A 144,179-nucleotide genomic window follows, 5' to 3' on the forward strand; every position below is an offset into this window, starting at 1 on the left:
TCCCATGGACCATCCAGATCCCACTCTCAACAATATGCTCAACAAGGGTGGGTGCTGCACATCCATCTACTATGCGCAAAGATGTCCCTTTGCTAATAAGTGTAGAACTTCCTGAGTGTTTAAAACGGAATAATTTCAAAGACTTATGATTGTTATTTCACTTGAGGCATTTCATTTGGACTCAAGGGCTCCACCCTGACTCACTGCTCTATTCATGCTGAGCTGATGATCAGCCACATTTCATTTTTGATAAAAAAGAAAGGGAATGAGCATAGGAGTGTTAAAAGCCTCCAATCAGTCCCACTAAAACCTTACCATGGCCACAGTGCTCTCGCCCACCAGCCCATGTGCCCATGTGACCGTCCCCTCCCTCCCCCCCCCCCCCCCCCGCTACCCCGAATCAGTCTCCAGATGACAGGCAAGTGCCTCTAGTAAGCTCTTTGGTGGATATTACAGGCACAGACCCTCCCAGCCATCGCCAGCTCCTCTTCCTACAGCAATTCACCTCCCGCAGGCTTGTATATGGTGCTGTAGCCAGCAGACAGCTGACACCCAGCAAGAAAGTGTTTGGAGGGCGTGGAGCAGCAGAAACAGAAGGCAGAGTTCATGCAAAAAATCTTGATGTTCACGGCAGAAGGTCTAAGTGTACCATACTTTAGAATAACTCCCAACAGCTCTGAGGGTCCATGTTCCCAGCCACCACAAGACTTGGAAATCTTGCCCTCTCGGGCCTCAGGGAGTCATGGCAGACATGCCAGGACTTCCTGGTGAGACCCACCATGGACTGAAAAGGGAATCACAGGGTCCCCATGGAAGAGAGATGCCAGTTCCTCCACAGATTCTTCTTTTCTTACCAAAAGGTCCCCACCCTGTGAAGGTGGCCCTGACTCTACATTTACTGAGGAGGACAGACCCCCAGAGAGGCCACATATGACTCGGCCCCTAAGGCCACCAAAGAAGGGGCCTTGGCTGCATGCCCAGAGGAACAAACCCATCCTTTAAAATCTCACCGGGATGATCACGTGTTTTCACTGTGCTGGCTCCAAGCTGGCAGCCAGAGCTCTGTGTCCAACAGCTGCCCAGAGCCACTGGCACTGGCCAAGCTGCCGAGGGGGTGAGGAGGGACGGCTTTCACTCACCAGACAGCGGGTCTTTGCCAATCATCAAAACATCCGGCAAGCTCATTACAATCAGCTGCTGGAGAACTTCCTACAGAAACAAAGATGAAAGATACCACTGAGAACAGGAAAGGAAAATAAAGAATGACCAACAACATGACAGCTTATCAAGTCACTAGGTGAGCGCAGCCACTGCACGGTAAGTGGGGACATGCTGTGTAAGAGGAAGGAATAGTTAGGATATAAATAAATGTGAAAAGCCAGAGCTACCTGTACTTCTGCCCTCATCATAAGCAAGTAAACATTACGTCTGCATATGAGCAGAGACCTTGGGAAGAAGAGCATACGTTACATGCCAGGACAGCAGCATCAGGTGTGCGTGTCTTTTTAAATTTTTTAAAATATGTTTTTATTGATTTCCCAGGGGGAGAGGGAGGGAGTGGAGAGAAATATCAATGATGAGAGAACCATCCATAGGCTGCCTTCTTCACACCCCCTTCTGGGGGATTGAGCCCCCAAACCCTGCATGTGCCCTGACTGGGAAGCCAACTGTGACCTCCTGGTTCATAGGTTGATGCTCAACCACTGAGACACAGCGGCTGGGCTGTGTCTTTTAAAAAGATGTCTTTATTTTTGTGGGATGATTTGCTGGTGCAGCTAAAGTAAAGAATGAAAATGAAGGAGATGCTGCGGGGTCTCTCTAGGATGATTCAGGATGCTGTGTCAACAGGTCTCTGGTGCAAGCTGTAAAGGTGGAGACTTCTCTCCTTTACAGCAGCACCCTCCCTGGGAGAGGGATAGATCACAGCTACACTGCACCCCTCAGAGAGGTGGCATGGGAATGGAGCTGCCTTCACAGGGAGGGTCTTTGAAAGCAGGCCCAGGCACCAGCCCCGGGTCTGGGGGTCTCGACCAGCCCACGTCAGAGTGTGCGGCTAACCCTGACCCACCACTGTGTTCCCCAGAGTGCCTCCAAAGCTCCAGGGCAGGTGGTCTTCCCTGTCCAGAAGGGCCTTGCTGTTTACGACTCAGAAGATAGAAATCCAATTTTTCAGAAGACAAGTAAGGGGGTAGGTTTCACAGGTATTCTTGGCCTTAGACAGTGGTCGCTAGAGAAATTCCTCACCAACAAAGCTCTACTTATCCCTTTTCAAACATGTTTCCAACGTTTTTCAGGAGTCGCTCTATTGCATAACTTGCTGAATGTCTGCATTCAGTGTCCTGCCAGCTCACGCAGGCCGGGAGTTACCAGTGCCGTCAAACATTTATGCACTGACTTTATCCTCCCTTCTTGTCATCTTTCTGTGGCTCCTGTCCACACCAGAACTTGGGGGGGAAGGGATGCTACCCCATGAGGTGTACCCACTCCCAACAAACCAGGCCCCTCTCTACTCAGTGTTGGAGAGTGTTTCTTCCTATCTGGGTTCCCATGTCACCGCATCAGAGGTGACTAACATTTTCTTAAATATGCCTATGTTCCTCCAACAATGTCAGATGTACATTTCCTTCTATTCTGACCTTGGAACTGAACTTTCCATTTTTCAAACTGAGCATGCACATTTCTAAAGATAATTCCAAAATTTAGTCATCGGCCCCATGCTCATGCAATACAACAGCCACACAGAGCTGACAGGTCTCAGAAAGAAGGCGGAGTAGGGAAAAGTGTGCAAGCAGTATATGGAAGTTTTATCTAAAGACATCCTACAAAGTAATGCTAGTGTGTGTGCATGTGTATATATACAGTGACACACACAGCCACACATACACACACATGCACACATACACACACACACGGCAAGAGTATAAAAATTTGAATTGGATACCCATCAAATTGGTGATAACAGTTATCTCCAGGGAGAAAGGGGAGGATAAATGGACTCAGTAGAGGCATCATGGAGACTTCTACCCGAAAAAAAATTCTTTCCTTTTATAAAAAAACTAGAGGCCCGGTGCACAAAATTCATGCACGGGGTGGGGGGGGGGGAGTGTGTCCCTCAGCCCAGCCTGCACCCTCTCCAATCTGGGACCCCCCGAGGGATGTCCGACTGCCTGATTAGACCTGATCCAGGTAGGACTGGGCCTAAACGGGCAGTCGGATATCCCTCTCACAATCCAGGACTGCTGGTTCCCAACTGCTCGCCTGCCTGACTTCCTGATTGCAACTAACCACTTCTGCCTGCCAGCCTGATCAGCCCCTGAACACTCCCCTGCCAGCCTGTTTGCCCCTAAATACCCTCCCCTGCAGGCCTGGTCCCCCGCAACGGCTCTCCCCTGGAGGCCTGGGTCCCCCCCAGTTGCCTTTCCCTGCAGGCCTGGTCACCCCTAACTGCCCCCCCCCCCCCGTTTGCAGGCTTGATCGCCCCCAACTGCCCTCCCTTACAGGCCTCGTCCGTCCCAACTGCCCCCCCTGCAGGCGTGATCGCCCACAACTGCCCTCCCTTGCAGACCTGGTCCCTCCCAACTGCCCTCCCCTGCTGGCCATCTTGTGGTGGCCATCTTTTGTCTACATGGGGTCAGTCATCTTTGACCACATGGGGGCAAACATCTTGTGTGTTGGAGTGACGGTCAATTTGCATGTTATTCTTTTATTAGATAGGAGGATTAGATAGGATAGAGGCCTGGTGCACGGTTGGGGGCTGGCTGGTTTGCCCTGAAGGATGACCTGGAACAGGGTGGGGATTACCTTGGGGTGTGGGGCAGCTTGGTGAGGGGCCTGTGGTGGTTTGCAGGCTGGCCACACACCCCGGCGACCCAAGTGGAAGCCCTGGTATCTGGGATTTATTTATCTTCTATAATTGAAACTTTGTAGCTTTGAGCGGAGCCAAGTCTCCTGCTTGCTCCGTGGCCGCTGCCATTTTCATTGGGATTTATTTATCTTCTGTAATTGAAACTTCGTAGCCTTAAGCGGAGACCAAGGCAGGCCAGGGCAGGCGGAAAGCTTGGCTTCCTCCATTGCCGGCGACACCCAAGCCTCCTGCTCTCTCCCTGGCCTCAGCCATCTTGGTTGGGTCAATTTGCATACTCGCTCCTGATTGGCTGGTGGGCGTGGCTTGTGGTGTAGCAGAGCTTCGGTCAATTTGCAGAGTACTCTTTTATTAGATAGGATATATTTTAATTGATTTCAGAGAGGAAGGCAGAGGAAGAGAGAGATAGAAACATCAACAATGAGAGAGAATCACTGAATGGCTGCCTCCTGCATGCACCCTACAAGGGCTTAAGCCCGCAACCCAGGCATGTGCCTTGCCTGGGAATCGAACAGTGACCTTCTGGTTCACAGGCTGACTCTCAACCATTGACCCACACCTGACAGGTAAAAAAATTATTTCTTTAAAAAAATCTGAAAGAAATATAAAAATATCACATCTATAATCTATAATAATAAAAGGGTAATATGCTAATTAGACCATACATCCTTCCGGACGAAGCTGGGGCTGGAGGGAAGCCGCCCGGGTCCCGGGTGCCAGAGGGAAGCCAGATGCTGGCAGCAGGCAGAAGGAAGGCCTACGCTTCCACGAATTGTTGTGCATCAGGCTTCTACTATGTTCATATTCATTCGAAAAAAGGATACTCAGGTGTTCATTATAAACACTGGTACTGTTTGATTTTTAATTTTTCAAAGCAATGGAGGTAAGAAGGGATTACAGAAGATCACGCAATCCCAGACTATTTCTTCTGCTGTTTCCTCGGAGACATAAAACAATATTGGGGTCTGCTGAGCCTTCTAACCAAGGTGAGAATTCAGAAGGAAGAAGTCAAGTTCAAGGAATCATAAACCACACTTCCTCGAGGTGCTCTTAACTGGAAATCTTGGTGGTCGCTGGCCATCATGGGATGTGGAATATCAGGCCCAGGCCCATCCTCTGCTTGACAGATGAGAACTCAGAGGCCCAGAGAAGGAACACACCTGAGGGGAGGAGCTCAGAGAACCTCAGCAAACCTCCCATTTCAGAGTCGGTCTTGCAGGTGGGTCCCTATATCTCTCTAAGGGTCCAGATGTCAGGATCGATGTCCCTACGTGGACTCAAAACAAACCATGTACATGTCCATCAACAGACACGGGATGTTTCCAGCCGCTGACCGAGGGCCTCCCACCTCCACACAGCCAGAGAAGCCTCAGCAGCTTCACATGACAACGAGGCCCTGACTGCCCAGACGAAGGGCCAGATCGCAGGCATCCAGGGCAGGGAACGGTGGTGGACACAATGCACAGCCCAAAGAATAAACACGCGTCCGCTATTGGTTGCACGGGGGATTCCCCCTGCACTGGCCTTATTTTCCTACTGACTCCATTATGGAGTGAACTTGTGTTTCGTGTAAGGACTCCAGGCTCTGATATAAAAAATGAACCACTGTGCCCCAAAATTTAGTTTAAAAAGACTCAGGAGAAAAAGAGCTTGTCTGTTGAGCAAGTACAGCAAGGGTAGTGTGGCACTGACGCAAAGCTGACCCGCAGGCAGCTGGAGGCAGCATGCGGCTCTGCTCCAGACTCAGCTTTTCTCCAGGCCTCTCTCCTCTTGGGGTGTCTGTCCTGCAGCTGGTGCCCCCCGACCCCCACCAGGCTTTCTTCTTCAAAAACAGAGACTTCATGAAGCCTTCTCCCAAGGCCCTTCCCAACTGTGGCTTCCTCGGCCCCTTCCTGTCAACTCCCTCACTGAGCCCTCTGGTCACCTGGGCATCACTGGGCCCCTCCTCACAGGGCTGCCAAGACCTCCTTCCTGCCCCAGGGCAGGTGAGACGTGTGTCCGCTATCTGTGATGCAGAGGAGTCACCGGGGAGAACGGAGCTCTCGGCCCCAGGAGAACTAGGGGAAGGTGCCCCTTCCATACATCACTCGGTGTACTCTGTAGCCCGGTGTTCCCGTGGAAGGGTGCGTCAGCATCCCCCACAGGCTTATTAAACAGGAGGCAGGTCCTCCACAGCAGGTCTTGGGGGCGCTGCTTAGAGACGCAGACCCAGATGGTTGCTGACAAGTTGCCAGGTACTGCGGCTGCTGCTAGGCTGGGCACCCCCTTTGAGAACCACCACTCCAGCCAACTGATTCCCAGTGAGACAGGAAGGACTTAAGACTCAACATCCGGGAACTTCTGAAAATATAGAATCCTGGCCCCAACCCCAGAGGCGACCAAGCAGCGGGCCAGGAGGAGGCCGGAGACCCTGGCTGAACACCGGCCCTCAGACTGAGCCTGGCTATGCTGCTCCTCACCCCGTCCTGTCCTCTGAAAAAGGTCAAGGAGAAAGTCTTCCCAGGTTTTCAGAGGCAAAACTTGAGCTTCTTAAATAGCTGGTGCTATTCAAGAGGGACCTCTGGTATTCTTAAGTGGCCTGCCCTGATGCCTCAGAAGAGGACAGCCAGGGTGACAGAAGCGTTGCCTGGCAAACAAGACCAGGGCTAGGTTCTGTGACTTTGCATGTCTCGCTGAAAAGCAATGGGCAGAGGGGTCCCACTCTACCTGGGGGTGACCTCTCACCCTCCCTGGTCAGAGTAAGGAATGGCTGTCTCGCTTCGTCCAAGCCCTCACAACAAGGCGACGCTGGGCGGTACTTCTTTTGGAAAACTTTCTTGACTGTCGCTTCACAACAATGACCAGTTATGCGTACGCTGTCATGTCACGAGGGAGGGGAAAAGAGAGAATATGAAAGGCAGGGCGTGAGACACAATCCCCATGCAAACACTGGGAGGAAACACTAAACCGCTCTGAGTGACTGTCTTTCAGTGGTGGGATCCAGGGTGGTTCTTATTCTTACTACTTGTGTGTTTTCCTAGCTGTTTGTAAAAAGCACATATTACTTATATGACCAGAACATAACTTTATTTTCCAATAAATCAGAAGGAAATACACAGCACAACCCTGCCTGCACCTCCCTGTGTCAGCCCAGAGGCAAGTGCCTGCGGTTTTTTCCGCGTGAGCAGGACTGAGGCAGGGTGCCATGGGGCCCTTAGCAAGTGCAGCAGCAAACATTTACTCTGCGCCAGGAGGCTGAGGCTGCCATGCACCCCTGCCCTGCCCTCAAAGAGCTGCAGTGCAGAACCGGGCCAGGAGGCAGGTGCTTCTTTCTCCCTGGGATTCTCTCTGGGCCCTGAGGGTGGACTGGCCATCTTTTCTTTCCTGGGACGGTTCTGTGTTCTGGAGCACTACCCAGTGCCCAAGAGCAGCAAACTGCCTGCAATTCCACATGGTCGGGCCCCCTTGACCAGCCCAGAACTGAGCGGCAGGGCAGCTGACCACCATCTGCATGCACCCTCCTCGACCAGCGAGACCAGGGGATGGCATGCGCATGGCCACACAGCTTGCCCCGGAGCCCGCCTGCTCCGTGCTGCTCACGGAGGGCCTCAGAACCCTCCTCCCCTGAGGCCTTCATCGCTGCCACAGGGAGAGGTGATGCCCTCCCAGCTACACCTGAGGCGGGAGGCCTGCCTGTCAAGAGTCCCGCGTTGGCATCTCCCTGGTTTTGCTTCCTGTGAAACCAGGACAACATGCCTTCATCCCAGCAGCTGGGGCAAGTGCTGACTGTGACAGACGTGGACAGGACTGCCTTCACCTCAACGCCCTTTCCCCTGTCTCCTGCCCATAACCCTCTAAACAGGAAACTCAGTTGCGCACCATCACTCCACTCAGGTGTCATTTACGCCAAGAAGCCTTCCCAGCTGCCCCCACGCAGCCTGAGTTAGGAGTCTTGTCTGTTGAACTGCTGGCACCATCCGCCTCCCTGGCACTTAGCACACAGCATCAAAAGCACCTGCTTACCACGAATGGTGCCTGCAGCCAGGAATCAAGGTCCCTCCATGCCCAGACCGAGTTCAATGGCAGCACCACCCCCTCCCCCTGTCCGTGGCTGTCACAAGGGCAGCACTAGCTGAAACCCACCTGCCTACAGCATGCCCGGCCCTGAGGGTGGCTCCCCTCAGGCAAAGAAACTAGGCCACTTCAGCCCCATCATCTGAGCTCTCCCAGGCCCCGCCCAGAGGCTGCTCAGAGTCAAGGTGCTGTGCTGCCAACAGGCCATGGAATGAGCATAGCTGCATGCTGGGAATAGGGCCAGAGGTGGAGTCTGGCCAAGATCTCAATGAAACCACAGAATAATCCTGGGACTTGTTGGACAGTGAGTGTTTCTTCAATATATATATATATATATATATATATATATATATATATATATATATATTCACATTTTATTTATTTCAGAGAGGAAGAGATAGAAACATCAAAGAAGAGAGAAAATCATTGATCGGCTGCCTTCCGCATGCCCCAACTGGAGACTGAGCCTACAACCTGGAGCCTCGCAGGCAATGCCAGGGAGTGGTTCTTAAACCATGTTCCCTGAGGACCCAGGAACTCACAGAGATGCCCTGGGGGGAAAGGTGGGGGCTGAGCAGAGGGCACTAGGGTCCCCCAACCGCCAATCAATCAGAGTCATGGGGCTTAACCTGAGATCTTAAGAAAACTCATATGGGGACACAAGTTTCAGTGCTCAGAAGAAGTGTGAAAACCAGGGCCCAGGTGACAGGTTCAGTCCATATGGCATCCATGCTGGTCATATAAAGATCAAAGATTTATTTTAACAGCCCTTCGCCATCAGGTCCTCCTGCCATGGACTATCTGCGAATGAGATACCGTGAGCACTGACAAGTGGACACTCTACACGCTGAACTCCAGTGCTGTCATCGGCACCCTGGGGGCTCGTCCATTACAGTCCTGACCGAACATACCCTCTGTGGCCCCATATCTCCTTCAACATCTCGAACTGCTGCTGTACAAAGACTCGCTGAGCTGTGCACAATAACCAGGTCAGTGTGCCCCTCCCAGAGCCCATTCCAGCCACTCCCCATGCGACTGGTGCTTGGGGCCAGAGTGGCGACTCATCTCTGGGGCCCTCACAGCACCAGAGCCAATGCCATGCACACGGCTCAAAGGACATTCGCTGGACAAAGTAAAGCAATCCAACATCTGCCCCTTCTCACAATGCGGGGGAGGTGGGGATAAAAGGTGCAAGTGAGAAATCCTCAAGTGTCAGCAAGCAGCTGCCTCACCGTGAACACCATCTCCTCTGGGCTTCCTGCGGGGAAATCTTTAGAGTGACGACATTGCCAGGAGCACAGAAGTCCTGGGAACAGAGGCTTCCCTTACCTGGTAGAAGGTCTTAATGTGTCTGACCAAGATGGTCAAGTTCTCAATGCGGAGGTTCACATCGTTGTTCACGTGCTGGTGGAAGCGCTGATTAGGCCTGGGGTCTCTAGGGGAGGAAACACGAGACTGGAAACAGCATCTCCCAGCATTTGCCACACCTCCCTTCCCAGTGCTGGGCAGCCCTCTCCAAGCCTAGGTCAGTGTGAGGCTGAAACCAGTGTGGCTCCAGTCAAACCCGAATTCTGCCCCTGCCGAGCCGTGGACCTTAGACAATACACATCCCTCCCAACCCCACGACAAGCCCTCCTCAGGCCCTTAGTCAATGTCATTTCCATTCCCACTCCTAGCAGCTCCCACAAACCACCACCAAATGCAGTGCAGACCCAAAAGGTTACACTGTGTGCAAATAGATAATCCACCCCACAATATATTTAAAGATTAAGAGACTTAGGAACTGAACACACCAAAATATATGAACCATCACGAAAGAAAAAGGGGAAACATGGTACATTTTCTGGCTTAAATCAATAAAAATCATTCATGTTCTACTTCACATGGGTTCCCCTCCTCTGTCACCAGCCTGGGTCTCGGGCTGGTCCTGTGATTTCACATTCTAGATACACAATTCCACCTGGACAAACCGACATCATCCGTCTGTGGCACTATATGGTGTACAAAGCCGCCCAGGAGCCATGCTAACAGTAGAGACACAAGCAATTCATGTGGGAACCCCCAAAACATCATTTACTTTCCACTCTCCAGGAAAAGTCAGGTCTGGTCATGATGAAACCAGAATTCTCGAATCAAGTGACTTATAACTTCACTCATCAATATGTGTTCAGGATATTTCTCAAAATGCTCAGGCTCAAAACAGGTTTCCTATCTGAAGAGAACAGACTCAACAGGAGGCCTTAGCTGCAGCCTCTCCTTGCTTTTCATAACAAAGCCCTCCCGCTCAGTTACTGTCCCAGGACACAGGGAGGGTGATAATTCAAATGAGGGCTGTCTTCATGGGTTCATGAGGGCACTGAGCCTCCTGGGAGCTGGTCTGATGGAAGAGAGGCAGGCCTCTTCTTCTTTCTGCAGTAACCTGCCCCCCTCAGTAACGAAGGGGAGATAGGAGAGAGATGGAAATCGATCTCAATGCCATTCGGCTCATTTGAAGCCAATAATTAATACAAAATTGACAAATAGGAAAAAAATCTACAAGTAAACATTTCAAATGTCACTGGAAGTACAATTTAAAAGCCACCACCACCACCACCACAAGCTGTTTGAAATTCAACCAGAACACAAGCAGCTGACTTCATTTTCATCAATGTTCTCAGAGAAGTGCTGCCAAAGCTAACAGATTTGCCGTTTATAATCTAAGCAAACACAGGGTTGGTAAGATTGGTAAGATTGGTAGGGCTTTTGAAAAAAAAAAAAAAAACCGTTAGAAATGAAACTTGTACCTCTCCCACAGCATGATAGCACATGACGTATTAAAATAAAAGGAGCTATGTTCTTGGGAAATTTCTTAAAACAGATCTTTTTAGGTAAGTCTACTTAAACCATTTTCTTTTTGTTTTAAAAAATATATCTTATTGATTTTTTTTACAGAGAGGAAGGGAGAGGGATAGAGAGTTGGAAACATTGATGGGAGAGAAACATCAATCAGCTGCCCCCTGCATACCCGCTACTGGGGTTGTGCCAGCAACCAAGGTACATGCCCTTGACTGGAATGGAACCTGGGACCCTTCAGTATGCAGGCCAACGCTCAATCCACTGAACCAAACTGGTTAGGGCTAAACCACTTTCTGAATATGCCAAAGCTAACTGCTCCTCCTGTGTGGGCCACAAATGAAGCTGATTCTCATTAGCCAAAGGGTCTATGCTCAAATCGGACAGCTTGGTTGCAGGTGAGTAGGTGAGCATAAGGGATTGGTCCACGGAGAACGTTCGGATGTTCCCTTTTCCTTCAAGTGCCCAAGAACCACACCAACACTAAGTTCCAACACCTCCCCTGCCGTTTCTGAGTTAAAACAGAGTCAGAGGTAGGGGACACCACCTTCTTGGGGCAGGCTGTCAGTCAGACAGGCTCTGCAGAATTCAGCAGCAGGAGAGGATGTGGTCCCGCATGCATGCTAACAAGTGCCACCTCCCCCAAGACCCTGTTTGAGACGCTCCAAATCGGTCCCTCAGCATTCTGACGCCCTGTGCCTGTCCTAACACGGTGGCTTTCAGTCCAGAACCTGAGAAGCCACTTAACTGACTGCACTATCTATGGGGCAATGAACGTGGAAGATGGAGTGAAAGATCTCAGAAACAGGCGTCCTAACCAGGAGTGAAGCCTCAGTCACTCTCAGTGCTCCCAGCCCACCCGACACTTCCTGTGGCCAGACACTGTCCGTTACAGTTCCATGACCCCCCACAAGTTTTCTTTTTAAAATGTGATCACTTAAACCACATTAATACCTGAGTTTGAAGTTAACTGAACCATCTGCACCAAGTGCTTGACAGTCCTTCAGTTGCAAATACCCTTCATCAAACAAACTGCCACCCACTGTCCTGCAGTTCTTCATCCCCAACGAATGGAAGCAAAAGGGCCCGTACTCTGAGGTACCACTGGCCCACGAGAAACCCTCCCACAGCAACTCGGGTTCCTTCATTACTACACTCTTAAGTCACACCTTAAGAGCATCAGTTTTGTCCTTTGCCTGTGAGGACAACTTACATTTCCAGCATGACTTGGTTCAGCAAGGTGCCATCCACCAAGTGCATGTATAGGTTGTCATCGTTGCCGCTTGCGACTGGGCTCAAACTTTTCACCTGTGAGGAGTGGGGTGCGGGCGGAAAGGCAGGAAACGTCACCCCACGTCAACATTCTGAAGCTCTCCGGGGCAACGGTGGGCAGGGCCCCAGTGGGCTCGCCCTTGTGGGCTGAAGGGTCACTCAGCGCCCACCCTCGCTTCAGTTGGCGCCAAGCCCCCTTCTCCCCAGGGCCTGTCTCCTTGCCCAGATCCTGGCTACAGATGCGAGACAGCAGGAGGCAAATTTTCTCGCCACTTTTCTCCAGCGTCACAGGACAGGGAAAAATGAAAAATAAAAGGGACTTTTCAACACATTTCTCACGTCTCTGATCTATCGGAGTCACTGTGCCCGTCCCAGCCGGTACACGATCCCACTCAGAGACACCCCAATCCTCACCCATCACCGCCATCCACTGACTGGTCTCAGGTTCAAACACTACACCAGGATATTTGGGGGCAGTGAGTGCTTTTCCCCAGTGGTCCAGCCACATAGATCGGGTGACCCCTCAGACCCTGTCCGCTCCAGGACCGGCAGCCTAGCGCCCTGGCAGGAGCAGGTGAGCCCATCTCAGTCCAGAGCTGGGAGCGCCACGGGATCCTGCACCTGGTGCAAGGGCTCCAGAGTAGGAAACCCCTTAGGCCCCCTGGCCAGGAACCCCGCTCCCAGCTTGGAGACCTGCGAAGACCCCCGAGTCCCCGGACTGCCAGAGCCCAGGTGGATGGGGTCTGTGGAGACACAAGGGGGGCGGGAGAGGAGCCAGGGCATCAGCAATGGGACAGGGAGGCAGGTGCACTCACCCAAGTCACCAGCGGGCTCTGCACAAAGAGCTCCATGAGCTCGCGGACAGTAACGTCCATCCTGAGGCTGTGTCCACCGTCCATCGCTGCGCACACCGGCTCTGGGCCCACCGTCTCTGTGCCCACCAGCTCTGCGCCACGCATTGCCAACGGCTATTCGCCCCACATTCCAAACGGCTCCTCACCCCACATTCTAAACAGCTCTTTGCCCCACATTCTAAACGGCTATTTGCTCCACATTCAAAAACGGCTCCTCACCCCACATTCTAAACAGCTCTTGAGCCTGTATTCCTAATGGCTCTAGGCCCCATATTCCAAAGGGCTCTGGCAGGGAACACAACTGGGTTGGGGGCTGTGGCAGCTCTTGGCCAATGCTAAGTGCTTCAGAATACACAAAAATTATGACACACTCCCTATGAAATTTAAAATCTCTCTGGGCACATAAAATATAAGGAAATATAAAGGGTCTATATCTACATCCTATGTAATTATAAATGTAAGTTAAACACTTAAACACAATTTTGCCAATCTCCATTTTAATTTATTTTTTCTACCAGCCAAATTGCAGAAATTTGATCAGTTCCTTTGAAGTAACCATTCATTCATTTCCTTTTGTTCGGTCTGACCTAGCAGCTCAGCTTGGGAGTTCTCCCCATCGACAGTGAAAGGAGATGCTCCACTTAGTAGTTCATACATTACAACACCTAAACCCACCAGTCAACTGCGTACAAAACGATTTGATAGAATATTAACTAGTAAGTGATTTAGAGGAAGGAAAAATGAACAAAATGAAGCTGCATATTTGGGAAATATTTGAACAAAAAGATCCTGAACATAGATTTCTGTGCAAGGAGTATTAAACTAGCACATGCAAGAAAGACATTTAGAGAACAGATACGCAGGTATGTCAGAACAAAATTTAAATATTTAGGCTGTCAATCAATGAACTAAAAGTGTTTTAATTATTTTCTAAACTAATAATGGTTCTATTTTGGTTAAAGAATTTATTTTGTTTAAAATAAATTTAAAAATTTTAAGTAAATGAAATCTTTGGATTTATGATAGAGGGGGACAAAGTACCGATTAGCATTTTTAGTAACTATCAAGCTCCAATAAATATTACAAATTACTTAAAGCCCAAGAACAAAAATGAAAAAAAAAAAAATCCCACCTACAGGTGTTATTTTTTCATAAACACCTAAATCAATTCCTCTTATAGAATCTACCACAAATCTAATAGCCTTCTTTTGTAGGAAGCATGATGAGATTTAAAATAATGCAAAACAAAATGTGATCTAAACGGGAAACAAATTTATAAATGTAGTGACCTGAACTGAGAACACAGCAAATGACATATAATTTAGAGATTCTTGATATATTGAAAATTACTTCTTTTATAATTATGCAAATCAGGATTTGAATAATGGTTGACTATATGAGCTTATGCCAATGAAATACTAACTGGATGCTAAAATTTTAAACTCTCTGCTTCCAAATTTCAGGGCCAAGGTTTCAGAGAAATGCAGCAAAGTTTATGGGACTAGAAGTGTTTTAAAGAAAACACGTAACAGTGACATAGAAAACAGGGAAGGCACACTGAAACCACAAAAGAGTGCGTGCAAGCCAGGCACAGTGAGGAGCACGTTGCATACATTAAAGCTCAATCAACTCAAAGGCCTCAAGGTGTTCCATCAACTCCCACTGACTTAGCTGAACTTTGGACCTCGGGTATGCAGAAATTCTAGGAGTAATATAAGGTTTTTGTTGGAGAGTGGGAATTTTTGCCCATTCCAGAGAGACCATGGTCTATGCCCCAGATAGAGTTGTCAGTGCTGACACCAGGCCAGGCCTTGAGATACGGTCTCATGGCCCCTTCCCAACACGTAGGCCTTCTTTCATAGATCACTGTCAGCTTTCTGAAGAACAGGATGACCCTGTAAATGACCCTGTCGTCAATGGCATGATCCTGACGTTGCTTAGGAAAAACTGTTTTGTCTTGGGTTACTTGTTCTGCAAAAACAGGATGTGGTTAATGTGCTTAAAAGTGGTCCCGCACAAAGGGTTGGGGCTGATCTCTGACTTCCCTGCGTGGAGAGAGAGCAGTCGCCAGCAGGCTATTAAAGGTTCCCTAAAATTTAATTTAGTCTGGACTTCAGTGGTCATTCACTTGCCTTCGCCCCACAACAGTTTTCTTTCCTGAAAACCGGATCCAGGGTTCCAGGCCCTGGCTGCTGTGGCTCAGTTGGCTAGAGCATCATTCCATACATCAAAATGTGTTTGATTCCTAGTCAGGCCACATACCTAGGTTGTGGGTTCAATCCCCAGTCAGGGTGCATACGGGAGGAAACCAATCAATGTTTCTCTCTTACACAGATGATTCTCTCTCTCTCTCTCTGTCTCTCTGTCTCTCTCTCTCTCTCTCTCCCCTCTCTCTCTCTCTCAAATCAATAAGCATATCCTCAGGTTAGGATTAAAAGAAAATTGGTTCTATTATATCTTAGAAAACTTAGAAAGTAGTTTTCAATTTTTTTTAATACCTAGTTTTTAATATTTTATTGTTTAAAGTATTACAGGTAGTAGTACATATATCTCCTTCCCCCCCCCCATTGACCTTCCCCCAGCCTCCCCTACCCCGTCGCATGCCCTCACCACCCTCCCCCCCCATCCCCCGGTGTCTTGTGTCCATTTGTTGTGCTTATATGCATGCATACAAGTCCTTTGGTTGATCTCTTTCCCCCCTCCCCAACACTCCCCTGCCTTCCCGTTGTAATTTGACAGTCTGTTCAGTGCTTTACTGCCTGTGTATCTATCTTTTGGTTCATCAGGTTATAATGTTCTTTATTTTCCATAAATGAGTGAGATAGTGTGGTATTTTTCTTTCATTGCCTGGCTTATTTCACTTAACATAATGCTCTCCAGGTCCATCCATGCTGCTGCAAATGGTAAGAATTCCTTCTTTTTTATAGCAGTGTGGCATTCCATTGTATAGAAGTACCAAAGTTTTCTAATCCACTCATCTGCTGATGGGCATTTGGGCTGTTTCCAAATCTTAGCTATGGTGAATTGTGCTGCTATGAACATACGGGTGCATATATCCTTTCTGATTGGTGTTTCCAGTTTCTTGGGATACATTCCTCGAAGTGGGATCACTGGGTCAAATGGGAATTCCATTTTTAGTTTTTTGAGGAAACTCCATACTGTTCTCCACAGTGGCTGCACCAGTCTGCATTCCCACCAGCACTGCAGGAGGGTTCCTTTTCCTCCCCATCCTCGCCAGCACTTGTTGTTTGTTGATTTGTTGATGATTGCCATTCTGACAGGTGTGAGATGGTACTGCATTGTCGTTTTGATTTGCATCTCTCGGATAATTAGTGACTTTGAGCATGTTTTCATATGTCTCTTGGCCTTCCTTCTGTCTTCTTTCGAAAAGATTCTATTTAGGTCCGGTGTCCATTTTTTTATTGGGTCATTTATCTTCCTTATATTAAGTTCCCTGTAGATGTTGGAGATGAAACCTTTATCAGCGATAACATTTTCGAATACGTTCTCCCGTACAGTGGGGTTTCTTGTTGTTTTGTTGATGGTTTCTTTTGCTGTGCAAAAGCTTTTTATTTTGATGTAGTCCCATTTGTTTATTTCCTCTTTAGTTTCCATTGCCCTAGGAGCGGTATCGGTGAACAAATTGCTTTGGCATATGTCTGAGATTTCTCTGCCGGTGGATTCCTCTAGTATTTTTATGGTTTCCCGTCTTATCCATTTTGAGTATATTTTTGTGTATGGTGTAAGTTGGTGGTCTAGTTTCATTTTTTTTGCATGTATCTGTCCAATTTTCCCAACACCATTTATTGAAGAGAATGTCTTGACTCCATTGTATGTTCATGCCTCCTTTGTCAAATATTAATTGAGCATCGTGGTTTGGGTCGATGTCTGGGGTCTGTATTCTATTCCATTGATCTATATGTCTGTTCTTGTGCCAGTACCAGACTGTTTTAGAACAGTGGCTTTGTAATACAACTTGAAATCTGGTATTGAGATCCCACCTACTTTGTTCTTCTTTCTCAGGATTGCTGTGGCTATTCGGGGTCTTTTTTTTTATTCCAGATGAATTTTTGGAGAGTTCTTTTTAGGTCTGTGAAATATGCCGTTGGTATTTTAATGGGGAGTGCATAGAATCTATAGATTGCTTTGGGTAGCATCGACATTTTAATGATGTTGATTCTACCAATCCATGAACACGGTATGTTCTTCCATCTGTTTATGTCTTCCTCTATCTCTTTTTTCAGTGTTCTGTAGTTTTCCACATATAGGTTTTTTACCTCCTTAGTTAAGTTTATTCCTACGTATCTTAATTTTTTTGGTGCGATGGTACATGGGATTGCTTTTTTAAGTCTCTCTTTCTGTAAGTTCACTGTTGCTGTATAGAAATGCCATAGATTTCTTGGCGTTAATTTTGTATCCTGCTACATTGCCGAATTCACTTATTAAGTCTAATAGTTTTCTGATGGAGTCTTTAGGGTTTTTTTATGTACAATATCATGTCATCTGCGAATAGGGACAGCTTTACTTCTTCTTTTCCAATTTGGATGCTTTTTATTTCTTCTTCTTGTCTAACCGCAATGGCTAATACTTCCAGTACTATGTCGAACAGGAGTGGTGAGAGTGGGCATCCCTGTCTTGTTCCTGTTCTTAGGGGAAATGGTTTAATTTTTTTCCCATTGAGTATGATGTTGGCTGTGGGTTTGTCATATATGGCTTCTATTATGTTGAGGTATGATCCTTCTATTCCCATGTTGCTGAGAGTTTTTTTGTTTTTTTTAATCAAAAATGGGTGTTGGATTTTGTCGAATGCCTTTTCTGCATCAATTGATATGACTATGTGGTTTTTATCTCTCAATTTGTTTATGTGATGTGTCACATTTATTGATTTGCAGATATTGTGCCATCCTTGCATTCCTGGGTAAATCCTTCTTGGTCATGGTGTATGATCTTTCTGATGTACTGCTGGATCCAATTTGCTAGAATTTTATTGAGGATTTTGGCATCTATGTTCATGAGGGATTTGGCCTGTAGTTTTCTTTCATTGTGTTATCTTTATCTGGTTTTGGTATTAGTTGTGGGAACCCCTTTCACGTCCCGCGTGGTTCAGGGTTCCGGTTCAGGTTTCGGGTTCTGGAGAAGGTCGCACACAAATGAAAGAAGACTAGAAAAATATTAATTTGGGAAATGGGGGCCAGGCGGAAGCCCACCTCTAGTGGGAGGACTACCCTTTGCTTTGGCCTTGCCATCCCTTTTATTCAGGTTTGGGATACACTCATTGCTCTTAGGCAGGCAATTCCAGTAACAGGCAGATTATCTTATCAGTAAGGATTTACATGATTATTTGGTGGGGAAGTTGCTTCAGCTACCCTTGTCTCAATTAGATAGGGAGTGGTTGGCTCTGACCTTTCAGAGCTTCAAGGTTGACCAGCCTTCCAAGGTTCCTTGTCCACACCTTTCTAATTAGTGAGACAATAATCGGGTTTCCGGCAATTAGGGTGATGCTGGCTTCATAGAAAGAGCTTGGAACTGTTCCTTCCTCTTGAATTTTTTGGAATAGTCTGAGGAGGATAAGTTTTAGTTCTTCCTTGAATGTTTGGTAAAACTCCCCTGTGAAGCCGTCTGGCCCTGGGCTTTGGTTTGCTGGAAGCTTTTTGATAACTGCTTCCATTTCTTCCATAGTTCTTGGCCTACTGAGATGTTTAGATTCTTCCTGATTGAGTTTTGGAAGGTTGTATTTTTCTAGGAATATGTTCATTTCCTCCAGGTTGTCCAGTTTGTTGGAAGAGAGTTGTTCATAGTATTTTTAACAATCCTTTGTATTTCGGTGGGGTCTGTTGTTATTTCTCCTCTTTCATTTCTGATTTTGTTTATTTGGCTCTTCTCTCTTTGCTTCTTGGTGAGCCTGGCTAGAGGTTCATCAATCTTGTTTATCCTTTCAAAGAACCAGATCTTGGTTTTGTTGATCTTTTGTGTTGTTTTCTTGGTCTCTATGTCTTTTATCTCTGCTCTGATCTTTATTATTTCCTTCCTTCAGCTTACACTGGGCTTTTCTTGTTGCTCTCTTTCTAACTCTTTGAGTTGTAGGGTTAGGTAATTTATTACCATTGTTTCTTTTTTGCAGTAGGCTTGTAGAGCTATGAACTTCCCTCTCAAGACTGCTTTCGCTGTGTCCCAAAGATTTTGGATTGTTGTGTTTTCATTGTCGTTTCTTGCCATGATGCATTTTATTTCTTCTTTGATCTCTCTGGTACCCCAGTCATTGTTTAATAGCATGCTGTTTAGTCTCCACGTGTTTGATTTTTTGGATTGTTTTTATTGTAGTTGATTTCCAGTTTTATGCCACTGTGATCTAAGAAGATGCTTGATATGATTTCTATCTTCTTGAATTTGAAGAGACTTTGCCTCTGACCCAATATATGGTCTATCTTCAAAAAAGATCCATGTGCACTTGAGAAGAATGTATATTCTGTGGCTTTGGGGTGAAATGTCCTGAAGATGTCAATTAATTCCATCTGGTCTAGTGAGTCATTTAGGGTTGATGTTTCTTTGCTGATTTTTTGTTTAGAGGATTTGTCCAATGGTGATAGTGGGGTATTAAAGTCTCCTACTGCCGGAAACCAATCATTCTACCACTAATAGAAAGATGTGGCCAGGAAACTGGGAAGGCTGGTCAACAACCTTAAATGTTTTAATCACTCACTGATTAGTTGAAACATTGTTAGCTAAAGCAGCCTCCAACTCTGTTTCTCCTATGTAAATTTCTGTTATTGGAATTTCCTGCCTAAAGGTTATGGGCGTATCCCATAGTCTCAATGAAAGGGATTGCAAGGCCAGAGCAAAGGGTAGTCCTTCCACTAGAGTTGGGCTCCCGCCTGGCCCCCAATATTCCAAAATTAATACTTTTCCAAGTCTCTTTTCATTTGTGTGCGGCCTTCTCCAGAACCCGAACCCTGAACAGGAACCCTGAACCACGCGGGACGTGAAAGGGTTCCCACATCCTACTATGATAGTATTGCTGTCAGTCTCTCCCTTGATATCCTCTAGGAGTTTTTTATGTATTTGGGTGCACCTGTATTGGGTGCGTATATATTTACCAGAGTTATTTCTTCTTGTTGGATTGCTCCCGTTAGTATTATGAAGTGGCCTTCCTTATCTCTTTTTATGTCCTTCACTTTGAGATCTAATTTGTCAGATATAAGTATTGCTACCCCAGCTTTTTTTTTTTTTTTTTTTTTTCATTTCCATTCGCCTGAACAGTCTGCCTTCCTGTCGGCAGCCATCTTCTGTTCGTAATTTTCGAATTTTAATAGTTACAAATTCCTACCAAAATTCCAAATAGTTTCAGAGAATACCTTGACTCGAACTCAACCAACAATTCAATTATTTTATTTATACAAGCAGTTTTAATGCCATCTGAGTCAGACCCTCAGAATGTTCTGTTGTTGGATTGGAAATCAATTGATATAGCCTTAAAATCAGATTCCTAGTTGTGAAAAGTTGAACAATTGTCTTTAAACATATGATGAGTCATTAGCAAACATCTCTACACTTAAGATATGTGAACTGTATATGTGGGATTTTGCAAGGGGATGAGGAAAAGGGGAAGGTGAGAAACAAAAAATAGTCAGAATCCCTTACTTGGAGACAGTTATTAATAAAGCAAAAGTGTCAAGAAAGAACTGGACAGCCCTAACTGGTTTGGCTCAGTGGATAAAGAGTCGGCCTGTGGACTGAAGGATCTCGGGTTCGAACCCGGTCAAGGGCATGTACCTTGATTGTGTGCTCCATCCCCAGTAGGGGACATGCAGGAGGCAGCTGGTCGATGTTTCTCTCTCATCGATGTTTCTAACTCTCTCTCCCTTTCCCTTCCTCTTTGTGAAATCCATAAAATATATTTTTTAAAAAGAGAAAGAACTGGACAGGTCTGTACCCTTTCATATGTTACATAAAATATGTGACCTAGATTTTATAACATAATTACTTAGAAAGCCTCCTCCCAGCCTTCATTTTGCACATACAAAGAAAGTGGGGAGGAAAAAATTGAGCACTTTAGAGCACCATTGCCAACCTTTCCGACCTCACGGACCACCAGTGGTCTGTGGACCACCAGTTGGCGACTGCTGCTTTAGAGGGCTTAGGAAAACAGAGAGTATCTTGGATTACTTTCTTTCTCCAAGGAGTGTTACAATGATTATTTCTGTGGGATAGATCATCAAGAGTATCTCCAGTATGTCTACAAAGTTAAAAGCACAATTGGAAATAAGAAAATAGGAGCGATTCCCTTTTCAATGCCCTCTTAGAAAGCAAATATCAACCTAAGGTGACACGGCCAACTATATGTCCCGGGTATTTTTCTACCAAAAATCAGTAATGCCAATATGCGCTGTCCAAAATCACCAAGCGCAACTCACACAGGAACAGTGGCAGTTTGTGCATTCAGTGACACCTCTGTACTGTGCTGTGGCTCAGCTGAGTCCTAAAAGAGCAGGTCCCATGCAACAGAAAATGAATGATTTTCGTTTTATATAGAGCTACCACTGGTGCTTTGCTCAAGATACAGATTCTTTTAATGGAAAAAACGTAAAAATTATTACTAGCATATGAAGAATTAGTTGCTTTTGAAGAATTAGAGGTTTCCTTTAACAAAGCGTGTTACTCTATAAAACAAAAGATTATCCTCCCCAATAAAACTTGAAAAAAGAGGAATCCTCTCTATTATCTTTTTCCTCCACAACCCTACATATCATAATGTGTTCATGTATACAAAGCAAAGGAGAGAAAAAGTAAAGATAAGGCAACACCAGAAAGAGGACTCTGTTGGATACTCTACCTACGTTATTAGCTAGGATTCTTATTATACAGTTTATGGAGATATATAAAGATGTGTCAAAAATAGAACATACCTTGTCATGTCCTGAATCTCCCCCTCTGACAGTATCTGGTGTCACGTGTTCAATAGTGCCACAGAACGAATGTGGTCTTCCAGCCTTAAACAGACAATCAAACAAAAATTGCCGGGACTGACCAGCAGACCCTGAGGGATGGATGAACGGATTACTCTGACACATGTTTCTGTGAAAGGGAGGCTAAGGGACTGCTTGGCTATTGGAGCCGAAACAGCCCTGTTCGTCAGAAGCCTTCTTAGGCTTTTATTGTAACAACAGCTGGAACTAAAATTAACTATTAGAAACTATCAGCAGGGTAAGCATCCTTGAGATAACACATGTATTTGGAGTGTCTTTCAAGCAAGTAAACAACCGGGTGTTCAAACTTGTTTGGAAAAGTCAAGGCAGGGGCAGGTGCCTTCGGCCAACTCCTCTCCAATGCCTCCCTACAAAAAAGGGATTTGATCTCAAGCTGGTATGGCAAGTGAGAAAAGGTAAAGTTCACACTACATGTCAGTGGTTGAGTGTAATTACTAAGAGGTATGGTAAAGCAACATAGCGGCAGAATCTACTTGGCAGACCCTCTTCTCACAGGATAGACCATCGCTGACACAGTAGGAGTCCCGGAGAAATAAAGACTTCCCATGCCTGAAGCCTACCACCATTCATTCACCCGTGCATCCACCATCCATCCAGGAAGCCATTCATTCACTCTCCTTCTTCTTTCCTGTATGTGTGTAGGTTTCAATGATTGGTTTCCTTGACCATTCTTTTCTGTACAAATGCAAATAGTCCACGGAGGATACCATGAACCGTCTAATACTTTGCTTTATGATGACTTTATTTCCAGAAAGGCAAGACCAGGAGAACACTAAAAACTTGGAGGGGGAAGGAGAGCCAAATGCTAAGAGGAGTAGGGAACCCAAAGAGAAAAAATATTTTCCTACCTTACCATCTTGTCTAGGTTTAGCACTGCGAATAGAATGTTTACTGATGATGAGCAAACTGTTTTTTTAAAAAAGATTTTATCTTAAAGACAGCTGTTTCTCCTTTATAGAATTTTTAAATGGGCTAATTTGATATATCAGCCTAAAAATACTTTGAAAAACTGAAGCAATTTTTAAGATAACCAACTGTGTCATATGACTCATCCCAACGTCACAAACACCTGAACCGTAATGCAGATATATTAAATAGGGACAAAGAATTCCTGTTCAGTAACACACATTCCTATGGCTATGTCTGAAACTTTTAAAGGTACTTGGGAGCCATTAAAAGAGTTCTACAAAATTATTTTAGAGGAAGATCTTCCATTTACACTGTACTCTTCTTCCACTAACAAGGGTTAAGAAAAATAAGCATTCCTCGTATTTACCATATTTTTTCATTACCATTTTTTTAATGTAAAAAAACTATTCTAAAATGTTATTGAAGTAGTAGAATACCCCTACTCTGTTGGCTGAAATTAATCCCAGAGAAAATGAATGTAATACATTTATTTAAACACTGTGGTATTAAAACTACTTAATTATAACATATACTGTACATATATACATAAAAATTAAATATGGTCTACACTTCATTTATTTCTTTTCAGGTGCTATGTAAACTGAAAGATTACTATCCACCTAGAAACTAAAAATAATAATAATTCAATGATTAATAGAGGTTCAAACAAAATTTGTTAACTGGCAGTGTTACTGGATAGCTAATATAAATTACATACAAATGACATCTCTCTGCTTTGTCATTTCCATATCGAATGCTATTTTTGTATCAAACTACTGGAAAGATAACAGCTAAATAAAATGTATTCCATATAAATTTGTGTATAAAAGTAATTATTTTAACATTTTGATAGACATGCTTAGACACAAAAATGTGTGTATTAGACAGCATTGATCTGTTCACTGAATTATTAAGAGAAATACTATACCATTACTTTTTAAAGAAACCCAAATTTCATAAAACTAAAGAATGTTTTTAGTTAATATACTTTTTATTATGCAATGACACTTTTTGGATATTAGGCAAACATCACTATACAATATAGATGACATAGAGAAAAACATAAAAATTACTAAGTTATAGTATTTATCATTTGATCTCACCTTTAAAACATCATATGCTAAAACAAGTTTAGGTATAGTGAAAAAAATAATTCTCCAAACTTCTTTATGGGTAAATAGATAATGGGTTTCGCCCAGGCCTGGTAGCTCAGTGGGTTAGAGCCTGGTCCAGATATGCCAAGGTTGCCAGTTTGATCCCCAGTCAGGGTACAAGAATCAACCAAGGAATGCATTAATAAATGGAACAACAAATCGATATTTCTCTCTCTCTGCCTTCCTCTGCCTTCCTCTCTTTCTCTCTTAAAAATTAAAAGAAATATGTAATGGGTTTCAATTTATTGATTTTCTAGACTTTTATTTACAAAACTAGTCCTTTTAGCAAATACACATTTTCATTTTCTCCATTCACCAACCATTTTGAAATTATGTGTATTTCCTTCTAAGTCTGAGACAATGTTACATTTTATAAACTGAAAGTCGTGAAAATCTGCATTTGCTTCTTCAAAACACTAGATATCCCTACGTTTAGTGTAAAAGGGTATGAAACATGCAGGTTTTACTGATTACTGCCAGAAAGGCTTCCCGTGTCTCACTCTCTGACAAGGAGACCTGTGCAGCTAGTTCTTAATGTCCCGATGTAGAGGGGCCAGAGACCCTCACTAAGTGCTGGGAGATATTTCCTCCTCCTTCCAGCTCTCTTTCCATTCCCTGTAACTTTTCTGTGTGGTTTTGTTTTGTTTTGTCCTCTCCTGGGGGGGGGGGGGGGGGGAGAAGTTACGTAGTGTCTACATTAATAAATAATTAATATGTAATTATTTATTTGATAGAAATTCTAGAAGACAGAAACGTTAAAGTGTTGGGACGTTCCTGTCACTGAGGAATAATAGTAAATAAAGACAAACATTTCTTAAATTCCTCATTTTTTCAAGAAGAATGCTGCCATTTTAGCCACTTGCAATTCTGTATCTGCTTCCTCTGCCTCTGCCTCAATGGAAGTGTTACTTCTGGGTTCTGACTTTTCAAACAATTCCAGGAATTCTACCAGCAGAACAAACTGAAGAGGTATGACAGGCGACAGTATCTGGTGGGAGGCAGGAAATTTTGTAGGTCATATTTTATGAACTATGATATGAAAAGGCTAGGATAACATAGCTAAATTCTATCGTGATTACTGTTTAGTGTAGCACCTAAAATAAATAAATGAAACATAGACCATATTTTATTTTTATTTATATATGTATATATCATAATTAAATAGTTTTAATATATTTATTAGCATCAACCTATGACACCAGGAGGTCACAGTTTGATTCCAGTCAGGGCACATATAAATATCCTTTTTTTTTTTCCTTCCTTACTAAATCCTTTGTTTTTTTTAAGGAAAATCTTTATTGATGAGAGCTTTACAGATGCTCCCCTTGGCCCTGCAGGGTCCCCATTCACTCAGATCCCACCCCAGTCCAGGCCTTTACCACCCAGTTGTCTGTGTCCTTAGTTCATGCATATATGAATATAAGATTTTTCCTTAATATCTTCCCACACCCCCGTCACTCCTTTCAACTCTGAGATTTGTCAGTCTGTTCTGTTTCCATGCCTCTGATTCTATTTTGTCTGTTTATTTAATTCATTACAAATCTAATTTAACTGATTTTTAAATTCAGTTGCTGATAGATATGTATTTATTGCCATTTTGTTGTTCATATTTTTTATCTTTTTTCTTCTTCCACTTCTTCTTATTCTTAAAGAATACCCTTCAACATCTCATGTAATACTGGCTTGGTGGTGATGAACTCCTTTAGCTTTTTCTTGTCTGTGAAGCTCTTTGTCTGACCTTCAATTCTAAATGATCGCTTTGCTGGGTAGAGTACTCTTGGTTGTAGTCTTGCTATTCATCCCTTTGAATATTTCATGCCAACTCCCTTCTGGCCTGCAAAGTTTCTGTTGAGAAAACAGCTGACTGTCACATGAACGCTCCCTTGCTGCTTTTAAAATCCTCTGTTTTTCTTTAACCCTTGACATTTTAATTATGATGTTGGCCTCTTTGGATTCATCTTGTTTGGGACTTACTGTGCTTCCCGAACTTGCAAGACTATTTCTTTCACCATGTGGTGGAAGTTTTCTGTCATTATTTCTTCAAGTAGGTTTTCAAGATCTTGCTCTCTCTCTTCTCCTTTAGCACCCCCATAATGGGGATGTTGGTACACTGAAAGTTATTCCAGAGGCTCCTTACATTACCTCTATAACTTTTTATGCTTTTCCCTTTTGTTCTATTAGGTGTTTTTTGCTGCCTCATATTCCAAATCATTTATTTGATTCTCAGAATCCTCTACTCTACTGTTGAATTCCTGTAAATATTCTTTATTTCAGTTAGTATATGCTTAATTTCTGACTGGTCCTTTTTTTTTATGTCTTTGGCATTCTCACCAAGATCCTTGAAAGTCTAAGTCCCTTGAATCTCTCATTAATTCCCTTGAAGCATTCATTAAGTCCCCTGAAACTCTCGTTAAGATCCTTGAGTGATGATTTCCGAGAAACAGAGATGGCGGCAAAGGTAAACACTTAAACTGCTGTCTCGCACAACAATTTCAAAACTACAACTAAAAGACAAAACGTCTATCACCCAGAACCATGGGAAAGCTGGCGGAGTGGAAGTTCTACAACTAGAAGGAAAGAGAAAAGAACATTGAGACGTGCACAAGCGCTGAAAAGCTGAGGTACGGAGGCACGCGAATTGGGCTGGCGGCGGGCCACTGGGCTCGTTGCTTCCTTCAACCCGAAGGAAGACAAGCTCCTGATTACTCTGAAATCCAGTTTCTGGGGAGACGCTGGGGACCCAAACTCCTACGGGGAGAAGCTGGACTGTCTGCCATAGAGTCGGAAAGTGAGGGTGACTTTCTTGAAGAGGTGGGACGAGCAATCAATGTTTATTGCGCTGGGGCGCGGGACACGGGGACGGGGAAAGTCGGAGACGCAGAGATGGCTGAATGGCAGCCATCGCTGTTTGCCACGCCCTAGCCTAGTGACTCCCTGAGACCCTGCCCCACACAATCTACAAACCCACCCAAGCTCCACACAGCGGCTTTTGCATATAAATGGCCTGCCCTATCGCAGCTTAACCTAACAAACTGTAGCTCTGGTCAGACAGCTCCAAAACCTCCAAACCCCAAGCAAAGAGGGGAAATCTGAAGTTCTCGCTGTAGCTCGTGCTGGGTGCCATCAGACACTAGCTGACCTGCACCCTATATATGACACCTAGCACACAAAGCCACCCTACCAACTCAGGGAAGCAGGGAAAATGTGGAGACAAAGAAACAGATCACAAATGAAAGAAATGGAGAAAAACAAATGACTGGATATAGAGTTCAAAACCACGGTTACAAGGTTTTTCAAGAATTTCCTTGAAAAGGCCGATAAATTTAACGAGACCCTCGAGGATATGAAAAAGGACCAACTAGAAATTAAACATACACTGACTGAAATAAAAAAAATATTATACAGAGACCCAACAGCAGACTAGAGAAACACAAGAATCAAGTCAAAGATTTGAAATACAAAGAAGGAAAAAACACTCTACAGAAAATCAAAAAGAAAAAAGAATCGTAAAATTTGAAAATAGTGTAAGAAGCCTCTGGGACAACTTCAAGCGTACCAACATCAGAATAATGGGGGTGCCAGAAGAAGAGAGAGAGCAAGATAATGAAAACCTATTTGCAGACATAATGACTGAAAACTTCCCCCCACATGGTGAAAGGAATAGACCTACAAGTCCAGGGAGCGCACAGAACCCCAAACAAAAGAAATCCAAAGAGGACCACACCAAGCCACATCATGATTAAAATGCCAAGGGCAAAAGACAAAGAGAGAATATTAAAAGCAGCAAGAGAAAAACAGTTAATTACCTACAAGGGAGCACCCATACGATTGTCAGCTGATTTCTCAACAGAAACTATGCAGGCCAGACGGGAGTAGCACGAAATATTCAAAGTGATGCATGGCAAGAACCTACAACCAAGATTACTCTGCCCAGCAAAGTTATCATTCAGAATTGAAGGTCAGATAGAGAGCTTCACAGATAAGAAAAAGCTAAAGGAGTTCATCACCACCAAACCAGTATTATATGAAATGATAAAAGGTATTCTTTAAGAAGAGGAAGAGGAAGAAAAAAGTAAAGATAAAAATTATGAACAACGAATACATATCTATCAACAAGTGAATCTAAAAATCAAGTGAATTAAAATCTGAGGAACAGAATAAACTGGTGAATATAATAGAATCAGGGGCAAAGAATGGGAGTGGATTGGTCATTCTCAAGGGGGGAGGGGTGTGGGGGTATGGGAAGAGACTGGACAAAAATCGTCCACCTATGGATGAGGACAGTGCGAGGGAGGTAAGGGCAGAGGGTGGGGTGGGAAACAGGTGGAGGGGAGCTATGGGGGGAAAAAGGAGAAACAATTGTAATAATCTGAACAATAAAGATTTACTGAATTAAAAAAAAGAAAAAGTTCCTTGAGGAATCTTAGAACCACTGTTTTGAACTCTGTCTCCAGTAGTTTGCTTACTTCCATTTCCTTCATTTGTGACATGTTTCTTTGTCTCCGCATTTTGGAAGCTTCCCTGTGTTTATTTCTACATATTAGGTAGAGCTACTATGTCTCCTGGAATTGGTAGAGAGAACTTGTGTATTAGGTGTCCTGTAGGGCCTAGTGCAGGGGTGGGCAAACTTTTTGACTCGAGGGCCACAATGGGTTCTTAAACTGGACCGGAGGGCCAGAACAAAAGCATGGATGGAGTGTTTGTGTGAACTAATATAAATTCAAAGTAAAGGAGCGGAGGGGAGAGCAAGAGAACCCTCTGCTCTTTTGGCTCCGCGGGCCGTATAGAACAGCCGAACGAGCCGGATCCGGCCCGCGGGCCGTAGTTTGCCCACGGCTGGCCTAGTGGCTCCGCCTCCCCAGTCACCTAACAGGGCACTCTAGGCATGCTCCTGTGTGGGCTGTGTGCACAGTCTTGTTGTAGTTGAGCCTTGACTGCTGTTGGCATCACTGGGAGGAATTGATTTCCAGGCTGATGGGTTGTGTGGACCAGCTGCATCCAAAATGGAAGCGCTTCTGTGCAGGAGACACCCCTATGGAACAGGACTTGTTTCAATGGGGCTTTGGTGCTCACTGAGTCAGCTCCTTGAGTGTGCTGCTTGTGGATGTGCAGAGTTGTAATCTGTTATGATCTGAAACTGTCCACCAGATTCATTGGCTTTGGGGCCTCCAGGAGGTGCAAAGTCAGCCACTGCCTGGGACCACCTGGCAGGAGCTAGAGAGATCTGCAGATGGCTGCTACTTGTTTTGAGCTGGGAAATGCCCAGGCAAGACCCAGCTGTGAAGTAAAATGGGCTGGTGCTAGTGCAGAGTCTTGGGCCTTTTTTTGACAGGTTTGATGCCAGCTGCTGCTTGTTTGAGAATAAAGTCTGAAGCCTGAGCCAGGATAGGCCACTCATATGGAAAATTGGCTACAAACTGCTTGGGTAGGGATGCAAATTGGATGGGGTGGGGTCTCAGGGAATCACCAGGGTGGAGAAAACAGTGAGGGCCACACTGATGGAAACTCAGATATGGCTGCCAGTCAGCTTTGTGACTGGGGAGATGCCAGCACAGGAACAATGAACCTTGTGAGCAAACACTTGACAATCGTGCCAGCAAGTTACTCTCAGGGATCCTTCATTTCAACAAAATTAGATGTTTATGTTGAAAGAGTCAGTACTTTAAAAATTAATGCATAAGTCCGGCCAGTGTTGCTCAGTGGTTGAACAATGAACTATGAACCAGGAGGGCACAGTTCAATTCCAGTCAGGGCACATGCCCAGGGTTTCTGGCTCGATTCCCAATAGGGGGCATGAAGGAGGCAACCCATCAGTTATTCTTCCTCATCACTGATGTTTCTATCTCTCTCCCTCTCCCTTTCTCTCTGAAGTCAACAAAAATATATTAAAACTAGTGGTCGAGTGCACGAAATCTGTGCACATTAAAAGGAGATTAATTAGAGGAAATATTTTAATATTGCTATTTGCCCTTTCTCTATAATAGAAGTGTCAGAGATGAAAGAAAATTAGTAAAATGTGTATGAAAATCTTCCTCCTGTCAGAGTCTGGGGCGCACCACGGGACCCAGAGTCAAGTTCCCGCCCACCCACGTGTGCCTCAAAATCACGCGAGGCCCAGCCAGTCCCCCACGCACTGGGCTGGATCCAGACCCATCCGGTCCCACCCTTGTCAATCCCCCCTGGGGTGGGCGCAGCCTCAGGTCCCCTAGCCCGACGCTGGGGTGGGGGGCATGGCCTGAGGTCCCCCAGCCCGGGCCAGGGTGAAGGTTACGCCTTGAGGTCCCCTGTCAAACCCCACCAGGTTGGGGATAAGGCCTGAAATCCCATGTCAAGCCCTGCCAGGCAGGGGTCATGGCCTGAGTTCCCCTATAAAGCCCTGCCGGGTGGGGGGGTGGAGCCTCAGGTCCTCTGGCTTGGCACCAGGGCAGGGGGAGCAGCCTGAGTTCTCCCAGCCCAGCACCAGGGCATGGGGCACACCTTGAGGTTCCCCATCAAGCCCTGCCAGGAATGGGGCACAACCTGCGGTGCCCTGGCCTTGCGCCAAGGCAGGGGGCATGTCCTGAGGTCCCCCAACCTGGTGCCAGGGTGGGGGGGGGCGCGTACTGAGGTCCCCTGTGAAGCCCCATGGGGGCGGGGGATGGGCAGCGAGGCCTCAGGTCCCTGCTGATTGCTCATTAAGGCTCATTATGGGAACTTCGCCTCAGCTGTGGGTACAGCCATCTTGTGTTATGGAAACCCCGCCTCCGCTCTGGGCTCTCCTATCTTTGTGGCGGAGTGATGGCCAATTTGCATATTACCTCTTTATTATAAAGGATTAACTCATAGATATACATATGATAAGGTGTACACTACCTCAAGGCATAATCTTTGAAAACCAGTCTGAGTGTACAGCATTGACAGACAACAGCACGGACTGGTGAATGAAGCACAGAGCAATCTGCCATAGCACTCAAACCTCCCCTATAAGTACACCCCCTCATCTTCTACAAGGTGCTGTGCTTTGGCCAGCAGCCATCTGCTTCCCTGGAAAAACAGCACTGTTAGAAGTGTTCAAACGCATCTCTGTCTGTAACGCTGCACAACGATGCATATCTAACAGCACTCACTCTGAAATGCAGGCTGAGACTGGAGGAGGGGGAGGCAGAAGTACGATGGCTTGGATGGATGCTAACGGTCCAGTCAGGAAGTGAGACCGAGACCTGGAGGAACACAGCTGTGCCAGACAACTGGCAGGTGTGACCAACCACTCAGACACTGGATGAGAAAGATTTAAACATTGGGGAACAAAAGCCGGAAGAAAGAAACTGGGGGGAGAGCAGGTTAGTGGGGGCTAGTTAAATTGTGGGTGCAGGTGAGCTCAACAGGTTAGACTGTAATATACACGTGTCACTGCCACAGTGCAAAAACTAAATGCTAGAAGACTCCCGAGAAAGGCCCGATGGGTAGGATGGTACGATGACTTCACAGAGGCCAGCTCCTATAGACTTGGAATATCCTTTAGTTAATAAATAAATTTAACCTGTAAACTCCCCATTTGAGCCCCCTCACTAAAGATAAACCTGAAGAGCCACTATATTATGTTCAAATATAACTTAAAAAAGAGAAATTAGAATTCTTTAGATATCAAGAAAAACTCATGCTTAAAAGCCACTCAGGTTGGATGTTTTGAACACACGAATGAAATTTTTTAATTACATCAAATTTGAAATTTATTTGATGTCTTCAAAATAAAATATAACTTAACATAGCATTTAAAAACAGCAATACCGTTCATGTCACTGAAGTTACTTAAGCACATATATTCATTTGATGGGATTTTAACACAAATCTGCAGAGACCTGATTTTAGTCTTAAGTGACTGAAGAGCAATTCAGTGACTGACCCCAAGGGCTTTGTGACCCACTCTCAATTCCGTGAGGACCTTCCTACCCCCACAGAACTGGAGTTTAATGGGCGCAGCATCGGGAGAGCTCATGGCTGGGGCACAGGATTCAGGGGATGCCATTAGCTGAAGCACCACAATGGCTTCCCTGGAACCAGTCATATGTGGTGTCCTTCATGCCAGGAGTGAAGGTTAAGTGAGAAGTGGACCATTAACTTCTTGTGTTCACGTCCAGTGAATGCCTGGCCTGCTGTAGGGGGTCAGGTCTATGGCTTTAATTACATCTCCCTGAAATTCTGTCCCAGCCGGAAACATCTGGTTGTGGAGGATCCCGGTCTCACACAGGAGGGGGAGGTGGTGGGAGACACTAGGAAAGTCTGGACCCTCACGGGGCAGGAGAGAGGCGCCCCGGCTCCGTCACACTGTGCAGGGAGGAGCGGGACTGGCCGTGGTGAGGATGAAATAACACCCTGACTTCAGAAGGCCGGCTCCCTAAGCAGCAGGTGCCCGCAGAGCCCGGCCTGCCCTCTGCCCTGCCCTGCCCTGGCCACCTTCTGGGGAAGTTAAGGGACTACCTGCAATGAGCTCTCCTCCGCAGAGGTCCCAGTGGACTCCTCACCGTGGGCTTAGCAGCTTCAGGGCCCTGCCCCCCGCCTGCAGCCCTCCGCCCACGGGCCATGCCTGTCTCGTGCTTCCTGAGGTCATGAGCACTGGAAAGCCACCATCTTCCAAATGCACCCACTCTAACTTCCGGCAGGGGCGGGACTTCCTGGTGGAGAGCAGGGAGCAGAGAGGGGCGGGGTGGCGTCCCCTGCTGGCCAAAGGGCTGCAGCCCTGGAAACGCACAGCCGAAGTGTGTCTCCTCTCAGAAAGCCTGGTGCACTGACGTGGCGGTGAGTGCAGAGACATGTTCTCACTTCAAGTCAGGCGGGTCTAGCTTTTCACACGTTAATTGGCACCTAGGGAATATCTACTTTATATCTTAATAATAAAGTATGACTTCCAAAATACGGTCTTGGAAATTCTGTTCTGGTAGTCAAAAACTGAATTCCAAATGTGTTTCTTCTTTTCTGCTGTAAGAGTCCCAATCACACACATTCCTCTTGCCCAGGTGAAAGAAAAGCAGCCCCTTCCTTGCCATGCAGATGGCTGCCTGTGGGTGGTGAGAGACGGTCATATACACAGAGATGAGAAGACAAAGGCACCTGAGCATCAACAATACCACTGCCATTCCGGTAATGTCTTCAAGGAAAAAGGTTATATTTCACTTTCTCCCTGTACTTTCTCAGGGTGTCTAGCACATAGTAGGTGGACATGTGAGGTGATCAACTTGTCCCACCGTCTGGCTCATAACATTAACTTCCATCCTGGCAGTCCTCTGGGAGTTACATCCTTGTGCGCGTACTTCACAACCAGAGCCACACTCCTCCCTGGCACATATAGCTCCGCGGTATCCAGGCCTCTCTCTGACCTCATCTCGCTCCACCTTCCCTTGCTCAGGGGGCTCCAGACACCCTGACCTTCTCCTGATTTCTTGTGCACATCAAACAGAGGCTTCTTACAGCCAGCCTCCCCCTGTGGAGTGGGTCGATGCTCCTCTCAGCTCTTGGCCAACTCTTGGTTACATCTCACCCTTTGGGTCTCAGTTTAGGCGTGTTCTTCTTAGAGTGACTTTGCTGGTCGCATGGTGCACGCAGCTTCATCGGCACCCTAGGATTTCCTCACAGGACCCCACGCTTTTATTTTGTGGCCTTGTCACACTCTGTTCACATGCTCTGCTCGTTTAATACCTGTTCTACCTTGTAGTCCTTGAAGGTGGTGTCTGGCTCTGTTTTGTTCCCTGCTGTGCCCTACAATGTAGCATATGTCAGGCATCACTGAATATGGATCAACTGGATGCAGAGCCCATGGGCTGAATTAGTGAATGAATAAACTGATGATTTAAGAATTGTGGTGTCCACAAGAAAAAAATTATAACTGTGTGGTCATGGATATTAACTAGATTTACTGTGGTGATCATTTTGCAATATATGCAATATCAAATCATTAAGTTGAATACCAAAACACTAATATAATGTTACATGTTAATTACATTTCAATTTTTTAAAAAGGGAAAAATATGGTGTTGATAATATTATTTAACTTATTGATAGTAGGGGGTCAGAATATTTTATGTTCAATTAAAGTATTTTATTATATTTTTACATCATAAAAATGATGTAGAATCAGTGCAAAAAGTCAAACCAAACAAGAAGATACACAGTTAATTTCCATGTCCTCTCTATAATCCCTCTCTTTCATACTCACCAATGTTAATAGTTTTTGTGTGTGGGTATTATTACAGATTTTTATATAAATATGTCTGTGTTTCTTCTTTCATACATGTGTGTGCATGTGTACATTTATATATTTATATAGCAGTTTTCCTTCTGTAATGAAAAATGGGAACATATTTTACTCATACTCGGTAACTTGCTTTTTCCACTTACTACTTTTTTCTACTTAATAACATATCATGGCCATTCCTCCAGTTACACACACACACACACACACACACACACACACACACACCTCTTTATTTTTAAGACGTATATAATATTTCATAGCATACATACCAGAGTTCTTCATCTAATTTCCTATTGATGAATATGGAACTGGTTTCCAGGGGGTTGCCATTGCAAATAACTATACAATGAATCTCCTTATGTAATTTGTGCTTATTCACTAGATTCTCTCAAAACATGTGGGGAAAGCATGTGTACTTTTAAATAGATTCTGCCAGACTTTTATAGGAGGGAATTCACACCCCCGTCAGCAATGTGCGACCAAGTCCATTTTCCTCCGTCTCAACTAAGAATGGATGTCGTAGTTTCTAAAACTGTTTTCCAATCTCCGCTTCCTTGTGGATGAGGCTTACAGGGAAGTCAGCCTCCTTCTGGAGTCCCAAGGCCTGAGCAAGGAGAGAGGATCCCTTCCCTTCTCATGGGTTGCACAGGGACCTTGGCTAGAACACGTGGGGAGCAGGTGATGGAGAGGAGTTGGGGGAGGAAGTAAATGGGGCTGAGGAAGTGAACATGGACGTAGAGGCTGTGTTAAGGAGTCTGCCTTTGAATGGCCGTGAGGATACACAACTAGCCAGACGGAGGTCTGGGTCAAGGGCGAGTTTGTGTATGCTGACCTACTTTAAGAAAAAGAGTCTTAATGACCAAATACCTCAGTGTGTCTCTAAAAAGTGAGGGCAGTTCCTCAACTAACCATAACACCATTGTCACACCTGCCAATTTTCAATTAGTCCTTCATGTCATCTAATAGTCCGTCCAAATAGATCCAGAGACACAGAAACATGGAACAGACTGTCGAATGTCAGAGGTGGCGAGAGTGGATGGGTGGGTGGGAAGAGATCAGCCAAAGAACTTGTATGCATCTATGCATAACCCATGGACACAGACAATAGGGTGGTGGAGGCCTGGGGTGTGGGGCAGGGGCAGGCTATAATGGGTCAATGGGAGAAAAAGGGGGATGCATGTAATACTTTCAACAATAAAGATTTAACAATAATAGCCAGCCCACCGTTATATTTTGAGACCTTTATCTTGAGAGAGTAGGTTTTAAGGAGCACACCCAAGCTGGGAAAGCATTGGAAATACAGGGGAGAGGGACTGAGGAAGGGTAGAGTAGGCTGAGGAGAAAGGAGGTTGTGTTTATCACACACAGAGGTAGGCGGTGAGCTGTGACACAGCAGGCAAATGCATGCTCTTAGGGGGGCGGGTTGGAGGGGAAGGAGAGATGGGAATACAGTGCTGATGGTGCTTCTCTGTGTTGGTCCTCACATATAAAATAAAAGCCCCTGTCTTTAAAGACCTTGTTGGTAAGTTGAATACATTGCAGATCCCTGTTACAGGTTTCTGGTCTTCTGCACCACTCCAGGAAGAAATTTTGGGGCATTAGTGGCATGGTTTTAAAATGAGTGAGGAAGTAGAACCTAGTAGGAGAGACGGGAGGAGAGAGAGAGGGACACACACACACACACACACACACACACACAGATGTTATGAAATGCCTGAGCCCCTTGACGGGTTAAAATTCAAGTCTGCATTACTTTAGCAGTAGGTGACTAGCGTAATATGGAAGGAAAAGAAAAAGTCCATTGCTGTTAATTCAATGTATTTTGATTCTCCTTCTCCCACCCCCCCCAAAAAGCTGTGGAGCTGACTCAGACTCAAAGTGAAAGTAATCTCAGAGATCATGAAACTCAAATCCTAGAAGTGTTTGGGGGTCTCTAAGGTCATTGCTTGGCCCATGGAGTTTTTAGGTTTGTTGCAGAATAATTTGTATGACTTTTAATAGATTTCTGAACCAATGCTGACAGCTATTTCTTTAATGTATCTGGCAGAGAGAAAAATTCAAGGTCCTCAACAGTGTCCATTACATCTGACCAATGTGGGACAAGTTCTCCTGCTCTTTAGTAGAGTCCCAGCTGCAGTCAAGGTAAGTGCATATTCCATACCGTGTTTCCCCGAAAATAAGTCATCCTCCGAAAATAAGACCTTCTTACAGGTTTCCTTCTGGGTGAAATATAAGGCATCCCCCGAAAATAAGGCCCCCAGGCTCTGTCTCAGAATGAAAATTAATTTACCGTAAACTGGTCGCTAGGGCCGCCCCGACTGGCATCTAGCAACCAGTGACGTTACGCGGAGTCCTGATGTCACTGCTGTATGGAGGTGGAGCGGAGGTCGGAGTGAGCGGTGAGCGTGGGGGCGGGAGAGAGGAGGAGACTTTCGCAGATGCATGTAGAAGAATAGGAGGATTAGAGCGCGGACGGGACGCGGCGAAGGTGGTGAGTCCTGGTCTGTCTCTGGTGACACTACCTGATGCTCGCGGCACCCTTCATGATGACTGAAGGTTCTCAGTCAGTGGCAGACCCTGCTCCAGCCCAGATCCAGGCCCCAGCAAGCCCAGTGACAGTCTCCAGGCAGGCCCCAGGGGGGTAAGTGTCTGATAAAGGGGTAGGGGGGATGTCTGGTGAAGGTGTTCAGTGGCACAGGGGTGGGGGGAGGGGGATCACTTAAAATGACACAGGAGGATCAGAGGGGGCAATCAAAATGACACAGGAGGATCAGAGGGGACAATCACAATGACACAGGAGGATCAGAGGGGACAATCGAAATGACACAGGAAGATCAAAAGGGGTTACTAAAATGGTAATCCCCCCTCTGATTCTCCTATGCCATTTTGATTCCCCCCTCTGGTCCCCCCTGTGTCATTTTGAGTGATCCCCCTCCCCCACCTTGATACCCCAATTCCTTTTTTTTTACCCCTAGAAATGAGCGCAAAAAGCAAAAGCTACTCCGTGGAGTACAAGAAAAGAATCGTGGAAGACTCTTGGGGCCAAAATCTTACTGCTTTCTGCAAAGAGAAGATGTTGAGTATCCGATTGGTCCCAAAATGGCAAGCAGAGTATGGTAACCTCATTGAACAAGTGGACAAGGGAAATGCTAAAAAGCGCAAGTGTGGATCAGGTCGGCAACCATTATTTTCCGAACTGGAAGACCTGATCTGCGAATGGGTTGTTGACAGGAGAGCAAAGGCTTTGGTTGTGAATGGGGCTCAGATCCAAGAATTTGCCCTTGCAATGGCACCACAGTTTGACATAGCCCCCGAAGACTTCAAAGCATCACAACACTGGCTGGATAATTTCCTTCAGCGAAGTGAACTGTCTTTAAGAAGATCTTCAACATTGTTTAGGTTGGAAGATACTCAAGTTATTAAGCGAGCACTTGCATTCAAGTCCTTTATTGATGATGCTGACTTCTCTAAATACAATCTTTCCAACATGATTGCTATGGATGAAACTGCAGTGTTTATGGGCCAATCATCTCAAACAACAATTGAACAGCGGGGTGCCTCCTTGGCGTACATTCCCTCCACTGCTTACGAAAGTGCACGTGTTTCCTGTATTTTGGCAATTCGTCTGGATGGCACTAAAATCCCACCTTTAATCATTTCTAAGGGCAAGAAGGAAAAGATTTAACGTGTTTTGGGCGTTTTTATTCTTGAAACTGAAAAAGCCTGGGCCACACAAGCAGTTATAAGGAAGTGGGTCGATTTAATGCTGCCGCTTGTTATGCGAGGGAGCCAAAGAGGTCTGCTAGTCTGGAATGCAGCCAGCACTCACCACACTAAAGACATGAAGACATTTCTTCACGAAAGAAAAATAGATCAGATAATGATTCCCGCAGGAATGACGGCCTATCTCCAGACTCTTGATATTGCAATAAACAAGCCATTCAAAGACAATTTGCGCATGGAAATTAATGACTACACTGAAAATAGAATGGAGAGAAATCAGCGTGGAAACTTTGTGAAACCTAAACTGCAAGAAGTTGTGACTTGGGTGAAGAATTCATGGGAGAAAATCACTGACAGTTGCATTGCAAATGCACTGCGAGCAGGCTACCTTGACAAGAAGTACTCATTTAAAGACAGTGCTATTGCTAAACATGAGAGATTTGGTCCACTGATTCTGAAAGAAATGGAGTCACAAGAAATTCACCAGGAAATTCAGGAATTGGATTGTTATGATGATGTTCCAGAAGATGATGACATGATTGTCATTGAATAAATGAATAAATTCTTGATACTGTAGGATTCACAGTTTGTCTGGTTTGTGTTGACAACTACCGTACTACCGTACCATATACAGGTAATAAATTTCCTTTATTTTCATTTAACAATAAATGTGTACCGTATTCTTCTTCATGGAAAAATAAGACATCCCCTGAAAATAAGACCTAGCGTGTCTTTGGGAGCAAAAATTAATATAAGACACTGTCTTATTTTCGGGGAAACACGGTAGATTCTGTGTAGATAAGGTACTGCAGGAGACCCCTCTTGCTGGTGGGGTCTGGCCAATTGGGACTGGGCGAGATGGCCAGACACACCTTGGAGCAAAACCCACAGTCCCTCTCCAGCCAGCCAATCTCCCATGGTCCCTCCCCAGACTCTAAAATATTTCTTCTAATTAATTTCCTTTCAGTGTGCATGAATATGTGTACTGGGCCTCATATATATATATATATATATATATATATATATGACCATTCCACTAGTTGCTATGATGCGCACTGACTACCAGGGGGCAGATGCTTCAACCAAGAACTATCCAGTTCTTGGCAGGAGCAAACACCATCAGGCATTGGCCTTGTGAACAGCACCCAGTTCATTTAGTTCATTTAATTAAAATGAAGTACAACTGCCTTCTAGAACCTTCCAGGACCTAGAAAATGGTTAATTTTGGCCTGTGCTCATGGAACGCTGATCTGAGACGCTGCACCGATCGCTGTCTTTCTTGGCCACAAAAACCACCACAGTAGGCTGGGCTCCAGAGACAGGGCCCGAATGTCTCCATCCAGCATGAGTGGCCTTGATAGCATTCCTTATTTCCAGTCTCCGGGGTTTGCGGCCTTTGCATTTGCATTTTCCCAGTGTCAAGCCCAGGGAGGCGCAGGGCAAGTGCTCAAAAATGGAAGCAGGTGGATGGATGGAAGAGTTTGTTGGCACAGGCCAGACTGTGCTGGGACTTTTTATAGGCCCGTTGACATCCACTCTCTCTCTTTTTGTTGTTGTTGTTAACCTTCCACTGAGGAGATATATTTTCCATTAATTTTTAGAGAAAGTAGAAGGGGTTAAGGGAAGGAGGGAGGGGGAGAGAAACATCAATGTGAGAGTGACACAATGATTGGGTGCCCCATGCACATGCCCCGACCAAGACTGGTGGATCGAGCCTGCAACTGAATATGTGCCCTAGACTGGAATCCAACTTGAGGCCCTTCAGTCTACGGGCTGATGCTCTAACCACTGTGCCAAGCCGGCTAGGACTTGCCACTCGCTCTGGTATGGCCTGTGAGTTAAGCAGTGTTTTTACATTTTTAAATGATTAAAAGAAATGTTTTAAACGATCTTTTGTGAAAACTCTATGGAATTCAAAGGTCAATGTCCGTAAGTAAAGTGTCATTGGAGCACAGCCTTGCCTGTTTATTGACAGATGGACTAGGACCGCCTCCTTCCCAGTGGCAGCGTCAAGAGAGACTGCATGGCTTACCCCTCATGTTAGCATTTCTGCCACTCTCTGCACAGATGGAGAGAACAGCCTCTCAGGTCTGGGCGGGCCGCCAGCACAGTCACTTTCTGGCTAGTGGTTATGTTCCCATCCAGCCAGCTCTGCAGCCAGGTTGCGCCAGCCCCATCCCATCCCTCCCTGTGACTTTGCTGTCCAGGTCTCCCCTCTGGTCCAGGTCCATCTGAGGGGAGAGTGAGGAAAGAGCACTCCCGGGCCACACGCAGCATAGGGGGAGCCCAGTCACGCTCCTCCAGGAACTCCTCCAGGGTGACCATCCCTGGGGCTGGGCCACACCCCTCTTCTGGATGCCTCCTGGTGGAGAGGCCCATTCCGGGTGGCGGGTACTCCAGGCGGCTGAGGGTAGTGTGTCCTGGGGTCCTGGCATTGCGGGGCGGGGTAGAGTGCTGTGTCCCTGCTGGGCATCAGGTCCTCACTGCGGAAGCTCTCGGGCCTGCGGTGAAGAGGGCCGGGTCAGAGGAACCTGGTGTCCGGGCGAGGGGACACAGAGGGACACACGTCAGTCTCTCACTCTCACTCACCTGCCTCCAGTGGGCTCTGCGCTGCCTCTGGCTCACGGAACACAGGGAGCCCTGCTGGAGAACCTGGAGCACACTTCTCCCAGGCTGGCACTGGGGATGTCAAGGACATGCTGGAATTCTCTAGAAGTTCACAGTGGGATTTAAAAACAAAATATGTGGGAGGGAGGTGCAGAGCTTCTGCTAAAGCTGAAATTAGCAACAGCTGTGAGGCGTACACAGCCATCATCTGCACCATTAACAAGCTTAAACATCGTAAAGGAATCACACTCACCCCGTGTCTTCTGACCACGATGGACCGGAACTCACGGACCTGTCCCCTTCCGGAAGCTGCAGGAACTCAGACTCGGAGGATGGGTGGCTTGCCCAGGTGCCCAGAGCTGGTCAGTGAGGAGAAGGGATCTGAACCCCAATCCGTGAAAACTCCCAGGCCTGAGCCTGAAACGGCATGGTGTGCCCTATGGAGGCAAACCCATCAAGCTTTGAAGAACTTGCTAATCGTCTTCTTTAAATCACACAGATAGCACCAAGCCCGGAGCGGAGATCCAAGGGCACTGGAAAGTGCCCAGAAGGAGGGACGACTTACCCTTCAGGCCGCGAGGTGAGCGGTCACTGGACTCATCCCTGCGGCTCTCTTAAGCTGCCTGGCCGGGACCCTGAGAGGAAAGGACCACCCTGAACCGAAAGGGCCGCTGACCCAGTCTAGCCCAGACTACGCCATCCAGTCTGCAAAGGAGGACAGAACAGAGTGATTCTGCCACAGCTCAGGGAGCGGCCTCAGAAGGACATACGCAGGTTCTGGAGACGCCCCAGGAGGGGACCCGCCTCCCCTGAGAGTCAGGCCCCGTGCACAGTGGGCATGGGCTGTGCGGGATGACAGCCTGTGCGTCTGTGTATGTGCGGTCTGGGGCTGGGGCTCAAACAATGTTGTTGACAAAGGAAATTTCACGCAGAACTCCGGTATAGACCAAACGGGGTGGCTCTGGGAAAGCAAAGCGTTGGAGGGGTGAGGAGCCCACCATTAGGACACATGGAGCTTTCTAGAACACGTGGAAACACGCTGCCTAGACCAGAACAGTGGCACCTGGTGAGGGCGGGAGCCAGGACAGGGCAGAGTGAGCGCCCACGTGTGCACAATGAAGCCTGTGCCCGCTCCAGGGGCCGCAGCACCTCTGGGGTCCGAGGGGCATGTGCTGGGTCTCAGGAGGAAAGAACATGCTGGCTTTCCGTGGCTGTTTGCTGTCCTTCAGCTTCTCCTCTTTTTGTCTCAAATTGACAGCTGCCCCAAAGGGAAAAGAAATGGACCTCACGATGACAAGTGTGGGGCAGCCGCCCTCCTGGCTGCGGTGTGTGCCTGCCTGAGCGTGTCTAGGGCAGCCCTCCCTGCCTCCCTGGATCAGAGGGGGAGCACCTGCTGCAGGGAGGGCAGCACCACCTGGCCAGGGCAGGCGGTCCCTTTCAGGCCTACAGACCGCCCCTCCTGGTCCATGCCCCCAGCACACGCAGTCCCACGGCCCCGCCCCGTGTACCATCAGGGCTTGTCCCACCGCACAGTCACAGCTGGGGACAGGGACTGTGTGCCCGTCCTCCCTGCACACAGCTGGTGTTGAGCTGAACTGCACTGAGAACCGGGGACACGCTAGGAGCAGCTCTGCTTCCGCCCCACCTAGCAGTCTGCTCTGGACTCACAGGGGCACAGGGCACCCAGTTCCCCAGCCCTGGCCCGCTCCCCAAATAGCAGGATTCGGAAAAAGCCTGTTAGCAGCGGGGCTGGGGGTGAGCCGAAAAGTACTTGGTTCCGTGGAGAGCACAGAAGCAGAACCAGCCCCCTCTTTGAGAAAGAAAAACCTTGAACAGAAACATCCACCTTCCTCTTGGAAAAGGACGTGTCACTGAAAGGCAACTGTGACACAGATCAGCGGGCTCCAAACCCTCCGTCCATTGGAGCCCAGCACTGCCCACCCCTTCGCCTCTGTCTCTTGATATGAGAAGCTCGAGGAATCAGAACACTAAGGAATAAGATCCTTTTCCTCAGCTGATTCGGCATAAATCTGTCCCCTCAGTGACACTTCTAAGAGCGGTGGCCGACTCCTCCTGTCCTGTTCCCCTCCACCCAGTGAGAAGATGTGAGGGCTCCGGGGTTTCACACTGTTTCCCCACAGAGCCTGTCTCTGCCCATAAGTTGTAAGAGTCCATGCCAGCACCATGGAGCTTTCTAGGCAATGGGAGGGAGGAGATAATGCTCACTCCTACACTTACTGTTGATTACTTCAGAAGCTGAATCCAATGGAAACTCTCTCAGTTTTCACTTTATTCAAAACGTTAGCTTCCCACCCTCCTAGGATTTTGTTCTCAGGAATTATAAAAACCCAAAGCAACTGTTAATGTTTGAAAAGGCTGGTATCATTCACTGATTCCCTTCTGCCTACTTGAGATGGCAAGTGTTTCCACCAATTTCTAAGATGAAATTTTCAACTGGGAGCTGCTCTGGGCAACTAAAGTCCAGGTGAGGAAGGTGAGACCTTCCTGCAATCAGTGCTCTGTGCCTGGGCCACTAGCGCTTCCTGCCAGCAAGAGGAGTCAGAGCCTCCAGAAGTAGTGACACCCATCACTGGAGGGAGGTAAGCAGGAGCTGCATGCTTAGGCCCCTAGGGGAGGCAGGAAAAGGGTGTTGAGGAACTGTGGGTCCCCATTCCCACTTCAGCACAACACCTCCTCGTTCACCTCCTCTGTGTGTGGGATTTGCACACAGGCCTTAGCTTGAAGGAAAAGCACTGTTGATGGAAACAGGTGTGATAACCCAGGCGGAAGGGCACCACACACCGTCCACGCCCCGTGCTGCCTGCGGTTGGGAACTTGAGCTCCAGGGACCGCTCACAGGGGCTGTCATCTGAATTCTAGCCTGCGGAGAACATAGGGCTGGAGATTCAGCGGACCTGAACATAAACGGGGAAACCTGGGCCTTTTGCGAGACAGCCACCTCTGACTCTGGCCCAGCCCCTGAGGTGTAGTCGTGTCCAGCTCCTGGAGGAGGGAGGGACGGGTGGACCGTGTCCTTAGGGAACAGGTGCCTATATGTCCTATCTCTTCCCTTTTTCTCCTGCTGGGACAGCCTCACACTCGGGACTCTATCTGATTTAACTTTAAGTCACACTTCCGCCTGCGCAATGACTGGGACTCCAAAGGACAGCAGTGTCCTGGCCTAAGGGCCATGCAGCAAAGGCAGCTGATACTTAGTGTCCTGGGAGCCCCTCCCCGCTCCAGGGCCAGATGCAGCAAAAGCAGGGCCCTGAGAGCAATTCTCTCCCAGGGGCCTGGGCTCTCCAGGGGCTGGAGGAAGGAAAAGGAAAGTACCACCACCTGAGGGAGGATGCGGGTTCCCTAGAGACTGAGCCTGCACCAGCAGCTCCTCCCAGCAACGTCAAGTATCCATGGGCCACCGGTCACTGCTCTTCCCTGAGAAGGACTAAGATGCCATGTGCCTTAGGCCTGCCAGCTGTTCTCTGACAGCAGCCCTGGATCCCCCACAAACTGACACCAGGGTCTCCATTTTGCAGACAGTTCTAGGTCCACCTGAGCGTGAGCTCTGGGCTGCCAGGGAATCGCCGTGGTCAGTGCTGGGTGTGCAGTGAGAGGGGCCCTTGGGCAGGGTCAACAGGCGTCTAAACAGGCCTGGGCTCTGGGTGGGATCCAGGCTGAGACAGCCCGAGGGTTAGCCTGGAGGGCTGGGCCTGGAGCCACACAGGCCGCTGGCAGGCCCAGGGGACATGGTGCTCCTGGCTCCTTCTGGAGCCCAGGCAGGGCTTCTGCTCTGCAGAGCCTGGGAGACCGGGCCAACTGCTGAGTGCCCACAAGGGACACGGAGCAAGCCCGCCCCAGCCACACAAGGCACCATGCCCCTGACACCCAACAGTGAGTGGCTGCCTTTTCAGCGTCTGCCCAGGAGCACAGAGGGACTGCCTCCTGCCCTGTGCTCACTCACCTCATCTTCTCCCAGGGGTGCTTCTGATTTGTAAACAAGGGGCCAGGTCCTGAAGCTGCCCCAGGCAGCCTCGAGGGCAGGGACCCTGTCTGTCTTTGCTGGGCTTGTCAAACCACGGTTATGCATGCCATGGCTTCCAGGGTCCTGTGGGAGGTAAGATTATGAAAAATCATAAGCCCTTCTCTTCAGTTTCTAACACCCCCGGGACAGTCATTTTCAGCTCTTTCTGCTGTCCTCGGATTCTTCATCTCTAGGTTAGAAGCAGAGTGTCTTTTTAAGTTTTGAGCTTTATTTCTCCCCTGCTGTTGCATATTTTAAATTTCCCAGTGCTCTTCCCCAGATGCTTCTTTTCATAGCATCCTGGTCTGGTTTCACCGTGCAAAGTGGCTCACTCTGAGGTCACGACGGGCATTTTAAAGCTTTTGTCTCTGTGCCTAATGCCCGCTGACTCTGTTGCTCTCAAATCAGTTTGTCTCAGGTGTTGCAGGAGCTCCTCAGGTGTCCGGGGACCCTGACTTCTCATGGGCTCCCTCTGGCAAGATGTGACCAGACTGCTCTGCTGGGAATGCCTCCCGCTAATCAGATGCCTTGAAGAGGATGTAACATCCCATCTAAGGTGCGAGCACGCTTGGCTACTGGCATCTGGGGGACATCCAACCTGTCAACCCCTCCTGAACCTCCTTGTTTTTCCGTCTAGGACACCTGCCCTCCACTCCATGGACCGGCCTCCAGTGCAAGGACCCTGTCAAGTCTCCTCCCTGGAGAATAAACCTCCAACATTGCCTGATTGTAGCCCAAAGGACGGTTCACCTCCGTTATGAAGCCGCTTGGTGCCACCAATTCCTGAGCAGTGGTGTGGGTTCCAGGGCTCAGGCCCAGGCCCCCAGATGGCGGAGTTACCTTCCCAAACTCGCACAGTTATAGGTAGAGCTGGGCTCTGAACCTGTGTCTGTGGGACACCAAACATGTCCACAGCTTCACCCACCTGCTGACCACCTCTCAGTCTGAGAGGCGCCTCCTGCCCCTGTGAACCGGGGTCTTTGGGAAGGACCTCGGGCCGAGATGCTCATCACTCTTGGTTTGGAGGGACCGTGACTCACCGTGGGTGCGGTCTAGGCGCCGGGACGTGGGGGTGGAGGTGGAGCTGAAGGAGCTGTAGTGATGGCTGCGGATGAACAGGCCCCGGAGCCCAGCTCTGATGGCCGGGGCTTGGTGGCTGGGTCAGTGGAGGCATCAGTGCCATCAAGGCTGCTTCTGGGTGGAGCCACTCCCTTTGGTATTAGGTTCCCAGGGCCTGGGGCAGAGAAGGACAGTGAGAAATGGGGCTGCAATTCCCATGCCAAGGTGGGCGATCACACTGCGGCCTAGAAGCAGAGACAGCAGGCACAGGGAGCCCAGGGACAAGAGCTGGGCTGTGTGCCTCACGGGCTGTGGTCTAAGGGGAGGCCCTGGTGGCAGCCTGAGCTGGAGGCCCTGGGAGGCTGGCCCTGGCTCTAACCATGGCTCACAGTGCGAGCCCCCAGCAGCTGGGAGAAAATAAAGGATGAGCTCAGGAGGCTCAACAAAATGTTGGTAAAAGTGCAACACATTAACTACTGGGCCCACCTGCTGTGTCACTCAATCCCTGACTTAAGAAGACCTGGCCTGTGGCTGCTCAAGACCACTCCCAACCTGTGGTCCAGGCCCTCAAGGTCCAGGATGTGCACCCTGCCAACAGGCTTCCCTTATGATTGCAGAAAGAAGTTCATTGTCACCCTAACAGTCATTTAAGGAGTCTTCATCTCTACATGGTGACTTTGACTCAAGAATGATTTTTACCTTCCATTTTTGCAATCCCTGAATTTTCTGCTGTGAACATGTACTATTGGCAAAGTTAAATAAAATACTAGTAAAAACAACACCAACATTGGGGAGAAATACACACCTAAAAGACCTTCAACTACCTCGTTAGGAGAGGGGATGGGCTCTTCAAATACAAGTGAAAAATGAATGCGGTTGGAGTTTCTCGGAGCATCAGGACAAGGCTGTTTTGCACAGCGTCCTGCTCCAGGCAGCTGGAGGGCTAAGGACCTGGAGCCACGCCCACTGTGGGGATTTGGGCCCCTCCACACCTTCCTAGGACCTGACCCCTCTGGCTCTCAGCTACCCAGTGTCTGGACTCTCGGGGAAGTTGTAAGCACCCAAGCCTTGCAAACTGAAATCAAGGGAAAATTTGGATTCTGAAGGATAACCTTGATGAGAAGCAAGATTCAAGTCTCTTGGGGTGAATCTGACAGTTGTCCACTGAGTGAAGTCAGCGTGAGGAGGGGCGCAGAGGCGGAAGTGCCAGACAGCAGCCAGGCCAGAGAGACTGTGTTTCCAACAGCATGCTGGGCAGGCAGGCGGGGGACCAGCAGGTGGCAGCCCAGGAATCAGAGCTGAGCATGCCAGGAAGTCAGTGCCACATCAACTGACAGGAACAGTGCGAGAGTCACCCGTTTTCTTTTACGGTGACTTTGTGTTTAGAGTGACAGTGGTTTTCCAAGTCGTTTCAAGGGAAAGTATGTAAATAATCACTCAGGTGATACAGACTTTGCAAAATCATGGAGATGGTACGAGGATGGCTGAAGACAGAAAACAATGCAGTAGCTAAAGGCCTCTGTGGACCAGCGCTCCCGGCTGATGCTGACTGTGAGCTGATGTCCTGTCTGTCCACTGCTGCCCTCACAGCAGCATCCAAGACTTCAGAGGACCTCAGCACGGTCCTACAGCGTCACTCTGGGCTGAACCCTGGCTCGGCAACATCGATCCAATTATTTGAGATGCTGAGTGGGGCAGTAAATTCTTCAAAACACGGAACACATCTAAAAAGGGACTGCTCCGCAAAAGCCAAGCTTCTGTGCTCTGGCACAGGAAGTGGAGAAAAGGGCAGCAGATTTAAAGTTAGCTGTCCAAAAACGAGTCTTAAAAAAATCTCACTTGACAGGGTCCACAGAGTTTTGGAAGCCTAGCAGCCGCTGATCAGTTCTGCCCTGCACAGGGGCATGGTCTCCAAGCCTGCAGGTGCGAGGGCAGGGGTGCCACTGGGCCCAGGGACTCACTTAGCATGGACACCCTGGCCCAGGGACCTGGGCGTGGATGCCCCGAGGCTCCCCTAACACTGTGCTGCGCTGGAGTACGGTCCAGAGGCTGTGACAACTGGTCTCCTTTGAAGTCAGAATCCACGTTGGCTACTTAAAGCTTGGCTTGGAATTTGTGTCCGGAGGAGGAGTCCGCTATGGGTCATCTGGCCTTTAACTACTGTTTTTCTGTTTGTTTGTTTGTTTGTTTGTTTGTTTGAATTTCAGCCATGAAGGAGGATACATCTTGAGACACTGCTGAAGGGAAAGGATTAGAAATCCCAGTGTCTGAGAAAGGGAGGGGCTAGTTAGAAGCGGGTGCGATGTCAGAGAAAGGCCAGACACTCAGTCATGTAGAGAAAGGCAGGCGGGGCGGCCCGAAGGAGACTTGGCCTTGTCCTCGCTTCCGCTTTTCCAAAGGCGACTCCTTTTGCGCTGAGTTGCTAAATTGTTATCCCCCGGATTACACAAGAGAGGAAGGAAAAACAAAACAAAACAGCAAATAAATGAAATGAGTAATGACAAATGACTACGTTAGCTAAATGTTCTTGTGAGATCAGAGTCCTGTCCTCCCAGGAGAGTTGGAAACTATACCCACGGCACAACCAGAATCAGGACTCGGTAAACCATTATGCCCTGACTCCACTTAATTCGTTTAATGGCATCCTGGTGCCAACGCTTTACTGAGCACGTGAGGAGAATTCTATATTGCTCTAGGAGCTGATGCCTTAGACTATTTTTCAATTTCAATGTGTTAAATTATTAAATAAGGATGTTTATTAGTTTAGGACCTGGTTTTCCTTACTCCTCCGCCCTAATGACAAGCTCCCTGACAACTTGGCTCGCACACAACTAACTCCTGCTCCTGTTCAAAGACCTTGGGACACTTCCTGGGATACTTCTGGCTGCTGCAACAGGATAGTCTACCTGAGCTGCTCACTGATAATCCTAGTACATCTAGAACAGCCTCTTATGGAAGGATCACTTTGAAATACCTCTTTTTCATACCAAAACACTGTCAACATCAAGAATTATTCCCATTTAGATCCCTACGCATTCTCTCCTGCAAACCTACACTTCATGACCTTTGAATTCTGGAGTCTTATCAGAGCAGAAAATTGGCCCAACTTCCTGAACATGTCACATACATGGGCATAACTGGTTTATCTGATTTCTGATTTCGGATTCAAGTCCATGGCAGGACCTCTGTTATTTCTCTCTCCACAGCACCACCTGGTGGCCACAGCTCACACCACAGGGACCCACTATGCAATGCTGGTGCCCCAGGCTTGGTCAGCACCTTCAGGGACCAAAGCAGCTTTAACTGCAGGCAGTGCTCACAGTGGTGAAGAGTTCAGGCTCCATAATCTGTCAGACCTGGGTTCGGATCCCAGCTCCGCCCCTTATTCTCTGGGCAAGTGCTTAACCTTGTCAAGCCTCACTTTCCCAGCCCTGCAAAGGGGATAGGAATCGTGCCTGCCTCACATGGCAGTTGGAACTAAAGGAGAGACATAAAATGTGAAACTACCGAAAAGGTGCTGGGCCCAGAAACAGCAGCCATGCAATGTTACTAATATCCACCACTGACCTGCTCATTCACGGATCCAAACAGCTGTTTTTTTTTGTTTTGTTTTGTTAGTCCTCACCCAAGGATATATATATATTTTTTTTTCTTTCAGAGAGAGTGGAAGGGAAGGACAGAGTCAGAGAGAGAAACATCTATGTGAGAGAGACACATCGATTAGCTGCCACCCTCACACCTCGACAGGGCCCGGCATTGAGCCTGCAACCCAGGTACTTGCCCTTGACCAGAATCAAACCCTGGACTCTTTAGTCCAAGGGCCGACCCTCTAACCACTGAGACAAACTGGCCAGGGCAGTCAAGCATCTTTTTTCTGAATGTTTTGCTAGCTCAGTTAGGATGATTATCGTTCATTAAGTCAACTTAGACAATAACACAAGTGGAGGTGGTGAATGTAAAAAAAATTATGTAGCCTGAATGAAAACCCGAGGCAACAGACGCCTCTACATCAATGTTCATAAGTTTCAAACTCATTTACCTGCATATGAGCGTTTTACCTAATCAACTCCTGCAAAGACTGGGAATGCAAGCGTGAGTCCCAAACACTGGTATGATGCGTGTGCACACTTGGTTTTTTGCGTTTCGAGGGACACACCAGGACCTCAAGTGGTGAATGTCACCCAGAAAGGTGTGTGCACAGGTCACACTCAGAAGGCGGCTGGTCACGGGCTCTCGGTGCTGTCACGGCCGCCCCTGAGAGGGCCCGAGTGGCCCAGGCATGGGCTGGTCTCAGGAAGTCCTGGTGTCCTTCATAAATTTAAATTCTCAGGGAGCACGTTTGGCAGGCTTATAGGTAAGTCATGCAGGACATGATTTTTAAAAGTAAATTGAAAACTAAACCATGTTTAAGGCAAGTAAGGTGCGCTTTGGCCCTCTCCCAAACCTTAACATCTCTGAAATCAGGATGCAGCTTCGAGCCTGTCGGCCAGGTGGCAATTCTGACAAATCGTCACTGCCACAACCCATTGATCTTCTTTTTATGTGAGCACCCTTGTCCTGACAGCCTCTTAGATTCCATGAAATACATACAGCACATGCAACTAGAAATCCACTTCAGACCTAAGGCAACTCCACACGTCAGCCCTGAAGGACGAGTACAGTGCACCCCGTGGTGGCAGGACTCAAGGCCAGATCAGGTTTGAGGAGAAAACCAGACCCGCTTTTCAAAGTGACAGAACGATCAGAGCCACAGGAGGCCTTGCTGGAGACCTTGCCGCTGTCCATTACGCGCTCAATGCACCGTGGAGCTCCCTACAGAAATGGCCTATTGTAGGCCTGGAGGAAACCGGGAACCCCAAACACAACCGCGGTGGAGCTTGTCTCTGCGGCAACTGTGTGGACTTCAGCTCTGGATAGTCGAGTCCCTACCACAGTGTCCATGATGCGAGAGGCTCCTCATGCTAAAGGACCTGAATTGTTCTGGGACGGAAGTGCAGCAACACTGATGGGGGTTTACATTTTCTACTTGGGTGTTCACATACCTCAGGAGGCAGTTGTGCATGTATGGAGCACTCCCCCTTCAGGCTCCTACACACACACACACACACACACACACACACACACACACACGTTTGAACACCAAGCATGCAGTGTCCTTGGTTCTCCCCTGTCCCTGAGGGTGACCTGAGATGCTCCCCTTCACATCCTGCCTGCAGCCAGGTCCGCCCCTCCTACCTTTTCCCTTGCGCCCCCAGCGGGCTTCTTGCTCTTCTGAACACTTTGAGTTGCATGGGGTGGCCTCCAGGGGCTCCAGCTGAGACTGAAGAGGCTGAGAAGTACTGGGCGAGGCCTGGTCTGGTTGTTCTCTGGAATGCCCTTTCTTTCTTTTGATAAATGTCACAAAGGCTTTCGCTGCAAACCAGCGCTTTTTCCTGTAAGAGGTAGGTTTTTAGGACACAGCCAACCCTCACTGCCCCTCCATCAGGTCCCTGGGTGCCAGCTGGGATTTCCATCACCAGCTTGGGAAGGCGGCGGTTAATCTGGTTCAGAATGAGGGTGCTCTTCGCCATCACCACGCTCATCCCACCTGGGGCTCAGGAGGTGGCACACACTGTGCAGTTAATTCGCACAGACCCAGGGATGGTGAAGCCTTCCTCGTGGCAGGAACCCACACTAGCCCCTTGGAAAACAGAACCTCCAACCCAGCTCTCAGCTCTCCATTACTGTGCCAAGTGCAGGAAGCGGTGCTGTGCTGACCTAATCATGCTGGTTGGCAAAATTCCTCCAAAATGCCATTTTCAGAACGGGTCAGGGACCTCCTCATTTTCTGCTAGAGTTAATAATATGTGGAATAGGCTGGCATACTCTGCCCGTTCCCGGCATTGAGGAGTCTGGGTGAGGGGAAGAGGGCAGGAGAGTGGGCCGCTTCAAGTAGAAACAGTGAGCCCTGGCTGGGAGCCCACTGGTTGGAGCGTCCACCTGAGCACTGAAGGGTGGTGGGTTCGATCCCCCGTCAAAGGCACATACCTAGGTTGCAGGTTCGATACCCGGCCCCGGTGGAGGCGTGTGCAGATGGAAACCAATTGATGTGTCTCTCTCACATCGATGTCTCTCTCTCTCTTTCTCTCTGTCTGCCTGTCTCTCTCTCCCAACCCCCTCACCTCCCTCCCTCCTTTCTACTCTCTCTAAAAATCAATGGGAAAAATATCCTTGGGTTAGGATTAAAAAAATAAGTAAATAAATGAAAACAGTGAATGTAAAGTTAATACGCTGCAGCTAACAGGAAATGAGGCATTCTAATGTAACAAGGACCACAGCTGTGTTCTGACCCTGCTCTGCCACGAAACAGCACTGTGCGACACAAGCCAGTCCATTTCCTCATCGGTGCCTCAATTTCCCTGTCAACGGCAGGGTCAGGCAGAGGTTCTGAAATTCTGTGGTTCTGTGATTTCCACAGAGAGGCCCTGCCGGATTCATGGGGATTTGACCCCAAGGCTGGGCTGGGACAGGGCAATGGGAAAGTCCAGCTCCTGGGCTCGGGCCCGGGCCCAGAGGAAGCCCTGCTGGACGGAGTCCGGCAGTCTCGGGGACCGAGCCGTCCCACCACCGGGGCTGCTGCTCTCAGGAGAAGGGAAAGTGTTTGTGAACCTGCCCTGGGGGGTCCAGTGAACCCAGAGGAATGGAGGTCAGAACAAAAGATTCCTGTGCTTGAAGATGGGGGAGCTGGTCCAGACGTCTGACCCAAGCTTCCTTCCCAAAACAGAAACATGGTTTTCTAGGTCCCATAATCTTGAGACCAAACCTGATATGCCTGCTTTAGTGGCTCTAAAAGCACAGACTCTCTGCCCCTTAGACAGGCTCCGGGCCAGCTGGCCTTCACCGTCCCTCATAGGATGACCCTGAACACGGAGGGCGGGACCGAAAGAAACTCTAAATTCTTTCCTTGCTGGGAGAGACCTGCATATAGGGCAGCTGCCATACAGCAGAAGGTACAGGCCCAACAAACTGGTCGTTGCTCTAGATGCTACAGCTTTCCCTACTCGTGAAAGAGGAAGCTTCTGTTCCGTGTGTAAGTTACTGACGCTTAGATCAACTCACTTCTTTGGCGCTGGATCATGGACCTTGTGCTGAGCCATGCTTTGTTCTTCTAGGTTTTCATTAGTTTTATGTGAGGCATTTACTTTGTCTCTAACAGAGGAGAGAGGAAAAACAGTCTGGTTTTTAAAATAAAACACGTGAATTGACTCATCAGCCCCGCCTGGGATCTGGCCCAGGAGGAACTGGTGTGTTTCTGGGACTCAGACATCACGGTGCTCATGGCCATCATGACCACCAAGTTGGGAATATGGGGGTGGAAGCAGGTGACGTTGGTCCAGGACCCCTAGCACATCGAGGGGACTGGCTGAACACCTAGGATCAGGCTGTATGTCACCTCAGGAGAGCAGACCCCGAACCATCTGAAATTCAAGCTGGGAAACCCCGAGGATTCCGGGCAGGTCAGCTCAGGATCTTGGGCACTCGGGTCGGACACGGGGCTAGGCGGGCTCCTGCGGGTGCAGAGCAACGATGCCTTTAGTGGTGGGGAGGGGTCTGCCCTCCATGAGATAGACGGGCATCAGGTGAAAAAGGTCAGTTTAGCAAAGTCAGACCTCCGACCTGGACCCACTCCAATGTTGGGCTTCTGCTCACACTTCCAGGGAAGCAAACTCAAAGCCTTTCGGGGGCCAGAGAAGATAAGGAGCAGGGCGGCCTGGGAGGACTGGAGGAGGGGTGGGGCCTGCGGCGAGGCTGAGCGCATGGTGCCACGTGGGACCTAACGCAGGGCCTGCAATCGGAGCGCCACTCTCCATGTGGGGGAGCTTCTGATTGCTTTTCCCGAAGGATCCAGAAGCCCCGGCTCTGAAGCATAAACTCTTAATTTCTAAATGTGGGAAGTCAGTTCACATTTTCAAAAAAGCAGAAAGGACCAGAGAGACACCTCTTAAACCTTGGGCTGCCAGAGGGCACCCCCGCTCTTGGGAGAGGGAGCCTGGCCTTCCTGAAGCAGACGGCATGGCATGCTTTCGTTCTGTGTGTCTAGGAGCCGTGCACGCAGTGCTCGCTGTACAGCGTCCCCCACTGGGCCGCCGGCTTTGGTCCTCTTCCTGCCTCTCCTCACCCATGTGGCCTTGATAGCTCAGACCCCTGCTTTCCTTTCTTGAAAGTGAGTCCTAGCCATCAAGGCAGCTGCTCAGGCTCCTTCGATCATAAGGTGCTCAGGCCCCACCTAATCCCAGGGCTTTCCCGCGAGTTCACCGCGAACTGGGCACCCGTGAAAAGTGATCTCTTGCAAACCACTGGGCCCTTGGCCCCTGACCTGCTCTGCTGCCAGCGCCCTTGGCTCGGCCTCTGTTCTTCTACTCTGTTATTCTGTTCCCACGGCCGTCCGCCAGCCCCGCAAACTCATGGCCCAGCTATCCTAGGGCTGGGGAAGACTCTGCTCAGAGCAGGCTCAGGAATCCTGCCCACTCCCTGGCCTCCTGCAGACACTTTCTAATGCAAAAGCATCATCAGATCATCCCCCAGGGTACCAGGTCCGCACTCTTCTAGGTCACACCCGCCCAACCTCTGCTGGTCATTTTTAGCAGCTGTGTAACTTCAGGCTACAAACTCTCACTTCTACCCCAAAACTGCAGTGCGGTTTTCCATGTCAACCATGTCAACCATCTTTGGTACGTGGCGAGCCCCTTGTAGATGAGCAGACGACTCTGAGAGAACAGTGAGCAGCATCGTGTCCCTCTGTCCCACACTGGCCAGCCATTCCCGATCACAAGGAAGGACAGTCCCAGCAGCACAGCACCGAGGGGTGAAGACCACCCTGGACCCACAAGACGCATTTCAGATTACTTGACTTCCAAACCACGAGGTTTCCAGCACCAAGGCTCTTCCTCCTGCCCTCATTTCTGGCAGCTTCCTAGGCCCTGTACACCAGCATCCCTTAAACACTCACTTCCCAGTGAATCCGACTCATTAGCGGGCATGGAAGCCTTCCACGGCTGAGCGCTGCCCCTTCCAGCCTTCCCTCCTGCCACTCCTTGCACCTTCCCTGCACCCAGACCACGCCATGCTCCACCCTCACGTCCCCCACCTTCTCCCCTCCACACACACACACACCCACACTGGCTAGCCTTTTCCCCATCCCTGTCAGCAGAACCCCAACTCCCACCACCACGCTTCCTTCTACCTCCATGGAGCCCCTCAAGATCTGTCTGGTGTGCACACAGCTCTGCTCACATCCCATCATCCCTACTGGTTCCTGGGGACAAGGTAACTGGTTCTGTGCACCTCGCAGCGCCCACGCCAAAGCCAGGACTGTCGGCAAAGTCAATGTCGGCAGAGCGAGGACAGCTACTGTGCACCAACAACCCACTTGCCAGCCCATTAAGGGAAACACCGACACAGAAAGGGCTCAGCCTGCGAGCTGAAGTCCTTCCCTAGGACCTCTCTGTATCACTGTGGTGTTTTTCAAAGTGAACTTAATCCCCAAAGCAGATTAAGAAGAGTCTGGCAGGGGGCAGTGTCTCTGAAAAGCCAACAAAGCCAACCACCCCTACTTGCAGAAATCTAGAACCATTCCAGGGAAAGCGAGAGAAGGATGAGCTGGTAAGATGGTCTGTCCCCTTGCCCTGGGGACACCAATGCGCCCAGGATTCTCTGCTGCCCAGAGGGGCACTGTCCAATCCTGGAGCTGGAAGCCACGCACCCTCTGTTGATGGGCGGCCATCAGCCCACACCCCTCCCACTTACTGCTGCTGCTCCTCCTGGTGCTGGTCCTCATTCTCCAAGTCCTCCTGGAGAAGCTTCTGGTTCTGCTCATTCAACCTTTGGACTTGGCTCTGCAGGTGACGGTTTTCTCCCTCCAAGTTCCCCTTGAGACGGGAGAGCAGCTAAAACACAGATGGACAATGTCTCAAAACACCACACGCTCCCGTGATTCCACTGCTGGGAATCTACTTCCAAAAGAAGAAACAGGCCACGTGCACAAAGATGGCCACTTTGGTATTATCTGAACCAGCTGGAATGACCAATGCGGCCAATGCCATGGAGACAGCCAAGCCTTCTGCCACTGCACCGCCCACTCAGGCAGCCAGTGGCCACGTGTAGCCGCTGAGCCCTGAAAACGCAGCCAGTCTGAGCTGAGATGAGCCATAAGTGCAAAATACATAATAGATTCTGTGGACTTAATAACAATTAAAAATAATGTAAAATATCTCTTTAATAAGCTTCCCGACGCTGTGGCTCAGTTGGTTGAGTGTCTCCACATGCACCAAGAAATCAGCAGTTTATTTCCTGCTCCATTCCCCAGTAGAGGGCATGCAGGGACAGCTGATGGATGTTTCTCTCAAAAATCCAAAAAAAACCCATATTATTAAAATAGTTCTTTAATAAGCTTTTGGGGTTACATGTGACATTTTAAATATAATGGTTAAATAAAATAGGCCATTACATTAATCCCACTGTCTCCTTTTACTTTTTGAATATGGCTACTAGAAAGTTGAGTATCACATGTGGTGGCCTGCATTATATTCCTGTTGGACATCTCTGCTCTAGGCAGGGTTGGCAGGCTTTTCCTGTCAAGAGCGAGGCACTAAATATGTGAGGCTTTCCAGGCCGACAGTGGTCTCTGCTGCAACTGTTCAACTCTGTTATTACAGCAGGAAAGGAGCCAGAGATACAAGGTACACACATGGGTGTGGCTTTGTTTAAAAAAAAAAACAAAAAAAAAAACACCAAAAATCTTTATTCATGGACACGGACTTTTAAATTTCATATCACTTTCTCTTGCCCCCAAACATTTTCCTACTTTTGATTTTCCCCAACCATTAGACACCGTGAAAGCTATTCTTGGTTCACAGCCTTACACAAGCAGGCGTGGGGCTGGACCTGAATTTGGGGCTGAGGCTGGCCAGCTCCTGCTCTAGGATATCATCGCGGTTGGTGAGCAGGAAAGTCCCAAGTTTTGGCTTCAGACAAACGGGGTTCCATCCCGATACTTCAGAGGGACAGGGATGGGCACCCCAGCTCAGAGATCATTGTGGGAATTAAATGAGATGACACAGAGAGCAGAGTGCTCAGCCGAGAGGTCGGAAATAAAACGGTACTCGGCTGTTTCCATGCACCGCCCCGACCCTGCAGAAAGCAAAGATCGGGTGAAAGGTGTTGTGTAGCACACCCCTGCCAGTCATGGTGTTCATCCCAGCCACATGCTTCTGGCTTCCCCTCCGCCTCTGTGTGACATTCACACACACTCTTTGAGCAGAGATGCCAATGAGGACCCATTCCCACCTGGCTGAGCCCAAGGCGTCAGCCCAGGGAACAGGCCCACCCAGGGTGCTGAGGCCCTGCAGCCCCAGGCCTCACCTGGCAGTGGTTGTCCAGCTCCGTCAGCGAGATGTCCATGCTCTGGAGCTCCTCCCTCAGCCTGTTGCACTGCGCTTGCCAGCAGTTCACCTCCAGCTGCATGTCGTTCAGGGAGGTTTGCAGCTTCTTGGTGTGGGTCTGCAGCTCCTCCTGCTCCCCCTTCAGCCCCTCATACTGGGCCTGCCAGCGGTTCACCTCCAGCTGCGTGCCCTTCAGGGAGCTTTGCAGCTCCTTGGTGTGGGTCTGCAGCTCCTCCTGCTCCCCTTCCAGCCCCTCATACAGGGCCTGCCAGTGAATCACCTCCAGATGTGTGTTCTTCAGGGAGGTTTGCACCTCCTTGGCGTGGGCATACAGCTCCTCGATGAGGGCTTGCTGCTCCTTGGTGAGGGCTTGCAGCTTCTCCTGCTCCCCCTTCAGCCCCTTGTACAGGGCCTGCCAGCGGTTCACCTCCAGCTGCCTGTCATTCAGGGAGGTTTGCAGCTCCTTGGTGTGGGTCTCCAGCTCCTCCTGCTCCCCCCTCAGCCAGTTGCACTGGGCCTGCCAGCAGTTCATCTCCAGCTGCATGTCGTTCAGGGAGCTTTGCAGCTTCTTGGTGTGGGTCTGCAGCTCCTCCTGCTCGCCCTTCAGCTGCTGGTGCAGGAAATTGGCCCTGGGGGTGGAGAGACACAGGGCCAAGGGCTGAGGAGCACTCCCAGGCTCTGTCCCAGTTGTGCAACCTTAATCAAAACCGCAACCTCTCTGGGCCTCAGCTTTTTTCATGCGTTAATGAAGGGTTGAACAAAACCAGCGGTTTTCAAATTGTGTTCATTGGGGTTCTATGAGGGAGGCTTCCCCAGGTGCCCCACTGTGGGCTGGGGGAGACAGGACAGGCAAGCTCGGACACCACGTCCACAGAGCATTCCTGTAGAAGTCCTTTCTATGTGAGGCTTTGGCACAGCTGCCTACTTGGAAAAAGGGTTCTTTGATTCAAACACTTAAACACTGAATCAGAACATTTTTGCTCTAAGACTCTATGTCTATGCCCAGCTCTTCTTCCCAATTGCGATCCCCTTTATAATTTCAACACCTGAGATAAATAAAATAGGAGATTCTGCAGTGTTACGTAAATTCACTGAAATGATCACCATCATCATCATCATCATCATCATCATTAACCAACTGGGATTCCTGGGGGAAGATTTATACCAAAAAGCTCCTATGACCAGAGGCTCATGGACTCAATTTGAACACAGGTGTGTGAAGTTTGGCCCACACAGCTTTTTAAAAACATTTTAACACTTACTTATTTTATTTCATTTTAAAGAATGTACGGTTTTATTAATTGATGTCTCTCCAATAAAGTCTCAACAACAACAAAAATAAAATAACATAAAGAAAGGAAACAGAAAAAGATGAAAAGATTCCTCCGTTGTGGTCCTGTGAATACTCCCGCATTTAGGTTTAAGAGTCCCCAGCCTCAAAAATGTTTCCAGGTCCTCCTGGTCCTCTGTGCCGACCGAAAAAGCAGCTTTTGTTTTGTTTTGTTTTGTTTTGTTTTTTAAAAAACAAACAAACAAACAAAGTAGTTTATCAGCATTCAAAAATCTTAACTTTCACATCACCATTCAGATATCTTTTCTCAGGGAAAAAAAAAAAGCATAAAGAAAGATGACCTGGCAGCCTGGCCTGCCTCCCAGCTGACAGCCTTTAGCCAGGTGTGTTGTCCCCCAGGGCCTGGTCTATTGCTGACTCTCCTTCCCACCTGTTGGACCTGCCCGGCCACTGCAGGAAGCTGAGTTTACAGCCCCACAACACATGTTAAATCAGGGCTGTGCCAAGGAAGGCTTCATATGGTCACGCCTCTGGGTTGAGGCAAGACCTGGATTTGAATCCTGCCTGTGCCACTAACTAGGAGCACTGACCTTGAACACGTTGTGTCATCTCGCTGAGCCTGTTTCCTCCTCTGTTGCTGTGGTTTTTTAAAGGATAATAATAGCTCAGCTAATTCTCATGATTCACAGTCTACTGTTCTACCCAGCCACCCTAACACTGAATTAGTGTATACTGAAACTGTTCCCACCGGTTCCTGGGAGTCTCTGGTCACATTTTGTCTACTGATCAAGACATAAAGACACCTCCTGTAATACACTCACAGCCAACAGCTCCATACCTGGGCCCGAATGACCCTTGTGTGCCACTCGTACGTATATTCCCCGTGAGGCCCAGCGCAGCCTTGCACCTGGGAACACTAGACAGAGCTTCAGCACTCCATTTAGGGGCCATTTCATGCGGGGAAATCGCCCCCACAGAGCACAAATAGAACACCATGGCACTCAATGGACCACAAAGAGGACGCTTGTTTGAGAGAGCTGGAACAAGCCCGGAGTCAAAGGTTCAACCTCAGCTGCAAATGTGCACATCAGGCGAGTCCAGGATCTCCCACACTGGGCACGTCCATGAAAGGCCACGGGAACTGATTTGGGGGTCACCGGTACATTTCAGCGAGGAGGTGAATTCACAAATGGGAATGCGAAAATGCTGAGGACCGAGCCTCTCTCCCTCAGGGAGCGCTGGTGTTAGAGGATGCAGGTGCCGGTGCCCCACAGTCATCAGCATCATAAATGTAGGAGGGGAGGTAATCCAAACCTAGACAACGCACCATCCCAGCTGCCCGAGTCCTTCCTTCCAGCCACCAGCTGCACTTCCCTCTACCTTGTTGCCACCAGCTGTTACCATGGCAGGGTTGGTAAAGATGCACCATCACCGGGGGTCTCCCTTGAGCTCAGCTCAGTGGGTGCTGAGTGAGTGGGTGTGAATGACATCCCGGCAGAGGCGCTGCAGGGGGCCTGGCGGTTACCTGTCCAGCTCTCGCTGCAGCCTCTGGTTCTCCTCGGCGGCCATGGTGCTCGTCCTCTGCTCCTGCTGCAGAGCCTCCCGCTGGGTGTTCAAGAGCCTCCCCAGCTGCTCCAGCGCCGCCTCATGTTGGAGCTGCTCCTTGTAGCTGTTGAAGGGAAACACACCCGCTAGGAATGGACACCCTGGGAGACTGCAAAGCCTGGGTGAGCGGCTTCTCTCTGCAGAGCTGAGGGAGAGGGCGATAGGTAAGGGGCGGGGCTGGACAGAGAGAAGGGACAGACACTGGGCCAGCTCTGGGGGTCTCCTCCAGCCCAGGAGCCGATTCCCCTCCTCCACCCGAAGTGTCTCCATGGTCCCTTACAGTCCCTGTCAAAGCAGCCTCCCTCCTTTATCCCACTGCAAACAAAACCACTGTTTCTGAACTCCACGCCCTTCTCAAAGAAACCACCACACATACAGCGGAATTCCACCGCTCATAACAGCTGATCCCGCTCACCGGGCCCTGGGTGAGCCGTACACCCCAGCTCAGGAACACGACTCTCCCTGCTCTGAGCCAGGCAGCGTGGGAGCCAGAGGATTGCCTGGTGGGGCCCAAGCAGCCACCAGGGGCAGTTGCACATACACTCGCATACACCCTGCTCCTCAAGGCACCCCTAGTCCAGCCCTTGCCCTCTCTCTCCCACAGCCTCCCCTCAGCTCGGGCTTTTATTTCCTTACTGTCTCAGTCTGTAGAGGGTCCCGCACAGCCCTCTCTGGAGGGCAGCAGAGCACAAGAGGGAGCCCCCGACCAGCTCCAGGCCATTCCTCCTTCTGCAGGAACCTTCCCTGTTCACGGGGACTCGGGAGCCTCCCCACGTCCAAGGTGGAGACTGAGTCATCCTTTCAATCTTCCCCGTGCAGGCAAATCCCTTTCCAGACCCCCTTCCTGAGTTGTCCACACCCAGAGACAGGCTGACAGAGACCGCCCAGGTTCCAGGGTTTCAGCCTCTGTCTGCAGCCCTGCATCCCTGACTGCCCGCCCCATATCAGCTATACTTGTACCATCTTCCTGGAGCCAAGACTTGTGGGGACTCAGACTCAGACACCTGCTCGGGTGGCTGTTGGAAGACAAACGTTCCTTCGTGTGGCCTTTAGCCACGGGACGTGGGAAGTGGAAGGTGGGCGTCGGGGCTCTTCATGGCTTTCAGGGAGGCGATCTATCTCATCCAAGTTTGACAAGCAGGGCCACGGACCATTAGGGTCCTCACCTCCTGCTTCCCCGTTGTGTCTTGGCAAAGCACACGGAGCAAGCATATGGCAACCGTTAGTAAGCACTCTACTGCAGGGCAGAAACTGCGAGTCCTACTCCCCATGAATCCCAGGTATGAGGCTTGCCACCCAGTACATGTGTGCCAGGGGAACGAAGGAGCGAGTGTCCCAGTCAAGTGTCAGGTGAAATGAATACAGAGCCCCTGGCCTGTGTTCCAGGCACCTCCACCTCCAACCTGCCGCCCTGCTGCAGACAGACCTAGGGCCTCCAACTATCTGTCCAACCAGCAAAATCTACTGAGTCACACAGTAGGTCCATCAAGCAAGGAGCTACAGGCAGAACAACAATGAACTCCTCCTTCAGACCAGTCAAATGCCACCTGCACAAACCTTCCCATATGAACAGACAAAAGAATATATCCACACGGTTACCATAGGGCATTGAGGGTAAGGCCCGCAGTGCCTGGGGAGGGGTGGGCACCACAGGAGGCTCCCATCATTAGTCAGCTGTGTGCATTCCCACCACGTCAGACGGCACCATGCGCCCAGTGGGTGCTAAGCGTCTCCTGAACACAGGATGGGTGCGGAGGAGGCAGAGATGGAGATGCCAAGAGGCAGATGATGCGCATTCTGGCTGGAAGGAATGAGGGCCTGATAGGAGCAGACGTCTAGGCACTTCTGAAGGTTGAGCATCTGGGTGGAGAAAGGGGTGGAGGCTCCCGAGAGAGTCCACAGGAAGCACTGGGTGAGGGAGTAAATGAACGTCATCGCTCCCACACTCAGGGCAGCAGCAGGCCCCTCAGGAGGCTCCGCAGGTTCAACGCCTTCCCTGGTCTCTGTGATGCCAACTCCCTGCACCTCAGCTGCTCCCACGGAAGCCCCAGCGTTTGCCTAGTGTCTTCCTGAAGCAGAGGCAAGGGAAGTACTCAGCAGGGCCGCCTCTCAAGCACAGGAGGTGGACAGCTCCCTCCTGTGCTGCTCCAAGTGTGGGAGGACCTATCTTTAGCGCATCTCTCCCTCTCTCTCCCCAGCCTTGGAGTCCTGTGCACATCACACCTCCCCCAGGTCCTAGGTCCCGCTGTACCTGCCGGGGCCATTGCAATCAGGGATCTGCCCGGGCAGGAGCTCGGCCCACCTTGGCTGACTACATGCACATAAAGCCCTGATTTGGCAAGAGCACCAAGTTAAGATTTATGCATTTCAAGGTACATCGATTGTACCTTAAAAAAGGAGTATGAAGAGTCAGAGGTAAGGATGACATGAGAATGGCAGAGTATGGATAAGTACTGATGCAGGAGACAGGAACACGGGGCTTTCACTATACTATTCCGTTCACTTCCATATATTCAGCAGTTTCCAAAGTTAAAAGTAAAAAAAGAAAATGAGAAGCCCAGACTTTGAGACTTTGGCAGGGAAAGGCCTGGGGAGCTAGGTACGGCACACCCCTGAAAATCAGCAGCTGAGGTGAACTTCCCCTCCTATTGCTTGGTTTGGTGACAAAGGAAGAGGTAGGAATCCCCAGGGGAGCTGGGACCCCAATGCTGACGCCTCAAATCCCTGAGCTGGGATTAGCTGGGCTCACCCTTCTCCCCTGGGGGACCCTCCTCCCCCTCAGCCTCCAGCCGCACCAACTCCACATCGCTGAGGGTGAGGGTGGAATTCCTTCTCTTCACTGTGAAGCAGAGGAACCAGAGGACACACGAGGGGCCAGAGTGAAGGGGGGACAGGAGCTGGGGGAGCCCGCCAGTCACCCACCAGCCGCAGGCACGCACCTGTCACTGAGCGCCTTGCTCTGCAGTTCCAGGGATGGACGCAGCAGCGTCTTCTGGCGGCTGTACTGGTCCCTGAGGGCCTCGTGCTCCCCAGGCAGGTGCTCGTGGAGCACGCCCAGGCACGCGTGGTCCCGCTGCAGGGCCTCGTGGGCTGTCGCCTGCTGCTCGTGCTGCTCCTGCAGGGTCTCAAGCTCCCCCTCGGTGGCCGCCTGCTGGTGCTGGAGCTGCGTGCTCTGCTCCCTGAGCGTAGTGAGCGAGGCACTATGGGAGCTCAGACTGGAAAGTTCCACCTGCCGGGAGGGAGAAGGGGATGATGCCTCACCAGGTGTAGGCCCAGGGGAACCACAAGCTCTGGATCCCCACATCCCCACATGCAGTGAGGGGCCAAGAGCGGGTCAAGTGCAGACACCAAAATAGCAGGACCCTCAGGACAGGCAAAACCCAGCCGTGCTGGGGACAGTTCTACCAGCACTTAAGGAACTGCTCTGGGAAGGGCCCACGGCATAAACAGACTGTCACATGGGCCTAAGCTTAGTCCTGGCCCCCTCTCTGCACATGTGACCCCTCTTGGGCAATTGGTGCCCTTTCTCTGGATAAGCTCCTCGGGTTCCCTCTTTGACTGCTTTGAAAAGTACATAGGAAATCAGTAAGGATATAGAGTACCTGAACAGCACTACCTACCCATGTAACCGATATTACAGAACACCCATCCCACAGCATTCAAACTATCAGAAAGCTGACCGGGGAGGAATCCGTCCTCACTCATTCTGAGGCCAGAATTACCCTGGTGTCCAGCTGCTGGTCCCGCTCCAGACCCTCGGGCTGCGGGGTGTCCAGAAACATCTGCATCCTCTGGTTCTCCAGCAACACACCATGGCTCTCCCGCTCCAGGGCACGGACCCTCTCCGGGGCTGTCGTCAGGGTTCTGACCTCCGCGGCCAGCTTCTCGTTCTCCTCCTGCAACCGGTGCAGCTCCTGCTCCAGCTCCTGTGCCCGCGCCGCCTGCTCCTTCACCTGCTCCAGATCCTGTGTCTGTGCCGCCTGCTCCTTCACCTGCTCCAGATCCTGTGTCTGTGCCGCCTGCTCCTTCACCTGCTCCAGATCCTGAGTCTGCACCGCCTGCTCCTTCACCTGCTCCAGCTCCTGTGTCTGCACCGCCTGCTCCTTCACCTGCTCCTTCACCCGCACTATCTCCTGTGTCTGAACCTCCTGCTCCTTCACCAGTTCCAGCTCCTGTGTCTGCACCGCCTGATCCTTCACCTGCTCCAGCTCCTGTGTCTGCACCCCCTGCTCCTTCACCTGCTCCTTCACCCGCTCCATCTCCTGTGTCTGAACCGCCTGCTCCTTCACCTGCTCCTTCACCCGCTCCATCTCCTGTGTCTGAACCGCCTGCTCCTTTACCTGCTTCTTCACCTGCTCTAGCTCCTGTGTATGCACCACCTGCTCCTTCATCAGCTCCTTCACCTGCTCCAGCTTCTGTGTCTGCACCGCCTGCTCCTTCACCTGCTCCAGATCCTGTGTCTGCACCGCCTGCTCCTTCACCTGCTCCAGATCCTGTGTCTGCACCGCCTGCTCCTTCACCTGCTCCAGCTCCTGTGTCTGCACCGCCTGCTCCTTCACCTGCTCCAGATTCTGTGTCTGCACCGCCTGCTCCTTCACCTGCTCCAGATTCTGTGTCTGCACCACCTGCTCCTTCACCTGCTCCAGATTCTGTGTCTGCACCGCCTGCTCCTTCACCTGCTCCTTCACCTGCACTATCTCCTGTGTCTGAACCGCCTGCTCCTTCACCTGCTCCTTCACCAGTTCTAGCTCCTGTGTCTGCACCGCCTGATCCTTCACCTGCTCCAGCTCCTGTGTCTGCACCCCCTGCTCCTTCACGTGCTCCTTCACCCGCTCCATCTCCTGTGTCTGAACCGCCTGCTCCTTCACCTGCTCCAGCTCCTGTGTCTGCACCTCCTGATCTTTCACCTGCTCCTTCACCTGCTCCAGCTCCTGTGTCTGCACCGCCTGCTCCTTCACCTGCTCCAGCTCCTGTGTCTGCACTGCCTGCTCCTTCACCTGCTCCAGCTCCTGTGTCTGCACCGCCTGCTCCTTCACCTGCTCCTTCACCCACTCCATCTCCTGTGTCTGAACCGCCTGCTCCTTCACCTGCTCCTTCACCTGCTCCAGCTCCTTTGTCTGCACCTTTTGCTGTTTCACCTGCTCCTTTACCTGCTCCAGCTGTGTCTGCACTGCTTGATCTTTCACCTGCTCCATCTCCTGTGTCTGCACCGCCTGCTCCTTCACCTGCTCCAGCTCCTGTGTCTGCACTGCCTGCTCCTTAACCTGCTCCAGCGCCTGTGTCTGCACCGCCTGATCCTTCACCTGCTCCAGGTCCCGGCACACCTGCCGCCACTCCCACTCTATCATGCTCAGTTTGCTTTTGGTCTCCATGACCTTCTGGTGGGCGACTTTGTTTTCATTCTCAATGCCCTGCACGCGGGCCTTGCTGCTGGCCTGGGAACTCTCCCTCTGCGAATGCACCACTCGTTCAAAGTCCTTGATCTGCAGGAAAACAACGGAAATCACACAGGTGCGATTTCAGTCCAAACTGGGGCCTAACGTGTAGGCCTGGAATGACCATCTCCTCATGGACCCAAAGGACGTCCTAACGTTTCCCAGAGGCCTGATATGGACACAAGGTGAAGGGCACGGAGATCCCCACCCAGACAGTTCAAGTCTAAACACATGCACAGCAGCTGATGATTTAGAAACAGAAACCACAGCTCCTCTTACTTAAGATAATGACAGTGACTTCCTTGGTGCTTTTTACCCTGGTCCACAGGGTCCCGATGAGCTAGCCGCCCACCCTTGTGGCCGCTCCTCATGCCACTCTCCCCTGCAGACATTGCATGTGATCTTCCCTCTGCTGTGCATGCTCACCTGTCCCCACCCCTGGCCTCCAGCATCACTGGCTCCTTTTCACCCTCCTGGGCTCATTGTGATTGACAGGTCCTCAGGGAAGCCCTGCACCAGGATTCTAAACGTCCTGCGCCTAACAAGACTCCCTGGACCCACGTATATTCCCTCCATAGCACACGTCTGAAATCACCTGGCTTGTCACCTGTCATTCAGCCTGCTACACTGGAAGCTGTATCAGGGAAGGGTGGATGCATGTCTCTTAAGTCTACACAGCACCATCCCAAGCCCCCTTTTTTGCTCCACTAGAGGCTGAAGAACTCAAGTGCCTGATACCCAGCCTCCCTTGCAGCTAGGGGTATCATGTGTCAGGTGAGGCCAATGAGATGTCCACAGAGGGTGCTGGGAGGCTTTCCCTCTTTCTCTTCACCCTCCACATTCTTCCAGCCCACTTCTTGGGGAGGTACAACAGCCACTGCCAATACTGGCAGAGCAGGAAGAGAGAAGCCTGGCTCCTGGGTGGCGTCCCTGAACCACTGCCCCAGCACTGGGTTGCCTACCCTGGGACTTCTTGTAGAGTGAGGCGGACCAGCCCTGGAGGTTTTACAGGGCACAGAGCGTGAAGCTGGACATTTGAAGGGGAATCTTTGTCCTGCAGGCTGTCCCATGTGCTGCAGGACATTTAGCAGCATCCTGGCCTCTCCCACCACAGCCAGGAGCACCTCCCCTCTCCTCCCCCAAGTCATGACAATCATAAATAAGATAGCCAGTGTTGCCCAGCCAGTGTGTGTTAATGCTTGAGCATCAACCTATGAACCAGGAGGTCACAGTTTGATTACCGTTCAGGGCACATGCTCAGGTGCGGTTCGATCCCAGTAGGCGGTGTGCAGGAGGCAGCCGATCAATGATTCTCTCTCATCATTGATGTTTCTCTCTCTCTCTCTTTCTCTCTCTCTCCCCCTCTCCCTTCCTCTCTGAAACAAATAAAGAATAGATTCAAAAGAAAACAAGATTGCCAGTGTCCCTGGGAGTCCATATCTGTCCCCACCTCCTGCTGTGGCTGGAATTGCTGGTCTGAACTGCAGCTGAGGGAGGAAACTGGTAACCCAGGAATCCCTGCTGGATTCCCAGGACATGGCTGTGATCCTGGACTCGCCCTCTTGCAGGCAGGGGCGCCAGGGGAGGCATGGCGCTCAAGGGCCTACCTGCTGGGCTTCCTCAGCCTTCAGGGTCTCTATGTCACGGAGCAGCTGTTCTCTCTCCTTCACCAGCTCCTCACTGGGGGTCTCCATATCCTGGCTGGTCTGCTTTCCTCTTTCCATGTGGACTTGCAAGACTTCAATCAGCACAGCCAAACACCCAGCCCATGCAAAAGTCAGTCTCAGGAAGTGAACTATGTTTTAAAGCAAACCCAAAACCTGTCGGCTCCACGGAACATTTTATCAGGACTTTTCTCAAGGGAAAACCTTCCTGCCCTTCTTGGGGAGGTACAACAGCCACTGCCAAGACTGCAGAGCAGGAAGGGAGAAGCCTGGCTCTGGGTGGCGTCCCTAAGCCGCTGCCCCGGTCACGCCTAGTTGTGCAGTGAGCTCCCCACACCCGTGACCATCACCTCTCAGCCCACGGTGTGCACATCTAGCTCATGGTAGAAAAAAAGCCAAGAACACCCATCGGTCAGCTTCCCTCCCAGCTTTCCTCTGCTCACTCTCACTGCTTCCGTCTTAGGCTTTGTCCACTACTATCCTGAGGGTCAGGCCACATGCCCTGAGGCCAGCAGCCACCACTGGATGTCCTACAGGGACATCTCCAGGTTGGTGATATTCCTATTCATCCAGCTGCTCAGAGGCGTCTTCTGCCATCTCTCTTGCTCCTCTCCCCTCCAAGTAAATGGGCCACCAAGGCCTGTCCTCGTTCCCCATGCGGCTCCCCTCCACACCCCACTGCCGCCAGGCCCGACCACCTCCGTCCTGCCTGCACGACTGCCCAATCAGCGGCCCGACACAGAGCTCTTCTGCGGGACCCACCAATGCCCACTCCCTGAACATGAACTACCTGGACCCGCAGGTCTCCCACTCTGTGCCTGACACCTGAACACCGTGATGGACGCAGCTTCCGACTCAGGGTGGGACCTGAGGTGCGACTCCCAAGCGAGGCCCGTGCTGCTGTCCCTTCCCATTGACACCAAACTCATGACCACCGGGAGGGGGAAAGGGTTGCTCCCTGCTAACAATGTGACCACGAGCGGGTTTCTGTAACTGACAGGGCCAGCAAGCAGCAGGCAAGGGCATCCGCTTCTGTCAGGGGGAAGTGCTCAGCACACACCTGGCAGGTGGCAGGTCCAACAAGAACTGACCCCTCGTAAGAGCGCCGGCCCCTCCCACCCTCAGAGCTCCTGACACGGTCCGTCTGGGCTGGGGCCCAAGAACCTGCATTTGGACTTGTGACCCTGATGCTGCTGGTTTGGGATGACGGCTCTAAAACTAAAACAGAGGATCCCCATGATCAAAGATCAGGTGGTTCTCAGAGCTTTTCAACACCCCAGACCTCAGGCCACAGACTAGAACCTCTGGGGGCAGGACCTTCAGACGCCCAGCGACCCAGTGAGCAGCAGGACCGGGAGCCTGCTCCTTCACCTGGCTGGCGGCGGCCTGGCACAGTTAGGTTCACAAACTCCCGGAAGGATCGCTGCCCTGATGCCAGCTCTGCCTACTTCTCCTGGGCCGAGGGCCGCCCTGCCTTATCTCACAGGTCTGGGCGCAGTCTCCAGACTCCTCCAGAAGCAGCAGGCAGCCAACTTCTTCCCCATGATGGGGGTCGGTCAGGCACAGTGGGGCTCATTTCCGTGCCCTCAGGGCACCCTGTCGGCACATCGAGCCCCCTGCCCCAACATGGCGACCCGAGGACGGGGCAGCTCCACCCAGACAGGGCCAACAGCAAAAGGCGCTGTAACGTGCCACGTGTCTGAGTCTTTCTCACAAGTGAGAACATCTTTCTTCTCCTTCCTGATCGCTGCCCCACTTCCTAGCACCAGGTCTGGGCTCAGCAGGGAGGCAGGCATCTGCCCTGCTGGCAGCTCCTGCTCCGGAGCCAGCCCTGAGGAGGAAGGCCCTGCGCAGCGGTCACTCACCCTCATTCAGACAAGGGCACCGGCCCAGGGAGTCCAGTCATCTGCCCAGAGCCTCACAGTGACTATGCAGCAGAGTCAAACGCACAGCAGGGGCCAACCCCAGGCTAGCTCTGTCAGTCAGGCCTTGGGGTGTGTGGCCCCCCAACCTCCTGCCTATTCACACCTCCCTGTCTTGCTGTTAATCTTTCTCCCCCGCTGCCCCTTCTCTCCCAGTGAAAGGAATGTTATGTCCAACCTTTGCCTATCTGGCGTGGCTGCTTCTGGTCTGAAGATGTGACAGCCCCATGTCCCACCCTCCCCTGCTGGACACCCCCATCTTTCTCTCTCTGCTTCTTTGTGCCCTGGAACTGGAGCCCTCATCCCTGTCCTTCCCTGGACGCCCTCCATTCCCCTAGGGCAGGTGTCCTCAAACTACGGCCCATGGGCCACATGTGGCCTGCTGAGGACATTTATCCGGCCCGCCGGGTGCCGCTGCCTGTCCAGCTTAGCAGCCGACTTGTCCCGGGCCCGCAGTGCGCATAGGAATTTGTTCATAGGTTTCTTTTTAAACTATAGTCAGCCCCTCCAACTGTCTGAGGGACAGTGAACTGGCCCCCTGTTTAAAAAGTTTGAGGACCCCTGCCCTAGGGAGTGCTCACTGGGCTGAGATGGCTTTCCCGTCCTCCCCAAAGCACCAGGCTTGGGCCGTGGGCTCCTGTGGGGAGGCTCCAGGTCCCCAGAACACGCGGGTGCCAGGGGCCTGCCTATCAGCCCCTGTGCTACGCTTGTGTTCCCATGATAGGCCCCAAAGGGCTGCCCCTCTTCCTCTCAAAACCACGACCTCTGGCTGAAGGAATGAACTCTTAGGATGTCACTGCCAAGTGAGGGTGGGGGACGCACCTTCTCTCAGGTCCTCCCTTAGAGAAGGGTCGTGAGTTATAGGGAAGGACGTGAACTTTGGCAACTACGGTTACACAGACCAAAGCGAGCCTACAGCCTGAAGGACACTGGGCGGTGAGAGAGCTGAGCTGGCACCAGGAAACCTGGGACTCCGGGCCGCCTGTCCTGGCTGATGCTTGCCCCTCCTTCTCAGACACCTCCCAGAGAACCATGTGTCCTGGAAGTGTCCGAGGCTGGGCCTGCCCTGGCTCCAGGGAGGTCAATGTCGGACCATGTCCCCTGTGATGCTCAGCTGATGGCCAAGACACACCATCGATCCAACATGAGGGAGGACCCATGATGCAGCCAGGCTCGGGGGAGAAAGCCGACCAGCCCCGCTGGGCCAGGACAGATGCAGGAAGGCCCCGAGCGGGCTGAGCAGGACAGGGAGGAGCAGCAGCAGAACCGCCTTCGCAGGGCTTCTGGCAGCAGACAAGGGAAGGTGCTGGTCTGGGAACTGCGGCCCCTCCCTCCCACCAGGGACTCAGAGCCAAGACTGGCCTCCCTAGGGCTGTGGCAGGATGGCCACAGTGTCCTTAAGGGAACTGATCCGGAGAGGAAGCAGGGGATGGGACCCGAGAGACAGGGCTAAGGAGGCATGCGGGGAAGCGGCACCCCCTGCCAGTCCTGTGTGTGCGGAGGAGAGACCCGAGTGGACCCCGAGGGCAGGAGAAGCATCAGTGGGCACCTGTCAGGCCTGCCGGGGGCTGGGCCAGAGGCTACAGTGCAGGCCTCTGCGGCTCAGCCATGAGGACCCGCCCCGTTGGAGGTTCTCATCTTTCTAAAGGTCAAGCCTTTCTATCTCGGCCGAGGTCGGGCTACCATCTAGAGACATTCCCCGTGCCCGGCCCACGTGAACGTAACGCCCAGACTGTCTGGGGGCTTCCCTGAGCTATGATGCGCGGAGAGACACGGTGTGAGGAGGGCTTCCCCCTGGCCCACAGACAGGACACATGGGGCCTCAAACAACGAGAGCGTGAGTCACCGAACCTCGGACGTCCCATGAGAGGCCTGGAGAAACCACTTCACAGGAGGAGGGGGGTCCCAAGCCTCACCCAGAGATTAAGTTCCAGCAGAGCTGTGACCAGCGGGACTCAGGTCTCCGGTCTGCAGCCCATGTCCCTGCCATTGATGGGGCAGCCTCAGCGAATGACGCTCGCAGGACCCCTGGGCAGGTCGGGACAGACACCCAGACACCTGAAAGCATCAGTCCTGCCAGGCAGTCAGACAGCAAGAGGGCCCTTGCACCTCCCTCATCCAGAATCCAGCCACCAGTCAAGGTGGGCTCAGAGCCCAAGATGCAGCTGTGTCACCCGCGGTGGCTACGTGTACTGAGGCCTCTGACCCAGAATGACCTGCACAGGGAGGCTGTTGCTAGCCCCTCAGGGCCCTTCTGGCCACGTGAATGGGGTCCTGGTAACTGCAGGATGAACCTGGCTGATGAGCCTGTCTGTCCTCCCAGATGTCTGTCCTACTGCACTACTGGGAAGGCCTGGGTTGTCCAGAAAGGCAGTGCAGTCCAGCCTTCTCTTCTTCCTCATCCCCTCGACCGAAAGGAGAGTGAGCACTGCGCTCGTGTCACCAGCAGCCATGCCCTGAAACGGCGCACCCGTGTCCTCCACACAGGAGCATGTCTTCCATCGCCACTTCCCTCCCGGGCCGGCCCGGTGCTTCCTAACAGGGTGCTGCTCCTCTTTCCTTAGGCACTTACCACGAGCTGGACCCTTTACCTGCACTGACTCACACCATCCTCACCACACCTACTAGGGGTGGTACATCGTTAACCCATTTCACAGGTGAAGGCAGCGAGGCACACAGAGGTCCATCGGGTGCGGTCTCACTGCGGCAGGGCACCTCATGCTGCCTCGTGACGCCTCTCCAGGAGGACTCCTGTCCCCCTCCCATAACGGTGGCTGCACCGGACACTGCCTTTCCCCCAGTTGCGCATGCTCACCGACCCCTGGGTGCTCCCCCTGGCCACTTCCATGCCCCTAGGTTCCGGACAGCACCCACGGGTACCTGCTTGCCGAGCTGCTGGTTCCCCTTCTGAAGCTTCGCGAGATGGAGGTTGCTCTTCCGCACGGCCAGCAAGGCGTCCCGCATGGTGCCCTGGAGGCTCTGCTCCTCTTGGTCCAGCTTCAGGAAGCAGCTGGAGGCTGGAGAGCAAAGTGGAGTCAGAGCCCAGAGTCCAGGGGCCTCAGCTTCTGCTCTCTGCCCCCGGCCCCAAGACGGCCATCACCCTGAACCCTAGGTTTGGGGGGCCTGGATGGTCAGCTGGATGCCCTCCCTTTTTCCCAGGGTGCTGTTGCTGTGTGCATCTGAGGGCTCCTTGGGCGGTTAAAGGCCCTCTGCTGGCTCAGCTGGGTTTGCTAGGGAAGCAGCCAGAGCTTAAGAAGAAAGCAAGTGACGGTGGAGAAGCCAATGCAAAAGTTCAAGATGGTGGAACAGCTGGCACCACTTTTTATAAAGTTATAACCTGACGGTCAAGTCAAGGATTTCAGAGAGGAACAGAGATGGCAAAGAGAGTGCGCTCTCTGTGCCAGCCTCAGAGTGGGGGGAGTCCGGGTGGTACAGCCCAGTGTGTAGGGGGGACACGATCATTGACCCGCATGTCTGCGGGTGGAAGAGGCTATGGGGCGCATAAGCCCAGTACTCGCCATCTCTGGGTAAGGTCCTTCAGACAGAGATTTCATTTTGTACTTTCACAATTGCATTGAAAAAGAATCGGACAGTGTATCCAAATTGCTTTAAAAATTCTAAGCGAGATGAAAACATAGGGTAAAGCCAGAAAAAGGCAATGTCCTCCGTGGCTTTGAAACAGCTTGAATGCGGAACAGAAAAGGGAGCAGACACCTGAGAAGAATTGGAGTTCTCGGCCCCTCCCTGCCACCAGCAGGTGCGTGACTTTGAGTAAGTTCCGGGGCTTGTTCAGGAGGAAACATGAATGCATGAGGGGTCAGGGTTGTTCCCTCAGCTGTCCCTCCAGGACCACACAGTCAGCCCTGTGAGCCTTATCGCACTGTACCGCGAATAGGGCTGCTCATGAGCACCCCAAGAAGCAGAGCAGTGGGTCTCTTTGGATAAAACAAGGGCGATAAGAACAGCCATCCTTTGTTGGTGCCCCGTAGGCCAGGCATAGCCTAACGCTTCACTGTCTCCTCACAAGATACCCATAGCAATCCTGAGAGGCAGCTTCATTACCCCCATCTTGCAGATAAGAAAACTGAGGTTTAGGAGAGGTCGCTTGGCTAACAAGTGGAGGAGCCAGGACTTTAAACCAGGCCTTTCCTACTCAAGAAGCCACCATACCAACCACACCAAAGCGCATTCACGCTTTGTTCGTGAGCTGCCAGCTAAGCAGTAGGAGTTGGGAACACCAAGAAGGAGTCAGTCACTGACCTGAAAGGGCTCACAGGCTACACTGAGCATCTGGTTTTCAACAGCCTTTCCATGACGCTGAGTAGTGTTGCTCAGAATTGAAAAGCAGCCCCTCCCCAAACCAGCCACAGGCCCTCCTGGCTCTGCAGAGCTCTAAGCTAGCCTTCACCTGCACTCTCAGGTGCACGTGTGCGATTGTTGGACACGGGAACTGGCTTGTTGTTTGCTGGGTGCTGAGACTCCTGCTGCACTGCCAGCTGACCCACACACCTTCCCTGGCCAATCCCACACCTCCTCTGGGGGCTGGGAGGGGGCCAATGCCAGAGGGAGAGGAAGAGGCCTGGGTCTCCTGAACAGCAGCCCCTGAGCAGCCCCTGTCCAGGAAGAAGGAGAGCAGACTACACCCATCTGCCCGATTATGAAAGCAACTAAGGAAACCATGCCCCGGGGACAACTATAATGGGGGTTAGTGACCACTGGCGACGTCTCCTGCATCCAGAGCTTCCAGTGCTCCAGGGAGAGATCTGAAACACCCTCCCGGTGTCAGCGTGCTGTCATCTGGAAGCTCCTGGGCCTGGCCGAATGGGAACTGATAAATCTGGCAACACTTCCTTTGCATTTCATGTCCTGACTTCAAGGCTGCCAGGCCCTTCATGTTCTTGGGAGAATTGCAATGAAACAGTTCCAAATGGCCCTTGAATAAAACCCTATTTACTTGGGCTGAGGATGGGCTGACACATACGATTCAGAGCCAAGGGCTCAGCTCCCTGGGTGAGGGAGAAGCCTCGGCCAGGCTGGCTCCCAGGCACCAGGGGCTGCTGCCTACCCTTTGACAGCTGCTCCAGCTCCCAGCGCAGGCGGGCAGACTCCTCCAAACTCTGCCCCTGTGCCACCTCAAGGGCCATGTTCTCTTCCCGCAGCTCCTCAAGGCGTTTCTTCTCTGTGTCCCAGGCCTAGTGCAGAAAGGGGGAGGGGGGTGAGGATGCGGCCTGGGACACGCTCTGGACAGCCCCCAGCCCCCGTGCATCTGCCCTCATTCCCCCAGGATGAAGGGCCTCCATGCCCTGCTCACTTCAAAAACACAGCCACACAGAAATGACCCCAACACACAGCCCAGCTGTGAGACTTACAACCACTAGAAGGTATGTTGACCCAGTGACCTAGGGGATGAAGACACCCTAGGTCTCTGAGCGGTGTCTGAACAAAGTGACGTACAGCACAGGGCTTTAAATCAAGTGCTATGATGGTGGCAGCTCTGTGGCCCCTTAGCAGGCCTAATGCCTTGGAAAGGCCATAGGGACTCACACAGCACAGTTCAACCCACACCATAAACGCCAGCAGAGACCCTTTTTGCAACAGATGCCCACATTCATCCATCCTCACGGGAAAGCAACACAGTATCAGGCCCTCTCTGTGTTGGGAGCCTTAAGTGGTGCCCACTCAAGCCACTGAGCTTAGCAAGCGACGCTCCGCTGTCAGCGGGTCACTGTGTAGGCAGCAGCCCCAACCCAATAGCTGAACATCAGAGAAGGGCACAACATGAACCTGAAACTGCCCCTCTCTGTGTTACACGTGGCGACAACAGCCTGTCCTACCAACTGTAGGTGGCGCAGCTTTGATTTCAGCTGAACGTTCTCCTCCTCAAGCTCGTACAGCTTATGGAACCGGGACCGAGCAACATTCAGCTGCTCCTGGACAAGGCCCTTGGTGTCCATTGAAGTGTAATTGTCTTCATTCAGCTCCTGGTCAGCAAGAACACACACGAGAGCCATCAGGTTAAGGCCCTGGTCATGACGACAGCTCTTCCAGGCACCTGGACCCAAACCAACAACCTAGGGATGACTCTGCTGCCGCGGGAAGTTCTGTCTCCGCTTTTGAGCCCCTGCCCTTGTCCACGAGGCCAGGCCAGATGGAAAATCCCCGAAGCAAGACACCATTTAAATTCAGGAGGGAACTCTGTGAGAGCGTCTGACACGTACAGCCTCGGGTGGTTGGACGAGTGCACCTGCTGACAGGTGTGGGACTTGGCTGAGCCCCACTCCTTAACAAGGAAGGGGTGGGGCTGAGAGTCAGTCCTGGGGTTCAGGGCTGAGTCTAGGCCTCTCAATGCAACAGTTCACTCCACTGATCTGGGACTAAAACAAAATTCAGATGAGCTTTTGTTCAATATGCAGTTTCTATTTGATCATTTCACACACCTACTCTCAGCAGTTTCCTGGAAATGAGGGGTCTGTAAGACACAACAAACAAGTACTATGGGCCTCTGTGTGTCAGGCACATGCTGAGTGTGGAACGCAATGGCTGGGCCCTCATAGGTCCACTGCACTTACTCCTGACCCAGTGCCCAGCACACACAGGGGAGCCGTTCAGCTCATTCCCCTCATCCCTGCTCCCGCCCCCCGGAGCCCTCCCATCACAACTCAGTGTCTTAGGGGGCTGAGTCTCCCCTGAATGCCCTCAGAGTTTGCGAGCACCCATACATGGGGACGTGTCTGTTTTTCTCAGGGAGCAGTTTTCCAAGGCTTGCCCCACTCATGGGTTCTAACATCTGGGCATGGGCCAGTAGCTCCTGCTTATCCCTCACGTGTTCATTTCCGCGCACAGGCCAGGACCCCGGGTTCTCGGTAGAGGGGAAACGGTGCACCTACCGCCAGTGGACACGGTTCTGGTCAAAGCCTGGCAGCGGGAAGGGTGTGGTCACTGACTCTGGCTTCTCCTGGCTGCCCCCTCTCTGCCTGACCCCGGCCCTGCACTCGGTGCTCTCTGCACATTCACTCTTCACAGCAGCCCCCAGAGGGAGGCAGGGACAGTCCCTTCCTACACATGAAAAGGCTGACTTGGGTCAATTAAGGAATGAGCCCCAAGTCACAAAGCCAGCCAGGGGTGAAGCTGGGCTTGAACTCTGGCTGGAGAGCTCCAGACCTGTCTCTCCACTGCCCTCAGCAGCCTGCACCCCATCCTTAAGGAGCCCGTGCGGGTAAGGAGCGCCGACCACTATCAGCGATGTGAGCCAGAGCACATGGAGTGGCTTCAAGCAGGAAGAAGGCCCAACTCTCGCTCTCTGGCCACTGCCCCCAGCATTCTCATCTAGTGTTCCAGCCGGTCTACCCACCAGTCCTCGCCAGTATCACCATCCTCTCAGGCCCTGAGCTCCCTTAGCACAGCCTGCGCCTTCATCCTTACAACCAATTCCTACACAGCCTTCAAAACCCAGCCAGAAGAGCCCCCTCTGAGAAGGACTTCAACTCCACTCTGTCCCACCCACTGAGTCAGATGCTGGGGCACCCAGAGTGCCTACTATGAGGCAACCCAGAGCTGGCCTGTCCCCCACCCCAAGGCTAGTTCTGCAGGGCAGGACTATGCACTTCTGTTCCCATGGGGCTCCCAGAAGTGTTCAAAGACACTTGTCAGCGGAATCACGCCATGAGGGGGAATCAGAGGTGCCATGTGAGTTGAGCCCTGAAGGACCTGGGGACAGGCTGGGATGGGCAAGTGTCCAGAAGCAGAGTACAGCGTGACCTATATGATTTATAGCTACTATTCCCATGTGCCCCAGGTATTAGGCAGCAGAAACATCTAAACCTGCATTGCACAGCCCACCACCGTAGAAGTGAGAGACCAGAAGGCAAGAAGCTGTGCCCAAGTTCTACAGTGGCAAAGGCTGGGCCTGGAGCAGGCAGAGAGTGTGAGACCACCAGACCCGAGGCCGATCTTAAACCCAGCTCCTACCTGCCTTGCCACCACCCGCCCTGCCCCTCCCTGCATGACCGGATCTGTGGACAGAACTCCCCAGGATAAGCTCACTAGAAACGTGTTGCTATCGATGCCACACGGTGCCAGGGCACGAGGGGCTCAGAGGCACCGGGACCACCACTCCTGTGCTGGACGGGACAAGGCTTGCCCCACTCCCAGCAAGTGGAGCGAGAGCTGGGACTGCGCCTGCCAAGCCTCCGCCTCTCAGAGCAAGCCCTGCCCAGGAAGCTAAGTGCCATCCCTCTCGGAGGCGCAGAGACAGGCCCAGCTGGCCCTGACCTGCTCAGGACGCTCATGGCACCCGCATGGCTGCCCTCCGGTGTGGGGAGTTTCAACCAAGGACAAAGCAAGGGACCAGAGGCACCTTCCAGGCACTGTCTCTCTCTGCCTCTGTCCTCGACCTGGGCCCTGGCAGCACAGGTAGGATGAGTGTTTGAAGTGGGAAGTCAAGGACCACTTGGTGCACCCCCACTTCCCACTGTGCCTAGGGCCGCCCAGGTCTCTCTCCTCGGGTTGTGGCTTTAACCCTTATGTAAACAAGACTAGGAGCCACACAGACGCTGCCAGAAGTGTAAAAACAAAACAAGGACATTTGTGCTCCATATAATTCTTCCCAAAATTAACCTTGTCCCCACCCTGAACGCCTTTCCTCCCAGGAGTTTGACCGCTCGCTATGACGTATGCTGACCACCATGGGGGCGGCAGCACGGAACATTGTGGGCATTGCCCATGCGCTGCGACCGCTCGCTGGCTACCTGAGAGCGGGGTGACAGGGACGGAGGTGTGTTAAGAATGCGGGGTGTCCACCCAACTGGTTCTCACTCCCCCTGCTACCATCCCAAGGGACGCCAGGGCTCGTGCGTCCTGGGGACAGTCGTGCATGGCCACCCTCTCCCTTTTATGTGTCTCTCAGTGGTGACACTGGACGGGCTCTCTGGGAGGGCATCCAGGCCATGTGTGGCTCCCCCTGTACCCATAGGAGGGCCCCCCGCCTGATGGGTGTCCCCATGACAGTCGTGCTTGGCTCTCTGCTCCGCTGCCCATCACACCCGACACTGTCACCGTTCTGAAAGAGAAAACCTCTGATTTTCCCCCTCACGTCCCCCCACCCCCAACCTTCTCCCCAGGCTGCAGTCTTTTCATGCCGAGAGATGGGTTTTTACGTGACTTGTGGGGTCACTTCCAAGTGCCTTGTGCGTGCCAGCCCCAGGCATGCGGTCGGACAGGACCCTGCCCCTGCCCTCAGGGGCTCGAGCTGCACCCAGGAAACCTGGCCCAGCAGGGCTGAAGGAGGCCTGCGCACAGCCTGCAGGGCTGTTGGAACCACTGCCATGTAAGCCTGCGGATGCGAGCACTGTGCTCGCTGCTCCCTGAGCCCCGGCGCACGGGCCTCGGAGAACAGTGTGACTCATCCTCTATGTGGCCTGGCCTCCACGGACCACGCTGTTTCTCTTGTAATTCTTGTACTAATGCCAAGTTTAAGGCATTACTAGTTTCACAGCAAAATTATTAATCGACTACAGGCCCGGTGCATGAAATTCCTGCTGGGTGCGATCCTAGGCCTGGCTGGCGATCAAAGTGCGAGCACCTGGCATGGAAGGGCAGGACATAGCTGAGCCCCCAGCCCCTGCGTGACACCCCCGCCCCCGCACCTGAGTCACGATGCCTGAGTCCCCACGTGAGATGCGGTGAGCACGGCCGGACACGGCTGGCCTGGAGCAGCGTGGGCCTCTGGGCTGCCCAGTGGCACCACCCGAAAGCTGGGGTTTGCGGGTTCTCTCCTGGCCGGCCTCGCAGACCGGCAACTGCGCTAACCCATGGGGAGCCTGACCAGCCCCTGGGGTCCTGGTGGCTGCTGCGGCCCGACTCACCTGAAAGAGGCCTTGTGGGTATGGGGCGGGCTCCTGGTGAGCGCCCAGCACCTGAGCACAGGGGCTTCCCTGGCACTCGAGCCCTGGTGTCCCGGGGGAGGATAGCAGGGGGAGTGAGAACAAGTTGGGTGGACACCCCACATTCTTAACACACCTCCATCCCTGTCATCCCCGCTCCCAGGTGGCCAGCGAGAGGTCGCAGCGCATGGGCAATGCCCACAATGTTCCGTGCTGCCGCCCCCATGGTGGTCAGCATACGTCATAGAGAGCGGTCAAACTCCTGCTCTCCCTGTTGAACTCCTGGTCCAATGATTGCCCAAGGGGACAATAGGCTTTTATTATATAGGATATTAAAAAGGTTGCTGCTGTTATCCAGAGGCACGCACCTTGAGAACATAGAAAAGGGGTTCCCATGTGAAACCCTGCAAAAGCCCAGAAGCTCCCGGGTGCAGGGAGCCAGTCTTGCTTTGTGCTAGATCCCCTGCTCCTGGCGCTGGGCTTGGCGCCACACAGGCCTTTAGTCACTGTGTCTTCATGACTGAGTGAGGCTGCTTGGACAGGTCTGGAAAAGACCCGAGACAGAGACTGAGCCCTAAAACCCACCCCCATCCACGGGGCAGAGTGTCGGCTGAGATGTGGGGGCTGCCTTAGGTCCCCCGTGTGCAGGAGGCTGCGGAGGCGGCAGCCTGGGGAAGCTTGCACATGACCTTCCACAGCCCTCCCACCTGTGGCATTTCCAGTGAGTGAGGGTGCCCGTGCCCCACACCTGTCCGTGCTGCAGATGGATGCCCTTCATCACCAGCAGGGCCAGGGGACCATTTCCAGGACTAAGCCGAGAGCTGGCCTCCCACCCCACCCCTGCCTGGGCCAGGCTGCTTTGGCACAGCACCCAGGGCGCCTTCTCCCCAGGGGGTAGAGCAGGGAGCCACCAACATTCCTGGGGGAACAGCCACGCCCTGATTAGGCCAGAGGAAGCAACAAGCCTGGAAGAGAGGGTCCCGAACCTGCTGCTCACGTAAGGCAGTCGGGAGTGTGCTCAGAGCTTCAGTGACCCGGCCCGAGTCTTGGTCTCCATACCCCCTCAGCCCTGACACCCATAACCTCAGGATCCCAGTAGCCATAACACAAAGAGCTTAATATGGGACTTGCCCAAATATCAGGAATTTAACTCTTTCATTGTATAAACCTCACAGACTAGTACAGTTATCTCTGTTTTATAGATGAGGAAACAGTTCTGGCAAGATTTACCCACAGAAACTACAAGGAGTCTTAAAAAAAAAAAAAAAAAAGATTAGTGACTAGAAAGTCATCACTCTGGCATGGAGGAGAAGGAAAAGCCCTAAAAGAATGAGGGCCCCTCAACCACATTCCCAACCCTGCTCCTTCCACTGACACCGGGAGCACAGGGGTCGCGCAGACGGGCTGCTGTGCAGGGAGAGGGCCAGCTGGGGAGCCATGGCAGGCCCTCTTCCCTCTCCCAGGACACAAATGCCCGAGGGCCGCCTGCCCCGGCTGGGCTCACCTTCATGCGGGCTGCCTGCCTGAGGCCCATCGCCTCCCTCTCCAGCCTCTCCACGCGGCTCGCTTTCTCCCTCAGGGAGTCCAGCTCAGACAGGGCGGCACGAGCAGACTGGGCGCTGGCCGCCAGCTCCATGTTCTGGGAGGTGGGCAAAGGCAGGGGACCTGGCTCAGGGCACCCTCGGGGCTGGGGAAGGCCCAAGTCCCTGCAGCCCCAGCAGAAGGCAGGGGCGGCCAGGCTGGTCCATGTGCAGGCCCCTGAGTGGGGGCCCCACATGCTGTCACTGAAGCATGTCCCCCCACAGCAGCTCCCAGGACAACTGGCTCTCAGGCAGTGCTGCTTTGAGCGGGAAGGAGCGAGGCTCCAGGTCACATTCCTGGACCTGGGGCCACGGTGACTGGGGCACCCTAGCCCCCCAGCCACCCCCGCAGGACAGGCCTCCCGCTCACTTCGCGCTGGGCCTCCTGCAGCTCCAGCAGCAGCTGGTCCACCTCATGCCTGGTGTCCGCCAGCTGCTCCGTCTTCTCCTCCCTGGGGGCGATGGGAGGACGTGGTGAGGGTTTCCTCAGAAGGACCTGGAAAACCCACCACCTGGGAGACCCCAGCCGGGAAGGAGAGGGACCTGGCTTCTGGGCATGAGGAGGGCGTCTGCACGCGGGGCTGCAAAAATGCTCCTGACTCCAAGGTGAGCTTTAAGTTTTCAATGCCTGCTCTCAGAACAACCACAGACCTGAGCTTTCCTCTGAGGGTGCGGGACAGGGAAGGTGTCCCCGGAGCCACTGTGCCCTCCACAGCCAGGCAGGCAGCGAGGCCCACTGGAGGGGAGGTGAAGCTGGGCAGCTCCCGAGATACCGGGCATGGTGCCATCACCTGCATCAGGAAAGGGGGAGCAGGCCCACCAGACGGGACAGGAGAGACACATCCTCCCTCCAGCCAAGAGCACCCACACTGGGCCCGAGGGTGAGCAGCAGGCTGCTGCTCTGTGTCTGCCATGTCTGGACTGGCAGGAGCCCTAAAGGCCCAGCAGAACCCTGCTGTGCAGGCCCTGGGAAGGGAAGACAGGGAGCGGGCTACCCAGGGCCCAACAGGGACCCAGCTCAAAGCAGAGCTCAGTCACTCCCGGCACCTGTGAGAGCGCCCCCGTTTGCTGCCCCGCGTGGCACTGAACCACATGTGCTAGCAGGTGTGGTGACACAGGGCACAAGGGCAGAAAGAATGGGGTCACTAGGGGACTCACAGCTCCTGCCTGACGGCGCGCAGCCTGGCCTTGGTGTCCGCCAGCTCCACGGCCAGGTGCTGCGTGTCCTCGCTGGGGCGGCTGCTGGTGTCCCGCTCCAGGTTCAGGGTCACGATCAGCTACAGAGGGCAGATAGAGGGATCTCACCGGCTTGCTCCTGTGCCTGGCACAGTGCCCGCACTACAACTTGCTGAAGGATGACCAAAAGACGGAAGTAAAAGAGAAGATGCCATGCCAGGAGGGAGGCAGGAGAAAGGTGGGGGAGTTATTAAAACGCGAGGATACATTTACTGGGACAGCAGGGCCCAGTGAACGGAGCAGGACCCCCAAGCTGCTCAACTTCTGTCCTCACGCAGGTGTCTGGGAAGGGACTGAGCCCTGCAGGGAAAGTGCCCTCGCCCTGCCCCCAAGGAAAATGGACCAGGAGGACAGGCAGTGTGCCCGCTTGAGAGGAAGTTAGGATGAGGAGCCAGGCCCATAACTAGGGGCCCAGGCCCAAACCCCTCCCCACCTGTCCCCCAGCTGCTGGGCCACCAGCAAACACACCTCCCTGCAACTGTCTCGCTCATCCACGAGCCTCCTGAGGTGAAACGCCATGTTCCTCGAGAGGGACTGCAGCTCCTCCAGGGCCATGTCTGGGACCTGCAACTTCTGCAGGTCAAACAGGCTCTCCTGGTCGTGGGTCACCTGGGGGCACACAGGGGCACGGTGCTGCGGAGGCCGGGCAGGGAGCAGCTGTGGGGTCCCAGAGAGCACCCACCTCACAAGGACACGCCCCCTGGGACCTAGGCCACCTCTCCCACTGCTGACCCACTTCACTGACATTATGAACCCTCAGCCACTACGTGTCTGTGGGGGGCGGGCAGGTGCCTCAGCAAGCACAGCCACACTCTGCAGACGAGCTCTTTATTCACACACCACTGCTGCTGTCACACTAGTTCAAGGAGGACACTGACTTCACACCAGACAGCAATTCTCACAGTGTGGGAGCTCCCTAACTGTCCCCGGGGATTTCAGTCGCGCACCATCCATGTATCACACAAAGAAGGTGAGCCTTGGGAGGGGAGGGTGAGGAGGGATAGCATCTTATTTCTTAAAATAGAATCTAATGCGAAGATGGCAACACATTAGAACGTTTCTGTCAGAATGCTGGGTCCATGACAATCTTATGTTACTTTTTGAGGAAACATTTCATAACCCAAAACACTTTTCAGGTGAGCCTGTATCTCCTCCCCACAGGCCACACCGGCCCACCTGGTTTCCCCTTTTCGCCAGGTGTGAGCGCAGGCCCCAGCCTCATCCTCGCTGGGCAGCCTCTTCTCCAATTGCCAACATCACCTTCTTCAACCCAGGGACAGGCCCTTGACGGGGAATCAAACCTGCAACCCTTTGGTCTGCAGTCCAACACTCTAACCACTGAGCCAAACCATCTAGGGCCTGACCTCACCTTCTCAACCTGAGCCCCCAGACCAGCCCGAGGAGGCAGAAGGTCTGTTTCCAGTCCGTGTCTTCTCAGTGTGGGAAGGTGAGTGTTAGTGCACTCAGGCCTCAAGAGGGGAAACAAATGGCAATCCACTGAGTGAGGTGCACCAACAAAGGTCTTACATTTCCCAGAGGGGAAAATGGAGGGGGAGAGCACCTCAAAAACCCTGCTTGGCTGGTTTCACTCAGTGGTTAGCCACCATCCTGGAGAACGAAGGGTCTCGGGCTAAATTCCCAGTTAAGAGCACATACCTCAGTTAGTGGTTTGATCCCGGTGCCATGCGGGAGGCAACCAGTCAATGTGGCTCCCTCACCTCAATGTCTTTCTCTCTCCCCACTCCCACTCCCCTCCTCCTGCTTCCTTTCCATTCTTTCTAAAAAGCAATGAAAAAATATTCTTGGGTGAGGATTAAAAAAACCCCAAAAAAACACAAAACCCACAACAAGAAAATGGGGCCTTTCAGGATCAATTGATATCCACTTCCTCACCTTTCCCACCTCACAAAGGAAACGTTGGGATTCAGCGGGTCTCAGAGAATTCGGAGAAATCTCAGCCCGTGGTACGCGGCACCAGAAAGGCAGGGATGTGGGGCTCCGAGGTTGGGCTCTAGGCCTGCTCCCCCCACCCAGTGCTTGGGAAAGGCCTCTGATGTCTGGAGGGGATCCTGGGACGCAACCCAGCCGCACAGCAGTCACATGAGCAGCTTTTTAAAAAATGTTATATTTTATTTCTTTAAAATATGTTTTTATTGATTCCAGAGAGGAAGGGAGAAGGTGAGAAATGGAAAACTTGATGAGAGAGAAACACTGATTGGCTGCCTCCTACACTCCCTACTGGGGATCAAGCCAACAACCCAGCATGTGCCCTGATCAGGAATCGAACCGTGACCTCTTAATTCATGGGTGCACACTCAACCACTGAACCACACTGGCTGGGCCACAGGGGCAGCTTTAATTGAAGGCTTGTGTTGCTCCTCTGACTCGGTGGGTGTTTTGTGGGGCCCGGCACCCAATAATTCTGAAGCCCCGTCCCCAGGGCCAGCCCTGAATGTGATAATCACTCAGGCTGCCTTGCATCCTCCCCGCTTGTTATTTTAAATATTCTGCTGTCTGAGCAGGGAAGACAGTGAGTAGCAAAGACCTAGTCCGCGGATACATTCATGTTCAAAACACAAGGACACACAAGGAAAATTAAAAGGCAGAATGGCCCTAGCCAGTTTCCTTTAGTGGATAGAGCGTCAGCCTGGGGAATGAAGGGTCCCAGGCTCAATTCCGGTTAAGGGCATGTACCTAGTCCTCCCTGGCCAGGCCCTAGTCAGGAAGCGCACAGGAGGCAACCAATCCACTTGTTTCTCTCACATTGATTTTTCTCTTAGTCTTTCCTCTCTTCTTCTCTCTCTAAAAATCAATGGGAAAATATCCTTGGGTGAGGATTTAACAAAAGCAGAATGGTCCTCGGGCTACCAGGTGGCCGCTCACTGTCACAAATGGCTGAGCCTACTTAGGACAAAGCTGACTTCTCCTGACTGCGACCAGTGGCTTCCCTCTCCTACTCCAGTGCTGACTCAGCACCCACCACCCATGGTGCCTGGGGCTGGGTGCCCATCAGCCCAGCCTGTCCCTGGTGCCGGCTTAGGGCACTGTGTTCAGCGGCCCCTGCCAGCCCCACACCTGCTCCTAGGTGCTCCTGCTCATGTCTTTTTCATGCCTTTATCTCATCTGTCCAAGCAGACTGAAGGCTGAGCCACATCTCCAAAGACACCTAATCATACAAGGCTTCTTCTAGAGGCAGGGGGAAGGATGTCAGGGAAATACACTTTCAGGTCGGTGGCTGCCCCACAGGCCAGGTTTCCAGGGAAACCACTTCTCTGATGTGACCACCTCTACCAAGGTCCATGGCAGAGGGGCTGCCCTCAGTGCAGAGTCCTCCCACCCCCACCCCAGGGCCGAGTCTATAGCGACAGCCTTTCTAGGACTCGGCAGCCTGTGTCTCTGCCACGTCCCTGACAGTAACGGAGACCCTTTCCCCGGGAAGATCAGCCATGGGAAGCAGAGCCACATGGGCCAGAACACATTTTCAGGGCAAATCAAACTCTGAGCCCAAACCCCTTGACAGTACTTAAAACCAGTCTGGCTCCATAGTAGGCAAGAACAGGAGGCAAATGGAGACTTGATTGAGATGTTTTAAAAATTTTTTTACATTTTTACCCCCATTTTATTTTAGCTTGCTGATGACTACCTTTCCAAAAAGGTTCAATACGTCTGGTGTGTGAAACCTCAAATTAGGAAAACTACTAATGGGTGATGTAGTCTTTAAACTTTCCCTTGGTGGTGAGAGCCTGCCTCCTGGTTGCCACCGGAGTGGGGGTCCACGGCTAAGCCCCACAAAGCCAGCCACACACCTACCTCCGGGATATGGGCCAGGATCCTGATCTGAGTCTCAATGTCCAGCTGTTGGATTTTGTCAAGAAACTCCCCTTTCCTGTCACACTGCGGAGGTAATGCATGTTAATAAAAGCATTCTGCAAGTGAGGCAACCTGGGCCCAGCACAGCCACAGAAATAGTTTCCAAATGAACTGCCCACCAGTCCCTGGCTCTCTCCTTTATAACCCAGAATCTTTCCTCCCTACTGTCCCTTAGACTGAGTTTTCTCGAGAAGTTGCTCTGACCACCCACTGAGGAATCACCAGGGGTACCTGTTTTCAAAAAGCCCATCAGGATGAAAACGCTAGGGGTGAAGCACAGAAATCTGCACGTTAAACAAGCTCCAGTGACTCTTAAACCAGATAAGGTCAAGAGCACCAGGGGTGACAACCTTCATCGTCAAAGGGCCGGATGGTAGGAACATCTCAGACTCTGCGGGCCATTTAGTCTCAGCTCTGCCATTGTGCTGTGCAAGCAGCCAGAGATAATACATGAAGAATCAAGTGCGGCCCTGTGCCCATGGAAGTTTTTTCCAAAATCAGGGGGTGAGTCAGATGGGGCCCCCAGGCTGCATGGAGTTTCTGATCTTTGGTGTACGTGTCCCTATACTGGGGACAATTTGCTAAGGACACCCTGGGCTGAGGAATCCCCACTTGCTTCTTGCCAAAGGTGCCCTGGGACTAGAATCGGCTGCTACCTAATGAGTGGTCCCTTCTCTCAGGAAGCCGGGACGTGTCATGTTGGACTGAAGGCAGCTTCCCTCCTACCTCAGTCACTATGGGGAGTTTATCCCCACAAACCCACACACAAGATGGCAAGGGCAGGCCCCCTCCACCCTTGCCCAAGCCCTACCTGGACAGCACAGCCCAGCACCAGCACCAGCATCTTCTTCATTTCCTCCATACTCTTTGCTAAATCAAAAGAGCAACATATTTAAGTAGACTCATCTCCTCATAAAATCTCACCAGTGACACACCACCACTCTGCTGTTGGGGGGAAAATCAGATAAGCTAAAAAAAATCATTTCTCTACCCAGTGATTTCGACTTGGGTGTACCCCGCCATCTGTTTTCTACATAAGGGCTTGTGTATTATTTAAGCCAAATGAGAATTCTGTACATAAATATTTGTGATCCTTTCCCACTGAAATATGTTATCAATATCTTCCCCTGATAATCCACGAAATTCAACATCAGCATCTCTTTAGTGTGTGTGGGAAGCAAGCCCAATGGCAGAGAGGCGTCTCCGCAGGAAGTGCTGAGTGGGCACTGAGATGAGGTGCACACAACTCAACCTGATCATCATGCAGCATTGCAAACAGACAAGCCCCAGACGTACCCCCAGCTTCACACTGCCCACATCCTGCACGTCTGTCCCGTCGCTGTGGGGAAGCACGGGACTTGGTGGGAATGTCTGTAAGGAGGATACTTTGAAAGGTCGGGGGCCTCTGGGGGGACCTTGCCGAAGGCGGCAGCCCCTACCTTGACTTTTCCAAACAAGTCTGATCCCCGGGGTGTTTTGCTAGAATCTCTATGTTTAGTCTTTAAAGACCCGACCTCGTAGAAGCACATACTTTCTCAAGGATGCTTACCTTGCTAATTGCATCTAGAGGTTAATTTTAGTTCCAGCTGTTAGGACAATAAAAGCCAAAGGAGGCAGGCGAACAGGGTACTTGGTGGCAATAGCCAAGTAGTGCCTTAGCCTCACTTTCACAGAAGCGCGTATGAGAGTCATCATTCATCCGCTCAGGGTCTGCCTGCAGCCCCGGCACGCCCCCTCCTCCTCCTGTTTCTCAGTGTCAGTGTTTGGCTGGAGGCTTCCAAAGAAAACCCCAGACAACATACAGACGTCACTTTTGATGCTCTCATACTTACTTTGCACAAAGGCTACAAATTTACTCGAACAACTTCCTTCCAGAGGCTCAAGCTTTCAATGTTTTAATCCAAATGATGCTAAACAACATCTTAGTGGTTAGGTTCTTTGGTTTTTAGAAGAAAGAAAAGCAATTGATTTTTTAAAACTATTTTTAGAGGGAAGGGAGAGAAAGACAAACTCGATCTGAGAGAGACAGACTGGCTGCCTCTTGCATGCCTCCTGCTGCGCACACCCTCCTTCCCCTACTTGAGATAGCGCCTGAAACTCGGGCATGCGCCCTAACGAGGAATCAAAACAGCAACATTTTCAGATGATGTCCAACCAACTGACCCACACAGGCCAGGGCTTAGAGCAGGGGTGGGGAATGTCCGGCCCGAGGGCCATATAAGGCCCCCAAATCCTTTGGCCTGGCCTTCCCAAAGCATTAGGAGTGAGTTAATCAAATGTCTGACCAAATATAGCAGCTAAATTTTAAGTTGATAATTTTGTATGGCCCACAAATGATATCATACATATCCAAATGGCCCTTGGCAGAAAAAAGGTTGCCCACCCTTGGCTGCTGGTTTGTAAAGCAGATTCTTATTTACCTCTTTAGGGAAAATTCATCCTTGAAGCTCTTTATACTGCCAAATTGCCAGGCAGAAAGGCCTTTACAATTTTACTCTCTCACAACCAACATATAAAAAGCCCAATTTCCCCAGACCCAGACCAACACTATCATACTGCTCTTCTCAGCTCTACCACTCAGACAGGACACACACAAAATCACACTTCATCACTTTGCACTGTGTCCTTGATTATGCATCTCCATGTGCTTACGAGTGCCAGCCACCTAGATCAACAGCGTCAGAATTCTGGGCTGTAGACCTGGCTGGTTACCAGAAGCAGTATGACCCCACCAAGCTGTACCCTGTCCCCCAGCCTTAGTTCCCATCTCTGAAATGGAGACAGCTGTCCTGGGTGATGTGCAGAGTGGTTTTGGGGTAAAAAAAAGTTCTCTAGTTTTCCAGCTTTCTTATCATATCCTGTTCTACTTGGGGGAGAAGGTATGTCCCAGAAAAAGCATTGTTTTCTTGAAAGACTTACCCACACTCCCTTGCACTGTACTAAGTGGCCCAAGGTTCCAACAAGGACCCCTGGGATGAAGAAAACAAACTGGTATCCCAAGAATTAGTGCTGTGCTTTATTTCAGACCCAGGGCTGTAAGGTGTGCATGGAGTAATAGGTGACCTCGTCCTAATAGCTCTCAAATGAGAAATAGCTAAAAACAACCTTTCCTGCAATGAAGACACTGTGGTTGGGTCTCAGAACTGGGGGCTGGACATTCACTGACATAAACTGCACCCTCCTTGCCGTCTCCTAGCCTGAAGGTGGGAGGGAGGGGTGAGGGCTGGACCACAGGGTTCCCATGGACCATCCAGATCCCACTCTCAACAATATGCTCAACAAGGGTGGGTGCTGCACATCCATCTACTATGCGCAAAGATGTCCCTTTGCTAATAAGTGTAGAACTTCCTGAGTGTTTAAAACGGAATAATTTCAAAGACTTATGATTGTTATTTCACTTGAGGCATTTCATTTGGACTCAAGGGCTCCACCCTGACTCACTGCTCTATTCATGCTGAGCTGATGATCAGCCACATTTCATTTTTGATAAAAAAGAAAGGGAATGAGCATAGGAGTGTTAAAAGCCTCCAATCAGTCCCACTAAAACCTTACCATGGCCACAGTGCTCTCGCCCACCAGCCCATGTGCCCATGTGACCGTCCCCTCCCTCCCCCCCCCCCCCCCCCCCGCTACCCCGAATCAGTCTCCAGATGACAGGCAAGTGCCTCTAGTAAGCTCTTTGGTGGATATTACAGGCACAGACCCTCCCAGCCATCGCCAGCTCCTCTTCCTACAGCAATTCACCTCCCGCAGGCTTGTATATGGTGCTGTAGCCAGCAGACAGCTGACACCCAGCAAGAAAGTGTTTGGAGGGCATGGAGCAGCAGAAACAGAAGGCAGAGTTCATGCAAAAAATCTTGATGTTCACGGCAGAAGGTCTAAGTGTACCATACTTTAGAATAACTCCCAACAGCTCTGAGGGTCCATGTTCCCAGCCACCACAAGACTTGGAAATCTTGCCCTCTCGGGCCTCAGGGAGTCATGGCAGACATGCCAGGACTTCCTGGTGAGACCCACCATGGACTGAAAAGGGAATCACAGGGTCCCCATGGAAGAGAGATGCCAGTTCCTCCACAGATTCTTCTTTTCTTACCAAAAGGTCCCCACCCTGTGAAGGTGGCCCTGACTCTACATTTACTGAGGAGGACAGACCCCCAGAGAGGCCACATATGACTCGGCCCCTAAGGCCACCAAAGAAGGGGCCTTGGCTGCATGCCCAGAGGAACAAACCCATCCTTTAAAATCTCACCGGGATGATCACGTGTTTTCACTGTGCTGGCTCCAAGCTGGCAGCCAGAGCTCTGTGTCCAACAGCTGCCCAGAGCCACTGGCACTGGCCAAGCTGCCGAGGGGGTGAGGAGGGACGGCTTTCACTCACCAGACAGCGGGTCTTTGCCAATCATCAAAACATCCGGCAAGCTCATTACAATCAGCTGCTGGAGAACTTCCTACAGAAACAAAGATGAAAGATACCACTGAGAACAGGAAAGGAAAATAAAGAATGACCAACAACATGACAGCTTATCAAGTCACTAGGTGAGCGCAGCCACTGCACGGTAAGTGGGGACATGCTGTGTAAGAGGAAGGAATAGTTAGGATATAAATAAATGTGAAAAGCCAGAGCTACCTGTACTTCTGCCCTCATCATAAGCAAGTAAACATTACGTCTGCATATGAGCAGAGACCTTGGGAAGAAGAGCATACGTTACATGCCAGGACAGCAGCATCAGGTGTGCGTGTCTTTTTAAATTTTTTAAAATATGTTTTTATTGATTTCCCAGGGGGAGAGGGAGGGAGTGGAGAGAAATATCAATGATGAGAGAACCATCCATAGGCTGCCTTCTTCACACCCCCTTCTGGGGGATTGAGCCCCCAAACCCTGCATGTGCCCTGACTGGGAAGCCAACTGTGACCTCCTGGTTCATAGGTTGATGCTCAACCACTGAGACACAGCGGCTGGGCTGTGTCTTTTAAAAAGATGTCTTTATTTTTGTGGGATGATTTGCTGGTGCAGCTAAAGTAAAGAATGAAAATGAAGGAGATGCTGCGGGGTCTCTCTAGGATGATTCAGGATGCTGTGTCAACAGGTCTCTGGTGCAAGCTGTAAAGGTGGAGACTTCTCTCCTTTACAGCAGCACCCTCCCTGGGAGAGGGATAGATCACAGCTACACTGCACCCCTCAGAGAGGTGGCATGGGAATGGAGCTGCCTTCACAGGGAGGGTCTTTGAAAGCAGGCCCAGGCACCAGCCCCGGGTCTGGGGGTCTCGACCAGCCCACGTCAGAGTGTGCGGCTAACCCTGACCCACCACTGTGTTCCCCAGAGTGCCTCCAAAGCTCCAGGGCAGGTGGTCTTCCCTGTCCAGAAGGGCCTTGCTGTTTACGACTCAGAAGATAGAAATCCAATTTTTCAGAAGACAAGTAAGGGGGTAGGTTTCACAGGTATTCTTGGCCTTAGACAGTGGTCGCTAGAGAAATTCCTCACCAACAAAGCTCTACTTATCCCTTTTCAAACATGTTTCCAACGTTTTTCAGGAGTCGCTCTATTGCATAACTTGCTGAATGTCTGCATTCAGTGTCCTGCCAGCTCACGCAGGCCGGGAGTTACCAGTGCCGTCAAACATTTATGCACTGACTTTATCCTCCCTTCTTGTCATCTTTCTGTGGCTCCTGTCCACACCAGAACTTGGGGGGGAAGGGATGCTACCCCATGAGGTGTACCCACTCCCAACAAACCAGGCCCCTCTCCACTCAGTGTTGGAGAGTGTTTCTTCCTATCTGGGTTCCCATGTCACCGCATCAGAGGTGACTAACATTTTCTTAAATATGCCTATGTTCCTCCAACAATGTCAGATGTACATTTCCTTCTATTCTGACCTTGGAACTGAACTTTCCATTTTTCAAACTGAGCATGCACATTTCTAAAGATAATTCCAAAATTTAGTCATCGGCCCCATGCTCATGCAATACAACAGCCACACAGAGCTGACAGGTCTCAGAAAGAAGGCGGAGTAGGGAAAAGTGTGCAAGCAGTATATGGAAGTTTTATCTAAAGACATCCTACAAAGTAATGCTAGTGTGTGTGCATGTGTATATATACAGTGACACACACAGCCACACATACACACACATGCACACATACACACACACACGGCAAGAGTATAAAAATTTGAATTGGATACCCATCAAATTGGTGATAACAGTTATCTCCAGGGAGAAAGGGAAGGATAAATGGACTCAGTAGAGGCATCATGGAGACTTCTACCCGAAAAAAAATTCTTTCCTTTTATAAAAAAACTAGAGGCCCGGTGCACAAAATTCATGCACGGGGTGGGGGGGGAGTGTGTCCCTCAGCCCAGCCTGCACCCTCTCCAATCTGGGACCCCCCGAGGGATGTCCGACTGCCTGATTAGACCTGATCCAGGTAGGACTGGGCCTAAACGGGCAGTCGGATATTCCTCTCACAATCCAGGACTGCTGGTTCCCAACTGCTCGCCTGCCTGACTTCCTGATTGCAACTAACCACTTCTGCCTGCCAGCCTGATCAGCCCCTGAACACTCCCCTGCCAGCCTGTTTGCCCCTAAATACCCTCCCCTGCAGGCCTGGTCCCCCGCAACGGCTCTCCCCTGGAGGCCTGGGTCCCCCCCAGTTACCTTTCCCTGCAGGCCTGGTTGCCCCCAACTTCCCTCCTCTGCCGGCCTGGTCACCCCTAACTGCCCCCCCCCGTTTGCAGGCTTGATCGCCCCCAACTGCCCTCCCTTACAGGCCTCGTCCGTCCCAACTGCCCCCCCTGCAGGCGTGATCGCCCACAACTGCCCTCCCTTGCAGACCTGGTCCCTCCCAACTGCCCTCCCCTGCTGGCCATCTTGTGGTGGCCATCTTTTGTCTACATGGGGTCAGTCATCTTTGACCACATGGGGGCAAACATCTTGTGTGTTGGAGTGACGGTCAATTTGCATGTTATTCTTTTATTAGATAGGAGGATTAGATAGGATAGAGGCCTGGTGCACGGTTGGGGGCTGGCTGGTTTGCCCTGAAGGATGACCTGGAACAGGGTGGGGATTACCTTGGGGTGTGGGGCAGCTTGGTGAGGGGCCTGTGGTGGTTTGCAGGCTGGCCACACACCCCGGCGACCCAAGTGGAAGCCCTGGTATCTGGGATTTATTTATCTTCTATAATTGAAACTTTGTAGCTTTGAGCGGAGCCAAGTCTCCTGCTTGCTCCGTGGCCGCTGCCATTTTCATTGGGATTTATTTATCTTCTGTAATTGAAACTTCGTAGCCTTAAGCGGAGGCCAAGGCAGGCCAGGGCAGGCGGAAAGCTTGGCTTCCTCCATTGCCGGCGACACCCAAGCCTCCTGCTCTCTCCCTGGCCTCAGCCATCTTGGTTGGGTCAATTTGCATACTCGCTCCTGATTGGCTGGTGGGCGTGGCTTGTGGTGTAGCAGAGCTTCGGTCAATTTGCAGAGTACTCTTTTATTAGATAGGATATATTTTAATTGATTTCAGAGAGGAAGGCAGAGGAAGAGAGAGATAGAAACATCAACAATGAGAGAGAATCACTGAATGGCTGCCTCCTGCATGCACCCTACAAGGGCTTAAGCCCGCAACCCAGGCATGTGCCTTGCCTGGGAATCGAACAGTGACCTTCTGGTTCACAGGCTGACTCTCAACCATTGACCCACACCTGACAGGTAAAAAAATTATTTCTTTAAAAAAATCTGAAAGAAATATAAAAATATCACATCTATAATCTATAATAATAAAAGGGTAATATGCTAATTAGACCATACATCCTTCCGGACGAAGCTGGGGCTGGAGGGAAGCCGCCCGGGTCCCGGGTGCCAGAGGGAAGCCAGATGCTGGCAGCAGGCAGAAGGAAGGCCTACGCTTCCACGAATTGTTGTGCATCAGGCCTCTACTATGTTCATATTCATTCGAAAAAAGGATACTCAGGTGTTCATTATAAACACTGGTACTGTTTGATTTTTAATTTTTCAAAGCAATGGAGGTAAGAAGGGATTACAGAAGATCACGCAATCCCAGACTATTTCTTCTGCTGTTTCCTCGGAGACATAAAACAATATTGGGGTCTGCTGAGCCTTCTAACCAAGGTGAGAATTCAGAAGGAAGAAGTCAAGTTCAAGGAATCATAAACCACACTTCCTCGAGGTGCTCTTAACTGGAAATCTTGGTGGTCGCTGGCCATCATGGGATGTGGAATATCAGGCCCAGGCCCATCCTCTGCTTGACAGATGAGAACTCAGAGGCCCAGAGAAGGAACACACCTGAGGGGAGGAGCTCAGAGAACCTCAGCAAACCTCCCATTTCAGAGTCGGTCTTGCAGGTGGGTCCCTATATCTCTCTAAGGGTCCAGATGTCAGGATCGATGTCCCTACGTGGACTCAAAACAAACCATGTACATGTCCATCAACAGACACGGGATGTTTCCAGCCGCTGACCGAGGGCCTCCCACCTCCACACAGCCAGAGAAGCCTCAGCAGCTTCACATGACAACGAGGCCCTGACTGCCCAGACGAAGGGCCAGATCGCAGGCATCCAGGGCAGGGAACGGTGGTGGACACAATGCACAGCCCAAAGAATAAACACGCGTCCGCTATTGGTTGCACGGGGGATTCCCCCTGCACTGGCCTTATTTTCCTACTGACTCCATTATGGAGTGAACTTGTGTTTCGTGTAAGGACTCCAGGCTCTGATATAAAAAATGAACCACTGTGCCCCAAAATTTAGTTTAAAAAGACTCAGGAGAAAAAGAGCTTGTCTGTTGAGCAAGTACAGCAAGGGTAGTGTGGCACTGACGCAAAGCTGACCCGCAGGCAGCTGGAGGCAGCATGCGGCTCTGCTCCAGACTCAGCTTTTCTCCAGGCCTCTCTCCTCTTGGGGTGTCTGTCCTGCAGCTGGTGCCCCCCGACCCCCACCAGGCTTTCTTCTTCAAAAACAGAGACTTCATGAAGCCTTCTCCCAAGGCCCTTCCCAACTGTGGCTTCCTCGGCCCCTTCCTGTCAACTCCCTCACTGAGCCCTCTGGTCACCTGGGCATCACTGGGCCCCTCCTCACAGGGCTGCCAAGACCTCCTTCCTGCCCCAGGGCAGGTGAGACGTGTGTCCGCTATCTGTGATGCAGAGGAGTCACCGGGGAGAACGGAGCTCTCGGCCCCAGGAGAACTAGGGGAAGGTGCCCCTTCCATACATCACTCGGTGTACTCTGTAGCCCGGTGTTCCCGTGGAAGGGTGCGTCAGCATCCCCCACAGGCTTATTAAACAGGAGGCAGGTCCTCCACAGCAGGTCTTGGGGGCGCTGCTTAGAGACGCAGACCCAGATGGTTGCTGACAAGTTGCCAGGTACTGCGGCTGCTGCTAGGCTGGGCACCCCCTTTGAGAACCACCACTCCAGCCAACTGATTCCCAGTGAGACAGGAAGGACTTAAGACTCAACATCCGGGAACTTCTGAAAATATAGAATCCTGGCCCCAACCCCAGAGGCGACCAAGCAGCGGGCCAGGAGGAGGCCGGAGACCCTGGCTGAACACCGGCCCTCAGACTGAGCCTGGCTATGCTGCTCCTCACCCCGTCCTGTCCTCTGAAAAAGGTCAAGGAGAAAGTCTTCCCAGGTTTTCAGAGGCAAAACTTGAGCTTCTTAAATAGCTGGTGCTATTCAAGAGGGACCTCTGGTATTCTTAAGTGGCCTGCCCTGATGCCTCAGAAGAGGACAGCCAGGGTGACAGAAGCGTTGCCTGGCAAACAAGACCAGGGCTAGGTTCTGTGACTTTGCATGTCTCGCTGAAAAGCAATGGGCAGAGGGGTCCCACTCTACCTGGGGGTGACCTCTCACCCTCCCTGGTCAGAGTAAGGAATGGCTGTCTCGCTTCGTCCAAGCCCTCACAACAAGGCGACGCTGGGCGGTACTTCTTTTGGAAAACTTTCTTGACTGTCGCTTCACAACAATGACCAGTTATGCGTACGCTGTCATGTCACGAGGGAGGGGAAAAGAGAGAATATGAAAGGCAGGGCGTGAGACACAATCCCCATGCAAACACTGGGAGGAAACACTAAACCGCTCTGAGTGACTGTCTTTCAGTGGTGGGATCCAGGGTGGTTCTTATTCTTACTACTTGTGTGTTTTCCTAGCTGTTTGTAAAAAGCACATATTACTTATATGACCAGAACATAACTTTATTTTCCAATAAATCAGAAGGAAATACACAGCACAACCCTGCCTGCACCTCCCTGTGTCAGCCCAGAGGCAAGTGCCTGCGGTTTTTTCCGCGTGAGCAGGACTGAGGCAGGGTGCCATGGGGCCCTTAGCAAGTGCAGCAGCAAACATTTACTCTGCGCCAGGAGGCTGAGGCTGCCATGCACCCCTGCCCTGCCCTCAAAGAGCTGCGGTGCAGAACCGGGCCAGGAGGCAGGTGCTTCTTTCTCCCTGGGATTCTCTCTGGGCCCTGAGGGTGGACTGGCCATCTTTTCTTTCCTGGGACGGTTCTGTGTTCTGGAGCACTACCCAGTGCCCAAGAGCAGCAAACTGCCTGCAATTCCACATGGTCGGGCCCCCTTGACCAGCCCAGAACTGAGCGGCAGGGCAGCTGACCACCATCTGCATGCACCCTCCTCGACCAGCGAGACCAGGGGATGGCATGCGCATGGCCACACAGCTTGCCCCGGAGCCCGCCTGCTCCGTGCTGCTCACGGAGGGCCTCAGAACCCTCCTCCCCTGAGGCCTTCATCGCTGCCACAGGGAGAGGTGATGCCCTCCCAGCTACACCTGAGGCGGGAGGCCTGCCTGTCAAGAGTCCCGCGTTGGCATCTCCCTGGTTTTGCTTCCTGTGAAACCAGGACAACATGCCTTCATCCCAGCAGCTGGGGCAAGTGCTGACTGTGACAGACGTGGACAGGACTGCCTTCACCTCAACGCCCTTTCCCCTGTCTCCTGCCCATAACCCTCTAAACAGGAAACTCAGTTGCGCACCATCACTCCACTCAGGTGTCATTTACGCCAAGAAGCCTTCCCAGCTGCCCCCACGCAGCCTGAGTTAGGAGTCTTGTCTGTTGAACTGCTGGCACCATCCGCCTCCCTGGCACTTAGCACACAGCATCAAAAGCACCTGCTTACCACGAATGGTGCCTGCAGCCAGGAATCAAGGTCCCTCCACGCCCAGACCGAGTTCAATGGCAGCACCACCCCCTCCCCCTGTCCGTGGCTGTCACAAGGGCAGCACTAGCTGAAACCCACCTGCCTACAGCATGCCCGGCCCTGAGGGTGGCTCCCCTCAGGCAAAGAAACTAGGCCACTTCAGCCCCATCATCTGAGCTCTCCCAGGCCCCGCCCAGAGGCTGCTCAGAGTCAAGGTGCTGTGCTGCCAACAGGCCATGGAATGAGCATAGCTGCATGCTGGGAATAGGGCCAGAGGTGGAGTCTGGCCAAGATCTCAATGAAACCACAGAATAATCCTGGGACTTGTTGGACAGTGAGTGTTTCTTCAATATATATATATATATATATATATTCACATTTTATTTATTTCAGAGAGGAAGAGATAGAAACATCAAAGAAGAGAGAAAATCATTGATTGGCTGCCTTCCGCATGCCCCAACTGGAGACTGAGCCTACAACCTGGAGCCTCGCAGGCAATGCCAGGGAGTGGTTCTTAAACCATGTTCCCTGAGGACCCAGGAACTCACAGAGATGCCCTGGGGGGAAAGGTGGGGGCTGAGCAGAGGGCACTAGGGTCCCCCAACCGCCAATCAATCAGAGTCATGGGGCTTAACCTGAGATCTTAAGAAAACTCATATGGGGACACAAGTTTCAGTGCTCAGAAGAAGTGTGAAAACCAGGGCCCAGGTGACAGGTTCAGTCCATATGGCATCCATGCTGGTCATATAAAGATCAAAGATTTATTTTAACAGCCCTTCGCCATCAGGTCCTCCTGCCATGGACTATCTGCGAATGAGATACCGTGAGCACTGACAAGTGGACACTCTACACGCTGAACTCCAGTGCTGTCATCGGCACCCTGGGGGCTCGTCCATTACAGTCCTGACCGAACATACCCTCTGTGGCCCCATATCTCCTTCAACATCTCGAACTGCTGCTGTACAAAGACTCGCTGAGCTGTGCACAATAACCAGGTCAGTGTGCCCCTCCCAGAGCCCATTCCAGCCACTCCCCATGCGACTGGTGCTTGGGGCCAGAGTGGCGACTCATCTCTGGGGCCCTCACAGCACCAGAGCCAATGCCATGCACACGGCTCAAAGGACATTCGCTGGACAAAGTAAAGCAATCCAACATCTGCCCCTTCTCACAATGCGGGGGAGGTGGGGATAAAAGGTGCAAGTGAGAAATCCTCAAGTGTCAGCAAGCAGCTGCCTCACCGTGAACACCATCTCCTCTGGGCTTCCTGCGGGGAAATCTTTAGAGTGACGACATTGCCAGGAGCACAGAAGTCCTGGGAACAGAGGCTTCCCTTACCTGGTAGAAGGTCTTAATGTGTCTGACCAAGATGGTCAAGTTCTCAATGCGGAGGTTCACATCGTTGTTCACGTGCTGGTGGAAGCGCTGATTAGGCCTGGGGTCTCTAGGGGAGGAAACACGAGACTGGAAACAGCATCTCCCAGCATTTGCCACACCTCCCTTCCCAGTGCTGGGCAGCCCTCTCCAAGCCTAGGTCAGTGTGAGGCTGAAACCAGTGTGGCTCCAGTCAAACCCGAATTCTGCCCCTGCCGAGCCGTGGACCTTAGACAATACACATCCCTCCCAACCCCACGACAAGCCCTCCTCAGGCCCTTAGTCAATGTCATTTCCATTCCCACTCCTAGCAGCTCCCACAAACCACCACCAAATGCAGTGCAGACCCAAAAGGTTACACTGTGTGCAAATAGATAATCCACCCCACAATATATTTAAAGATTAAGAGACTTAGGAACTGAACACACCAAAATATATGAACCATCACGAAAGAAAAAGGGGAAACATGGTACATTTTCTGGCTTAAATCAATAAAAATCATTCATGTTCTACTTCACATGGGTTCCCCTCCTCTGTCACCAGCCTGGGTCTCGGGCTGGTCCTGTGATTTCACATTCTAGATACACAATTCCACCTGGACAAACCGACATCATCCGTCTGTGGCACTATATGGTGTACAAAGCCGCCCAGGAGCCATGCTAACAGTAGAGACACAAGCAATTCATGTGGGAACCCCCAAAACATCATTTACTTTCCACTCTCCAGGAAAAGTCAGGTCTGGTCATGATGAAACCAGAATTCTCGAATCAAGTGACTTATAACTTCACTCATCAATATGTGTTCAGGATATTTCTCAAAATGCTCAGGCTCAAAACAGGTTTCCTATCTGAAGAGAACAGACTCAACAGGAGGCCTTAGCTGCAGCCTCTCCTTGCTTTTCATAACAAAGCCCTCCCGCTCAGTTACTGTCCCAGGACACAGGGAGGGTGATAATTCAAATGAGGGCTGTCTTCATGGGTTCATGAGGGCACTGAGCCTCCTGGGAGCTGGTCTGATGGAAGAGAGGCAGGCCTCTTCTTCTTTCTGCAGTAACCTGCCCCCCTCAGTAACGAAGGGGAGATAGGAGAGAGATGGAAATCGATCTCAATGCCATTCGGCTCATTTGAAGCCAATAATTAATACAAAATTGACAAATAGGAAAAAAATCTACAAGTAAACATTTCAAATGTCACTGGAAGTACAATTTAAAAGCCACCACCACCACCACCACAAGCTGTTTGAAATTCAACCAGAACACAAGCAGCTGACTTCATTTTCATCAATGTTCTCAGAGAAGTGCTGCCAAAGCTAACAGATTTGCCGTTTATAATCTAAGCAAACACAGGGTTGGTAAGATTGGTAAGATTGGTAGGGCTTTTGAAAAAAAAAAAAAAAAAAACCGTTAGAAATGAAACTTGTACCTCTCCCACAGCATGATAGCACATGACGTATTAAAATAAAAGGAGCTATGTTCTTGGGAAATTTCTTAAAACAGATCTTTTTAGGTAAGTCTACTTAAACCATTTTCTTTTTGTTTTAAAAAATATATCTTATTGATTTTTTTTACAGAGAGGAAGGGAGAGGGATAGAGAGTTGGAAACATTGATGGGAGAGAAACATCAATCAGCTGCCCCCTGCATACCCGCTACTGGGGTTGTGCCAGCAACCAAGGTACATGCCCTTGACTGGAATGGAACCTGGGACCCTTCAGTATGCAGGCCAACGCTCAATCCACTGAACCAAACTGGTTAGGGCTAAACCACTTTCTGAATATGCCAAAGCTAACTGCTCCTCCTGTGTGGGCCACAAATGAAGCTGATTCTCATTAGCCAAAGGGTCTATGCTCAAATCGGACAGCTTGGTTGCAGGTGAGTAGGTGAGCATAAGGGATTGGTCCACGGAGAACGTTCGGATGTTCCCTTTTCCTTCAAGTGCCCAAGAACCACACCAACACTAAGTTCCAACACCTCCCCTGCCGTTTCTGAGTTAAAACAGAGTCAGAGGTAGGGGACACCACCTTCTTGGGGCAGGCTGTCAGTCAGACAGGCTCTGCAGAATTCAGCAGCAGGAGAGGATGTGGTCCCGCATGCATGCTAACAAGTGCCACCTCCCCCAAGACCCTGTTTGAGACGCTCCAAATCGGTCCCTCAGCATTCTGACGCCCTGTGCCTGTCCTAACACGGTGGCTTTCAGTCCAGAACCTGAGAAGCCACTTAACTGACTGCACTATCTATGGGGCAATGAACGTGGAAGATGGAGTGAAAGATCTCAGAAACAGGCGTCCTAACCAGGAGTGAAGCCTCAGTCACTCTCAGTGCTCCCAGCCCACCCGACACTTCCTGTGGCCAGACACTGTCCGTTACAGTTCCATGACCCCCCACAAGTTTTCTTTTTAAAATGTGATCACTTAAACCACATTAATACCTGAGTTTGAAGTTAACTGAACCATCTGCACCAAGTGCTTGACAGTCCTTCAGTTGCAAATACCCTTCATCAAACAAACTGCCACCCACTGTCCTGCAGTTCTTCATCCCCAACGAATGGAAGCAAAAGGGCCCGTACTCTGAGGTACCACTGGCCCACGAGAAACCCTCCCACAGCAACTCGGGTTCCTTCATTACTACACTCTTAAGTCACACCTTAAGAGCATCAGTTTTGTCCTTTGCCTGTGAGGACAACTTACATTTCCAGCATGACTTGGTTCAGCAAGGTGCCATCCACCAAGTGCATGTATAGGTTGTCATCGTTGCCGCTTGCGACTGGGCTCAAACTTTTCACCTGTGAGGAGTGGGGTGCGGGCGGAAAGGCAGGAAACGTCACCCCACGTCAACATTCTGAAGCTCTCCGGGGCAACGGTGGGCAGGGCCCCAGTGGGCTCGCCCTTGTGGGCTGAAGGGTCACTCAGCGCCCACCCTCGCTTCAGTTGGCGCCAAGCCCCCTTCTCCCCAGGGCCTGTCTCCTTGCCCAGATCCTGGCTACAGATGCGAGACAGCAGGAGGCAAATTTTCTCGCCACTTTTCTCCAGCGTCACAGGACAGGGAAAAATGAAAAATAAAAGGGACTTTTCAACACATTTCTCACGTCTCTGATCTATCGGAGTCACTGTGCCCGTCCCAGCCGGTACACGATCCCACTCAGAGACACCCCAATCCTCACCCATCACCGCCATCCACTGACTGGTCTCAGGTTCAAACACTACACCAGGATATTTGGGGGCAGTGAGTGCTTTTCCCCAGTGGTCCAGCCACATAGATCGGGTGACCCCTCAGACCCTGTCCGCTCCAGGACCGGCAGCCTAGCGCCCTGGCAGGAGCAGGTGAGCCCATCTCAGTCCAGAGCTGGGAGCGCCACGGGATCCTGCACCTGGTGCAAGGGCTCCAGAGTAGGAAACCCCTTAGGCCCCCTGGCCAGGAACCCCGCTCCCAGCTTGGAGACCTGCGAAGACCCCCGAGTCCCCGGACTGCCAGAGCCCAGGTGGATGGGGTCTGTGGAGACACAAGGGGGGCGGGAGAGGAGCCAGGGCATCAGCAATGGGACAGGGAGGCAGGTGCACTCACCCAAGTCACCAGCGGGCTCTGCACAAAGAGCTCCATGAGCTCGCGGACAGTAACGTCCATCCTGAGGCTGTGTCCACCGTCCATCGCTGCGCACACCGGCTCTGGGCCCACCGTCTCTGTGCCCACCAGCTCTGCGCCACGCATTGCCAACGGCTATTCGCCCCACATTCCAAACGGCTCCTCACCCCACATTCTAAACAGCTCTTTGCCCCACATTCTAAACGGCTATTTGCTCCACATTCAAAAACGGCTCCTCACCCCACATTCTAAACAGCTCTTGAGCCTGTATTCCTAATGGCTCTAGGCCCCATATTCCAAAGGGCTCTGGCAGGGAACACAACTGGGTTGGGGGCTGTGGCAGCTCTTGGCCAATGCTAAGTGCTTCAGAATACACAAAAATTATGACACACTCCCTATGAAATTTAAAATCTCTCTGGGCACATAAAATATAAGGAAATATAAAGGGTCTATATCTACATCCTATGTAATTATAAATGTAAGTTAAACACTTAAACACAATTTTGCCAATCTCCATTTTAATTTATTTTTTCTACCAGCCAAATTGCAGAAATTTGATCAGTTCCTTTGAAGTAACCATTCATTCATTTCCTTTTGTTCGGTCTGACCTAGCAGCTCAGCTTGGGAGTTCTCCCCATCGACAGTGAAAGGAGATGCTCCACTTAGTAGTTCATACATTACAACACCTAAACCCACCAGTCAACTGCGTACAAAACGATTTGATAGAATATTAACTAGTAAGTGATTTAGAGGAAGGAAAAATGAACAAAATGAAGCTGCATATTTGGGAAATATTTGAACAAAAAGATCCTGAACATAGATTTCTGTGCAAGGAGTATTAAACTAGCACATGCAAGAAAGACATTTAGAGAACAGATACGCAGGTATGTCAGAACAAAATTTAAATATTTAGGCTGTCAATCAATGAACTAAAAGTGTTTTAATTATTTTCTAAACTAATAATGGTTCTATTTTGGTTAACTAAAGAATTTATTTTGTTTAAAATAAATTTAAAAATTTTAAGTAAATGAAATCTTTGGATTTATGATAGAGGGGGACAAAGTACCGATTAGCATTTTTAGTAACTATCAAGCTCCAATAAATATTACAAATTACTTAAAGCCCAAGAACAAAAATGAAAAAAAAAAAATCCCACCTACAGGTGTTATTTTTTCATAAACACCTAAATCAATTCCTCTTATAGAATCTACCACAAATCTAATAGCCTTCTTTTGTAGGAAGCATGATGAGATTTAAAATAATGCAAAACAAAATGTGATCTAAACGGGAAACAAATTTATAAATGTAGTGACCTGAACTGAGAACACAGCAAATGACATGTAATTTAGAGATTCTTGATATATTGAAAATTACTTCTTTTATAATTATGCAAATCAGGATTTGAATAATGGTTGACTATATGAGCTTATGCCAATGAAATACTAACTGGATGCTAAAATTTTAAACTCTCTGCTTCCAAATTTCAGGGCCAAGGTTTCAGAGAAATGCAGCAAAGTTTATGGGACTAGAAGTGTTTTAAAGAAAACACGTAACAGTGACATAGAAAACAGGGAAGGCAGACTGAAACCACAAAAGAGTGCGTGCAAGCCAGGCACAGTGAGGAGCACGTTGCATACATTAAAGCTCAATCAACTCAAAGGCCTCAAGGTGTTCCATCAACTCCCACTGACTTAGCTGAACTTTGGACCTCGGGTATGCAGAAATTCTAGGAGTAATATAAGGTTTTTGTTGGAGAGTGGGAATTTTTGCCCATTCCAGAGAGACCATGGTCTATGCCCCAGATAGAGTTGTCAGTGCTGACACCAGGCCAGGCCTTGAGATACGGTCTCATGGCCCCTTCCCAACACGTAGGCCTTCTTTCATAGATCACTGTCAGCTTTCTGAAGAACAGGATGACCCTGTAAATGACCCTGTCGTCAATGGCATGATCCTGACGTTGCTTAGGAAAAACTGTTTTGTCTTGGGTTACTTGTTCTGCAAAAACAGGATGTGGTTAATGTGCTTAAAAGTGGTCCCGCACAAAGGGTTGGGGCTGGTCTCTGACTTCCCTGCGTGGAGAGAGAGCAGTCGCCAGCAGGCTATTAAAGGTTCCCTAAAATTTAATTTAGTCTGGACTTCAGTGGTCATTCACTTGCCTTCGCCCCACAACAGTTTTCTTTCCTGAAAACCGGATCCAGGGTTCCAGGCCCTGGCTGCTGTGGCTCAGTTGGCTAGAGCATCATTCCATACATCAAAATGTGTTTGATTCCTAGTCAGGCCACATACCTAGGTTGTGGGTTCAATCCCCAGTCAGGGTGCATACGGGAGGAAACCAATCAATGTTTCTCTCTTACACAGATGATTCTCTCTCTCTCTCTCTGTCTCTCTCTCTCTCTCTCTCTCTCTCTCTCTCTCCCCTCTCTCTCTCTCTCAAATCAATAAGCATATCCTCAGGTTAGGATTAAAAGAAAATTGGTTCTATTATATCTTAGAAAACTTAGAAAGTAGTTTTCAATTTTTTTTAATACCTAGTTTTTAATATTTTATTGTTTAAAGTATTACAGGTAGTAGTACATATATCTCCTTCCCCCCCCCATTGACCTTCCCCCAGCCTCCCCTACCCCGTCGCATGCCCTCACCACCCTCCCCCCCCATCCCCCGGTGTCTTGTGTCCATTTGTTGTGCTTATATGCATGCATACAAGTCCTTTGGTTGATCTCTTTCCCCCCTCCCCAACACTCCCCTGCCTTCCCGTTGTAATTTGACAGTCTGTTCAGTGCTTTACTGCCTGTGTATCTATCTTTTGGTTCATCAGGTTATAATGTTCTTTATTTTCCATAAATGAGTGAGATAGTGTGGTATTTTTCTTTCATTGCCTGGCTTATTTCACTTAACATAATGCTCTCCAGGTCCATCCATGCTGCTGCAAATGGTAAGAATTCCTTCTTTTTTATAGCAGTGTGGCATTCCATTGTATAGAAGTACCAAAGTTTTCTAATCCACTCATCTGCTGATGGGCATTTGGGCTGTTTCCAAATCTTAGCTATAGTGAATTGTGCTGCTATGAACATACGGGTGCATATATCCTTTCTGATTGGTGTTTCCAGTTTCTTGGGATACATTCCTCGAAGTGGGATCACTGGGTCAAATGGGAATTCCATTTTTAGTTTTTTGAGGAAACTCCATACTGTTCTCCACAGTGGCTGCACCAGTCTGCATTCCCACCAGCACTGCAGGAGGGTTCCTTTTCCTCCCCATCCTCGCCAGCACTTGTTGTTTGTTGATTTGTTGATGATTGCCATTCTGACAGGTGTGAGATGGTACTGCATTGTCGTTTTGATTTGCATCTCTCGGATAATTAGTGACTTTGAGCATGTTTTCATATGTCTCTTGGCCTTCCTTCTGTCTTCTTTCGAAAAGATTCTATTTAGGTCCGGTGTCCATTTTTTTATTGGGTCATTTATCTTCCTTATATTAAGTTCCCTGTAGATGTTGGAGATGAAACCTTTATCAGCGATAACATTTTCGAATACGTTCTCCCGTACAGTGGGGTTTCTTGTTGTTTTGTTGATGGTTTCTTTTGCTGTGCAAAAGCTTTTTATTTTGATGTAGTCCCATTTGTTTATTTCCTCTTTAGTTTCCATTGCCCTAGGAGCGGTATCGGTGAACAAATTGCTTTGGCATATGTCTGAGATTTCTCTGCCGGTGGATTCCTCTAGTATTTTTATGGTTTCCCGTCTTATCCATTTTGAGTATATTTTTGTGTATGGTGTAAGTTGGTGGTCTAGTTTCATTTTTTTTGCATGTATCTGTCCAATTTTCCCAACACCATTTATTGAAGAGAATGTCTTGACTCCATTGTATGTTCATGCCTCCTTTGTCAAATATTAATTGAGCATCGTGGTTTGGGTCGATGTCTGGGGTCTGTATTCTATTCCATTGATCTATATGTCTGTTCTTGTGCCAGTACCAGACTGTTTTAGAACAGTGGCTTTGTAATACAACTTGAAATCTGGTATTGAGATCCCACCTACTTTGTTCTTCTTTCTCAGGATTGCTGTGGCTATTCGGGGTCTTTTTTTTTATTCCAGATGAATTTTTGGAGAGTTCTTTTTAGGTCTGTGAAATATGCCGTTGGTATTTTAATGGGGAGTGCATAGAATCTATAGATTGCTTTGGGTAGCATCGACATTTTAATGATGTTGATTCTACCAATCCATGAACACGGTATGTTCTTCCATCTGTTTATGTCTTCCTCTATCTCTTTTTTCAGTGTTCTGTAGTTTTCCACATATAGGTTTTTTACCTCCTTAGTTAAGTTTATTCCTACGTATCTTAATTTTTTTGGTGCGATGGTACATGGGATTGCTTTTTTAAGTCTCTCTTTCTGTAAGTTCACTGTTGCTGTATAGAAATGCCATAGATTTCTTGGCGTTAATTTTGTATCCTGCTACATTGCCGAATTCACTTATTAAGTCTAATAGTTTTCTGATGGAGTCTTTAGGGTTTTTTTATGTACAATATCATGTCATCTGCGAATAGGGACAGCTTTACTTCTTCTTTTCCAATTTGGATGCTTTTTATTTCTTCTTCTTGTCTAACCGCAATGGCTAATACTTCCAGTACTATGTCGAACAGGAGTGGTGAGAGTGGGCATCCCTGTCTTGTTCCTGTTCTTAGGGGAAATGGTTTAATTTTTTTCCCATTGAGTATGATGTTGGCTGTGGGTTTGTCATATATGGCTTCTATTATGTTGAGGTATGATCCTTCTATTCCCATGTTGCTGAGAGTTTTTTTGTTTTTTTTAATCAAAAATGGGTGTTGGATTTTGTCGAATGCCTTTTCTGCATCAATTGATATGACTATGTGGTTTTTATCTCTCAATTTGTTTATGTGATGTGTCACATTTATTGATTTGCAGATATTGTGCCATCCTTGCATTCCTGGGTAAATCCTTCTTGGTCATGGTGTATGATCTTTCTGATGTACTGCTGGATCCAATTTGCTAGAATTTTATTGAGGATTTTGGCATCTATGTTCATGAGGGATTTGGCCTGTAGTTTTCTTTCATTGTGTTATCTTTATCTGGTTTTGGTATTAGTTGTGGGAACCCCTTTCACGTCCCGCGTGGTTCAGGGTTCGGGTTCAGGTTTCGGGTTCTGGAGAAGGTCGCACACAAATGAAAGAAGACTAGAAAAATATTAATTTGGGAAATGGGGGCCAGGCGGAAGCCCACCTCTAGTGGGAGGACTACCCTTTGCTTTGGCCTTGCCATCCCTTTTATTCAGGTTTGGGATACACTCATTGCTCTTAGGCAGGCAATTCCAGTAACAGGCAGATTATCTTATCAGTAAGGATTTACATGATTATTTGGTGGGGAAGTTGCTTCAGCTACCCTTGTCTCAATTAGATAGGGAGTGGTTGGCTCTGACCTTTCAGAGCTTCAAGGTTGACCAGCCTTCCAAGGTTCCTTGTCCACACCTTTCTAATTAGTGAGACAATAATCGGGTTTCCGGCAATTAGGGTGATGCTGGCTTCATAGAAAGAGCTTGGAACTGTTCCTTCCTCTTGAATTTTTTGGAATAGTCTGAGGAGGATAAGTTTTAGTTCTTCCTTGAATGTTTGGTAAAACTCCCCTGTGAAGCCGTCTGGCCCTGGGCTTTGGTTTGCTGGAAGCTTTTTGATAACTGCTTCCATTTCTTCCATAGTTCTTGGCCTACTGAGATGTTTAGATTCTTCCTGATTGAGTTTTGGAAGGTTGTATTTTTCTAGGAATATGTTCATTTCCTCCAGGTTGTCCAGTTTGTTGGAAGAGAGTTGTTCATAGTATTTTTAACAATCCTTTGTATTTCGGTGGGGTCTGTTGTTATTTCTCCTCTTTCATTTCTGATTTTGTTTATTTGGCTCTTCTCTCTTTGCTTCTTGGTGAGCCTGGCTAGAGGTTCATCAATCTTGTTTATCCTTTCAAAGAACCAGATCTTGGTTTTGTTGATCTTTTGTGTTGTTTTCTTGGTCTCTATGTCTTTTATCTCTGCTCTGATCTTTATTATTTCCTTCCTTCAGCTTACACTGGGCTTTTCTTGTTGCTCTCTTTCTAACTCTTTGAGTTGTAGGGTTAGGTAATTTATTACCATTGTTTCTTTTTTGCAGTAGGCTTGTAGAGCTATGAACTTCCCTCTCAAGACTGCTTTCGCTGTGTCCCAAAGATTTTGGATTGTTGTGTTTTCATTGTCGTTTCTTGCCATGATGCATTTTATTTCTTCTTTGATCTCTCTGGTACCCCAGTCATTGTTTAATAGCATGCTGTTTAGTCTCCACGTGTTTGATTTTTTGGATTGTTTTTATTGTAGTTGATTTCCAGTTTTATGCCACTGTGATCTAAGAAGATGCTTGATATGATTTCTATCTTCTTGAATTTGAAGAGACTTTGCCTCTGACCCAATATATGGTCTATCTTCAAAAAAGATCCATGTGCACTTGAGAAGAATGTATATTCTGTGGCTTTGGGGTGAAATGTCCTGAAGATGTCAATTAATTCCATCTGGTCTAGTGAGTCATTTAGGGTTGATGTTTCTTTGCTGATTTTTTGTTTAGAGGATTTGTCCAATGGTGATAGTGGGGTATTAAAGTCTCCTACTGCCGGAAACCAATCATTCTACCACTAATAGAAAGATGTGGCCAGGAAACTGGGAAGGCTGGTCAACAACCTTAAATGTTTTAATCACTCACTGTTTAGTTGAAACATTGTTAGCTAAAGCAGCCTCCAACTCTGTTTCTCCTATGTAAATTTCTGTTATTGGAATTTCCTGCCTAAAGGTTATGGGCGTATCCCATAGTCTCAATGAAAGGGATTGCAAGGCCAGAGCAAAGGGTAGTCCTTCCACTAGAGTTGGGCTCCCGCCTGGCCCCCAATATTCCAAAATTAATACTTTTCCAAGTCTCTTTTCATTTGTGTGCGGCCTTCTCCAGAACCCGAACCCTGAACAGGAACCCTGAACCACGCGGGACGTGAAAGGGTTCCCACATCCTACTATGATAGTATTGCTGTCAGTCTCTCCCTTGATATCCTCTAGGAGTTTTTTATGTATTTGGGTGCACCTGTATTGGGTGCGTATATATTTACCAGAGTTATTTCTTCTTGTTGGATTGCTCCCGTTAGTATTATGAAGTGGCCTTCCTTATCTCTTTTTATGTCCTTCACTTTGAGATCTAATTTGTCAGATATAAGTATTGCTACCCCAGCTTTTTTTTTTTTTTTTTTTTTTTCATTTCCATTCGCCTGAACAGTCTGCCTTCCTGTCGGCAGCCATCTTCTGTTCGTAATTTTCGAATTTTAATAGTTACAAATTCCTACCAAAATTCCAAATAGTTTCAGAGAATACCTTGACTCGAACTCAACCAACAATTCAATTATTTTATTTATACAAGCAGTTTTAATGCCATCTGAGTCAGACCCTCAGAATGTTCTGTTGTTGGATTGGAAATCAATTGATATAGCCTTAAAATCAGATTCCTAGTTGTGAAAAGTTGAACAATTGTCTTTAAACATATGATGAGTCATTAGCAAACATCTCTACACTTAAGATATGTGAACTGTATATGTGGGATTTTGCAAGGGGATGAGGAAAAGGGGAAGGTGAGAAACAAAAAATAGTCAGAATCCCTTACTTGGAGACAGTTATTAATAAAGCAAAAGTGTCAAGAAAGAACTGGACAGCCCTAACTGGTTTGGCTCAGTGGATAAAGAGTCGGCCTGTGGACTGAAGGATCTCGGGTTCGAACCCGGTCAAGGGCATGTACCTTGATTGTGTGCTCCATCCCCAGTAGGGGACATGCAGGAGGCAGCTGGTCGATGTTTCTCTCTCATCGATGTTTCTAACTCTCTCTCCCTTTCCCTTCCTCTTTGTGAAATCCATAAAATATATTTTTTAAAAAGAGAAAGAACTGGACAGGTCTGTACCCTTTCATATGTTACATAAAATATGTGACCTAGATTTTATAACATAATTACTTAGAAAGCCTCCTCCCAGCCTTCATTTTGCACATACAAAGAAAGTGGGGAGGAAAAAATTGAGCACTTTAGAGCACCATTGCCAACCTTTCCGACCTCACGGACCACCAGTGGTCTGTGGACCACCAGTTGGCGACTGCTGCTTTAGAGGGCTTAGGAAAACAGAGAGTATCTTGGATTACTTTCTTTCTCCAAGGAGTGTTACAATGATTATTTCTGTGGGAGAGATCATCAAGAGTGTCTCCAGTATGTCTACAAAGTTAAAAGCACAATTGGAAATAAGAAAATAGGAGCGATTCCCTTTTCAATGCCCTCTTAGAAAGCAAATATCAACCTAAGGTGACACGGCCAACTATATGTCCCGGGTATTTTTCTACCAAAAATCAGTAATGCCAATATGCGCTGTCCAAAATCACCAAGCGCAACTCACACAGGAACAGTGGCAGTTTGTGCATTCAGTGACACCTCTGTACTGTGCTGTGGCTCAGCTGAGTCCTAAAAGAGCAGGTCCCATGCAACAGAAAATGAATGATTTTCGTTTTATATAGAGCTACCACTGGTGCTTTGCTCAAGATACAGATTCTTTTAATGGAAAAAACGTAAAAATTATTACTAGCATATGAAGAATTAGTTGCTTTTGAAGAATTAGAGGTTTCCTTTAACAAAGCGTGTTACTCTATAAAACAAAAGATTATCCTCCCCAATAAAACTTGAAAAAAGAGGAATCCTCTCTATTATCTTTTTCCTCCACAACCCTACATATCATAATGTGTTCATGTATACAAAGCAAAGGAGAGAAAAAGTAAAGATAAGGCAACACCAGAAAGAGGACTCTGTTGGATACTCTACCTACGTTATTAGCTAGGATTCTTATTATACAGTTTATGGAGATATATAAAGATGTGTCAAAAATAGAACATACCTTGTCATGTCCTGAATCTCCCCCTCTGACAGTATCTGGTGTCACGTGTTCAATAGTGCCACAGAACGAATGTGGTCTTCCAGCCTTAAACAGACAATCAAACAAAAATTGCCGGGACTGACCAGCAGACCCTGAGGGATGGATGAACGGATTACTCTGACACATGTTTCTGTGAAAGGGAGGCTAAGGGACTGCTTGGCTATTGGAGCCGAAACAGCCCTGTTCGTCAGAAGCCTTCTTAGGCTTTTATTGTAACAACAGCTGGAACTAAAATTAACTATTAGAAACTATCAGCAGGGTAAGCATCCTTGAGATAACACATGTATTTGGAGTGTCTTTCAAGCAAGTAAACAACCGGGTGTTCAAACTTGTTTGGAAAAGTCAAGGCAGGGGCAGGTGCCTTCGGCCAACTCCTCTCCAATGCCTCCCTACAAAAAAGGGATTTGATCTCAAGCTGGTATGGCAAGTGAGAAAAGGTAAAGTTCACACTACATGTCAGTGGTTGAGTGTAATTACTAAGAGGTATGGTAAAGCAACATAGCGGCAGAATCTACTTGGCAGACCCTCTTCTCACAGGATAGACCATCGCTGACACAGTAGGAGTCCCGGAGAAATAAAGACTTCCCATGCCTGAAGCCTACCACCATTCATTCACCCGTGCATCCACCATCCATCCAGGAAGCCATTCATTCACTCTCCTTCTTCTTTCCTGTATGTGTGTAGGTTTCAATGATTGGTTTCCTTGACCATTCTTTTCTGTACAAATGCAAATAGTCCACGGAGGATACCATGAACCGTCTAATACTTTGCTTTATGATGACTTTATTTCCAGAAAGGCAAGACCAGGAGAACACTAAAAACTTGGAGGGGGAAGGAGAGCCAAATGCTAAGAGGAGTAGGGAACCCAAAGAGAAAAAATATTTTCCTACCTTACCATCTTGTCTAGGTTTAGCACTGCGAATAGAATGTTTACTGATGATGAGCAAACTGTTTTTTTAAAAAAGATTTTATCTTAAAGACAGCTGTTTCTCCTTTATAGAATTTTTAAATGGGCTAATTTGATATATCAGCCTAAAAATACTTTGAAAAACTGAAGCAATTTTTAAGATAACCAACTGTGTCATATGACTCATCCCAACGTCACAAACACCTGAACCGTAATGCAGATATATTAAATAGGGACAAAGAATTCCTGTTCAGTAACACACATTCCTATGGCTATGTCTGACACTTTTAAAGGTACTTGGGAGCCATTAAAAGAGTTCTACAAAATTATTTTAGAGGAAGATCTTCCATTTACACTGTACTCTTCTTCCACTAACAAGGGTTAAGAAAAATAAGCATTCCTCGTATTTACCATATTTTTTCATTACCATTTTTTTAATGTAAAAAAACTATTCTAAAATGTTATTGAAGTAGTAGAATACCCCTACTCTGTTGGCTGAAATTAATCCCAGAGAAAATGAATGTAATACATTTATTTAAACACTGTGGTATTAAAACTACTTAATTATAACATATACTGTACATATATACATAAAAATTAAATATGGTCTACACTTCATTTATTTCTTTTCAGGTGCTATGTAAACTGAAAGATTACTATCCACCTAGAAACTAAAAATAATAATAATTCAATGATTAATAGAGGTTCAAACAAAATTTGTTAGCTGGCAGTGTTACTGGATAGCTAATATAAATTACATACAAATGACATCTCTCTGCTTTGTCATTTCCATATCGAATGCTATTTTTGTATCAAACTACTGGAAAGATAACAGCTAAATAAAATGTATTCCATATAAATTTGTGTATAAAAGTAATTATTTTAACATTTTGATAGACATGCTTAGACACAAAAATGTGTGTATTAGACAGCATTGATCTGTTCACTGAATTATTAAGAGAAATACTATACCATTACTTTTTAAAGAAACCCAAATTTCATAAAACTAAAGAATGTTTTTAGTTAATATACTTTTTATTATGCAATGACACTTTTTGGATATTAGGCAAACATCACTATACAATATAGATGACATAGAGAAAAACATAAAAATTACTAAGTTATAGTATTTATCATTTGATCTCACCTTTAAAACATCATATGCTAAAACAAGTTTAGGTATAGTGAAAAAAATAATTCTCCAAACTTCTTTATGGGTAAATAGATAATGGGTTTCGCCCAGGCCTGGTAGCTCAGTGGGTTAGAGCCTGGTCCAGATATGCCAAGGTTGCCAGTTTGATCCCCAGTCAGGGTACAAGAATCAACCAAGGAATGCATTAATAAATGGAACAACAAATCGATATTTCTCTCTCTCTGCCTTCCTCTGCCTTCCTCTCTTTCTCTCTTAAAAATTAAAAGAAATATGTAATGGGTTTCAATTTATTGATTTTCTAGACTTTTATTTACAAAACTAGTCCTTTTAGCAAATACACATTTTCATTTTCTCCATTCACCAACCATTTTGAAATTATGTGTATTTCCTTCTAAGTCTGAGACAATGTTACATTTTATAAACTGAAAGTCGTGAAAATCTGCATTTGCTTCTTCAAAACACTAGATATCCCTACGTTTAGTGTAAAAGGGTATGAAACATGCAGGTTTTACTGATTACTGCCAGAAAGGCTTCCCGTGTCTCACTCTCTGACAAGGAGACCTGTGCAGCTAGTTCTTAATGTCCCGATGTAGAGGGGCCAGAGACCCTCACTAAGTGCTGGGAGATATTTCCTCCTCCTTCCAGCTCTCTTTCCATTCCCTGTAACTTTTCTGTGTGGTTTTGTTTTGTTTTGTCCTCTCCTGGGGGGGGGGGGGGGGGAGAAGTTACGTAGTGTCTACATTAATAAATAATTAATATGTAATTATTTATTTGATAGAAATTCTAGAAGACAGAAACGTTAAAGTGTTGGGACGTTCCTGTCACTGAGGAATAATAGTAAATAAAGACAAACATTTCTTAAATTCCTCATTTTTTCAAGAAGAATGCTGCCATTTTAGCCACTTGCAATTCTGTATCTGCTTCCTCTGCCTCTGCCTCAATGGAAGTGTTACTTCTGGGTTCTGACTTTTCAAACAATTCCAGGAATTCTACCAGCAGAACAAACTGAAGAGGTATGACAGGCGACAGTATCTGGTGGGAGGCAGGAAATTTTGTAGGTCATATTTTATGAACTATGATATGAAAAGGCTAGGATAACATAGCTAAATTCTATCGTGATTACTGTTTAGTGTAGCACCTAAAATAAATAAATGAAACATAGACCATATTTTATTTTTATTTATATATGTATATATCATAATTAAATAGTTTTAATATATTTATTAGCATCAACCTATGACACCAGGAGGTCACAGTTTGATTCCAGTCAGGGCACATATAAATATCCTTTTTTTTTTTCCTTCCTTACTAAATCCTTTGTTTTTTTTAAGGAAAATCTTTATTGATGAGAGCTTTACAGATGCTCCCCTTGGCCCTGCAGGGTCCCCATTCACTCAGATCCCACCCCAGTCCAGGCCTTTACCACCCAGTTGTCTGTGTCCTTAGTTCATGCATACCTGCATTTAAGATTTTTCCTTAATATCTTCCCACACCCCCGTCACTCCTTTCAACTCTGAGATTTGTCAGTCTGTTCTGTTTCCATGCCTCTGATTCTATTTTGTCTGTTTATTTAATTCATTACAAATCTAATTTAACTGATTTTTAAATTCAGTTGCTGATAGATATGTATTTATTGCCATTTTGTTGTTCATATTTTTTATCTTTTTTCTTCTTCCACTTCTTCTTATTCTTAAAGAATACCCTTCAACATCTCATGTAATACTGGCTTGGTGGTGATGAACTCCTTTAGCTTTTTCTTGTCTGTGAAGCTCTTTGTCTGACCTTCAATTCTAAATGATCGCTTTGCTGGGTAGAGTACTCTTGGTTGTAGTCTTGCTATTCATCCCTTTGAATATTTCATGCCAACTCCCTTCTGGCCTGCAAAGTTTCTGTTGAGAAAACAGCTGACTGTCACATGAATGCTCCCTTGCTGCTTTTAAAATCCTCTGTTTTTCTTTAACCCTTGACATTTTAATTATGATGTTGGCCTCTTTGGATTCATCTTGTTTGGGACTTACTGTGCTTCCCGAACTTGCAAGACTATTTCTTTCACCATGTGGTGGAAGTTTTCTGTCATTATTTCTTCAAGTAGGTTTTCAAGATCTTGCTCTCTCTCTTCTCCTTTAGCACCCCCATAATGGGGATGTTGGTACACTGAAAGTTATTCCAGAGGCTCCTTACATTACCTCTATAACTTTTTATGCTTTTCCCTTTTGTTCTATTAGGTGTTTTTTGCTGCCTCATATTCCAAATCATTTATTTGATTCTCAGAATCCTCTACTCTACTGTTGAATTCCTGTAAATATTCTTTATTTCAGTTAGTATATGCTTAATTTCTGACTGGTCCTTTTTTTTTATGTCTTTGGCATTCTCACCAAGATCCTTGAAAGTCTAAGTCCCTTGAATCTCTCATTAATTCCCTTGAAGCATTCATTAAGTCCCCTGAAACTCTCGTTAAGATCCTTGAGTGATGATTTCCGAGAAACAGAGATGGCGGCAAAGGTAAACACTTAAACTGCTGTCTCGCACAACAATTTCAAAACTACAACTAAAAGACAAAACGTCTATCACCCAGAACCATGGGAAAGCTGGCGGAGTGGAAGTTCTACAACTAGAAGGAAAGAGAAAAGAACATTGAGAGGTGCACAAGCGCTGAAAAGCTGAGGTACGGAGGCACGCGAATTGGGCTGGCGGCGGGCCACTGGGCTCGTTGCTTCCTTCAACCCGAAGGAAGACAAGCTCCTGATTACTCTGAAATCCAGTTTCTGGGGAGACGCTGGGGACCCAAACTCCTACGGGGAGAAGCTGGACTGTCTGCCATAGAGTCGGAAAGTGAGGGTGACTTTCTTGAAGAGGTGGGACGAGCAATCAATGTTTATTGCGCTGGGGCGCGGGACACGGGGACGGGGAAAGTCGGAGACGCAGAGATGGCTGAATGGCAGCCATCGCTGTTTGCCACGCCCTAGCCTAGTGACTCCCTGAGACCCTGCCCCACACAATCTACAAACCCACCCAAGCTCCACACAGCGGCTTTTGCATATAAATGGCCTGCCCTATCGCAGCTTAACCTAACAAACTGTAGCTCTGGTCAGACAGCTCCAAAACCTCCAAACCCCAAGCAAAGAGGGGAAATCTGAAGTTCTCGCTGTAGCTCGTGCTGGGTGCCATCAGACACTAGCTGACCTGCACCCTATATATGACACCTAGCACACAAAGCCACCCTACCAACTCAGGGAAGCAGGGAAAATGTGGAGACAAAGAAACAGATCACAAATGAAAGAAATGGAGGAAAACAAATGACTGGATATAGAGTTCAAAACCACGGTTACAAGGTTTTTCAAGAATTTCCTTGAAAAGGCCGATAAATTTAACGAGACCCTCGAGGATATGAAAAAGGACCAACTAGAAATTAAACATACACTGACTGAAATAAAAAAAATATTATACAGAGACCCAACAGCAGACTAGAGAAACACAAGAATCAAGTCAAAGATTTGAAATACAAAGAAGGAAAAAACACTCTACAGAAAATCAAAAAGAAAAAAGAATCGTAAAATTTGAAAATAGTGTAAGAAGCCTCTGGGACAACTTCAAGCGTACCAACATCAGAATAATGGGGGTGCCAGAAGAAGAGAGAGAGCAAGATAATGAAAACCTATTTGCAGACATAATGACTGAAAACTTCCCCCCACATGGTGAAAGGAATAGACCTACAAGTCCAGGAAGCGCACAGAACCCCAAACAAAAGAAATCCAAAGAGGACCACACCAAGCCACATCATGATTAAAATGCCAAGGGCAAAAGACAAAGAGAGAATATTAAAAGCAGCAAGAGAAAAACAGTTAATTACCTACAAGGGAGCACCCATACGATTGTCAGCTGATTTCTCAACAGAAACTATGCAGGCCAGACGGGAGTAGCACGAAATATTCAAAGTGATGCATGGCAAGAACCTACAACCAAGATTACTCTGCCCAGCAAAGTTATCATTCAGAATTGAAGGTCAGATAGAGAGCTTCACAGATAAGAAAAAGCTAAAGGAGTTCATCACCACCAAACCAGTATTATATGAAATGATAAAAGGTATTCTTTAAGAAGAGGAAGAGGAAGAAAAAAGTAAAGATAAAAATTATGAACAACGAATACATATCTATCAACAAGTGAATCTAAAAATCAAGTGAATTAAAATCTGAGGAACAGAATAAACTGGTGAATATAATAGAATCAGGGGCAAAGAATGGGAGTGGATTGGTCATTCTCAAGGGGGGAGGGGTGTGGGGGTATGGGAAGAGACTGGACAAAAATCGTCCACCTATGGATGAGGACAGTGCGAGGGAGGTAAGGGCAGAGGGTGGGGTGGGAAACAGGTGGAGGGGAGCTATGGGGGGAAAAAGGAGAAACAATTGTAATAATCTGAACAATAAAGATTTACTGAATTAAAAAAAAGAAAAAGTTCCTTGAGGAATCTTAGAACCACTGTTTTGAACTCTGTCTCCAGTAGTTTGCTTACTTCCATTTCCTTCATTTGTGACATGTTTCTTTGTCTCCGCATTTTGGAAGCTTCCCTGTGTTTATTTCTACATATTAGGTAGAGCTACTATGTCTCCTGGAATTGGTAGAGAGAACTTGTGTATTAGGTGTCCTGTAGGGCCTAGTGCAGGGGTGGGCAAACTTTTTGACTCGAGGGCCACAATGGGTTCTTAAACTGGACCGGAGGGCCAGAACAAAAGCATGGATGGAGTGTTTGTGTGAACTAATATAAATTCAAAGTAAAGGAGCGGAGGGGAGAGCAAGAGAACCCTCTGCTCTTTTGGCTCCGCGGGCCGTATAGAACAGCCGAACGAGCCGGATCCGGCCCGCGGGCCGTAGTTTGCCCACGGCTGGCCTAGTGGCTCCGCCTCCCCAGTCACCTAACAGGGCACTCTAGGCATGCTCCTGTGTGGGCTGTGTGCACAGTCTTGTTGTAGTTGAGCCTTGACTGCTGTTGGCATCACTGGGAGGAATTGATTTCCAGGCTGATGGGTTGTGTGGACCAGCTGCATCCAAAATGGAAGCGCTTCTGTGCAGGAGACACCCCTATGGAACAGGACTTGTTTCAATGGGGCTTTGGTGCTCACTGAGTCAGCTCCTTGAGTGTGCTGCTTGTGGATGTGCAGAGTTGTAATCTGTTATGATCTGAAACTGTCCACCAGATTCATTGGCTTTGGGGCCTCCAGGAGGTGCAAAGTCAGCCACTGCCTGGGACCACCTGGCAGGAGCTAGAGAGATCTGCAGATGGCTGCTACTTGTTTTGAGCTGGGAAATGCCCAGGCAAGACCCAGCTGTGAAGTAAAATGGGCTGGTGCTAGTGCAGAGTCTTGGGCCTTTTTTTGACAGGTTTGATGCCAGCTGCTGCTTGTTTGAGAATAAAGTCTGAAGCCTGAGCCAGGATAGGCCACTCATATGGAAAATTGGCTACAAACTGCTTGGGTAGGGATGCAAATTGGATGGGGTGGGGTCTCAGGGAATCACCAGGGTGGAGAAAACAGTGAGGGCCACACTGATGGAAACTCAGATATGGCTGCCAGTCAGCTTTGTGACTGGGGAGATGCCAGCACAGGAACAATGAACCTTGTGAGCAAACACTTGACAATCGTGCCAGCAAGTTACTCTCAGGGATCCTTCATTTCAACAAAATTAGATGTTTATGTTGAAAGAGTCAGTACTTTAAAAATTAATGCATAAGTCCGGCCAGTGTTGCTCAGTGGTTGAACAATGAACTATGAACCAGGAGGGCACAGTTCAATTCCAGTCAGGGCACATGCCCAGGGTTTCTGGCTCGATTCCCAATAGGGGGCATGAAGGAGGCAACCCATCAGTTATTCTTCCTCATCACTGATGTTTCTATCTCTCTCCCTCTCCCTTTCTCTCTGAAGTCAACAAAAATATATTAAAACTAGTGGTCGAGTGCACGAAATCTGTGCACATTAAAAGGAGATTAATTAGAGGAAATATTTTAATATTGCTATTTGCCCTTTCTCTATAATAGAAGTGTCAGAGATGAAAGAAAATTAGTAAAATGTGTATGAAAATCTTCCTCCTGTCAGAGTCTGGGGCGCACCACGGGACCCAGAGTCAAGTTCCCGCCCACCCACGTGTGCCTCAAAATCACGCGAGGCCCAGCCAGTCCCCCACGCACTGGGCTGGATCCAGACCCATCCGGTCCCACCCTTGTCAATCCCCCCTGGGGTGGGCGCAGCCTCAGGTCCCCTAGCCCGACGCTGGGGTGGGGGGCATGGCCTGAGGTCCCCCAGCCCGGGCCAGGGTGAAGGTTACGCCTTGAGGTCCCCTGTCAAACCCCACCAGGTTGGGGATAAGGCCTGAAATCCCATGTCAAGCCCTGCCAGGCAGGGGTCATGGCCTGAGTTCCCCTATAAAGCCCTGCCGGGTGGGGGGGTGGAGCCTCAGGTCCTCTGGCTTGGCACCAGGGCAGGGGGAGCAGCCTGAGTTCTCCCAGCCCAGCACCAGGGCATGGGGCACACCTTGAGGTTCCCCATCAAGCCCTGCCAGGAATGGGGCACAACCTGCGGTGCCCTGGCCTTGCGCCAAGGCAGGGGGCATGTCCTGAGGTCCCCCAACCTGGTGCCAGGGTGGGGGGGGGCGCGTACTGAGGTCCCCTGTGAAGCCCCATGGGGGCGGGGGATGGGCAGCGAGGCCTCAGGTCCCTGCTGATTGCTCATTAAGGCTCATTATGGGAACTTCGCCTCAGCTGTGGGTACAGCCATCTTGTGTTATGGAAACCCCGCCTCCGCTCTGGGCTCTCCTATCTTTGTGGCGGAGTGATGGCCAATTTGCATATTACCTCTTTATTATAAAGGATTAACTCATAGATATACATATGATAAGGTGTACACTACCTCAAGGCATAATCTTTGAAAACCAGTCTGAGTGTACAGCATTGACAGACAACAGCACGGACTGGTGAATGAAGCACAGAGCAATCTGCCATAGCACTCAAACCTCCCCTATAAGTACACCCCCTCATCTTCTACAAGGTGCTGTGCTTTGGCCAGCAGCCATCTGCTTCCCTGGAAAAACAGCACTGTTAGAAGTGTTCAAACGCATCTCTGTCTGTAACGCTGCACAACGATGCATATCTAACAGCACTCACTCTGAAATGCAGGCTGAGACTGGAGGAGGGGGAGGCAGAAGTACGATGGCTTGGATGGATGCTAACGGTCCAGTCAGGAAGTGAGACCGAGACCTGGAGGAACACAGCTGTGCCAGACAACTGGCAGGTGTGACCAACCACTCAGACACTGGATGAGAAAGATTTAAACATTGGGGAACAAAAGCCGGAAGAAAGAAACTGGGGGGAGAGCAGGTTAGTGGGGGCTAGTTAAATTGTGGGTGCAGGTGAGCTCAACAGGTTAGACTGTAATATACACGTGTCACTGCCACAGTGCAAAAACTAAATGCTAGAAGACTCCCGAGAAAGGCCCGATGGGTAGGATGGTACGATGACTTCACAGAGGCCAGCTCCTATAGACTTGGAATATCCTTTAGTTAATAAATAAATTTAACCTGTAAACTCCCCATTTGAGCCCCCTCACTAAAGATAAACCTGAAGAGCCACTATATTATGTTCAAATATAACTTAAAAAAGAGAAATTAGAATTCTTTAGATATCAAGAAAAACTCATGCTTAAAAGCCACTCAGGTTGGATGTTTTGAACACACGAATGAAATTTTTTAATTACATCAAATTTGAAATTTATTTGATGTCTTCAAAATAAAATATAACTTAACATAGCATTTAAAAACAGCAATACCGTTCATGTCACTGAAGTTACTTAAGCACATATATTCATTTGATGGGATTTTAACACAAATCTGCAGAGACCTGATTTTAGTCTTAAGTGACTGAAGAGCAATTCAGTGACTGACCCCAAGGGCTTTGTGACCCACTCTCAATTCCGTGAGGACCTTCCTACCCCCACAGAACTGGAGTTTAATGGGCGCAGCATCGGGAGAGCTCATGGCTGGGGCACAGGATTCAGGGGATGCCATTAGCTGAAGCACCACAATGGCTTCCCTGGAACCAGTCATATGTGGTGTCCTTCATGCCAGGAGTGAAGGTTAAGTGAGAAGTGGACCATTAACTTCTTGTGTTCACGTCCAGTGAATGCCTGGCCTGCTGTAGGGGGTCAGGTCTATGGCTTTAATTACATCTCCCTGAAATTCTGTCCCAGCCGGAAACATCTGGTTGTGGAGGATCCCGGTCTCACACAGGAGGGGGAGGTGGTGGGAGACACTAGGAAAGTCTGGACCCTCACGGGGCAGGAGAGAGGCGCCCCGGCTCCGTCACACTGTGCAGGGAGGAGCGGGACTGGCCGTGGTGAGGATGAAATAACACCCTGACTTCAGAAGGCCGGCTCCCTAAGCAGCAGGTGCCCGCAGAGCCCGGCCTGCCCTCTGCCCTGCCCTGCCCTGGCCACCTTCTGGGGAAGTTAAGGGACTACCTGCAATGAGCTCTCCTCCGCAGAGGTCCCAGTGGACTCCTCACCGTGGGCTTAGCAGCTTCAGGGCCCTGCCCCCCGCCTGCAGCCCTCCGCCCACGGGCCATGCCTGTCTCGTGCTTCCTGAGGTCATGAGCACTGGAAAGCCACCATCTTCCAAATGCACCCACTCTAACTTCCGGCAGGGGCGGGACTTCCTGGTGGAGAGCAGGGAGCAGAGAGGGGCGGGGTGGCGTCCCCTGCTGGCCAAAGGGCTGCAGCCCTGGAAACGCACAGCCGAAGTGTGTCTCCTCTCAGAAAGCCTGGTGCACTGACGTGGCGGTGAGTGCAGAGACATGTTCTCACTTCAAGTCAGGCGGGTCTAGCTTTTCACACGTTAATTGGCACCTAGGGAATATCTACTTTATATCTTAATAATAAAGTATGACTTCCAAAATACGGTCTTGGAAATTCTGTTCTGGTAGTCAAAAACTGAATTCCAAATGTGTTTCTTCTTTTCTGCTGTAAGAGTCCCAATCACACACATTCCTCTTGCCCAGGTGAAAGAAAAGCAGCCCCTTCCTTGCCATGCAGATGGCTGCCTGTGGGTGGTGAGAGACGGTCATATACACAGAGATGAGAAGACAAAGGCACCTGAGCATCAACAATACCACTGCCATTCCGGTAATGTCTTCAAGGAAAAAGGTTATATTTCACTTTCTCCCTGTACTTTCTCAGGGTGTCTAGCACATAGTAGGTGGACATGTGAGGTGATCAACTTGTCCCACCGTCTGGCTCATAACATTAACTTCCATCCTGGCAGTCCTCTGGGAGTTACATCCTTGTGCGCGTACTTCACAACCAGAGCCACACTCCTCCCTGGCACATATAGCTCCGCGGTATCCAGGCCTCTCTCTGACCTCATCTCGCTCCACCTTCCCTTGCTCAGGGGGCTCCAGACACCCTGACCTTCTCCTGATTTCTTGTGCACATCAAACAGAGGCTTCTTACAGCCAGCCTCCCCCTGTGGAGTGGGTCGATGCTCCTCTCAGCTCTTGGCCAACTCTTGGTTACATCTCACCCTTTGGGTCTCAGTTTAGGCGTGTTCTTCTTAGAGTGACTTTGCTGGTCGCATGGTGCACGCAGCTTCATCGGCACCCTAGGATTTCCTCACAGGACCCCACGCTTTTATTTTGTGGCCTTGTCACACTCTGTTCACATGCTCTGCTCGTTTAATACCTGTTCTACCTTGTAGTCCTTGAAGGTGGTGTCTGGCTCTGTTTTGTTCCCTGCTGTGCCCTACAATGTAGCATATGTCAGGCATCACTGAATATGGATCAACTGGATGCAGAGCCCATGGGCTGAATTAGTGAATGAATAAACTGATGATTTAAGAATTGTGGTGTCCACAAGAAAAAAATTATAACTGTGTGGTCATGGATATTAACTAGATTTACTGTGGTGATCATTTTGCAATATATGCAATATCAAATCATTAAGTTGAATACCAAAACACTAATATAATGTTACATGTTAATTACATTTCAATTTTTTAAAAAGGGAAAAATATGGTGTTGATAATATTATTTAACTTATTGATAGTAGGGGGTCAGAATATTTTATGTTCAATTAAAGTATTTTATTATATTTTTACATTATAAAAATGATGTAGAATCAGTGCAAAAAGTCAAACCAAACAAGAAGATACACAGTTAATTTCCATGTCCTCTCTATAATCCCTCTCTTTCATACTCACCAATGTTAATAGTTTTTGTGTGTGGGTATTATTACAGATTTTTATATAAATATGTCTGTGTTTCTTCTTTCATACATGTGTGTGCATGTGTACATTTATATATTTATATAGCAGTTTTCCTTCTGTAATGAAAAATGGGAACATATTTTACTCATACTCGGTAACTTGCTTTTTCCACTTACTACTTTTTTCTACTTAATAACATATCATGGCCATTCCTCCAGTTCCACACACACACACACACACACACACACACACACACACACCTCTTTATTTTTAAGACGTATATAATATTTCATAGCATACATACCAGAGTTCTTCATCTAATTTCCTATTGATGAATATGGAACTGGTTTCCAGGGGGTTGCCATTGCAAATAACTATACAATGAATCTCCTTATGTAATTTGTGCTTATTCACTAGATTCTCTCAAAACATGTGGGGAAAGCATGTGTACTTTTAAATAGATTCTGCCAGACTTTTATAGGAGGGAATTCACACCCCCGTCAGCAATGTGCGACCAAGTCCATTTTCCTCCGTCTCAACTAAGAATGGATGTCGTAGTTTCTAAAACTGTTTTCCAATCTCCGCTTCCTTGTGGATGAGGCTTACAGGGAAGTCAGCCTCCTTCTGGAGTCCCAAGGCCTGAGCAAGGAGAGAGGATCCCTTCCCTTCTCATGGGTTGCACAGGGACCTTGGCTAGAACACGTGGGGAGCAGGTGATGGAGAGGAGTTGGGGGAGGAAGTAAATGGGGCTGAGGAAGTGAACATGGACGTAGAGGCTGTGTTAAGGAGTCTGCCTTTGAATGGCCGTGAGGATACACAACTAGCCAGACGGAGGTCTGGGTCAAGGGCGAGTTTGTGTATGCTGACCTACTTTAAGAAAAAGAGTCTTAATGACCAAATACCTCAGTGTGTCTCTAAAAAGTGAGGGCAGTTCCTCAACTAACCATAACACCATTGTCACACCTGCCAATTTTCAATTAGTCCTTCATGTCATCTAATAGTCCGTCCAAATAGATCCAGAGACACAGAAACATGGAACAGACTGTCGAATGTCAGAGGTGGCGAGAGTGGATGGGTGGGTGGGAAGAGATCAGCCAAAGAACTTGTATGCATCTATGCATAACCCATGGACACAGACAATAGGGTGGTGGAGGCCTGGGGTGTGGGGCAGGGGCAGGCTATAATGGGTCAATGGGAGAAAAAGGGGGATGCATGTAATACTTTCAACAATAAAGATTTAACAATAATAGCCAGCCCACCGTTATATTTTGAGACCTTTATCTTGAGAGAGTAGGTTTTAAGGAGCACACCCAAGCTGGGAAAGCATTGGAAATACAGGGGAGAGGGACTGAGGAAGGGTAGAGTAGGCTGAGGAGAAAGGAGGTTGTGTTTATCACACACAGAGGTAGGCGGTGAGCTGTGACACAGCAGGCAAATGCATGCTCTTAGGGGGGCGGGTTGGAGGGGAAGGAGAGATGGGAATACAGTGCTGATGGTGCTTCTCTGTGTTGGTCCTCACATATAAAATAAAAGCCCCTGTCTTTAAAGACCTTGTTGGTAAGTTGAATACATTGCAGATCCCTGTTACAGGTTTCTGGTCTTCCGCACCACTCCAGGAAGAAATTTTGGGGCATTAGTGGCATGGTTTTAAAATGAGTGAGGAAGTAGAACCTAGTAGGAGAGACGGGAGGAGAGAGAGAGGGACACACACACACACACACACACACACACACACAGATGTTATGAAATGCCTGAGCCCCTTGACGGGTTAAAATTCAAGTCTGCATTACTTTAGCAGTAGGTGACTAGCGTAATATGGAAGGAAAAGAAAAAGTCCATTGCTGTTAATTCAATGTATTTTGATTCTCCTTCTCCCACCCCCCCCAAAAAGCTGTGGAGCTGACTCAGACTCAAAGTGAAAGTAATCTCAGAGATCATGAAACTCAAATCCTAGAAGTGTTTGGGGGTCTCTAAGGTCATTGCTTGGCCCATGGAGTTTTTAGGTTTGTTGCAGAATAATTTGTATGACTTTTAATAGATTTCTGAACCAATGCTGACAGCTATTTCTTTAATGTATCTGGCAGAGAGAAAAATTCAAGGTCCTCAACAGTGTCCATTACATCTGACCAATGTGGGACAAGTTCTCCTGCTCTTTAGTAGAGTCCCAGCTGCAGTCAAGGTAAGTGCATATTCCATACCGTGTTTCCCCGAAAATAAGTCATCCTCCGAAAATAAGACCTACTTACAGGTTTCCTTCTGGGTGAAATATAAGGCATCCCCCGAAAATAAGGCCCCCAGGCTCTGTCTCAGAATGAAAATTAATTTACCGTAAACTGGTCGCTAGGGCCGCCCCGACTGGCATCTAGCAACCAGTGACGTTACGCGGAGTCCTGATGTCACTGCTGTATGGAGGTGGAGCGGAGGTCGGAGTGAGCGGTGAGCGTGGGGGCGGGAGAGAGGAGGAGACTTTCGCAGATGCATGTAGAAGAATAGGAGGATTAGAGCGCGGACGGGACGCGGCGAAGGTGGTGAGTCCTGGTCTGTCTCTGGTGACACTACCTGATGCTCGCGGCACCCTTCATGATGACTGAAGGTTCTCAGTCAGTGGCAGACCCTGCTCCAGCCCAGATCCAGGCCCCAGCAAGCCCAGTGACAGTCTCCAGGCAGGCCCCAGGGGGGTAAGTGTCTGATAAAGGGGTAGGGGGGATGTCTGGTGAAGGTGTTCAGTGGCACAGGGGTGGGGGGAGGGGGATCACTTAAAATGACACAGGAGGATCAGAGGGGGCAATCAAAATGACACAGGAGGATCAGAGGGGACAATCACAATGACACAGGAGGATCAGAGGGGACAATCGAAATGACACAGGAAGATCAAAAGGGGTTACTAAAATGGTAATCCCCCCTCTGATTCTCCTATGCCATTTTGATTCCCCCCTCTGGTCCCCCCTGTGTCATTTTGAGTGATCCCCCTCCCCCACCTTGATACCCCAATTCCTTTTTTTTTACCCCTAGAAATGAGCGCAAAAAGCAAAAGCTACTCCGTGGAGTACAAGAAAAGAATCGTGGAAGACTCTTGGGGCCAAAATCTTACTGCTTTCTGCAAAGAGAAGATGTTGAGTATCCGATTGGTCCCAAAATGGCAAGCAGAGTATGGTAACCTCATTGAACAAGTGGACAAGGGAAATGCTAAAAAGCGCAAGTGTGGATCAGGTCGGCAACCATTATTTTCCGAACTGGAAGACCTGATCTGCGAATAGGTTGTTGACAGGAGAGCAAAGGCTTTGGTTGTGAATGGGGCTCAGATCCAAGAATTTGCCCTTGCAATGGCACCACAGTTTGACATAGCCCCCGAAGACTTCAAAGCATCACAACACTGGCTGGATAATTTCCTTCAGCGAAGTGAACTGTCTTTAAGAAGATCTTCAACATTGTTTAGGTTGGAAGATACTCAAGTTATTAAGCGAGCACTTGCATTCAAGTCCTTTATTGATGATGCTGACTTCTCTAAATACAATCTTTCCAACATGATTGCTATGGATGAAACTGCAGTGTTTATGGGCCAATCATCTCAAACAACAATTGAACAGCGGGGTGCCTCCTTGGCGTACATTCCCTCCACTGCTTACGAAAGTGCACGTGTTTCCTGTATTTTGGCAATTCGTCTGGATGGCACTAAAATCCCACCTTTAATCATTTCTAAGGGCAAGAAGGAAAAGATTTAACGTGTTTTGGGCGTTTTTATTCTTGAAACTGAAAAAGCCTGGGCCACACAAGCAGTTATAAGGAAGTGGGTCGATTTAATGCTGCCGCTTGTTATGCGAGGGAGCCAAAGAGGTCTGCTAGTCTGGAATGCAGCCAGCACTCACCACACTAAAGACATGAAGACATTTCTTCACGAAAGAAAAATAGATCAGATAATGATTCCCGCAGGAATGACGGCCTATCTCCAGACTCTTGATATTGCAATAAACAAGCCATTCAAAGACAATTTGCGCATGGAAATTAATGACTACACTGAAAATAGAATGGAGAGAAATCAGCGTGGAAACTTTGTGAAACCTAAACTGCAAGAAGTTGTGACTTGGGTGAAGAATTCATGGGAGAAAATCACTGACAGTTGCATTGCAAATGCACTGCGAGCAGGCTACCTTGACAAGAAGTACTCATTTAAAGACAGTGCTATTGCTAAACATGAGAGATTTGGTCCACTGATTCTGAAAGAAATGGAGTCACAAGAAATTCACCAGGAAATTCAGGAATTGGATTGTTATGATGATGTTCCAGAAGATGATGACATGATTGTCATTGAATAAATGAATAAATTCTTGATACTGTAGGATTCACAGTTTGTCTGGTTTGTGTTGACAACTACCGTACTACCGTACCATATACAGGTAATAAATTTCCTTTATTTTCATTTAACAATAAATGTGTACCGTATTCTTCTTCATGGAAAAATAAGACATCCCCTGAAAATAAGACCTAGCGTGTCTTTGGGAGCAAAAATTAATATAAGACACTGTCTTATTTTCGGGGAAACACGGTAGATTCTGTGTAGATAAGGTACTGCAGGAGACCCCTCTTGCTGGTGGGGTCTGGCCAATTGGGACTGGGCGAGATGGCCAGACACACCTTGGAGCAAAACCCACAGTCCCTCTCCAGCCAGCCAATCTCCCATGGTCCCTCCCCAGACTCTAAAATATTTCTTCTAATTAATTTCCTTTCAGTGTGCATGAATATGTGTACTGGGCCTCATATATATATATATATATATATATATATATATATATATATATATGACCATTCCACTAGTTGCTATGATGCGCACTGACTACCAGGGGGCAGATGCTTCAACCAAGAACTATCCAGTTCTTGGCAGGAGCAAACACCATCAGGCATTGGCCTTGTGAACAGCACCCAGTTCATTTAGTTCATTTAATTAAAATGAAGTACAACTGCCTTCTAGAACCTTCCAGGACCTAGAAAATGGTTAATTTTGGCCTGTGCTCATGGAACGCTGATCTGAGACGCTGCACCGATCGCTGTCTTTCTTGGCCACAAAAACCACCACAGTAGGCTGGGCTCCAGAGACAGGGCCCGAATGTCTCCATCCAGCATGAGTGGCCTTGATAGCATTCCTTATTTCCAGTCTCCGGGGTTTGCGGCCTTTGCATTTGCATTTTCCCAGTGTCAAGCCCAGGGAGGCGCAGGGCAAGTGCTCAAAAATGGAAGCAGGTGGATGGATGGAAGAGTTTGTTGGCACAGGCCAGACTGTGCTGGGACTTTTTATAGGCCCGTTGACATCCACTCTCTCTCTTTTTGTTGTTGTTGTTAACCTTCCACTGAGGAGATATATTTTCCATTAATTTTTAGAGAAAGTAGAAGGGGTTAAGGGAAGGAGGGAGGGGGAGAGAAACATCAATGTGAGAGTGACACAATGATTGGGTGCCCCATGCACATGCCCCGACCAAGACTGGTGGATCGAGCCTGCAACTGAATATGTGCCCTAGACTGGAATCCAACTTGAGGCCCTTCAGTCTACGGGCTGATGCTCTAACCACTGTGCCAAGCCGGCTAGGACTTGCCACTCGCTCTGGTATGGCCTGTGAGTTAAGCAGTGTTTTTACATTTTTAAATGATTAAAAGAAATGTTTTAAACGATCTTTTGTGAAAACTCTATGGAATTCAAAGGTCAATGTCCGTAAGTAAAGTGTCATTGCAGCACAGCCTTGCCCGTTTATTGACAGATGGACTAGGACCGCCTCCTTCCCAGTGGCAGCGTCAAGAGAGACTGCATGGCTTACCCCTCATGTTAGCATTTCTGCCACTCTCTGCACAGATGGAGAGAACAGCCTCTCAGGTCTGGGCGGGCCGCCAGCACAGTCACTTTCTGGCTAGTGGTTATGTTCCCATCCAGCCAGCTCTGCAGCCAGGTTGCGCCAGCCCCATCCCATCCCTCCCTGTGACTTTGCTGTCCAGGTCTCCCCTCTGGTCCAGGTCCATCTGAGGGGAGAGTGAGGAAAGAGCACTCCCGGGCCACACGCAGCATAGGGGGAGCCCAGTCACGCTCCTCCAGGAACTCCTCCAGGGTGACCATCCCTGGGGCTGGGCCACACCCCTCTTCTGGATGCCTCCTGGTGGAGAGGCCCATTCCGGGTGGCGGGTACTCCAGGCGGCTGAGGGTAGTGTGTCCTGGGGTCCTGGCATTGCGGGGCGGGGTAGAGTGCTGTGTCCCTGCTGGGCATCAGGTCCTCACTGAGGAAGCTCTCGGGCCTGCGGTGAAGAGGGCCGGGTCAGAGGAACCTGGTGTCCGGGCGAGGGGACACAGAGGGACACACGTCAGTCTCTCACTCTCACTCACCTGCCTCCAGTGGGCTCTGCGCTGCCTCTGGCTCACGGAACACAGGGAGCCCTGCTGGGGGACCTGGAGCACACTTCTCCCAGGCTGGCACTGGGGATGTCAAGGACATGCTGGAATTCTCTAGAAGTTCACAGTGGGATTTAAAAACAAAATATGTGGGAGGGAGGTGCAGAGCTTCTGCTAAAGCTGAAATTAGCAACAGCTGTGAGGCGTACACACCAATCATCTGCACCATTAACAAGCTTAAACATCGTAAAGGAATCACACTCACCCCGTGTCTTCTGACTACGATGGACCGGAACTCACGGACCTGTCCCCTTCCGGAAGCTGCAGGAACTCAGACTCGGAGGATGGGTGGCTTGCCCAGGTGCCCAGAGCTGGTCAATGAGGAGAAGGGATCTGAACCCCAATCCGTGAAAACTCCCAGGCCTGAGCCTGAAACGGCATGGTGTGCCCTATGGAGGCATACCCATCAAGCTTTGAAGAACTCGCTAATCATCTTCTTTAAATCACACAGATAGCACCAAGCCCGGAGCGGAGATCCAAGGGCATTGGAAAGTGCCCAGAAGGAAGGTCGACTTACCCTTCAGGCCGCGAGGTGAGCAGTCACTGGATGCATCCCTGCGGCTCTCTTGAGCTGCCTGGCCGGGACCCTGAGAGGAAAGGACCACACTGAACCAAAAGGGCCGCTGACCCAGTCTAGCCCAGACTACGCCATCCAGTCTGCAAAGGAGGACAGAACAGAGCGATTCTGCCACAGCTCAGGGAGCGCCCTCAGAAGGACAGACGCGGGTTCTGGAGACGCCCCAGGAGGGGTCCCGCCTCCCCTGAGAGTCAGGCCCCGTGCACAGTGGGCATGGGCTGTGGGGGATGACAGCCTGTGCGTCTGTGTCTGTGCGGTCTGGGGCTGGGGCTCAAACAATGTTGTTGACAAAGGAAATTTCACGCAGAACTCCGGTATAGACCAAACGGGATGGCTCTGGGAAAGCAAAGCGTTGGAGGGGTGAGGAGCCCACCATTAGGACACATGGAGCTTTCTAGAACACGTGGAAACACGCTGCCTAGACCAGAACAGTGGCACCTGGTGAGGGCGGGAGCCAGGACAGGGCAGAGTGAGCGCCCACGTGTGCACAATGAAGCCTGTGCCCGCTCCAGGGGCCGCTTCTCCTCGGGGGTCCGAGGGGCGTGTGCTGGGTCTCAGGAGGAAAGAACATGCTGGCTTTCCGTGGCTGTTTGCTGTCCTTCAGCTTCTCCTCTTTTTGTCTCAAATTGACAGCTGCCCCAAAGGGAAAAGAAATGGACCTTCACGGTGACAAGTGTGGGGCAGCCGCCCTCCTGGCTGTGGTGTGTGCCTGCCTGAGCGTGTCTAGGGCAGCCCTCCCTGCCTCCCTGGATCAGAGGGGGAGCACCTGCTGCAGGGAGGGCAGCACCACCTGGCCAGGAAAGGCGGTCCCTTCCAGGCCTGCAGACCGCCCCTCCTGGTCCATGCCCCCAGCACACGCAGTCCCACGGCCCCGCCCCGTGTACCATCAGGGCTTGTCCCACCGCACAGTCACAGCTGGGGACAGGGACTGTGTGCCCGTCCTCCCTGCACACAGCTGGTGTTGAGCTGAACTTCACTGAGAACCAGGGACACACTAGGAGCAGCTCTGCTTCCGCCCCACCAAGCAGTCTGCTCTGGACTCACAGGGGCACAGGGCACCCAGTTCCCCAGCCCTGGCCCGCTCCCCAAATAGCAGGATTCTGAAAAAGCCTGTTAGCAGCGGGGCTGGGGGTGAGCCAAAAAGTACTTGGTTCCATGGAGTGCACAGAAGCAGAACCAGCCCCCTCTTTGAGAAAGAAAAACCTTGAACAGAAACATCCACCTTCCTCTTGGAAAAGGACGTGTCACTGAAAGGCAACTGTGACACAGATCAGCGGGCTCCAAACCCTCCGTCCATTGTTGCCCAGCACTGCCCACCCCTTCGCCTCTGTCTCTTGATATGAGAAGCTCGAGGAATCAGAACACTATGGAATAAGATCCTTTTCCTCAGCTGATCCGGCATAAATCTGTCCCCTCCGTGACACTTCCAAGAGCGGTGGCCGACTCCTCCTGTCCTGTTCCCCTCCACCCAGTGAGAAGATGTGAGGGCTCCGGGGTGTCACACTGTTTCCCCACAGAGCCTGTCTCTGCCCATAAGTTGTAAGAGTCCATGCCAGCACCATGGAGCTTTCTAGGCAATGGGAGGGAGGAGATAATGCTCACTCCTCCACTTATTGTTGATTACTTCAGAAGCTGAATCCAATGGAAACTCTCTCAGTTTTCGTTTTAATTAAAAAGTTAGCTTTCCACCCTCCTAGGATTTTGTTCTACGGAAATTATAAAAACCCAAAGCAACTTGTTAATATTTTAAAAGGCTGGTATCATTCACTGATTCCCTTCTGCCTACTTGAGATGGCAAGTGTTTCCACCAATTTCTAAGATGAAATTTTCAACTGGGAGCTGCTCTGGGCAACTAAAGTCCAGGTGAGGAAGGTGAGACCTTCCTGCAATCAGTGCTCTGTGCCTGGGCCACTAGCGCTTCCTGCCAGCAAGAGGAGTCAGAGCCTCCAGAAGTAGTGACACCCATCACTGGAGGGAGGTAAGCAGGAGCTGCATGCTTAGGCCCCTAGGGGAGGCAGGAAAAGGGTGTTGAGGAACTGTGGGTCCCCATTCCCACTTCAGCACAACACCTCCTCGTTCACCTCCTCTGTGTGTGGGATTTGCACACAGGCCTTAGCTTGAAGGAAAAGCACTGTTGATGGAAACAGGTGTGATAACCCAGGCGGAAGGGCACCACACACCGTCCACGCCCCGTGCTGCCTGCGGTTGGGAACTTGAGCTCCAGGGACCGCTCACAGGGGCTGTCATCTGAATTCTAGCCTGCGGAGAACATAGGGCTGGAGATTCAGCGGACCTGAACATAAACGGGGAAACCTGGGCCTTTTGCGAGACAGCCACCTCTGACTCTGGCCCAGCCCCTGAGGTGTAGTCGTGTCCAGCTCCTGGAGGAGGGAGGGACGGGTGGACCGTGTCCTTAGGGAACAGGTGCCTATATGTCCTATCTCTTCCCTTTTTCTCCTGCTGGGACAGCCTCACACTCGGGACTCTATCTGATTTAACTTTAAGTCACACTTCCGCCTGCGCAATGACTGGGACTCCAAAGGACAGCAGTGTCCTGGCCTAAGGGCCATGCAGCAAAGGCAGCTGATACTTAGTGTCCTGGGAGCCCCTCCCCGCTCCAGGGCCAGATGCAGCAAAAGCAGGGCCCTGAGAGCAATTCTCTCCCAGGGGCCTGGGCTCTCCAGGGGCTGGAGGAAGGAAAAGGAAAGTACCACCACCTGAGGGAGGATGCGGGTTCCCTAGAGACTGAGCCTGCACCAGCAGCTCCTCCCAGCAACGTCAAGTATCCATGGGCCACCGGTCACTGCTCTTCCCTGAGAAGGACTAAGATGCCATGTGCCTTAGGCCTGCCAGCTGTTCTCTGACAGCAGCCCTGGATCCCCCACAAACTGACACCAGGGTCTCCATTTTGCAGACAGTTCTAGGTCCACCTGAGCGTGAGCTCTGGGCTGCCAGGGAATCGCCGTGGTCAGTGCTGGGTGTGCAGTGAGAGGGGCCCTTGGGCAGGGTCAACAGGCGTCTAAACAGGCCTGGGCTCTGGGTGGGATCCAGGCTGAGACAGCCCGAGGGTTAGCCTGGAGGGCTGGGCCTGGAGCCACACAGGCCGCTGGCAGGCCCAGGGGACATGGTGCTCCTGGCTCCTTCTGGAGCCCAGGCAGGGCTTCTGCTCTGCAGAGCCTGGGAGACCGGGCCAACTGCTGAGTGCCCACAAGGGACACGGAGCAAGCCCGCCCCAGCCACACAAGGCACCATGCCCCTGACACCCAACAGTGAGTGGCTGCCTTTTCAGCGTCTGCCCAGGAGCACAGAGGGACTGCCTCCTGCCCTGTGCTCACTCACCTCATCTTCTCCCAGGGGTGCTTCTGATTTGTAAACAAGGGGCCAGGTCCTGAAGCTGCCCCAGGCAGCCTCGAGGGCAGGGACCCTGTCTGTCTTTGCTGGGCTTGTCAAACCACGGTTATGCATGCCATGGCTTCCAGGGTCCTGTGGGAGGTAAGATTATGAAAAATCATAAGCCCTTCTCTTCAGTTTCTAACACCCCCGGGACAGTCATTTTCAGCTCTTTCTGCTGTCCTCGGATTCTTCATCTCTAGGTTAGAAGCAGAGTGTCTTTTTAAGTTTTGAGCTTTATTTCTCCCCTGCTGTTGCATATTTTAAATTTCCCAGTGCTCTTCCCCAGATGCTTCTTTTCATAGCATCCTGGTCTGGTTTCACCGTGCAAAGTGGCTCACTCTGAGGTCACGACGGGCATTTTAAAGCTTTTGTCTCTGTGCCTAATGCCCGCTGACTCTGTTGCTCTCAAATCAGTTTGTCTCAGGTGTTGCAGGAGCTCCTCAGGTGTCCGGGGACCCTGACTTCTCATGGGCTCCCTCTGGCAAGATGTGACCAGACTGCTCTGCTGGGAATGCCTCCCGCTAATCAGATGCCTTGAAGAGGATGTAACATCCCATCTAAGGTGCGAGCACGCTTGGCTACTGGCATCTGGGGGACATCCAACCTGTCAACCCCTCCTGAACCTCCTTGTTTTTCCGTCTAGGACACCTGCCCTCCACTCCATGGACCGGCCTCCAGTGCAAGGACCCTGTCAAGTCTCCTCCCTGGAGAATAAACCTCCAACATTGCCTGATTGTAGCCCAAAGGACGGTTCACCTCCGTTATGAAGCCGCTTGGTGCCACCAATTCCTGAGCAGTGGTGTGGGTTCCAGGGCTCAGGCCCAGGCCCCCAGATGGCGGAGTTACCTTCCCAAACTCGCACAGTTATAGGCAGAGCTGAGCTCTGAACCTGTGTCTGTGGGACACCAAACATGTCCACAGCTTCACCCACCTGCTGACCAGCTCTCAGTCTGAGAGGCGCCTCCTGCCCCTGTGAACCGGGGTCTTTGGGAAGGACCTCGGGCCGAGATGCTCATCACTCTTGGTTTGGAGGGACCGTGACTCACCGTGGGTGCGGTCTAGGCGCCGGGACGTGGGGGTGGAGGTGGAGCTGGAAGGAGCTGTAGTGATGGCTGCGGATGAACAGGCCCCGGAGCCCAGCTCTGATGGCCGGGGCTTGGTGGCTGGGTCAGTGGAGGCATCAGTGCCATCAAGGCTGCTTCTGGGTGGAGCCACTCCCTTTGGTATTAGGTTCCCAGGGCCTGGGGCAGAGAAGGACAGTGAGAAATGGGGCTGCAATTCCCATGCCAAGGTGGGCGATCACACTGCGGCCTAGAAGCAGAGACAGCAGGCACAGGGAGCCCAGGGACAAGAGCTGGGCTGTGTGCCTCACGGGCTGTGGTCTAAGGGGAGGCCCTGGTGGCAGCCTGAGCTGGAGGCCCTGGGAGGCTGGCCCTGGCTCTAACCATGGCTCACAGTGCGAGCCCCCAGCAGCTGGGAGAAAATAAAGGATGAGCTCAGGAGGCTCAACAAAATGTTGGTAAAAGTGCAACACATTAACTACTGGGCCCACCTGCTGTGTCACTCAATCCCTGACTTAAGAAGACCTGGCCTGTGGCTGCTCAAGACCACTCCCAACCTGTGGTCCAGGCCCTCAAGGTCCAGGATGTGCACCCTGCCAACAGGCTTCCCTTATGATTGCAGAAAGAAGTTCATTGTCACCCTAACAGTCATTTAAGGAGTCTTCATCTCTACATGGTGACTTTGACTCAAGAATGATTTTTACCTTCCATTTTTGCAATCCCTGAATTTTCTGCTGTGAACATGTACTATTGGCAAAGTTAAATAAAATACTAGTAAAAACAACACCAACATTGGGGAGAAATACACACCTAAAAGACCTTCAACTACCTCGTTAGGAGAGGGGATGGGCTCTTCAAATACAAGTGAAAAATGAATGCGGTTGGAGTTTCTCGGAGCATCAGGACAAGGCTGTTTTGCACAGCGTCCTGCTCCAGGCAGCTGGAGGGCTAAGGACCTGGAGCCACGCCCACTGTGGGGATTTGGGCCCCTCCACACCTTCCTAGGACCTGACCCCTCTGGCTCTCAGCTACCCAGTGTCTGGACTCTCGGGGAAGTTGTAAGCACCCAAGCCTTGCAAACTGAAATCAAGGGAAAATTTGGATTCTGAAGGATAACCTTGATGAGAAGCAAGATTCAAGTCTCTTGGGGTGAATCTGACAGTTGTCCACTGAGTGAAGTCAGCGTGAGGAGGGGCGCAGAGGCGGAAGTGCCAGACAGCAGCCAGGCCAGAGAGACTGTGTTTCCAACAGCATGCTGGGCAGGCAGGCGGGGGACCAGCAGGTGGCAGCCCAGGAATCAGAGCTGAGCATGCCAGGAAGTCAGTGCCACATCAACTGACAGGAACAGTGCGAGAGTCACCCGTTTTCTTTTACGGTGACTTTGTGTTTAGAGTGACAGTGGTTTTCCAAGTCGTTTCAAGGGAAAGTATGTAAATAATCACTCAGGTGATACAGACTTTGCAAAATCATGGAGATGGTACGAGGATGGCTGAAGACAGAAAACAATGCAGTAGCTAAAGGCCTCTGTGGACCAGCGCTCCCGGCTGATGCTGACTGTGAGCTGATGTCCTGTCTGTCCACTGCTGCCCTCACAGCAGCATCCAAGACTTCAGAGGACCTCAGCACGGTCCTACAGCGTCACTCTGGGCTGAACCCTGGCTCGGCAACATCGATCCAATTATTTGAGATGCTGAGTGGGGCAGTAAATTCTTCAAAACACGGAACACATCTAAAAAGGGACTGCTCCGCAAAAGCCAAGCTTCTGTGCTCTGGCACAGGAAGTGGAGAAAAGGGCAGCAGATTTAAAGTTAGCTGTCCAAAAACGAGTCTTAAAAAAATCTCACTTGACAGGGTCCACAGAGTTTTGGAAGCCTAGCAGCCGCTGATCAGTTCTGCCCTGCACAGGGGCATGGTCTCCAAGCCTGCAGGTGCGAGGGCAGGGGTGCCACTGGGCCCAGGGACTCACTTAGCATGGACACCCTGGCCCAGGGACCTGGGCGTGGATGCCCCGAGGCTCCCCTAACACTGTGCTGCGCTGGAGTACGGTCCAGAGGCTGTGACAACTGGTCTCCTTTGAAGTCAGAATCCACGTTGGCTACTTAAAGCTTGGCTTGGAATTTGTGTCCGGAGGAGGAGTCCGCTATGGGTCATCTGGCCTTTAACTACTGTTTTTCTGTTTGTTTGTTTGTTTGTTTGTTTGTTTGTTTGAATTTCAGCCATGAAGGAGGATACATCTTGAGACACTGCTGAAGGGAAAGGATTAGAAATCCCAGTGTCTGAGAAAGGGAGGGGCTAGTTAGAAGCGGGTGCGATGTCAGAGAAAGGCCAGACACTCAGTCATGTAGAGAAAGGCAGGCGGGGCGGCCCGATGGAGACTTGGCCTTGTCCTCGCTTCCGCTTTTCCAAAGGCGACTCCTTTTGCGCTGAGTTGCTAAATTGTTATCCCCCGGATTACACAAGAGAGGAAGGAAAAACAAAACAAAACAGCAAATAAATGAAATGAGTAATGACAAATGACTACGTTAGCTAAATGTTCTTGTGAGATCAGAGTCCTGTCCTCCCAGGAGAGTTGGAAACTATACCCACGGCACAACCAGAATCAGGACTCGGTAAACCATTATGCCCTGACTCCACTTAATTCGTTTAATGGCATCCTGGTGCCAACGCTTTACTGAGCACGTGAGGAGAATTCTATATTGCTCTAGGAGCTGATGCCTTAGACTATTTTTCAATTTCAATGTGTTAAATTATTAAATAAGGATGTTTATTAGTTTAGGACCTGGTTTTCCTTACTCCTCCGCCCTAATGACAAGCTCCCTGACAACTTGGCTCGCACACAACTAACTCCTGCTCCTGTTCAAAGACCTTGGGACACTTCCTGGGATACTTCTGGCTGCTGCAACAGGATAGTCTACCTGAGCTGCTCACTGATAATCCTAGTACATCTAGAACAGCCTCTTATGGAAGGATCACTTTGAAATACCTCTTTTTCATACCAAAACACTGTCAACATCAAGAATTATTCCCATTTAGATCCCTACGCATTCTCTCCTGCAAACCTACACTTCATGACCTTTGAATTCTGGAGTCTTATCAGAGCAGAAAATTGGCCCAACTTCCTGAACATGTCACATACATGGGCATAACTGGTTTATCTGATTTCTGATTTCGGATTCAAGTCCATGGCAGGACCTCTGTTATTTCTCTCTCCACAGCACCACCTGGTGGCCACAGCTCACACCACAGGGACCCACTATGCAATGCTGGTGCCCCAGGCTTGGTCAGCACCTTCAGGGACCAAAGCAGCTTTAACTGCAGGCAGTGCTCACAGTGGTGAAGAGTTCAGGCTCCATAATCTGTCAGACCTGGGTTCGGATCCCAGCTCCGCCCCTTATTCTCTGGGCAAGTGCTTAACCTTGTCAAGCCTCACTTTCCCAGCCCTGCAAAGGGGATAGGAATCGTGCCTGCCTCACATGGCAGTTGGAACTAAAGGAGAGACATAAAATGTGAAACTACCGAAAAGGTGCTGGGCCCAGAAACAGCAGCCATGCAATGTTACTAATATCCACCACTGACCTGCTCATTCACGGATCCAAACAGCTGTTTTTTTTTGTTTTGTTTTGTTAGTCCTCACCCAAGGATATATATATATTTTTTTTTCTTTCAGAGAGAGTGGAAGGGAAGGACAGAGTCAGAGAGAGAAACATCTATGTGAGAGAGACACATCGATTAGCTGCCACCCTCACACCTCGACAGGGCCCGGCATTGAGCCTGCAACCCAGGTACTTGCCCTTGACCAGAATCAAACCCTGGACTCTTTAGTCCAAGGGCCGACCCTCTAACCACTGAGACAAACTGGCCAGGGCAGTCAAGCATCTTTTTTCTGAATGTTTTGCTAGCTCAGTTAGGATGATTATCGTTCATTAAGTCAACTTAGACAATAACACAAGTGGAGGTGGTGAATGTAAAAAAAATTATGTAGCCTGAATGAAAACCCGAGGCAACAGACGCCTCTACATCAATGTTCATAAGTTTCAAACTCATTTACCTGCATATGAGCGTTTTACCTAATCAACTCCTGCAAAGACTGGGAATGCAAGCGTGAGTCCCAAACACTGGTATGATGCGTGTGCACACTTGGTTTTTTGCGTTTCGAGGGACACACCAGGACCTCAAGTGGTGAATGTCACCCAGAAAGGTGTGTGCACAGGTCACACTCAGAAGGCGGCTGGTCACGGGCTCTCGGTGCTGTCACGGCCGCCCCTGAGAGGGCCCGAGTGGCCCAGGCATGGGCTGGTCTCAGGAAGTCCTGGTGTCCTTCATAAATTTAAATTCTCAGGGAGCACGTTTGGCAGGCTTATAGGTAAGTCATGCAGGACATGATTTTTAAAAGTAAATTGAAAACTAAACCATGTTTAAGGCAAGTAAGGTGCGCTTTGGCCCTCTCCCAAACCTTAACATCTCTGAAATCAGGATGCAGCTTCGAGCCTGTCGGCCAGGTGGCAATTCTGACAAATCGTCACTGCCACAACCCATTGATCTTCTTTTTATGTGAGCACCCTTGTCCTGACAGCCTCTTAGATTCCATGAAATACATACAGCACATGCAACTAGAAATCCACTTCAGACCTAAGGCAACTCCACACGTCAGCCCTGAAGGACGAGTACAGTGCACCCCGTGGTGGCAGGACTCAAGGCCAGATCAGGTTTGAGGAGAAAACCAGACCCGCTTTTCAAAGTGACAGAACGATCAGAGCCACAGGAGGCCTTGCTGGAGACCTTGCCGCTGTCCATTACGCGCTCAATGCACCGTGGAGCTCCCTACAGAAATGGCCTATTGTAGGCCTGGAGGAAACCGGGAACCCCAAACACAACCGCGGTGGAGCTTGTCTCTGCGGCAACTGTGTGGACTTCAGCTCTGGATAGTCGAGTCCCTACCACAGTGTCCATGATGCGAGAGGCTCCTCATGCTAAAGGACCTGAATTGTTCTGGGACGGAAGTGCAGCAACACTGATGGGGGTTTACATTTTCTACTTGGGTGTTCACATACCTCAGGAGGCAGTTGTGCATGTATGGAGCACTCCCCCTTCAGGCTCCTACACACACACACACACACACACACACACACACACACACACACGTTTGAACACCAAGCATGCAGTGTCCTTGGTTCTCCCCTGTCCCTGAGGGTGACCTGAGATGCTCCCCTTCACATCCTGCCTGCAGCCAGGTCCGCCCCTCCTACCTTTTCCCTTGCGCCCCCAGCGGGCTTCTTGCTCTTCTGAACACTTTGAGTTGCATGGGGTGGCCTCCAGGGGCTCCAGCTGAGACTGAAGAGGCTGAGAAGTACTGGGCGAGGCCTGGTCTGGTTGTTCTCTGGAATGCCCTTTCTTTCTTTTGATAAATGTCACAAAGGCTTTCGCTGCAAACCAGCGCTTTTTCCTGTAAGAGGTAGGTTTTTAGGACACAGCCAACCCTCACTGCCCCTCCATCAGGTCCCTGGGTGCCAGCTGGGATTTCCATCACCAGCTTGGGAAGGCGGCGGTTAATCTGGTTCAGAATGAGGGTGCTCTTCGCCATCACCACGCTCATCCCACCTGGGGCTCAGGAGGTGGCACACACTGTGCAGTTAATTCGCACAGACCCAGGGATGGTGAAGCCTTCCTCGTGGCAGGAACCCACACTAGCCCCTTGGAAAACAGAACCTCCAACCCAGCTCTCAGCTCTCCATTACTGTGCCAAGTGCAGGAAGCGGTGCTGTGCTGACCTAATCATGCTGGTTGGCAAAATTCCTCCAAAATGCCATTTTCAGAACGGGTCAGGGACCTCCTCATTTTCTGCTAGAGTTAATAATATGTGGAATAGGCTGGCATACTCTGCCCGTTCCCGGCATTGAGGAGTCTGGGTGAGGGGAAGAGGGCAGGAGAGTGGGCCGCTTCAAGTAGAAACAGTGAGCCCTGGCTGGGAGCCCACTGGTTGGAGCGTCCACCTGAGCACTGAAGGGTGGTGGGTTCGATCCCCCGTCAAAGGCACATACCTAGGTTGCAGGTTCGATACCCGGCCCCGGTGGAGGCGTGTGCAGATGGAAACCAATTGATGTGTCTCTCTCACATCGATGTCTCTCTCTCTCTTTCTCTCTGTCTGCCTGTCTCTCTCTCCCAACCCCCTCACCTCCCTCCCTCCTTTCTACTCTCTCTAAAAATCAATGGGAAAAATATCCTTGGGTTAGGATTAAAAAAATAAGTAAATAAATGAAAACAGTGAATGTAAAGTTAATACGCTGCAGCTAACAGGAAATGAGGCATTCTAATGTAACAAGGACCACAGCTGTGTTCTGACCCTGCTCTGCCACGAAACAGCACTGTGCGACACAAGCCAGTCCATTTCCTCATCGGTGCCTCAATTTCCCTGTCAACGGCAGGGTCAGGCAGAGGTTCTGAAATTCTGTGGTTCTGTGATTTCCACAGAGAGGCCCTGCCGGATTCATGGGGATTTGACCCCAAGGCTGGGCTGGGACAGGGCAATGGGAAAGTCCAGCTCCTGGGCTCGGGCCCGGGCCCAGAGGAAGCCCTGCTGGACGGAGTCCGGCAGTCTCGGGGACCGAGCCGTCCCACCACCGGGGCTGCTGCTCTCAGGAGAAGGGAAAGTGTTTGTGAACCTGCCCTGGGGGGTCCAGTGAACCCAGAGGAATGGAGGTCAGAACAAAAGATTCCTGTGCTTGAAGATGGGGGAGCTGGTCCAGACGTCTGACCCAAGCTTCCTTCCCAAAACAGAAACATGGTTTTCTAGGTCCCATAATCTTGAGACCAAACCTGATATGCCTGCTTTAGTGGCTCTAAAAGCACAGACTCTCTGCCCCTTAGACAGGCTCCGGGCCAGCTGGCCTTCACCGTCCCTCATAGGATGACCCTGAACACGGAGGGCGGGACCGAAAGAAACTCTAAATTCTTTCCTTGCTGGGAGAGACCTGCATATAGGGCAGCTGCCATACAGCAGAAGGTACAGGCCCAACAAACTGGTCGTTGCTCTAGATGCTACAGCTTTCCCTACTCGTGAAAGAGGAAGCTTCTGTTCCGTGTGTAAGTTACTGACGCTTAGATCAACTCACTTCTTTGGCGCTGGATCATGGACCTTGTGCTGAGCCATGCTTTGTTCTTCTAGGTTTTCATTAGTTTTATGTGAGGCATTTACTTTGTCTCTAACAGAGGAGAGAGGAAAAACAGTCTGGTTTTTAAAATAAAACACGTGAATTGACTCATCAGCCCCGCCTGGGATCTGGCCCAGGAGGAACTGGTGTGTTTCTGGGACTCAGACATCACGGTGCTCATGGCCATCATGACCACCAAGTTGGGAATATGGGGGTGGAAGCAGGTGACGTTGGTCCAGGACCCCTAGCACATCGAGGGGACTGGCTGAACACCTAGGATCAGGCTGTATGTCACCTCAGGAGAGCAGACCCCAAACCATCTGAAATTCAAGCTGGGAAACCCCGAGGATTCCGGGCAGGTCAGCTCAGGATCTTGGGCACTCGGGTCGGACACGGGGCTAGGCGGGCTCCTGCGGGTGCAGAGCAACGATGCCTTTAGTGGTGGGGAGGGGTCTGCCCTCCATGAGATAGACGGGCATCAGGTGAAAAAGGTCAGTTTAGCAAAGTCAGACCTCCGACCTGGACCCACTCCAATGTTGGGCTTCTGCTCACACTTCCAGGGAAGCAAACTCAAAGCCTTTCGGGGGCCAGAGAAGATAAGGAGCAGGGCGGCCTGGGAGGACTGGAGGAGGGGTGGGGCCTGCGGCGAGGCTGAGCGCATGGTGCCACGTGGGACCTAACGCAGGGCCTGCAATCGGAGCGCCACTCTCCATGTGGGGGAGCTTCTGATTGCTTTTCCCGAAGGATCCAGAAGCCCCGGCTCTGAAGCATAAACTCTTAATTTCTAAATGTGGGAAGTCAGTTCACATTTTCAAAAAAGCAGAAAGGACCAGAGAGACACCTCTTAAACCTTGGGCTGCCAGAGGGCACCCCCGCTCTTGGGAGAGGGAGCCTGGCCTTCCTGAAGCAGACGGCATGGCATGCTTTCGTTCTGTGTGTCTAGGAGCCGTGCACGCAGTGCTCGCTGTACAGCGTCCCCCACTGGGCCGCCGGCTTTGGTCCTCTTCCTGCCTCTCCTCACCCATGTGGCCTTGATAGCTCAGACCCCTGCTTTCCTTTCTTGAAAGTGAGTCCTAGCCATCAAGGCAGCTGCTCAGGCTCCTTCGATCATAAGGTGCTCAGGCCCCACCTAATCCCAGGGCTTTCCCGCGAGTTCACCGCGAACTGGGCACCCGTGAAAAGTGATCTCTTGCAAACCACTGGGCCCTTGGCCCCTGACCTGCTCTGCTGCCAGCGCCCTTGGCTCGGCCTCTGTTCTTCTACTCTGTTATTCTGTTCCCACGGCCGTCCGCCAGCCCCGCAAACTCATGGCCCAGCTATCCTAGGGCTGGGGAAGACTCTGCTCAGAGCAGGCTCAGGAATCCTGCCCACTCCCTGGCCTCCTGCAGACACTTTCTAATGCAAAAGCATCATCAGATCATCCCCCAGGGTACCAGGTCCGCACTCTTCTAGGTCACACCCGCCCAACCTCTGCTGGTCATTTTTAGCAGCTGTGTAACTTCAGGCTACAAACTCTCACTTCTACCCCAAAACTGCAGTGCGGTTTTCCATGTCAACCATGTCAACCATCTTTGGTACGTGGCGAGCCCCTTGTAGATGAGCAGACGACTCTGAGAGAACAGTGAGCAGCATCGTGTCCCTCTGTCCCACACTGGCCAGCCATTCCCGATCACAAGGAAGGACAGTCCCAGCAGCACAGCACCGAGGGGTGAAGACCACCCTGGACCCACAAGACGCATTTCAGATTACTTGACTTCCAAACCACGAGGTTTCCAGCACCAAGGCTCTTCCTCCTGCCCTCATTTCTGGCAGCTTCCTAGGCCCTGTACACCAGCATCCCTTAAACACTCACTTCCCAGTGAATCCGACTCATTAGCGGGCATGGAAGCCTTCCACGGCTGAGCGCTGCCCCTTCCAGCCTTCCCTCCTGCCACTCCTTGCACCTTCCCTGCACCCAGACCACGCCATGCTCCACCCTCACGTCCCCCACCTTCTCCCCTCCACACACACACACACCCACACTGGCTAGCCTTTTCCCCATCCCTGTCAGCAGAACCCCAACTCCCACCACCACGCTTCCTTCTACCTCCATGGAGCCCCTCAAGATCTGTCTGGTGTGCACACAGCTCTGCTCACATCCCATCATCCCTACTGGTTCCTGGGGACAAGGTAACTGGTTCTGTGCACCTCGCAGCGCCCACGCCAAAGCCAGGACTGTCGGCAAAGTCAATGTCGGCAGAGCGAGGACAGCTACTGTGCACCAACAACCCACTTGCCAGCCCATTAAGGGAAACACCGACACAGAAAGGGCTCAGCCTGCGAGCTGAAGTCCTTCCCTAGGACCTCTCTGTATCACTGTGGTGTTTTTCAAAGTGAACTTAATCCCCAAAGCAGATTAAGAAGAGTCTGGCAGGGGGCAGTGTCTCTGAAAAGCCAACAAAGCCAACCACCCCTACTTGCAGAAATCTAGAACCATTCCAGGGAAAGCGAGAGAAGGATGAGCTGGTAAGATGGTCTGTCCCCTTGCCCTGGGGACACCAATGCGCCCAGGATTCTCTGCTGCCCAGAGGGGCACTGTCCAATCCTGGAGCTGGAAGCCACGCACCCTCTGTTGATGGGCGGCCATCAGCCCACACCCCTCCCACTTACTGCTGCTGCTCCTCCTGGTGCTGGTCCTCATTCTCCAAGTCCTCCTGGAGAAGCTTCTGGTTCTGCTCATTCAACCTTTGGACTTGGCTCTGCAGG

At 49.8% G+C, this 144,179-nt stretch overlaps 2 protein-coding genes across 2 annotated transcripts in view; both read right to left on the reverse strand.

Moving 5' to 3' along the window:
- Positions 1–55,340: 55,340 nt before the first annotated feature.
- On the reverse strand, positions 55,341–101,683 carry LOC308256646 (uncharacterized protein; the record flags this gene model as incomplete). Its single annotated transcript, XM_080684940.1, has 22 exons — positions 55,341–55,484; positions 56,959–57,607; positions 59,795–59,938; positions 62,814–63,103; positions 63,597–64,046; positions 64,164–64,289; positions 65,139–65,357; positions 66,917–67,047; positions 69,718–69,781; positions 71,776–71,912; positions 73,961–74,087; positions 74,730–74,876; positions 80,281–80,415; positions 80,727–80,808; positions 81,515–81,633; positions 82,061–82,201; positions 85,403–85,486; positions 86,274–86,332; positions 89,841–89,910; positions 97,947–98,052; positions 100,666–100,760; positions 101,540–101,683. 22 exons carry the CDS (start codon positions 101,681–101,683, stop codon positions 55,341–55,343), a joined length of 3,663 nt encoding a protein of 1,220 aa, XP_080541066.1.
- A 34,810-nt stretch (positions 101,684–136,493) lies between these two features.
- Positions 136,494–144,179, reverse strand: part of LOC308256323 (protein Daple-like) — a 12,178-nt gene continuing 4,492 nt past the window's right edge. The window contains exons 3-6 of the mRNA XM_080684564.1: positions 144,084–144,179; positions 141,396–141,485; positions 139,533–139,729; positions 136,494–136,717 (exon numbers count right to left, since the gene is read on the reverse strand). The exon at positions 144,084–144,179 is cut by the window's right edge and continues 44 nt beyond it. Coding sequence (XP_080540690.1) covers positions 136,620–136,717; positions 139,533–139,729; positions 141,396–141,485; positions 144,084–144,179 — 481 coding nt within the window. The 3' untranslated portion in view covers positions 136,494–136,619. The remainder of the gene's footprint in view (positions 136,718–139,532; positions 139,730–141,395; positions 141,486–144,083) is intronic.

The sequence above is a fragment of the Plecotus auritus genome (assembly GCF_963455305.1).
Source record: "Plecotus auritus genome assembly, chromosome: 8".
Lineage (NCBI taxonomy): Eukaryota > Metazoa > Chordata > Mammalia > Chiroptera > Vespertilionidae > Plecotus > Plecotus auritus.